At 45.3% G+C, this 118783-nt stretch overlaps 4 protein-coding genes and 2 long non-coding RNA genes across 14 annotated transcripts; 2 read left to right on the forward strand and 4 right to left on the reverse strand.

Moving 5' to 3' along the window:
* Positions 1-245: 245 nt before the first annotated feature.
* On the reverse strand, positions 246-40558 carry WIPF2 (WAS/WASL interacting protein family member 2). 3 transcript variants are annotated; one of them, XM_072938749.1, is made up of 8 exons: positions 40238-40558; positions 19929-20060; positions 14831-14963; positions 14011-14127; positions 13013-13666; positions 6850-7059; positions 5289-5390; positions 246-5040 (listed from the first exon to the last, which is right to left on the reverse strand). In XM_072938749.1, the coding sequence occupies exons 2-8, from the start codon at positions 19989-19991 to the stop codon at positions 5000-5002; spliced, it is 1320 nt and encodes a 439-aa protein (XP_072794850.1). In that variant the 5' UTR covers positions 19992-20060; positions 40238-40558; the 3' UTR covers positions 246-4999. The 3 variants fall into 3 exon arrangements, with proteins under 3 accessions (XP_072794850.1, XP_072794851.1, XP_072794852.1); XM_072938750.1 differs by lacking the exon at positions 40238-40558 and adding an exon at positions 39917-40046; XM_072938751.1 differs by lacking the exon at positions 40238-40558 and adding an exon at positions 31399-31468.
* On the forward strand, positions 39273-40628 carry LOC140686097 (uncharacterized). Its single transcript, XR_012059598.1, has 2 exons — positions 39273-39733; positions 40196-40628. It is a non-coding gene; the product is annotated as an uncharacterized lncRNA (long non-coding RNA).
* An 11645-nt stretch (positions 40629-52273) lies between these two features.
* Positions 52274-66076, reverse strand: RAPGEFL1 (Rap guanine nucleotide exchange factor like 1). Of its 3 annotated transcripts, none has more exons than XM_072938754.1 (15): positions 65167-66076; positions 62291-62369; positions 61259-61394; positions 60932-61029; positions 58940-59052; positions 58452-58691; positions 57642-57739; positions 57407-57529; positions 56690-56868; positions 56523-56613; positions 55899-55949; positions 55469-55556; positions 55193-55285; positions 54819-54873; positions 52274-54582 (listed from the first exon to the last, which is right to left on the reverse strand). In XM_072938754.1, exons 1-15 carry the CDS (start codon positions 65684-65686, stop codon positions 54576-54578), a joined length of 1971 nt encoding a protein of 656 aa, XP_072794855.1. In that variant the 5' UTR covers positions 65687-66076; the 3' UTR covers positions 52274-54575. The 3 variants fall into 3 exon arrangements, with proteins under 3 accessions (XP_072794855.1, XP_072794853.1, XP_072794854.1); XM_072938752.1 differs by having other exon boundaries at positions 55221-55285; positions 65167-66074; XM_072938753.1 differs by having other exon boundaries at positions 55221-55285; positions 58524-58691; positions 65167-66073.
* A 3139-nt stretch (positions 66077-69215) lies between these two features.
* CASC3 (CASC3 exon junction complex subunit) lies at positions 69216-87977 on the reverse strand. Of its 4 annotated transcripts, none has more exons than XM_072938756.1 (14): positions 87669-87977; positions 87257-87284; positions 86914-86951; positions 76862-77020; positions 76621-76772; positions 75884-76060; positions 75026-75711; positions 73635-73699; positions 73221-73335; positions 72882-72980; positions 72412-72626; positions 71667-71789; positions 71413-71476; positions 69216-70923 (listed from the first exon to the last, which is right to left on the reverse strand). In XM_072938756.1, the coding sequence occupies exons 1-13, from the start codon at positions 87897-87899 to the stop codon at positions 71453-71455; spliced, it is 2112 nt and encodes a 703-aa protein (XP_072794857.1). In that variant the 5' UTR covers positions 87900-87977; the 3' UTR covers positions 69216-70923; positions 71413-71452. The 4 variants fall into 4 exon arrangements, with proteins under 4 accessions (XP_072794857.1, XP_072794856.1, XP_015103349.2 ...); XM_072938755.1 differs by having other exon boundaries at positions 69216-70928; XM_015247863.3 differs by lacking the exon at positions 87669-87977 and adding an exon at positions 87507-87606 and having other exon boundaries at positions 69216-70928.
* Positions 76057-80121, forward strand: LOC140686098 (uncharacterized). The gene is made up of 3 exons (XR_012059599.1): positions 76057-76335; positions 76760-76849; positions 79961-80121. It is a non-coding gene; the product is annotated as an uncharacterized lncRNA (long non-coding RNA).
* Positions 87978-89872: 1895 nt separating the features above from the next.
* On the reverse strand, positions 89873-102385 carry MSL1 (MSL complex subunit 1). Of its 2 annotated transcripts, XM_006214318.2 has the most exons (9): positions 100960-102385; positions 98278-98501; positions 96765-97147; positions 94809-94856; positions 94286-94350; positions 93563-93630; positions 93046-93170; positions 92805-92877; positions 89873-92407 (listed from the first exon to the last, which is right to left on the reverse strand). In XM_006214318.2, the coding sequence occupies exons 1-9, from the start codon at positions 101725-101727 to the stop codon at positions 92317-92319; spliced, it is 1845 nt and encodes a 614-aa protein (XP_006214380.2). In that variant the 5' UTR covers positions 101728-102385; the 3' UTR covers positions 89873-92316. The 2 variants fall into 2 exon arrangements, with proteins under 2 accessions (XP_006214380.2, XP_072794859.1); XM_072938758.1 differs by lacking the exon at positions 94809-94856 and having other exon boundaries at positions 100960-102384.
* Between the last annotated feature and the right edge of the window lie 16398 nt (positions 102386-118783).

The following is a 118783-nucleotide window of genomic DNA, read 5'->3' on the forward strand; positions in this document are numbered from 1 at the left end:
GTCCTTATCACTTGCTAATTTATACACAGTAGCATGGGGGAAGGAATCAAATCACACACGAAGGACCTGTCCAGCATCCTTTTGTGTGTCTGTGTCAACACCTGTGTGCACTGGTGGGTGCATGCCCACACATACAGACTAGCACTACTGTCCCAGTAGGACAGAAAAAGCTTATTGGTTTAGGCAGTTGAGGGTCATTTAGGCAAATGCCATTTGAGGGCTATTCAAATTCACAGGAGGAACAATTAAATCAATAAATAGGTAGTTTATTAATCATATTAATAACAATGATGGGTCAAATAATCAGGAATTCAGCCAATCTGGCAAGTATGGATGAAAATGAAAGGCAGCCTTTCCACCCCCCCTAGGTTTTTATATCTAAATTATGTGAGAGTGACTCAGACATACACCCAATATGAATCAGTATGGGAAATAATTTCAAGACCTTTGCTAGTGATGAAAGTGCAAGTTAAGCTCATTAAGTCTTAGTGGTGTTTATGTCAGCTGACCTCTGTAAGCACAGACTGTCTGGTTCAATTTTTACACCTCAAGTCAAAGTTCAAGAAAGCCAGCTAAGGTTTCAACTTAAAAAGCAGTGAAGGAAAAAAAAGCCACCACCCACATAAAAATAGACACAGTCTGTATGCTCTGCCCTCACCTTCTTCACACCTCGGTGTGAGAAGCTACCGTGCACACTGGTGCAAAGAACCATTAGGGATATAAAGACAGGTCACAGGGTCTCCTGGGTTCCTGGAAACCCTGGGCAGAGGGGAGTTAGGTGGCAGACATAAGTAAGGACCAACTCTCTCAGAATCACCCAGTCAGCACAGCTAACTAGACTGTGATTTTCAAAACACAGCAGGAGAGGAGAGAAAACTCTCAAGAAGCCGCAGAGGCTTCTGCCCTTAGTTTATCTAGTTTCTCGGAGGATCTGGAGTCCAAACCACTACCCTAACCTGAGGTGACAGACCCATTCCCCTCTGCGCCACCACTCTCGGCGGTATTCCAGACAGAGTACACAGTTTTTCAGGTTTTTTGTTTTTGTTTTTAAGCAAGGTTTAATTAAACTGCACGGCATCCAGGAGAAAGAAATGTACCAAAGAATCCAACCTGAGACCAGATTATACATTGTAGAAGGGGGAAGAAAAAAAAATCAATGCTAATCAGGAGATGGAGCACTGTAATCAGAAACAACTCCAAAAGAAATCGTACAATAAATTATTTTTTAAAAGAAACTGATCCACATGCGGACAAAGAGGAACGCACGCACACGTACACACACACACACTCTTCGCACGTGTCACTCTAGTCTTTTATTCAGTGTTGACTATGGTTCCCATGCTGGTCGCCCTGGGAAAGGACACGAGACAACAAGCCACGGCCCCCTCTGCCACCAGTGGGATGAAATTTAAGACAATCCGAGAGGGAACCCACTAAGTTGTTAGAAACGAGTAGAAAGAAGGAAACAGCAGTTATCAAGGAAGATTTTAATTGCTTCAAAGAGGGAGAGAGGAAGAAAGCACAGAAATCTAACACAAGTAAAGGCACAATGAACGTGGAGTTGAATGGAACCAAACCCTTCCTTCGGTTAAACAGTTATCCTTTTTTTTTTTTTGTATGTGTTTTGAAGGTGGTTGGAGTTTTGTTTCATTTTGTTTTTAAGAGATGAATCTTGAAGGCAGAGTTGTAACGCCTCCCATTCCCTAGATCAGAGTGGCCTAAAGAAAGCCACCTTGACCACAGATAGCCAGGGATTGAGATTCAATAGGGAAGGAAAGACCACAACTGGAATGTGAAGAATCTGATCTGCAGTTGATCGTAGGTTGGGTTTCCAGAACAGACAGCTCGGTGTAGTGCTATCAAAGGGCCTCAGATGCCCTACACTCCACCCCCAGAGCTTTGCAGAAGGGAAGGACCCTGGAGTCACACTTCTCCCCCACTCCCATAAGCACTCAGCCTACAGATTATTTCAAGTGATCAGGAGAATTAAAACACACCCCAACCCTGAGTTGCTTTGTAGCAAGTCTATTTACAATTTTATCTCACCTCTCCCTGGAGGTAAATCTGGGTTTCAAGTTGGGAAGCTACGGGGTGAGGGGATGCCCCCAGGGCAGTGGCCAGCGGCTAGCCTTCTTGCCTCTGCCTGTGGCCAGGGCTGGGGTGAATTTCTGGAGATGGGCGCCTCACGTCCGTCAGGTGGGACAGCACCCTACGTGCTCTCAGTCTGCGGGCCCCGGCTCTGCCACTGGAGGGAATCCCCACGTGAGAGAAAACCACACCTGGCGTATCAAAGTGCTATGATCCAGGTTTGGTGACCAGAGAAAAGGGGGAACAGGGGCACCTAGCTCATTTAAAAACCTGGAGGCCACTGCCCTGTTTCCCAGAAAGGGCAGTAAGAAACAATTATTAAGTTTTTCCCCCCGAGAGAAAAACATCATAAAACCAAACCCACGCAGGGGCTTTTAACACAGCTTCCTGATGCTTGGTTGGGCAAGGTCTCTTCCTGCTGGGAGGGGACAAGGGGGTTAACGGGACTGGGCAACAGCCTCAACATGAGACCACCCAATCTTCCACTGAAGAGACGGCATTCCCACAAGCAGATAAAAAGAGCAGTTTAAAAGGTGAGAAGTTTTAGTGCTCTTGCAGCCAGCCCACCTTAAACCTGTATTACAAGCTTTTTACAGCATACAAAATAGATCAGTAACTACGAGGGTCACAGTCCCATTCTTCAATAGTAAATACACATGATAATAAATCTGTTATTAACAGAGGGACCAAATAATGTATAAGGCAAAGACACTGAAATAGGTACTGGGGTCATCAGCATGCTCTGAAGAACATCCACCAGACTAGATCTAGTCCCAGGCCGTTTTTCATGAGGCCAAGAAAATGAAGATACAATCAAGACCCATGTGACACGGTCCCGATGCTGGGGACTATGGTGGGCAGCAGGTCACAAGGGAGGAAGATACCAGCCCCAATGAAAAGCTGGGATTTGGCTTTTACACGTGATGCTTGTTTTGATGATCCATGTTTGAGTAAAGAGGGGGGAGAAAAGATACACTTTGATAACGTTGTACAAAAGGCATCAATCCCCATTTCAAAAATAAATGGGAAGACTTCACAGTCCAAGTTCAGTAACCGGTCAGCATCTACCCTGGAAGTCTGCTGCAGTAGCAGGTCTTGTACTCTCTCCTTTTCCCTCCACTAGCGTCCCCTCTCTCAGCTCTACAGGCTGGGAGGTAACTGCTAACAGATTTGAAAATAAGAATGATAAATAAAGACTGATTAGAAAAAATCTAGTGACAGACCTAATCATGGTTTGCCCTGAAGTCCAGGGGACAGCCAAGGATTGCAGACCCCACAGAAATAACCCAAGCTGTGAGCTCTCTTATCTAGCCTTGGGAAGACCTGGGTTTCACTGGGCACCATATACAGACCCTTAGTCTGCGACCCAACAGATTGGAAAGGCCCCTAAGGCAGTTTAAGCCTTGGATGTATCTGGTGAAACATTCCACTGACTTTCCATTCCAAGGAACAGCCATGGCTTCTCTGCTCTCACTCCAAACTCTGAGTAAACCAAACCATCTGGTGCGTGGAGCCCAGGCGCTCCACCGTGCTGCAGGAGAAGGGCGAGTCCCTGCACCACGATCCAAGCTCAGTTCCTACGTAGGTTGGGAACCTCCCTTTCCTCTGTGCTCTTTAACGAGAACCTGGAAGACGAAACGACATATTGCTGGCTGCCTGGGAAGATCGGCTGGACTGACATACACCTCACCAAAATTTTTGTGCTTCTTGGCACAGAGGGGTCTTTGACTACCCCATAAGCTTCCTCACCCTTCTCTACTCTGCTGTGTGAACCCCTGCAGTCTTGGGGGTTGAGTGCTGGAGAAAGGAACAGGGAGAGCCTGCTCAGTCAGATGGGCTGTGACCTTCAGAATGAGTGGGCCATTCAAGTCTTTCCTAGCCTGCAGAGCTGGTCTCTTTCCCGAGCTGCTTCACCCTTCCCTTCTGTGTCATCCTGGAGCATTCATCGCAGGCTGAAGTTTCTGAACAGGATTGAAAGGTCAGTGGCCTTCCAGGCCAGGCAGAAAAGACTGAGGCAGCCTCATGGTCAAGGTTAAGGCCAAGGTCCTATCTTCCTATCTCTCACTAGAGGTTTCTGGGGCTTGTGAATCAGTAACGAATGAATGAAAGGGACTGTTCCCTTAGGGGACAGGTGGTGAGAGGCTGAGGTCCCTCAGCCTCAGCACCTGAGGAAGAGGAGCAGGGAGCCCCAGAGGGTCCCTGTGCTGCGGAGGAACTGACTGGCTCTTAATGGATCCTTAGTTTATTTCACCCTTTTTATTACATGTTTAGTTCAAGTGATTAGTATTTAGTGTTATCTTCAACTTACTTCTGGGTAGGGGTGTGGGGTGGGGTGAGAGCAAAACCAAAATAACCGCTACGAATCAAAGCAGACCCATTTCCTTGCCCATTCTCCAAACGTGACCTTTAAAACAGATCACTTCTCTGCAAACTCCTTTCCTGTTTCACTCAAAATGCCCATCCCCTCCCCTCGAAGTCCTGCTCATGCCAGCCTCATAAACTAATGAAATATAATAAACCCGCCAAGCTCCCCCAACAGTGGCAGGAGAAGGTAGGGGTCCCCTTCTCCACCCTGCCCCAACAATGAGTTAATGCATCACAACAAGGCACCTTTCCCCAGGAGGAAAGCAGGACACACGGAAGCTTCTTCCTCATATGGCTAGCGGGGCTCATAGAGGAGGGATGGATGCAGGGTCTGGGACCCTACTGTCAATGTGAAGAGTCCAGTCACCAAGTCCAGAGATGAGATGCATAGATGGAGGTGAGCTGGGAGGACGCCTGGAGTCTAGAGGTCGGTTGCACTGGAGAAACACGTTAGGAGCTGTCATGCAGGTTTCCAGGGAATGGAAGGGACCATCTGAGAAGAAGAGAGGGTCCATCCTTTTCCTGAGGAACAGGACCAAGCCAGGCTTCACCTGAGAATGGGTGGCAGAGGTGGGGCTCCACGGGCAGCTGAAAAAATAAAAAATAAAAACCACATACACAAGGTCACCCACCAGACCCTGAATACCTTAAACATTCCTAAAAGGAGAGACAGGCTTGAGACAGACTCTTTAAGCTAATCTTTACAATCTGGGGATGAGGTTTTGTTGTTTTTTTAAGAAAATGCAGATGAGGAAGCTAATTTTAACCTAAGAAAAGTACACCAATTCTACATCCTCAGCAATCATGGAAGAACTTTCATGACTCTTCTTTCTCACCTCGGTTTGTTTTGCTGGGATAAATTCTCTGAAAGTGTTTATACTCTTCTGGAGCAGGAAAGTCTTCTACTGGATGGAAAGAATACTTTGACTCGAAATCATCTGCAGAAGGAACAGAGTGTTAATTCCTGTCACCCTTCCTCGTGCTCCCACGCCTCTGCGCCAGGTCTGACCCTCCCTGGACTAGTCCCCCGTGCTTTCTGATGTACCAAGAGGGCTGGCCTTGCCCACGAAAGCAAGGTTCATGAGCACAGGAAGGGAATTACTCTCAGCATCTCGCAAGCACAGAGGATGTGTTCAAAGGCTCTTTACGTTAAGAAGTGAGTCTTTGTACTAGTTCTTTACATCTTTTCACCAAAAACCAGGCACATACCAGGGAAGGAGCCCAGCTGTTTGCATGGGAGGAGGAGGAAATAAAGTTCTGTGTTTCAGTAACACAGTCATCCTACAGACAATCACCAAAGGAAACCAACTGAACTGAATCCACAAACTGGCAGAAATTAAGCTAACACGGGAATATCTGTCACCAGCTAGTGAGAGATCTGACCAGATAATTCCCTTCTGGCCCAGGCTACCCTCATTTAGCTCTGCCACATGGTTGGGAAAGCCAGGTCGTGGCCCCCACGCCCACTCTCCATGGTCCCTCTATGCGTGTGGCTTGACCACATTCCAAAGGGCATATTTTCAAAGAAAAAATACTGGTCCACCTAACAGAAACAGATGAGGGCAGGAGCAGAGAAGAGTCAACCATTAAAGAATCTACAGGGGGAGGGTATAGCTCAAGTGGTAGAGTGTGTGCTTAAGCATGCATGAGGCCCTGGGTTCAATTCCCAGTGCGTTCTCCAAATAGAATAAATAAATGAACCTAACTATCTTCCACTCATAAAACAAACAAAAGAATCTACAGGGCCGTACACAGATCTTTCTAGACGTCAACAAAGGGTCTGACAACACCCTCTGGACAACCTTTACTTAGCGCTCCATCCCAGACCTAATGAATTAGTCTCTCTTAGGTGGGGCCTAAGATTCATTTATAACCTTGGAAAAGTTAACCTGACCCACTCCTGATCTAGTCAATCTCCTTGCACCACAGATAAGGGAAGTGAGGTTCAGAAAAATGAAGTGACTTCTTCAAAGTAACGCAGCTCGTCAGTGGCTTTGGATTATTAGATAATATTGTATACAGAGTGTTTTGTTTTTAAAGGGTCAGAAAGGAGCTCTTTTTCCTGGGACGATATGCAATTCCTGTCTCAATAATCCTGAAGAGGATCACTCTCTGACCTAAAAGCTCACCACAATAGTAAGGCTTGGGGAGTAAGAGAATGGCTTTAGAGTTAGCACAATCACTGTTGCTTTTACTTCAAACTATCCCAAAGGAACCAGGTCTAGACTCCGCCTAAGGAAAGGGATGTCAATGATGGGACCCAGAAGTCTGAGGGACAGTCAGGAGAGGAACTGCAGTACACAGAGGACACCCAGCCTCCACTCCCACTCTACAGGGGCCACTGAAATTAGTGAGGTCACCACGGGAACTATGAGACTGAAACAGCTAGGTACTTACCCAAGAAAGATCGGACAGTGGTAATGGAATCTCTGTGGCCATTCCTCAGGGGAGGTGGAGGAGGAGGGGGTGGCCCAGCTGGCGTCCTTGAGGGCGGAGGTGGGGGCTTTCCTCGGCTCGGGGGGTCTGACCCATGCATTCGGTATGGGGGAGGGGGAGGGGGAGCATCCCTGGCACCATTTCGGATCATGGGTGGCGGGGGTGGAGGAGCTGCAATGAAAACCCAAAGCAGTTAGGTCTGGATGTAGAGATGGTGAGGGGCAGGGAGGGTTGAGAGACATGGGCTAAGAGAGGGCCTCGGTGCTTTCCCAAAGGACCAGGCTCTGTGAGTCTCCGAGCAGCATGTTAAATATCATATTCACCCTCTCCTCATTCCTGTTTAACAACATGACCATTCTCCCAGATGCCAAAGTTCATTATAAACATGACTCCTTGTCATTTCCCATGACATGTCAGTCAAGAGTTCTACTTGTTCTTGATGATTTTTTTCCTCTGCTTTTCCATGCCTTCCTCCATTCTTCTCAGTCAGGGCTTTCTCACATTTAGCCTATTCTGCTGCAAAACGCCTCTCAAATGTTCTCCTTGCTTCTGCTCTTACCCTTCCAATTCGTTCTGCTTACCATCAACTCTCTAATCTCCCCCAAAATACTTGCTCGTACTTTTTCAAGGGCTTTGTGTTTCCTACATTGTGAAGTTTCAAATCCTTAGCTTCCACCTTGACTGGATCTCACCCAATCATTTTCCTTTCTTACACAGTAACCTACCACGTCAGTCAGCCTGATCTCACCTCCTTTCTCCCTTCCTTGACTCCTTCCCTGTATGTTGGATTAGGTACACTCTTCTGCCCTGCCACTGTCGCCTTGTATCTCTCTACCACTCTACTGTGTGTATTATAATTATCACACACGCTTCTCCCCAGTATTCCTCAAAAGTCAGAGCAGTGTCTATTCATCTGAGTTCCCAAGCTCAGCCAGAGGTACGGCACATGGTAGGTACTCCATCAACATTAGCTGAATAAACCGAATTACATCTGCTTTGCTCTTGTGACGCCCCCGAAATACTCAGAAATGCCATCCCTCTTCTCTGACTCCAAATCCTACCTTTCCCTTGAGGTTCAACTCAAGTCCCAGCTTCTCAAGGCTTTCCCAAAGCAACCCACTCTGGTCTGGTTCCCTCTTCCTCTGCCCTCCTGCAGCATTTATGGGCTATGACACTCCTCCTAGCACTTAGTAGGACAGACTGAAATGAGCGATTTTCAAACTACATATATAGTAGGTTCATCTGCAAAGATCACATATTTCCAATGATAGGCTCATTGTTCAAAAAAATTGGGAACACTTCTTTTGGAACTGTCTCCAAAGCCTGTAATAAATATTACCAGATGGTCACATCCCATTTCTCAGGTCGCACCACCAACAAAAATATCTGTACCTACAATGACTCTGATTTTTGGCCATTTTCCAAAATCAAATTCACCCTTAAAAGACAGAAAATTTGCCGCTAAGCATAAGGTAACGTCAAAAGCATACTGAACATCGCTGGGACAGGTTCTAATGTGTTCAAGTTACATTATTTCTATGCTTTTCACTAACTAACCACAACAACAGCTACCAAGTATTTGGTATCCATCATGTTCCAGGCACTGTTCTGGGTATTTATATGCATTAAATCTTTAAAAATTCTTCTAGCCATCCGTGCAAAATTATGTGGTATTATCCCCATTTCACAAATGAGAAAACTGGGACTCAAGTTATTTGTCTAAGGTCATGGACCTAACAGACCCAGCACACTTCTGCTGCTCTCTCACAGTAAGAAAGCTGCTACCTACTGCTTTTCATAACTACCGCAAGTATTAAGTATCTCCCCAACACATGTGTAACCCAGTGAGATGGAAGTGTGTCTTTTGGTACCTAGGCCACATCCAATAAGCAGCTGTTCCCTAAACAGTACATGGAGAGACTGCTTAGTTTAACAGACAACACTGTTTTAGTAATAAGGGGATATATTAATATTTCTTCTGAATTACTGTCAATTTCTGTAGAGTGATCATTAGTTAAGGATGAAACAGTAATGCGATGATGTGTACAGACAAGGAGTTTGGCACCGTAGGCACCGTAAATGTTAGTTTTAGCTTCCCATAAAACACGCTCAGAATGTCAACTCTTCCTCACTCTTCAAGGTCTGTTTAAGTATGGACAGGGGCCATTAAACGCAATACTTAAAGAGAAATCTCCAGATTTCTGAACTCTGTTTTCATTTCAAATCTACCCAAATGGAAGCTTTTTCAGGTTATCTTCAAAATATTTCCCTCAGATTTCTCAGGGTCCTGGGAGTCTCCCTCTCCTGCTAGGGTGGGGCCAGGAGGAGTAAGGTAGACAGGATTAACCAAGCTCAAAGGACAGCAGTGAGATACTGAGCAGGTGGCAGTGATTAGAGCCAACCTGGACAGGCAAAATGGAGCCAAACCAAGAACCACCAGCTTGGCTCCTCCAGTGCCCTCCCTTACAGTCAATCATCCCAACCAGGCTCTGCTATCTCTAAGAAGTTTCTGGGCTCTCTGTAACATCCAGTTTTAAGATTATTTCAAGTGGCAGAGTTGGGACCCTAAGAAACAAGCAGTGTGCAAAAGAAGCCTTGGGATGGGAAGACGGACTTTTATAATCCAAGACAAAGCCAATTTTGAGGAAAGCATGATGGTATCCTATTCTTTGAAAAACAAAAAAAATTCCCTTAAAAATATTGTTTTACTCTGCAGGAAAAATTCAGGAAACAAACTCTATGGATCACTTATGAGGGATTTCTGGGTCCCTGAGCACCCCAGGAAGGCAAAAGTAATTTTCAAACATAAACAATTTGTAAATAAAGGCATTTCTAAGGGGGAGGGTATAGCTCAAGTGGTAGAGCACATGCTTAGCATGCACAAGGTCCTGGGTTCAAACCCCAGTACCGCCTCAAAAAATAAACAAACCTAATTACTTCCCCCAGTGGGGGGAAAGACAAGGCATTTCTATAAATTAAATAATAAATTATTTATAAATTAAATACTAAAAGTATTTTTGTAAATTTTGTAAATTTGTAAATAAAAGTAATCTTTCAAATGTAAATTCTTAGAGAAACAAAAGTCTAATATCTCATACTGTTATCACAATATGATTTATTAATAGAGATGAAAACTACCTGGATGTCCTCTGCATAAAACCACTAACAGCACACCACAGTTTATGAAGCACTTTTATGTGTTCTTTTATTTACGACCCCCTCTGAAGGTACTGTGAACACCATTTTACAGATGCAGAAACAAACTCAGAGACTCAGAGTGAATACGCCCCATATCACAAAACAAATAGAGCCAGTGTTCGAAAGATCTCTGATTAAATGTTTTTTTTTTCTTTTTCAGTGCATCACTCTCAAGAACTGCTGCCCTGGTTACTGACACAGAAAGCAGGCTGAGGCTCGTGCCAGGCCTCAGGCTTGGTGATGGCTAGCAAACAGAACAAGGCTCATAACTTCACATTTTCTAAAGAAACCACAAAGAAAGGCCTGAGGAGTGGGAAGCAAGAAGTCTGCAGACATTTAAAACAACTCCGATCAACCCACAGAAATTACATTTTTCTCCGCTTCTATTCCTGGTTGGGGTTAGAAAGAGACAGGCTCTGCTCAGATAAAGGGTCATTTTTTTTTTTTAATCCCTAAAGTTTGTAAAGTCAAAGGTCACTTTAGGACTATAGCCTTACAGGTAAAGCCAGGGAGACACAGGCTGGGCAATGTGCCCAGTTCCCAGGGGACTCCCTGACGTGGGCTGCCAGCTTCCTGAATACAATTCTCTGTGTGCCTCGTTCAGCAGCAGTTCAGTTAATGGGCTTTTAATCCAAGTTTCCTGATGACATACCTGCTTCATTAATGACCTCATCTATAACTGCAGGGACTGACTATTTAAAAGCAAAGCTCAAAAGCCATTTGCAGAGGGTGCGGCTCCAAGTCAAATGATGTAACAGAATATGGGAGTCAAAATTCCTGAGTCTAAGAAGGCCCCAGAGAGCCCTCCTGGTCTCATTCATTCTTCACTTCCAGTCATGCTGCTTTGTAAGGTCACACACCCTCTTCCACCTTTTCCAGGGTCCCTTGATCCCCTCCTTACTCAGTTTAGGACCAGGGTCCCTCGTTACAATCGCTCCTTTACACACACCCTGAACTCCCTTGCCCTGTTCTCCCTGATAGTCACACGTGCCTAACAAACGCTCACCCTGGTTACACGCAACTCTGACCCCAACGCACTACCTGCAAATGCACAGCTGAACACATGCTGAGCTGAGGACTCTCACTTTACATGTGTGGCCTCTGAGCTCAAGTGGGCCTTTCGCGCTGCTGGTGATCTGAGCATGCTTCCCTCCTCCACTCACTCTCCCACGCTCCCAGATGACCATTTAGTGTCCTCTTCTCTCTCTCCTCAAATCTATTTCTTTCCCCTCATTCACAGCGTATCTCCTTGCTTTCAATTTCACCAAGAAAACTGAAGGAAAAAAAATCAGAAGAAACCTTCCACATGCTCCTACCATACACACACCACCCACCTGCTTTCACGAGAGGCTCTGCCTGCCCCCCTGTCACCAGGAAAGAACTACCTGTTTTCTTATCTAAGGGCAACCTCTGACCTGTGGATCAAAATCCATTCCTTCTTGCCTCCCCAGTGACTTTCCTCAGGCCGTTTTCCCCGACTCTACTGGATCATTCCATCAGCATACAAACAGATGCTGAAATATCTCCCATCACGTGTGTTGGGGGGGCAATCCTCAATTTCACATCCTCCTCCAGCAACTATTCCATGTACCTGAGCCCCCATCCCCCTTTACAGCAAACTCTCTAAGAGATTTCTATATTTAAATACTGTTATCTTCACCAATTCTTCTCCTATTCCTGCATTCTTGAACCCTCACCTTCACCCTCCCTCCTCCACCACTCCACTAAAACTACCCAAAAGGGTCCCATTTTGTTTGGGGGAGTGTCCCCAAAATCACTCCCATGATCAGAGACCAATGTCATTCTCAGTCTTCAACTTACCTGACCCAGCAGCACAGGACCCAGCTGACACTCACTCCACCTTGGAGTTTCTCCATCACTCTCCTGGCGTTCCTCCGTTCTTCCTCACTAGAGGCCCTTTCTCAGCTTCCTGTTTAGTACTCTGATCACTGACCACTCAAGTAAGAAGGCCTCACCTCTTCTCTATCCACACTCCCTCCCTAGGTGACCTTACCCTACCGATGGTTCTCAATATCCTTCAAATTTCTCTCTCTAGCCCAGACCTCTCCTGAACTTCACAGTCTGATAGCCAATCACCAATTCGTTATTTCCTCTTGGATGTCTACCAAGCATCTCAAACTTGACATCCAAAACTGAACGCCAATTTCCACCAGACCTGCCGTGATCCTACCCATCTATCAAGTTTAATGCACTAGCCTCCTAAGTGGTCTCCTTTCCTTCTGCGATCTGTTCTCAACACGGGAGCCAGTCACCTTTTCAAAAGGTAAATCAATTTCAAGTTCCAACCCCCACAGTGGCTCCCTATCTCACACAGAGTAAAACCCAAAGTCTTCACAAAGCCCGGCAGTGTTCCCCCATGGAATCTAGTTTTCTGACCACCATGTCCTGCCAGTCTGCCCCTCACTCATTCTTGTCCTGCCACAGCGGTCTCCTTGCTGTCCCCAGTCTCAGGGCCTTTGTGTTTGCTGCCCTCAGGGCTTGCTTAGCTTACTCCCTCACTTTCTTTAGTCTTTGCCAAACTGTCACTTTATCCGTAAGGCCTTCCCTGACTCAACCCCTACCCTCACTCCTGCAATTTAAAATATTACCTCATCCCCACCCCAGTATATCCCATCCCCTTCTCTGCTTTGTATTTCTCTACACCATTTATATACTCTGTGTGTGTGTGTGCGTGTGCGCGCACGCGTCCGTGTGTGTATATGCATTTTTTTTTTACTAATTTATTTGCTTGACTGTCAAGGAAAAAAGGATTTTTTATCTTTTGTATATATTGCTGTTTCCCTTACAACAGTCTGACACACATAAAAATCTGTTGAATGAGAAAGTGAATTCTTCTTCAGTTCAGAAAGGATGAAGAGAAAAGATAAATTCATCTCTCAGGATGATAGGAAAAAAAAGCACTTACCTGCTCCCCGACTGGGAGGGTCTCGGGCTGGGGGAGGTGGCCTATTACTTTGTAAAGAGGGGGAGGCTGAGGTGGGTGGGGGAGGCGCGAGGCCTCTGACAGGCCCTGGTGTCTTCCTATGCAAAGAATTGTGTCTCTGTGGCAGCTCAGGGGCTGACTCGTTAGTGGGACTGGAGGGTCCATTGGGGACCCCAGGAGGCTGGCGGTAAGGCGGAGGAGGAGGAGCCAGAGACTGGCTACTTGGTCCCGTTCGGATATTCACAGGGGAAGGAGGTGGCTTGACGTGGGGTGGAGCAGGAGGTCCCTCTCGACCAGGGTGAAGCCTCTGCCCCGGCGTGGGCGGCAAGGGCTTCTCTCTGTTGTAGGCCGGGGCTTTGTTGCTGTGCATAGGCAGAGGTGTAGGGGGGGCGTTGGCACGCCGTCCTGGGGGAGGTGGAGGAGGGGCCGAGGAGCTGTGCTTCATGCCCGTACTGCTGGTGGTATTAGGCCGAGAGAGGTCCGGTAAGGAGGGTCTCTGCATCCGGGGCAGTTCTGGGAGTGAGGCTCGGTTGTCTGTATCATCTTGAGGGCGTCCGCTGGCTGTGGACACTGGAGGTCTTGGGGCAGCAGCTCGAGAACTGGGGACTTGGAGGGCTGGCTTACCAGCTAGGCTCTCTACAAATACACCAGACAGCACCGGTCAACAGAACTAGACATACATTGGTCAGCATTTCCATGTCACCCCGCCTCCTCAGTGCAACCTGCACAGCTGCAGGGGAGGTCCCTGTACAGTTCTGGGTTTGAACCCAGTTCCGAGCTCTGGGCCCAGTCACAAAGACTGCTAATACAAGCTGAATGCATTTTTATTTAATCCCTCAGATTTGCTTTATTCCACCCTGTAACTCTGCCCCTGCTCCCACTCCTCCCCTCTCCCACCTTTGCCATACTCCTCAACCACAGATGGCCCAGCAGAAACGAATGCTCTTGGGAAATAGCCTAAGGAAGTACTTATCAGATACCTGAACCATCCTTGGCTCCCACAGGGCGGAGCTTTGGCACTCCTCCTTGGAAGAGACCTCCCTTGGGCTGCAGGGCAGCTGCTCCAGAGCCATAACCACCACTGCTTCCTTTGGGTTCTGGAAAGCATACCATTAGGATTTTCATTTCATGTGCTCTGAAGCTGGTGACCAAGTCAATACCGAGGAGAAACCCCTCTCCTCTATCTGGGCTTAAATTTGCAAACAAACCAATACTGCTTTCATCTTTCCACTGAAATAGAAAGATGGGCCTCTCTGCTCCACAGCTTCGTGGGGTTGGGGATGAAACTGTGCTGTGACGACAGAGAGAACAAAAGGAATGAGGAGCCAGCCTTCCTTTATTTAGGGCGGACAGATAACCAGGATAAAGACATGTTCAACAGACTTCTTCAGGCTCTCCTCTCCAAGTCCCACGTGGTGAGGAGGCTAATGGCTCAGGGACCCAGGTGTGAGAAGAACCCTCAGAGGCCCTCCAGAATGAACACTTGTAGCAATTACAAAATCATCGTTGGCTTTAGCTGAGTGGTTTATAGGACTGTGGTGGTCTCCTCAGAGCAGCCAAGGATGTGCCCTAAAAGCACTAGTGACAGTAGGAGATGGGGGGCTTAAGACCCTAAGAAGGCTTCTCAAAGGTCAAACAGAAATTCTGAAGGTATTCCAATGAAGAGATGGGAAGACGGCCAAAGAACATCCCAAGACAAAACTCTCCCACTCAGGATCCAACAATAAAAGTGACAGCCCCGCCTAGTCTCCAAGTCAGTTCTGGGGTCCCCAGGTCACTAGGAGAGAAGCTCAGACTCACTCTCGAGGATGGGAGCGCTCCGATCATTAATGCTGGTCACCTTCTTCAGCTTGGTCCCCTTGCAGATGTCCTGTAAGAGAGCACCTCGACCCCGCTGCTCCTCTCTACTCAGCCTGGGCGGCTCAGTGTTTGCCTGAAGAGAGAAATGTAAGTTCACCCTAAACAGTCCCCTTCATCACAAGCTCACGATGAATGTCATAAGTCAACTGGATTCCCTGAGATGCCTGTCTAACCTAGGAAGATACACATGCCAAACGACAGCATCAATGTCCATTATCATCCTTATTGGAACTTCTTCTCGTGTGGTACCTACTGTAAAGGGTATAGGTCTCTCGCCTCTTCAGAAGCTTCTGATAGGAGGCCTGCACTGACACCTACTGAGTACCTATGTGTTAGGCTTCTACATCTGATGCTCTAAGTGTATTATCAACATAAGGCAAACATTTATTTTACTATATGCTACTATATCTCAGGCATTGTGCTAAGCACATTACTTTCATTGTCTGTTAAACTTTTTTTAAACACCTTTATTGTGGTATAATTCCTGTACCGTAAACTACACATATTTCAGATGTACAATCTGATAAATTTTGATTGATGTATACACCTATGAAACCACCACCACAATCAAGCTAACATTTCCATCACTCCCCAAGATGTGCAAATTTCGAATTTCTGATTTATCCCTTCCCACCCCTTTTACCCTCTGGTAACTGTAAAGTGTGTTCTCTGTGTTTATCTCACTTAAATCGTGAACTGTTCCTATGATCAGCTACAACAGGGGCACAGGGACAGACGACTAGATAAATGGAACAAAACAGAAAGTCCATAAGCAGGCTTAGCTCTATACAAGAAACAGTAAAAGTGTATTTCACCAGGGCAGAAAAGACAGATTATTAAATACAAGGTGTAACAACTGGTTAATTCTTAGAAAAAAATAATGAAGTTAAATACCTACCTCATAACTTTACTCTCAAACAAATTCTAGCTGAATTATAAAATTTAAGTGTAAAAAAATAAAATCACAGAAACAATAAAATCACAGAAGTACTATATGGAAAAAATAAGTAAGGGAAGACTTTTTTAAGCAAGACAACCAAAATACAGGAAAAGATTAACATAGTTGCTTACTAAGAATTACTTAGGAACATAATAAGCAGATGACACATGGGAAGGAAAATTGTCTGTGACAAATGTAACATATGATAGAAACAAAGGCACTGTCCTAAATCTCTAGAGCATTAACATATAAAAACGACTTAGAAATCAACAGGATAATAAGCAAAAGATGCAAACAACATTGTGTGAGAGACGTCAAAAGAGCCAGCAAATATGAAAAAAAATTTCAACCATAATAAATAAAAAAAAAAAGCAGTGTAAACAGTATCATTATCTATAGATGAAACTGGTGAGGTTCAAATTATAAAGAGAGATTGCTAGCTTCATAAAGGTAGGGACCACTGGCTTGCACAGTGCCTGGCACACTGAAGATGTTCAAAAACATACAGAAATAACCATCCTGCGGTGGGCACAAGGATTCAGGAAAACAGGTACTCTTTTCTACTCCCTGGGGTAAGACAGATTGGTATGATTTTTCTAGAAAGTAATTTATGTATTAAAAATCTTTCAAAAGCCTAACACAAGACTTCTACTTCCAGGTTCCGACTTTAAGACAATAATTAGAGACATGCACGAAGACGACAGTAATAGCAAAAACTGGTTTGTAACAGCATAAAGCTGAAAGTAACCTAACAGTTCAGCCAAGAACAACGATGGTATAACCACACAATGGATGCCAGTCAAGTGCTTAAAAATGTAGAAGTAAACAGCTTTCATGGAAGTCAATGCTTGACACCATCAAGTAAAAAAATATTATAAAACAATACACACAGCGTGATTCCAGTCTTCTCTTCTGTAGAACAAGAGTAACAACAGACTCTAGCTCATAGAGTAGTTTTGAGAATTAACACTTTTGAAGAACCCAACCCAGTGGCTGGTATATAGTAAGAGCTCGATAAATAGTAGCTGGCTTATATTTGGAAGAAAAAAAGATACACACATATAGAAAATTTCTGGAAGGATATACACTGATGCTAGCAAAAGTTAATTTTGGGTAATAATTATTTATGTTTGTCTGTATTATTTTCTAGTGTGCCTACAATAAATATGTAAAACATACAAAATGTTAACAAAGGTTAACTATAGGTAGTTCAACATTTTCTATGTTTATTGGTATTCTCTAGTTTTTTCCATTTTTAGTACAATAAAGAACTTTAATGATATCACTAACTATTTTAATGACATCACAAGTCATTCGTGATGGATTAATGAGTAAGAAGAGCAGATAAGAAATCAGTTATGTATATAAAGCACAACCTCTTTTTATTTTAAAGAAAAGTAGAAAGAACTGGTGCAGCACTGTGGAGGACAGTAAGGAGATTCCTCAAAAAACTAAAAACAGACTTACCATATGATCCAGCAACCCCACTCCTGGGCATATATCCAGAGGAAAATATAATTCAAAAAGATACATGCACCCCAATGTTCATAACAACACTATTTACAATAGCCAAGACATGGAAACAATCCAAATGTCCACTGATAGATGACTGGATAAAGACGTTGTGTACACGCGCGCGCGCCACACACACACACACACACACACACACACACACACACACACACACACACACACAATGGACTACTACTCAGCCATAAAAAAGAATAAAACAATACCATCTGCAGCAACATGGGTGGACCTAGAGATTGTCATTCTAAGTGAAGTTAAGTCAGAAAGAGAAAGAAAAATACCATATGATATCACTTATATGTGGATTTTTTTTTAAAAAAAGGACACAAATGAACTTATCTACCAAAGAGAAACAGATTCACAGACACAGAGAACAAACTTATGGTTACCTGGGGGTAAAGGAGGTGGGAAGGGATAAATCAGGAATTCAAAATATGCACTGCTTGGGGAGTGATGGAAATGTCAGCTATCTTGATTGTGGTGGTGGTTTCATGGGTATCTGTCAAAATTCATCAAATTGTATTTCTGAAATATGTGTAGTTTACTGTCCAGGTATCATATCATAATAAAGGTAATTAAAAAAAAAAGAAAAGTAGAAAGATACAGAGGGAGGGAGGGAAGAGAAGGGCACACAAAACTGTGATGAGTGGCTGGATTATGGGTAACTGCTCCATTTTGCTTACCACAGTTCATACATTTCTTGAACATATTACTTTGGTAAAGAGAAAACTAAACATGTCTAAAACTGAGTTCATACCCTCCTCCACAAACCCGTTTCTCTTTCAAATAGCACCATCATTCAGCCAGTCCCCCAACCAGAGTCATTCAAATCTCCTTCCTCTTCCTCATTCTTCCCCCTGTCAGCAGACTGTTAGATTTTACTTTCTCAGTGTCTCTTGTGCCCACTCTCCATCCTCACTGCTTTAGTCCAGACTCTCAATTTTCAATTGCAAAAGACTTCCGTCTCCAGTCTCAACCTCCCTGTCTCTAGTCTCAACTCCCAATCCACTCTCCACGCTGTTAAGAGTGATCTTTCTAATATAAACCGATCATGTTACTCCTGATGAAGAGACTTCAGCATCTCCCCATCACCACTGTGAGAAAAATCCAAACCCTCCGCCTATACCCCTCATACCACCTTTAAGCAATAATCCAAACCTCTGTGCTTTCTCACAAACAGCACCCTTCCACGTTCTGCTTGCTCAACTTCGAGTGCCCTCTTCTCTCCCTTCTTTTTCTGGCTAAACTCGACTCATCCTTCAAGATTCAGCGCAAGGCTTATCTCCCCGCTTGCCGCCTTCTCTGACTGCCTCCTCTCCCTCCGACCACTAGTCAGGTGCCTTTCTTTGTGGCCCCATTTATCTCTGCGTAGCACAAGTTTTGCCTGTTGACTTGTCTGTCTCACTCATTCCACTGGGAGCTCCTGAAGGCAGAAACTGTTTCGTATCTGGGTGATGGTATTATAGATGACTTTTACTTGCTTCTTTTTGCTTATCTGCACATTTTCCTTCTTTTTTAATTATATAAATAAATTCTGGTTGTAAAAGCATCAAACAATATATACGTATAGAGTAAAATTATGTGGCTTTTCTAAATTGTACTGACACACAGGAAACCCCCAACAAAAGGCTACTGCTGGATGACTAAGATGGCATGATGCACGGCAGTCGTGCAAGAGGCAACAGAGATGCGTGAATATACTATGGGTCCCTGAACCCCACTGTATCAAGAGCACCTCTGCTTTTATCTACTTCACTTATTTTGGACTTCCACATACAAGTTCATCTAAAGGGGGATTCCTACATATCCTCAAAACAAAATGTCTAAACACCAAAAGTTACAGGAAAAAACCTAGAGGTTGGCAGACCTGAACTCTAGTCTCAGTTTGAAACAAATTAGCTAGGTAAGTCACTCTTCCCCTTTGGGGCAAAATTTCTCATCTGTTAAGCACACACACACACACACACAAACACCCCTCTGGGGTGTTTGTTCTCTAAAGTCACATTTTACAAAAATGAGTTAGAGTACCCAGGTTCCTTCTTTCTCATGTGACTCCAGGTATCACAACCCAGATATAGTAAAGGTGGCTGCCTTCTTGGTTCAGAAGCCACACTGCTTTTTTCCCCCTTCCCATTATTGAAACTTTAGTCTTCTGACTAATTCCATTAACTCCTTTCTTTCTTGATTGGGAAGGGGATGGTTAGACTTGATGGACTTGGCTTTGGAGCAGAAGAGGAGATGAAATGGTAGCAAGAAACAAGCACTAGGAATTGCCATCTCTTTTCTCAGGGATGTCAGAGACAGGATACACTGAGATTTATAGAACAAATAGTTCCTACTCTGAATGCCACCTGTCCACATCCCCATTTAGACTAAATCAGGACAAAAACAAACAAACAAACAAACAGTCAAAACATTATGGTCCTAAGAGCACTTCTCAGGAATCAGAGAACTAGTTGATGAAGACAGACTTTACTTACTTATCCTCCATCCTCTTACACCACATGCCTTTGAGTACACTAGGTATCCACAAAGGCTGTGAGATAGCTGGGGGGAAGAGCTACCTACCTGATTAAAAGTGGGAGGTGGCGGAGGACCGGGAGGTGGTGGAGGGGGAGGAGGAATTGGCATCCTTGCCCGGCTTGCAGTTGGCACTGCTCTCTCTCCGTTTTAGTCTGCAGCTTTAGGTCACTCATATACCTGAAAATGAAACAAATAAATTCATGAGAAGAACTCTGCCACGAGAGACACTGAGATCAGGAGAACTATGGGACAGGGTCTGATATCAGAGAGAAACTGGGCACCTCCCCTCCTAGCTGAACTGTGATATACGCCAAGGCTTAGTAAACCTTTTCTGTAAAAGGCCAGATAAAAAATATTTTAGGTTTTGTAGACCACATATGGTCTCTGTCGCACCTTATTCTTTTGTTTTGTTGTGTTTTGACAATCTTTTAAACTTTATTTTTTTACAGCAGTTTTGAGGTTCACAGAAAAATGGAGCAGAAAGTACAGAGTTCCCCTATAAACCTTGGCCTCACACTACAGTGTCCCACACCATCTACATCCTGCAGTGGTATATTTATTACAACAGATGAACTTACACTGACACCTCTTTATCACCCAGAGTCCATTATTTATGTTAGGGTCCACTCCTGGTGTTGTTTATTCCATGGGTTTGGACACATGTATAATGACAACTATCCACCACTGTAGTATCGTACGGAATAGTTTCACTGTCCTAAAAATTCTTACGCTATGCCTACTCATCCCTCCTGCCCCAGAACCCCTGGTAACCACTGAGCTTTCTGTTTTTTCAATTGAAGTACAGTTTACAATGTTGTGTCAATTTCTGGTATACAGCATAATGTTTCAGTCATACATATACATACATATATTCATTTTCACATTCTTTTTCATTAGAGGTTGCTATAAGACATTGAATATAGTTCCCTGTGCTGTACAGCAGAAATGTGTTATTATCTATTTTATCTGTACCACTGAGCTTTTTAGTGTCTCCATACTTTTGCCTTTTCCTCTCGTTGTATAGTTGAAATCAGGCAGTATATTATACCCTTCTCATTCTGGCTTCTTTCACTTAGTAACATGCATTTAAGTTTCCTCCATGTCTTTTCATGGCATGATAGCTCATTTCTTTCTAGCAATGAGTAACATTCCACTGTCCAGATGTACCACGGTTGGTTTACCCATTCATCTACTGAAGGACATGTTGGATGCTTCCAAGTCTTAGCAATTATGAATAACGCTGATATAAACATCCTTTCGCAGGTTTCTGTGAGGACATACGTTTTGCACTCATTTGGGTAAATATCAAGGAGCATGACTGCTGGATCACACCGTAAAGGTGTGTTTTGTAATAAACTGCCAAAATATCTTCCAAGGCAGCTGTTCCATTCAGCAGTCTCATCAGCAGTAAATGAGAGTTCCTACTGCCAGCGTTTTGGATTTTGGTCTTTCTGATAGGCGTGTGGTAGGTAGTATCCTGTTGTTTTAATCTGCAATTTCTAGCTGACATATGATGTTGGAATCTTCAAATGCTTACTTGCCATATGTGTATCTTCTTTCGTGAGGTGTCTGTTCAGGTCTTTTGCCCAGTTTTTAATCAGGCTGTTTGTTTTCTCATTGTTGAGTTTTAAGAGTTCTTTGTATGTTTTAGGTAACAGTCGTCTATTAGATGTATCTTTTGCAAGTATCTTCTCTCAGCCTGCAACTTGTCTTCTCATTCTCTTATTTTTACAATATTTTTAAAATGTAAAAACTACTGAGTCATTGGGTCATACAAAACAGGCCATGGACCAGATCTGACTCATGGGCCAAAGTTTACCAACCCTTGGTATAGTCACATCCCTGGAATGTGATCAGAGCATAAATACCATGTGAGAATTCAGCTACTTCTCAGTGGCTTAACACTTAACGCTCAAAAACTATACCGCTCTCTCCTTATTATAGTCTATAAGTGGTCCTGATTTTACATATGAGACTCAAGCCAAGGAACTCTTACCCTAAGACATTAAAGTAGGCGACAAAGAGAAAACCAAAACTCAAGAACAGTAACTACCTCCAAAAAGTCACACCAAGGAAATCCCACTAATTTTTTGAAATTCCACTTCTTGAATCCCCAAAAACTAAAGCCAAAGTAACTGCAGAGGTTTGATTCTGAGCTCTTTACAGGAGTGATCAAAATCTTTCTGTGAATACAGAAGTAACCACTTAAACACTTCTCTCAATGCCCTGGGAAAGATGACAGGAAAGGGCAAATATTCCAAAGGTTCTGTAAAACCATGAATCTTTGTAGGCGAGCAGAATGATCAAAAACATGACTGTGAATGTCTTCAAAATCCAAACTCCTTCCAGTGTAATGCCACTAAGGGCTGGCTGCCCAGCAAAGCTTTCTGCTGCAACCACAGACAAAGAACTGGACAGCAGAGTGGCAAGGTGGTTCCCATGGGGAATGGTGTCTGAACTCACTTCAAGGAACGAGCAGCTGACTCCCCTCTAAGGGAAATAACTTCTCGCTTCTGGTTTCAGAGCTAAGTCTAGTCTTTTATTTGTCAGGGATCTAACATACTAGGCTTGAAAAATTGATCAAAATAGTAAACCCTCATAAGCAGAACATCTATCACCAGAGGCAGGGGTTTAAAATAAAAGAACATATAGAGAAGATGAAAAAACATCCTTCTATGTGAATTCTCTGGCTTCACTATGACCGTTTCACTCAAGTCCCCACAGCATTCTGTTTTTTCTTTTTAATCTTCTCTCCTCTCTCTCCCCACAGCATTCTTACAGAAAGCTAGCAGCAAACAGAAAAAATAATCGTCTATTCAGAAACAAACATTTACAACTAACTCCAGTCATCTCAGTTCCTGCCTTTTCTGGGTTTTCAGTTCTGCCTACTTTGGCCCTTGTCACGGTTGAAATGGTCTCCTAGAATGACCTGGAAAAGAGATTCAGACAAGTCCCTAATTCTTTCCATATCCACAGTTGATCCAATCTACACACGACAGAGTAAGAAATGACCTAAAGGGACAAGCTTATGCCTGATAATGAATGTCACTGAACAGGCAAAGCAGTAATTCTCCAGCAAGGCAAATCTGTTTTTTAAGTCACCCACTGCAAAAGACCATTCCACAGTCAAAGATGCCTTCTTAGAATAGGCTCAATTCAAACTCCAATTTCAAAACAGATCCACCAAAAAAAAAAAAATCACTTTCACCAAGTGACTGATTTTCGAGTTGACTATCAGCAGGGGCTCTTGATCTTTCTTCTTCCTCCAGAAAGACTGCAGGCAAGACACCCTCCTATCAGTGACTGTGAGTACAGGATGACGCACTACAGCAGAGCAGGATCTCTTCCATTTTACAGGTGAAGACCCTGAAGCTCCAGGAGTGACCCCCAAGACCACTCAAGAGTAACGCGCACAGTTAGGACCCAAACTCAGGTTTTCTGATCCCCTTCTACTTCATTAATCACTATGAAAAAATCTCCACTGGAAGTTGGTTGGATTTAGCAACTTTCTACGATTTTTCCCCAAATGAGAACTCAACTGGTTCCAAATTCCTAACTCAGTGATAGACTACAAACAGATCTCTGTATGTTTTCCAAGTGCAGATCAATTTATATAAATTTTAATGAATACAACTTCCCTTTCCCTGAAGATTCCCCAAAGAAGCTTTATTCATACTAATTTAGGATTGATACTACAAGCACTAATCCAGTGCAGAGGGTCTGCTTTGAGAACTGCTTTGAGTTAAGAACAAATGAACCAAAAACAGTTCATGAAGTTTTATGATAAAAAGACAAAGTAATCAAAGGACAAATTCAGGCCTTCTGGAAGCCCTGTATATTGCAATTTTAAGAATCTAACATTTCTGAAGTTAAACCTGGGCTAAAACTAAAAAAAGAAAAAAAACCACATTCACCATAAAATTCAGTAAGCATTTCCTTTCTGATCGATTAAATTAGAACTACAAGTCTTACCATCTGTGTTCTTCCCAGTCCTTGATTTCAGAAATATTCTGAGGTTCTCTCTAGTTTAGCAACACAGTAATTTTCATTCCCTTCTTAAGCCCATCTTAAAAACCATGATATAATAAGCTTTTCACATCCTCAGGAGTCAGTTTCTTTGAAATAAAGATCAGAGAGTATTATTTCAAGTCTTCTTGATGTCAGATTTATCACAGAATTTAAAGGTAAGTCTCCATAAAATTCAAGCAATGCACTTTCAAAAAGCGCTTTCTTCTGTTCCTCAAAAGACAAAACCTATTTCTCTATTCAATTTCCAAATATTCCTACATTTTAGAAGCAGGAAACTTGCTGAGGATGAAGACACTGACTACTGTCTTTTACATTTGATAAATGAAGAATCCAATTTAGTTGTTGCTTTTTTCAAATATTTAAAGTGATCTAAGAGGTATCCTAGTTACCACAACAATGTGAGGCCTTTATTCAGATGGCATTCTGCTGTTACAAAATTCAGGTTTCAATCACAAGTTACTTTAAAAAGAAAAAAAAATTTATTTTAAATCTCACTCTTAATGCCATCCACTTTCATGCTGAGAAACCTCAGGTAACAGCACTTTTCTTTGATCTCAGCTTTGATTACAGAGTAAAATTACAGTTTTTGTACCGAAGTACCCAACAAAATCCCACAGGAAAAATAAAAAAACTGACTTTGAAAGTTTTTTAAGTAGGTTGCATCCCTCAGCAAAGTCTCAAGGGCCTTAGTTTCACCTTATAAGAATCAGTCATATAAATAGGAATTGGGGATGTCAATAAGAAAATTATCTCTCCTTTCTTAAATACATGTTCAATTCTTTAATACCCTATTAAAACTTTTCCCAATATACAGAAAGACAGGTAAAAGAGACATTTCTCTGAAAGACCATTATTAGCTCTACCTACTCTGTCTCCAGATAATCCAAAGAGAAGACAGTTGTGTGTGTCTTCAAGAGGAAAAAGTTTCAGATGTTCACCCTAATGGAATTCTTCTGATCCCACAGTTCAAATTAAAAAGGAACCTAACAGTATCAGAGATGGAACATAAATGTTCAGCAGAAAGAGAAAAATCAGTTCCTCTAGGACAAAGAAAGTCACATAAGAGACAATGGGGTTTTTGTCTGGTGTATTTTCACCCCAGCCAGAAGCCTTGCCTAATGTAGGTGGAGTGGCAACACTTTCCAAGCAAGGATGCTAAAAACCCATTGATGAATCAGCTGTTCACAACCATTCAATAAAACCACAGAAACATTTCCATCATACAAGTTCAAAATGAGCAAGCCCACTTTAAAGGCACATTTCTCAGTCATGTTACAGACAGAATTAAGAGCAAGAGACCAAGGGTAACTGCAAGAAATAAAAATAAGTAGAAAGTGAATGGGTGGACTTTTGTTAAAACCGGATTCCAAATTCAACAGCAATCACCACATTCTGATAAGCACTTAACAAGTACTACTCAAATAACCCTACAGTGGTCCATTACTACCAGTTTAGACATCACCTTGAACTAAGAAACTTTAGAGGAAAATTTCATGTATCTATGTTCATTTTATCCAATGAGCTCTTAAGCACAGACAGCACTGTATCCTTCTACAGTTCTTTCCTATTATTTTAAAGCATAGAATAGGGACTCAATAATCACTTGTTGAACTGAACAGAAGTAAATTTAAGAGTAGTGTTGTCTGAAAGAGCCAGCAAGTCTGAGCGGAGAAAAAAAAACAATGAAGGATGGACCAGAAATGGAAAAGACAGCAGAATGAAGAGATCTGTGAAAAGAGGAAAGGAACACAAGGCTATATATATGTGTAGTTCCGTGTTCCAAAATATTTTAACTTGCTGAATTTAATCATTCATGAATTCATCTATCGTCCAATAAATAATTATTGAGCACCCACCACTTAATCCATTCAATAAATATTTACTAAGCACCCACTAAATCTCAAAGCATTGTTCTATAACAACAGCTTGCAGCCGGGGAGACATTTGGCAGTGTCTAGATAGACATCTCTGCCGGTCATGACTGGGGGTGCTACTGGCATCTAGTGGATAAAAGACAAGGATGTTGCTAAACATTCTGTAATGCACAGGGCAGCCCCCCCACAACAATTATCCAGTCCAAAAATGCCAATAATGCTGAGGTTGATAAATCCTCTTCTAGAGGCTGAATAAGACAATTTTCTACAGGCTTGGGGTTTGCATTCTAGTGGAAGAGACAAACAAGGAAACACATATAATCTCAATATCTCTGTTACCGATAAAGAGAAAGAAAAAAAGAGAACCATAAAGGGAGAGTGCAGGAGCAGGGTAAGTGTTCTTTTATATCCAAAGAGGGTGGAGGCTGGGGGCTGGCTCTCCAAAGGGGTCTCTCCATGAGCAGACCAAGTCCTATGAACATCTAGGGAAAGAGCATTCCAAAAAGAGTGAACAAACAACAAAGGGAAAACCTCCTGAGATGGGAATGAACTTGAAGTGTTAGAGAACTGGTAAACAAACAAACAAAAATACAAGGGCAGCTAGAACAGGGTGAGGAGAGGAGTGGGAGGAGATGAAACCTGCACCTTACAGGCCATGCTCCAAATCCAGAAGTAGGATCCTTCTCCACCCAGTGTGCCTAGAATACCAAAGCCAACAGCTTCACACCCAAAGTAAGTTCTGTCAGTTCTCAGTCATGAATCCCACAGACTGTACCTGATCTCTCGTTGGCTTGAGCACAGCTAGGGACCTCGGCACTAACTAGAAGCCTTCCAGGGTTGAAAGTCACCTGACGGTAATCTGCCTACCCGTCCACCTGCCCTTCAACTTTACTCCTGAAAAGCGGGGCAGTACAGGGAAGCGGGAGCTCAGGACCACGGTGGCATAATGGCACCCAGTTCCTAAGTCACAGAAGCCCACGTGGGAGCAGAGCCAGGAGCTCCCTCAGAGCACACACATGCCACTGCAGGGCACTAACGAACGGCAGGAGCCAAACAGGTTTCTAGAATGACGTGGAAACTGATGTCAGCACAGAACTATGAGCACGCCCCCATGTGTCCTAGGGCAGGCTACACTACTAGAAGGTTTCCACCAAAGCATTTCTGGTTTCTCTAAAATATAAGAAAACAGACTAGAAAAACTTTCTTGTTATACATATTTAACCACTCTCCCTTCACAAAAAGGCTTTATATAGTCTGAAAATAATCCACAGCCCTCTTCTCTCAATGGAAAAGGTACTGCCTCCCCCATGAAATTCAGTTCAGCCAAACCTCTGGTGAAACAGATTTCTACCATGTGGAGAACTGAATTAATTAAAATTCCAAGGTTACTCCACAAAGGGAAAAAAATATCACTTTTCCAATTGCAGACATTTTCCATCGTGGAAATTCAACTATGCAGCAAATCTGATTGATTCAACAAGTAACAAAAAAAATTACAGGCACACCATGATTATTTAAACTGAAAATCTTAGCACTTCTTAAACCTGGAAGTTTTACTCTTTACATCAATGATTTTTCACTGTTACAAGCAGCGTGCAATTCTGGAAGAGGAAAGAATGGAGGCAGAAGAAAGATACGTAACTATCTGATAAAATCCTTTTCAAATTATATATTGACATAAGAACATAGCATCCATCCCAAAATGCAGCTTTCCCCCTAATATGACTCTTTCCTTTTGTCCCAGATTATTTTTCAAAAGCCCTAAAAACATAAACTCAGAAACCTACGTATTCATAGACCACTTGATGTGGTAAATACTAGGTACCATCGGTTATTATTCCTAGATATGGGGCAACCCAGCAGCCAAGTCCTGGCATCTAAACTGATGACAAATCAATGAGAGGTTTACTCTTATGTTCAATTAAATAACCATAGCTGTGAAGAATGGCTTCATTAAAAAGACAACTAGAGAGAACTAGCAAGAACAACTGTAAGTACAATGTCTGAAAATCATCCTAACCAGAGACCAGGGAATGACCTCATCAAACATCCCCAGCTTCTACCACATCCCTCAAAGCAAGGAGAAAACCCTGTTATACTGAAAGCACCGAAGCACTGGTCAGGTGGGGGACCATGTACAGAAAATAGTCAACTGCAACAAATCAGTAATAGTTCAAAGTGCTACAGTGCTTTAAAACATGGCCAGTGATCAACAATCAATAAGACAATAACACTTTAGACTTAGCCCTGTTTTTGTGACTTCATTCACCAAAACTGTTTCAATTAATCTTGTACAAATCTTTCAGAGCTGTTTCAATAGAGCTGTTTATCTCAGAATGTAACTCAGCTCTCAGACAGAGCCAACAAGGCTTCCTCAGGCTGTAGTATACCTAGTATCAGCCCCAAGACGTCCCACCACGGAGCACGAGGGCACTATGCACCAGGCCTCTGCAACATTACCAAGGCGGGGACCATTTGGCCCCTGATCTCCAAGCGATTCACAGCAACCAAGGAGCGGCTGCAAACACCACATTTCCAACGCTTTACATCCTGACAGTAAAAGATACAGCCATTTTTCCCTCCCAGGCCTGGGAATCTATAATATAAAAAGAAGAGAATGTCAATTAAAAGAAAAGGCGGGGGCAGGGGGGGAGGGTAGAGCTCAGTGGTAGAGTACCTGCTTAGCATGCACGAGGACCTGTGTTCTATTCCAAGTACCTCCATTAAAACAAACAAACAAACCTAACTACCCACCCCCTCAAAAAAAACAAAAAACAAAAAAAAAGGAGAATGTGCCTACTCATATTGTCAAAGTTAAAAACAAACTTCAAATCATAGTGCTTTAACATCTCCAAAAATGATGCTGCAAAATCTAAGGCAGATAATTAGTAAATCTCTTTTTAAAGCTTGAGTCAATTTTCCATTAAAAAAAAATACCCAGATTCCTAGATTTGGACAGAGAAATGATGCACATAGTAGCTCAATGTTCATAACTAATATTTCCTCCCCACCCACACACCCCAGGAACCAGTGGGTTTAGAAATGTTGGCTAAAAACATGGAGTCACACAAGGCCAAATTATTACCATCAGCCAGCATTTAACTAGAGAAGAGAGGACTTAATCAGATGAAGGACACACATTCTAATTTAGAAATCCAGACCAAAGCTAGACAGACTAAAAACACAGTCTGAATACAAAAGCAGTATTAGAGGAAGCCTAAGGAGTCTGCCTTGGAGACGCAGGAGAGCAATAAACGGTTTAGAAGACTCTTCTGAAACAGGGCTTCCAAACTTGCCTCAAGATAAGACCACATCCTCGGACATTTGTTTTAAAAACAAACAAACACAAAAAAGATTTCTAGGTCATAATCCAGACCTATTAAAGTCAAAAATTTTCCAGGAGAAAGATCTGGGAATCTATATATCCAAGGAGCACCTTAAGTAATCCTTGCTGTCAAGGAAGCCTGGAAAACACTGTTCTAAAGGAGTATTAGTAATCAGCCATGCGGACGCTACGTGAATGGGTATCAGCAAAGAAAAGCTGATGCATAAGATGGTTAAATATGAATATGTTGTATGCATTTATTTATCAGTGTTCCTTCATAAAACACCATTAAAATTACAGCAAAGGGGTTTTTTAAATTTGAAGTATTTCAAAGTATTGTAAAATTTTCAATGTTGTGTTACTTTCTGGTGTACAGCATAATGATTCAGTTAATATATATTCTTTTTCATTATAGGTTATGATAAGATATTGAATATAGTTCTGTGCTGTATGGTAGGACTTTGTTTATCTATTTTATATATAGTAGTTTGTATCTGTTAATCCCCAAGTCCTAATTTAACCCACCCTCTCCTTTCCCCTTTGGTAACCATAAGCTTGTTTTCTACGTCTGTGAATCTCTTTCTGTTTTTTAAATAAGTTCATTTGTATCATTTTTTTAGATTCCACATATAAGTGATATATGGTTTTTGTCTTTCTGTCTGACTTCACTTAGTAAGGTAATCTCTAGGTCCATCCATGTTGCTGCAAATGGCATTTCATTCTTTTTTATGGCTGAGTAGTATTCCATTATATACATATACCACGTCCTCACAAAAGGGTTTTTTTAAGGCATAAACTTAAAACATACACACACACACAAAATGGGAAAGGAGACAACAGCATAAAGAGAGATGTCAACAAAATTTGGAAGCTAGAAAGCAGATGCATTGGTGATAACTTCACAGAAAGGAAAACGCTATATGCTTGCAGTGGAAAGAAGCAAGCAGATTCTTATTAAAGAATCTTAGAAAAGGCTCAGATACTGGAGGCACCTGGTAGCTCTGGAGGAGGGAGTGTAGGAGGGGCTAAAACAGAATTGGTCGAAAGTCTGTATAAGAAATAAGATTCCTCTATCCCCTCTGTCCCCTCCTCCATGGCACCTGGCAGATGGGAGAAGTTGAACCAGAGGGTCTCTGAACCAAGTGAACAGTCATAGCAATGGGCAGCAGTGCAAAATGAAAACAGGGGGATCAAGTTAAAGTCTAAATTTTACTCAACAATGAGACTTGTCCCCGACCCCCAGCTTTCTTCTCCCACTTGTCTCCCAAAATACCTGTAGCTGGACTTATACTCTCCAGCCAAAAGAATGGAGGAGTCCTCTCTGAGGAAAGTAACCAGTGCCAATTCACCCTAAAATGCTGCCCACACTTGATGAGCCAGGGCTCCACACTCAGCTTTTTAATGCCTCATCCTTAAAAACGAACAGATAGCCAAAAATTTTCAGACATTTCAAGAAAACCTCTAACATGAAAGACAGGAATCAAAGTAAATAATCAAAACAGAATTCCTGATAACATGCAAAAATACATAAAATTCCAAGTAAATTTCTTGCAAATAAAAAGAATTGATAGCAAATAAGAAAAAAAAAAATTGGAGGACCAGTCTAGGAGTTTCACCATCTGGATATCAGGGGTTCCCAGAAAGAGGGAAGAGAGAAAAATTATCAGAGAGAATAAGAGATATCATACAAGAAAAATTTCCAGGACAGATAGAAATAAGCTTCAGACTGCAAAGATCCACTGAATGCCATGCCTTTAAATTCTAATATCCACCCCAAGGTACATCATTGTATTTTAGAATATCAGAGATAAAGACAAGACCCCAAAACCTTTCAGAGAAAAAACAGATCCCACACAAAAAAATCCACAAGCAGAATACCATTAAACTTCACAATACCATTACTGAAAGTTAGAAGACCACAAAGCAAGTCTTAAAATTTCCAAAGAAATATGATCCCCAACATAATATTTTATATCCCAACTACCAACCAGTGTGAGGATAGAAAAAAGATGATTCAGATATATAAAGCCTCAAAAAATGCACCCCCTCCTATGGATCCTTTTTCGCAACGCCTCTGGAAGAGGCTCCACTAATGTGGATGTTCTGAAAAGAGGTCTTTCCATTCGAGTTTAGGGATGAATTAATGATTGATACTCCAGTAAATTAAGCAAAGCAAAGAAAAAAGGTTATTATATTTAGGGGGAAAAGTGTAAGGAAGGAAATGTAATCACAGTACACAGTCATTTTATTGGATCCTAATTTTTTTTCTTCTTTTGATAATATTCACCTTCTGGACTCTTGGTAGAGGAGGGAGGTTGTGGTTGAAATTCCACCAACACAAGTCACTCACTCAAGATCTGGAAAGATGGAAGAAAGTAGATGCTATTATTGATCTTCCAGTAGCAATGAGCAGTTGTGTGGCCTCTGACAGATGACAGTCATGTGGTTTGCAGCAGTTTTCAATATTCTGCAAATTGCCTGCTTTTTGGTGTTTAAGGCAGCCAAGATTATTAAAGACTGAAGTTTCCTACAAGCCCTGTACAATCCCTGCGATGTGGCTTTCCCTGAGCTATGCTTCCATGGCCTTCCAATCGTTTGGTAATCCTTGTAATATCAAGAATGGCTTGTTTTTCAGATTGAATCCTGATATATAACACAAAAAGACACAAGCTACCAATTTAATCAAGACTGTGATCTATCAGTGCTGGGCAGACAGCAGGAAGGGTTCAGGGTGGCTAGCAGCATAAGAATGTAAAATTCAGTGTCCATAATAGAAATTCAATAGGTAAGATAAGATCTAAGAATGGGCAAATCAAGAAATAACAGTACACCGCGTAAAAACATGAAGGTAATACACACCAGGAAAAAAATGCTAAAAGTATTAAAAATGAGGACAAACAAGGAGAAATGGAGCAGCTTTTTGGGGGGGGTCGGTAATTAGGTTTATTTATTTATTTTTAATTTTTTGTTTTTTACTGAAGGGATTTAATGGGGATTGAATCCAGTAGGACCTCATGCATGCTAACCATGCACTCTACCACTGAGCTATACCCTCCTCCAGGAGCAGCTTTTTCAATTACAAGACTCACAGTACTATTTAACTCTTCAAACTATGTATTCTTACCATTTTGATTTTTAAAAATTTAATTACTAACACCCCAAAAATCTAACACTGCATAAACAAAATCAAGCTTCAGACTGACCAAAATTTCAAAAAATAAGATCAATACCAGATCTGTTACCAATGCAGTTAAAGAAAGTAGAAAATCCCAAACAAACCAAAATAATTAAAAGGCTATTATGCTTGATTCAAAAACCTGTGTCTCAGATTCAGCTCTAATGGAAGCAGGCTGCCTAATGTGACCTGACTCTCCGCCACAGCCTGGGTGTAACCAAACAATGTCCACCACCCCCAGAGCTCACTCAACCACAGGTCAAATATGTCAGGAACTTCCAGGCTGCCGTGAAAATTCATGACCAAAATTTAATTGCAAAGGTCAGCACAAAAATAGAGGGCTACATCTTAAAAAAATCAATCATCTTAGCTCCCTTTTTAGGTCTTGTTTTCAATTTAATGCAACTAACAGAAAACCAAAAATAACCAACTTAGAAGTTCTAAGAAATTGTTAATGAGGTAAAAAGACAATTACAAGGTAGGCTGGAATCCAGTTACTGATGACAAAAAACAGCTCTTCTCACGCTAGGCTGCTCACAGCTGACAGTACTAGCCCTGGACTTAACATGTGCCTTTCTTCACTTGCACACCCCAAATATAAAAGTAGAAAGCATCTACAGAGAACAGTAAGACGAAAGGAAAAATCAGTCTCCATTAAGAAAAGGCCTGGGTGGGGGGCAGTGGGGGTGGTTAGCTCAAGGGGCAGAGTGCATGGTCAGCATGTATGAGGTCCTGGGTTCAATCCCCAGTACCTCCATTAAAAAATAATAATAACTAAATAGACCTAATTACCCCCCCAAAACAAAACAAAAACCTAAAAGTAAATAAGTAAAATAATAATTTAAAAAAAATTTTTTAATTAAACAAAAAGGCTTAGCATGCACGAGGGCCTTGGTTCAATCCCCACTACCTCCATTAAACAAAAAAAAAGAAAAGGCCTGAGAGAAAATTTAAGCAGATGCTCCATAAAATGTTGATCTAGACTTCACATGGAGAGACAGACGTGTCATGCCTCATTTCAAAGATAATATATTAAGTCCCAACTCACCACAGATAGTCTAATAACAAAGCTGTGACTTTCACTGTCGAGGAGTCTCTTCTCTCTCACCCTAATACCCTTAAGCCATCAGATACACAGATGTGCCTTGCTGAAATGCTAGAAAAATCTGTGCATTGTCATTCCTTGATCACTAGTGATGGTCTGCTAAACCAAGAGCCTCCTTTAAGTTATGAAAACAGAGCAAGCTGATCCAATTACACAAGAAAGGTACTAAATCAAACAGGACCATCTGCGCTTTGAGGAAGAGTACTGTGATTTCTGAACAAAAGTTAATACACTTGCAGATAAAAATGTTTTCATATATCCAGAGCTATAATGGCCCTTGGGCTCCTGATTCATTTATATGTCCAACAAGACTCAGGCATCATGTTAAGACATATGGCCTAGATGATGAGTGTGACAGAATATTATATTCACTAGTTCATAATAAGAACATCTGTGTTCTCTCTCCAGCCCCAGGAGGCTTACAAAAAAAAAGTCAATATTCCCCAGAAGTGAAGAGGTTTTCTGTTTCCTAAATAGTAGGTCTGGCAAACTAACAATCCCATCATCCCCCATAATCTACGAACTGCTCCTCAATGATCTCCAAACCAATTCCCAGGAACCTAAAATTCTAAGTCCTAATCCAGCCACATAAGTTAATTTGCAGGACCTAAAAAAAATCAAGTCTAAAATAACAGGCTTTATCCAGGAGTTCTTTTAGAAAACATATTCCACTGTACAGGCATCAGATTTCTTTATGACATTGATGGTTTTGGCATCAACAGTAGTAAACTACTACCTGTGGAAAGAACTGACAGAAAAAAAAATCTCTGCTGTAAAGGCTGAGCTCAAAATCCACTGTGCCATTTATCCGTATTTTTGGAGAGCTCACATTCTCTGAAGCCTTGCCTCCTACCTCTCTGCCTCTCACTCCCTAAGCTCCAGACACAAAGGAACTTCCTTCAGTTCTTCAAAATAGTTTTTCCCTCCTCAGGACCTTCACCTATGCCACTTCCTCCACGTAGAACAGTCTTTTGTTCTCCCCTCATCCTTTAGGTTTCAGTCTTAAAAGTCAAGGGACCTTTGGGGGAGGGTATAGCTAAAGTGGTAGAGTGTATGCTTAGCATGCTCAAGGCCCTGGGTTCAATCTCCAGTATCTCCTCTAAAAAAATAAAGAAATGAATAAACCTGATTACCTACCCACTATCAAAAAAAAAAAAAAGTCAATGGACCTTCAACCTCAGGTGCGAGGCCTTCTAGCCAAGCATCCACGATTTCATATTGTTGGAACATTCATTGTATCCCTGGGAGTTGCAGCTTTCTGTAAGTTTGCTGTGGCTGATCCAAGAAAGAAGGCATATGCAGATCTCTCCAGAAATTATGATTCCATAAAAGATTTTGAGGAGATGAGGAAGGCTGGTATCTTTCAAAGTGCAAAGTGATCTTGGAATGTAAAGAATTTCTTTGGGTTGAGTTCCAAGGAAGTTTGTCACTTACCTGCATTCCTGAATTATCAAACTACGAATTATGAGTATCTGGGTTAGGGAATAGTTTCTCTTGATAAATAAACAATTAACAAAAAAACTCAAGGGACCTTCCCTGACAGCCTGCCTTCCCAATCAACCAGTGTCCCATTAGCTGTCTCCACAGCACTCAGAGCAGGAGTAATTAATTGTTTACTGGTCAATTTCCCCACTAGACCATAACCACTTGAGAGCAAGAACTGAGTCAGCCTTGTTCACTACTGTATCTCCAGCACCCACCACAGAGCTCAGCACACAGCAGAAGCTTAAAAATACTTGCCAAATAAATGAATAATAGAGCCAAAAAAATCAGCTTCAGCAATTCTACTTATAATTTACCCTACAGATTTAGTCACACATGCAAAGGGCAAAGAAAATAACTACATATATATAGTTATTCCCTGGAGCATAGTGTGTAAGAGCAAAGGACTGGAAACATTAGAAATATCTACCAGTATAGGACAGGTGCCAACTCTCTCTACTGCTTATATGGAATGACTACCAAAATAAGTTTTTTAAAAACTGCAGATAGTATTAACAGTATGCTATACTTGTTTTAAAAAAATGCAAGAAATATGTATATTTGCTTTATAAGTACACATATCTCTGGCAAGGATCTCAAGAACCTGGTAATAGTATTTGACTCTGGGCAGATGAGCTGGACTGATGAGGAGACAGGGTAGAAAGCAGGCTATTCATTGTGTACTCTTTTCCATCTTAATTTTTTTGAGCCATGTGAATGTATTACCTATTTTAAAAATACATAAACTGTGTTAAAGATAGTCCCGTCCTTATAAGACAGTGATAGAGGGGTTTAAATCTCTCATACCTGGATCTCTGACAACAAACACACTGCCTACATATGAGCACTGGAAAGGGAGAAGTGGAAAGAAGGAAGTCACTTATCCACAAACCTCGGACAGCTTGTCCCACTGTAGATTTGTATTATTTTAGAAAATTCCTTCCACCCGCCCAATCAACTGTCCCAATCTGGACATATGGACAATGTTTCACAGTCAGAGGGATTATTGGGAGGAAAAAAAGAGATTATTTAATTCAGCATTTCTATAAGCACAGGAAGCAGGCTGATGAATCTGTACTGAAGAATTATCATAAATACTGACTAAAAACAAATTACTTTCACTGAGGGGCCTCAATCCAAATACAGCTTAATCTGAATCTGTGAAGTTTCAGAAACCAAACATTTTTTGAAAACCACCTATTAGAATGGGGAGGAAATCTGCACACATTCCTTAGATATACAGATTTGTCAACCTCAAACCCCTGTCAGGAAAAAAAAGACCTGAGACTACATTAAACACAACTCCAATAATCATATTTGTTACCACAATCAAAGCCCTGGACCAGAGTCAAAAACCTCTGGATCTGAACCTGCATATCAGGAACAGAATACTCTGGATTAATGATAGCAGAAGAAAGGTGAATCCAGGGCCACCAAGAATAAGGTCTGTTTTGGGGTATCTCCAATGTTACAAGGGTGACTGTCATATACTGCAAGAAATTATCTTCATAATCCATTCCAAGACCTAATGGAGACACAGTTCTCTTCCAATAAGTATCCCCTGAAAAACAAAAGGGTATTCACTAAGTAGAACACACTAAAAAGGGCATTTACTAAATAGAATTAAGTATTTACTATAGCTGTACTAAAGTGTTATAACTTTGCCAAGCCAAATGGCAAATTAGAAGCCAATTCCTGGCCCCTCATCTGATAACCTATTTGCCTCCAGGGGCATGTTAAGCCAAAATCTTAAGAGATCTACGACTGACACAGACATCAACAAACTTATCACTTTCCTTCCCTGCTAGCATTGTTTTTCTCCATAAGTTCTGTTCAGCATTTTTAAAATACTCCTCTATGATAATACCAAGAAGTGCTCATGAGTTTAGCCTATGGCTCCCAGGCTCAAAAGCTTGGGAGTGAGAGCGAGACCAAAAAAAAAAAAAGAAAGAAAATGTCAGAAATACTCTTTCTTCTTCAATGCCTTGGATTTTCAAAGCTAGGCAAAGGCAATGATTCTGCATTTAATCACCAGATGAATAAGAAACAGATTTGAATTTAGAAGAAACATAAAGGAGTGCAAGAACATTCAGTAAAGAGTACCCCCTCGATTTTCTTGCAGAGCAGCTCTGAGGATCTGCCAGTGGACCTCACTGTGACATGGAACCCCCCATCTACTCTAATCTGGGCCATATCCCTCAAGAGACCAAGAGACAGTCAGCCGGAACTCTGCCAACTTCTGCTCAGGAGTTGTGTGAAGAACAGTAGCAACAAGAGCCTACTTTGAGAAGGAGATCAACAATCAGACCCAAGAAGAAAAGAAGTTATTTGGCAGAGGGAAGCATGTGGCCAAAATGTTAGTCACAGCTTCAAGGGTTCGGTTTGTGTTTCTGCAACTATTCTTTGCTTCGACAGAGTCCATTCTTTGTCCCAGGAAACCCAGCTCAGCTTGTCACCCTCCCCATTTGAGGCAGTCAAGAATCCTTTCAATTTGGTGGTATCAAACTGTGACACAGACAAGATGTCCACCAGAGACTGGAAAGGAGGGAAAAAAATTGTGTAATTTGCCATTTTCCACTTAGGGCTGACTCCAGCAGTGCAATGGAAACACACGACAGGAGACGAAAAATGGAAAAGCATTATGTGAAAGGAGCAGGTTATACCAAAAGTCAGCCCAGAGAGCAGAGCCTCCACAACTGATCTCAAAACCTTCTTTAAAACAAACCAAAAAGACACACTGTAGGTTGAAATGAGAACAAAATATTAAGCAAGTTTTTATCCCCAAATAAGCATACAAATGGGTTACATCCTGATAAACCCATTGTAAACTGAAAATACCGTTAAGTCGAAAACACATTTAATACACTTAACCTACCCAGCATCATAGCTTAGCCTGGCCTACCTTAAGTGTGCTCAGAACACTCATATTAGCCTACAGCTGGGCAAAACCATCTAAGTGGTTGCTATAAAAACCATTTTATAGCAAAGTGTTGAATATCTCATGTAATTTACTGAATACTGTCCTGAAAGTGAAAAACAGAATGGTTGTATGGGCACAGAAGGGTTGTTAAGTATATCGTTTGTTTCCCCTCATGATTGCGAGGCTGACCAGGAGCTGTGCCTGTCTACCACTGCCCAGCATCACGAGAGAGTATTATACCAAATGTCGATAGCCTGGGAAAAGATAAAAATTAAAAAACTGAAGTACAGTTCCTACTGAATGAATATCACTTACACACCGTCATGAAGTTGAAAAATCCTAAGTCAAATCACGGTAAGTCACAGACCGTCTGTATACACTTCCTACCTGCAGCTCTTCCTGGGGCTGGTATTAAAACTTTGGTCTCCTGAAACAGCCTGAACCAGCAGCCTGTGACTTTTTGAATTACTTCAGAGCAAAAGGAACACAGATTCAAGTACACCAGGTTACTCTTCCAATCAAAGAGCTCAAGAAGTCAAAAAAGAACATCTGACAATTTCCCCAATAGGAACAGGAATCCTCTCTTTCCTTCTTAAAAGCAATCAGTAAAACCTGAAAACTCTATAGTTTAAACACCTTCCACTTTCCCCTGCATTTCACTTTTGTGCTGACATCACCTAACTAATCAGTACCAATTAAGGTAAACAACACTATTCTGATATCAAGTGTGAAGTAGAATTAGAAACTGCCCCCTCTTGAGCAAATCCACGTCAGACTTCAGAAATGCCAAGACTTCAGGAACACTTCTAAGATAAACAAGAACACTTACAGGCAAATGTTTAGAGTATTATGCCCAAAGAAAAAGCCAGAACAGTCAAGATGTCACAGGATTAACAATAAAGAAGCTAAAACTGTCCCCAAGCACCCTGGTCCCCACTAACTGGCAACAGGGACAAAGTAACTGGAGCAAAGCAAAAGGCTCAAGTGTCTAAAACACTATTTTTCAGTGAATTCTCAAAAAGTTCATGGGGAAAGTGTTTGTCAAGAGTAAAATATTCTTGTGGCTAGAAAACAAAATATAGCATTCTTCCACATTCTCCATCAACTGACCTCATTCATTCCCATTTCTAACTTCCCCATCTCTGTCTTGATGGCAGCCAATACAATGTAACACAATAATATTAAATTTTTGGCTACTAAAAGTTGACATTGAGCAAAGTTTAAAAATTGACCTGTATCAAACCAAAACCAACTCTTCCCTGGCGGAAAAAAAAAATGCGCAAAGTTGAGAGGAAGAAACTGAGAGGAGGTGTCTTGTAAATATCAGTATCTCAATCTTGTTTTCAAGATCACTTCTTTGCATCCACTTTAATGATCCCACTTGGTTAACACAATCTTTGAGAGGCAGAGAGGGATCATACCTGCATTTCTAAGGGGGAAAAATGAGACAGTTTAATGATTTGCCTCAAAGTCACTTACTAAATCCATAGGTGGGCCAGAACAATTCCTATTTCCTGAAATTATCTTCTGGTTTGTAAAAGAAGAAAAAAGTCACCAAAAACATGCAGTTAAGTCGTTCAGAAACTGAAATGTAAGGCAAAAACAACAGCCTGAAAAAAAAGGTGGATCCTGGGGGGCCCAAAGCCGTAACAGATCATTCAAATTCCTTTGAAAAATATGAATTCCAGTACACACCAGCTTCTTCCAGCTCCTTACCCCAGTGTTATCTTTAAAGACTCTTCCTTCCTGATCAGTAAACTCAACAACACACACTGCTCACGTTAAACACTTTAAAGATTTCCGTCTTCCCTCACGTCACACCACTCCAATCTGAACCCTCAAAGGCAGGTTGCTCCCAAGCGAACTTCAACATCTCTCAATACAACCTTTAACTCAGTTCTGATTTCTTCTCAACTAACGCTCTGAAGATTCCCTCCAGCGTGAGCAATTTCCGCAGTTATCTATTCAACCATTGGTTTTCACTCATCAATCCCCAAAATGTCACAGTGCCGTCCTCATCCAAAGCTTCCTGTTAATTACCTGTTCCCAACAGGTCCTCCCTCCCCACCCCCGTTTTTGCGCACGGCTACCTCGCTCCTCACTCAGAGTGCCGCCTTACTCACCTTACCCAATCCTTGAGGATCCCTTATTTTCTCTCAGTAACCTTCCTCCCCATTTCACAGTCAGCCCTCGCCCCACACCAATTCCCGACCACTCCTCCCTACTTAAGATTCCCCACGCCCCCTCTTCTGTAGGTTATTCAGACACAGCCCCCAGCCCCCTCCCGTCAGGCCCCGCCCCCAGGACCCCTCTCTTCCACAGGCCCCTCCTCCAATGCCCCCCTCTCCCAAGCCCCGCCCCAATCCCCCCATCCCCGGCTCTCCCTCCCATTCGGTCCGCAGGTCATCTCAGCGACGGACCAGCCTCCCCGGCGTCTTTCCGACCTGGCCGCAGCGGCTCCGGGAGCGAATCCTCCGCCACCTCCGCTCCGGCTTCGTCCCGTCCTGCTCGCCCCCCGGCAAGCTCCCTTTCTCGCCGCCGCCGCCCCTTTTGCCAACCCGGAAATGGATCTGCTCCCACCGTCCCCAGCGTCCGCGAACAAAATGGAGGAGGGGGAAAAAGAAGGAGGGAGCAGAAAGCGAAGAGACGCTACACGCATGCGTCCCTAGAAAGCCCGCCCCCTGCCGGCGCACGTAAAGGCGGAAGCGGTCTGGTGGCCGCCATCTTGGGAAGGTCGCAAGAATTTCTTGCCAGCCAAAAGCGGAGTTTGCAACTTTGGCTGCAGTTGGAATCACCTGGGAAGACCTGAATAAAGATACCTGATTTCCACCCCCAGAGATTCTAATTTAATTGGTCTTGGGTACGGCTAGGCATTGGAACTTTTAAAGTTATTCAGGTGGTTCTAACATTGCTGAGGTGGAGAATCACTGAGTTAAAGTCTTGACTCTTTTCATCTTTATTCCGCGTGCGCGCGCACGCACACACACAGCCACACGCACACGCACACACCATAAATATCCTTTCCTAATTTCGAGGTAACGAAGAACCTGCCCCAGTCAACCTTGCAAGGTCTCAGTAGTCAAGCTCCAGTTGTCATGGTGACAGAGAAGCAAGCTCTGCTAACAAGTCATTGTTAACGTCATCTTAGCCGCCCGACCCGCAGACTCGTGAACATCCGTCTCCTTTTCCTCTGGCCAGGGATGGGGGATGGTGCTGCGGACTCTTCTAGCTGCTTGGGGCCCAGAAAGGAATCCTGTGCCTTTCCTTGTGGGGCTGCTGTTAACTCCGTCCCAGCTGTCTAAGGATCTCTCCCTAGTCCACCTACAAAAGTGCTTTTCTAGTGCAGTCAACCCCATTGCCTTATATCCTCAGAATGTTCTTTGTGTCTCTCCATCATCATTTTTAAAAGCTGAATCCGAAGTAAGGGGGAATTGGGACTTAGTTCTCATTACTTACTAACTGCATGCCCTTGGGCCTCAGCTACTCCATCTGTAAAACGGGTCTAACAGTACCTGTCCCAACTGTTTCATAGGGTTGTTGGAAGGCTCAAATGAGGTAATGAATAGGAAAGCATGTGATAAACCATAAGTTGTTATTATTTTTGTTTTCCTTCTTATCTGCCATTAGAAGTGCTGGGCACCACCCACTAGTCAAGTAGATATCACAACATTCATTGAGTACCTGTTGTGGGCCAGGCACTGGGGTAGGCATGAGAAAATGGCTATGGAGGTGACTAAGACAGAGCATCTGCCTTCAGGGAATTCACTGGGTGGTGGGCAGATTGGCATGTAAACACCTGGCTGAGATACAAGTCAGCATGTGATTAGTGTCTTGGGGATATATGGGCTGTGGGACATCAGACAAGGGAGTGATTACTTCCTGCTAAAGAATGGGAGAAGGTTTTGTAAATGGTTTTGAATCTGGCCTTGAAGGATGAGTAGGATTTTATCACTAGTCAGAGAAGGCAGGGAACACATTCCGGGCATAGGGATCCATAGATGCAAAGATAAAAGATTTTCAGGTATGTACCTGTATGCCTGAAGGTGGGATGATGGCGATTGGGCCAGAGACATGGTAGATATAAACTCCCAGCTCTTCAACCTCATCTCCATTCAGTCCCCTCCTTGCTCACTGCTCACTATGTAGACTCACTTTCTTTCTTTATTTTTAATTGAAATATAGTTGATTCACAATGTTGTGTTAGTTTCTAATGTACAGCATAGTGATATAGTTATATATATCTATATACAGTTACATACATTCTTTTTCATATTCTTTTTCACTATAGGTTGTTACAAGCTATTGAATATAGCTGCCTGTGCTATACAGTAGGACCTTGTTGTTTATCTATTTTATATATAGTAGTTTGTATCTGCTAATCCCAAACTCCTAATTTATTCCTCCCTTTCCCTTCCCCTTTGGTAAGCATAAGTTTGTTTCCTGTCTATGAGTCACTTTCTGTTTTGTAAATAAGTTCACTTGTATCATTTTTTAAGATTCCACATATAAGTGATATCATATGATATTTGTCTTTCTCCTCTGACTTACTTCACTTAGTACGATGATCTCCAGGTCCATCCGTGTTGCTACACATGGCATTATTTCATTCTTTTTTATGGCTGACTAGCATTCCATTATATATATATACACCATTCACCTACTGACGGATATTAAGGTTGCTCTCATATTTTGGTTGTTGTCAGTAGTGCTGCTATGAACATTACAGTGCCTGTATCTTTTTGAATTAGTTTTCCCCAGATACATGCCTAGGAGTGGGATTGCTGGATCATATGGTAACTCTATTTTTAGTTTTTTAAGGAATCTCTGTACTGTTTTCTATAATGGCTGCACCAAATTACATTCCCCCCAACAGTGTAGGAGTGTTGCTTTTCTCCACACCCTCTCCAGCATTTATCATTTGTGGACTTTTGATGGCCATTCTGACTGGTGTGAGGTAGTATCTCATTGTAGCTTTGATTTGCATTTCTCGGATAATTAGCAGAACTGAGCATTTTTCAAGTGCCTGTTGGCCATCTGTATGTCTTCACTGGAGAAATGTCTATTCAGCAGACCTGCTTTCCAGTGCTGCAGTGCACCAAGTGGTTCCTCAAGGCCTTTGTATTGGTTCTACTCTGCTTCTTCCTCATTTCTCAGGCTTTAGCTCGAATGTCCCCTCCTCACTGCCCACCGTAGCTAAGGTAAACCTCCCATTCTCTATAACATCACTCCATGATAAGCACAGCCCCTGGGGTGCAGAACAGAAACATCTCACCTAGACCTGGGGAGATAGGTGTTGGCTTCATAAAAAAAGTAATACCTAAGTGAGACCTAATGGGTAAGTAGGAATTGGCCAGGAGCAGAGGGGAGGGAAAAGCATTCTGGGGCAGAGAGAGAATGTGCACAAACCAAGAAGAATCATGGCCACAGCCCCAAAACTGGAAGCATTTGGATATAGTTAGAGCGAGAACTTAGGGGAGAGGTAAGAAATTCGATCGAAGACCTAATCATAACATCTGACATTTATTAATACTTACCATGTGCCAGGGTCTGTTATAATATCACATGTCATAACTCATTTATCCTCACAATAACTTTCAGAGGCAGTGTTATTATGCCCATTTCACAGGTGAAGAAACAGGAAAGTTAACCATCTTGCCCAAAGTCACATGCCTACAAAGTAGCAGAACTATCTCCGGAGTCTGTGATCCTGCACCCTACCAGACCCCATCCCTTTGTTATAACAAATATAACTCAATTCTACTATCCTGAAGTGAAATTAACAGATGAAATTAACAAAAAAAAAACACCCCAAAACAAAAACATGATTTCAGAAAGTCAATATAATGCCCTGACTATTAAAAAAGACAAATAAGAGGAAGGCGTTTCAATCTGTCAATGTTCAGGCATGACTACACTGGAGGATGTACAGTGAAGCAGTCACATGCTCGCACTCATACTTAGAATCACTAAGACTGTGACAGGGACAAATGCAGACTGACCTAAGGGTGTTGTATTGGGTAGCGTTGTCATTCATGATATGATTTTCCCAAATGGCAAACAACTCTTGTTAAAGTTCTGAACAACATAGAACAGCAGAGTAGTTATAGTCCTAGAAAAAACAGATTGTATTAAATATGTGCAAAAATATTTTTTGTTTTGTTTTTTCTTTTTTGGGTTTTTTTTTTAATGGAGGTACAGGGGATTGAATGCAGGACCTCGTGCATGCTAAGCTATACCTTCCCGCCTGTGCAAAAATATTTTATATTTGTATTTTCCTGCTCTGACAATATGGCAGGCTAAGTACCTTGGAGACCTTCCCCTTAACAACTAAAAATCTTAGATAAAATATGTTTCTTACTCGTAGATGCTTTGATGAAAAAGTAAGCAATTTTCAGGGCAAAACAAAGTAAGTGAAGGCAGGGGATGCAGAGAGAGGTAAGTGGAACAGTGAGACAGGCTTTTGCTCCAAGGACACTTGCCTAACTAGGTGAACTTGAGCTTTCATCACTCTCTTGTGGGAAAACAAAACACCCCAGGACCTCCTAAACAGGGGAGTTTGACAGGAGATCCTCCTTCATAAAGATGGGGCCCCAAAGGTCTGCATCCTCATGGTAAGGGTGCATTAGAGCTAAATCTGTCCCCTCTTCCCTTGGGCATAAGGTTAATGGAGATAAATTCTCAGCTCAGATGATAATAGATTTTTCACATAGAATGTTCAGTGGGACACTGAAAGTCACGTGGATAATTTCTGGTTGTATGGAACAGTCCCTTGCAATGCCAAAATCTAGCATCCTTGACCCCTGCCCACCAAATGCCAATAGCACAGCCTTATCATTATGATAAACAAAAAAAGCTTCCACAAATTTCCAAAATGCCCCCATGGAGAACCACTGCCCCAGGCTACCTTGTCAAGTTGTCATGGGCCAATTTGTGAAGGACTTTATTATCTATTTTGAAAAACTAGATGTTATCTCAAAGGCAAGAGGAAAGCCATTAGAAAGTTTAAGCCAAGAAGTGCCATGACCCACTTTGCCTTCTAGAAAGATCGCTCTGACTGCAGCATGGAGGATGTATTAGAAGGGGCCAGATTACAGGCAGGAATGCTGCTTGGGAGGCTGCTGGGGGCATCTAAGTGAGAGATGCTTGATGCCTGCTCTGAATGGCATGCTGGACACAAAGACCTTGGAGGCAGGGCTTCCTGTCTGCAGAGCCCAATGCCCCAAGTCTTAGTTCTCCCCACTCCTAAGTAGGGTGAGACTTCAGACAAGCTACTCAACCTCTACCAGCCTCAGGCTTCTCACCTGCCAAATGGAAATAAGACTAAATGGAATGCATCTGAACTGTGTACACAGGTGGAAAGCACTCATTAATCTTCGCCATGATCATTATGACATTATCAGCAATAGAAATGGCAAGAAGTCTTTCGAGAGATGTTTAAGAAGTGGAATGTGAGGGCTGGAGAGAGGGAGGAGCCAAAGATGATTCCCAAGTTTCTGGCTTGAACTCCTGTGTGTAGGTGATGCCAAGACTTAGCTGGAGAGAGTCAAGGAGGAAGAGAAGGGGCTGGACTCACAAACTGTGGTAACTGGCCTTTAAAGACAGCCCCCAATGACCCAGGACTCCTCATATTCATTGAATCTGGGCTGGCCTGTAACTCCCTTTAATGCAGCAGGAAGGACGCTGTACTAGGTCCAGAACTAAGCCTTAAGAAGACCTAGAAGCCTCCACTCTTGTGCTTTTGGGACCCCCTAAGCTCCCATGTAAGAAATCCGCTATTCTGTTATAGAGACCATCTGGAGGGGAGACCTTGACATGGAGAGAGGTCCAGCCATCCCAGCCTTCCAGCTGTTTCCGCCAAGTTTAAGATGAGTGGGCAGCCGTCTTGAACATCCCAGCTTCAGTCACCTTCTGACCACAGCCACATGAGATACTCCAAGTAAGACAGCAGAACTGCCCAGTTGAGCCCCCATTAACCCAGAGGATCATGAGAAGTTACAAAATGGTTGCTGTTTTAAGCCACCAAATTTGAAAGTTTGTTATGCAGCAGCAGATCCCCAAACAGAAATCTACTGATGAAATCTAAGCCCAGAGTATAGCAGGAAGAGAAGAAGGCTCAGTACAGAGCCAAGGGAGTCCATGTGCAAGGACTAAACTAAGGGAGAAAGCCAGCAAAGGAGACTTAGAAAGAGAGGACAGAGGGAAATCTTGAGAGTGTAGGGTCCGGAAGTCGCAATGAGTGGTTAGGAAGGAAGGAAGATCAGAAATATCAAATGCCAGAGAGAAGAACAGTAAGATAAGTTTCCCTTGGACTTGGTAACATGGGAGTCAGTGGCCTTGACAAGAACCGTTTCAGTGAGTAATGAGGGCAGAAGCCAGATGCCCTTGTTCGAAGAATGAAAAGGAAACATACAGCAACAAAACCAAACTAGAGTTACACATATTGACCTGGGAGATTCTCACAAGCATGATGTTGAGGGGCGAAGTTGCTGAACACTACCTCTGGTAGAACGGTATTTACATAGAGTTTAAAATCATGCAAATATGAAAATGACAACTCAATTTTTATTTTATTTTTGTCTTTTGTTTTGTGGCAGGAGGTAATTAAATTTATTTATTTTTTTAATGGAGGTACTGGGGATTGAACCCAGGACCTCATGCATGCTAGGGCACTCTACCACTGAGCTACACCCTCCCTCACCAACCCAGTTTTTAAATGGGCAAGGGAGCTTGTTGTAGGTTGATGAATGGCACCCCAGACCCAGCAATTCACGTTTATCTGGAACCTCAGAATTTGACCTTGTTTGGAAATAAGCTCTTTGCAGAAGGAATTAGTTAAATTGAGGCCATGCTAGATTAAGATGAAGTCATCCTGGGCTAGGGTGGGCCCTACATCCAATGTCTGGTGTCCTAAGAACAGAAGAGGATTCAGAGCCACATACAGGGGAGACCACCATGTGAAGATGGAGACAGAGATTGGAGTGATGTGTCTACAAGTCAAGCAAATAAGGTTCACATAATATGGAACCATTTTAACCACGCTAAAGTGTATAGTTGAGTGGGTTTTATATTCACGATGTTGTGCAACCATCACTACCATCTAATTCCAGAACATTTCCATCACCCCAAAAAGAAGCTCCACGTATTAGCAGTCTCTCCCGCTTCTGCCCTTCTCCCAGCCCTGGCAACCACTAATCTACGCTCTGTCTCTATGGACTTGCCTGTGCTGAACATATCATATACATGGAATCAAACAATACGTGACCTTTTGTGTCTGGGTTCTTTCACTTAACATAATATTTTCAAGGTTCATCCATGTTGTAGCATGTATTATTATTTCATTCCTTTGTCTGGTCAAATAACACACCACTGTATGAATGTAGCACATTTCCGTTTCTCCATTCATCAGTTGATGGACATTGAGTCATTTCCACTTTTTAACTATTGCAAATTATGGTGTTATGAACATTCTGGTACAGAGAGTTTCTTTTTGGAGTGATGAAAATGTTCCAAAATTGTGCTGATAGTTGCACAAGTCTATGGATATACTAAAAGCCATTAATTATACACTTTAAACAGTGGATGTGAATTACATCTCAATAAAACTGCTACCCTCCAAAATCAAAACACTATATTATTTTGAGATGTATACCATGTAATGAGAGTTTAGAGAAACACATGGAAATGATACCACACCCAGGAAAGTGGTTGCCTCTGGGGAGAAAGGGAGGGGCGAGTACCAGGGGCCTCAGCTGTAGGGTAAGGGTTCATTTCTTAAGCTGAGTGGTGGAGACACGGGTGTTCATTAGTTTTTAAACTTTTTGTATGATTGAAATATTTCACAACACATTTAAAAATAACTTTTTAACAGGAGTGAATGGTTGGGATACACAAGATATTTGCCAGCTGCAAAAATCACCATGTACAAACTACAAAAAGGAAAAAAAAATAAAAGAAAAGTCTTTTTAATGGAGAAATCTGGCAGGCCCTCCTTAACCACAGAGCCAAACTCAGCCATCACTATTATGGGCCAACCTGACCTTATTCACCTCCCGGGTAACGCTATTAACAGCATCACCTGCAAAGTATTCTTCCCTAGGACACTTAAGCTCCAGAAACCACCAGAACTATACTGTCCAACCTAGGAGCCATTAGTCATTTATAGCTATTGATGAATTAAAATGTGACCAGTCTGAACTGACATATTCTGTAAGGATAATATGCACACCAGATTTCAAAGACTTCATACCTCCCTCAAAAATGTAAACTATCTCATTAATATTTTTATATCGATTACATGTTGAAATGATATAATTTTGGATATTTTGGGTTCAATAAAATAGATTCTTAAAATTAATTTGCCTGTTTTTTCTTACTTCTTTAATGTGACTACTAGAAAAGTTTAATTACGTATTCAGCTCACGTTATATTTGTTTTGGACTCTGCTGCTCTAGACAGAACAAATAGCTTACACTCTGTAGAGGGAATGAAGGTGCAGGTAAACAAGAGCAAGGGGAGACAATCAGACAAGTCAAGAACTTACAAGACACCTGCCCTAGACTTTGAAAAGTCAATGTCATAAAAGAAAAGAAAAGAAGCTGTCCTAGATTAAAAAAGGCTAACAAGATATAACAGCCAAATGCAATGCATGGGTGTTGATTAGATCATGAATTTTTTTAAAGTTTTCTTAAAGACATTTTTTGAGACAACCGGGCAAAGTTAAATACAAGCTGAATATTAGCTGATATCCTAGAACTACTGTTGATTTTCTTGGGTGTGATAATGGTGTGGTGGACATGTGGGGGAACGTCCTTATTCTTAGCTGATTCCTGCTGAGGTTTTTAGGAGTGAAATGATATTAACATGTTTAAAATTTTTAATTTATTTATGTTTTAATGGAGGTGCTGGGGATTGAACTCAAGACTTCGTTCACGCTAAGCATATGCTCTACCACTGAGCTATACCTACCCCCCGTATTAATATTTGCAACTTATTTTCAAGTAGTGTGGCAAAAGAGAAAGTATGTGTATGTGTGTGTAGAGACAGAATAAAAGCAAATTTAGCAAAATGTTAGAGTCTAGAAATATTTAAGAGTATTCATTGCATTAATCTTTCAACTTTTCTGGGTTTTAAATCTTTTATGATGAAAAGTTGGGGAAACAAGACAAAATAAAAAAAGGAATGAATGGAACATGAGGATGTGGAGCCCACCCTTTCAAGAAGCTTGGGTTGGGGAGAGTATAGCTCAGCGGTAGAGTGCCTGCCTAGCATGCATTGAGCTGCTGGGTTCAATACCCAGTACCCCTATTAAAATAAATGAGTAAAGTTAAAAAAGAAAAAAAAGTGTTTTTCAGTTTGGAAAAAAAAAGTTTGGTTGGCCTGGCACTGGAAGTCATAGGGGACAGTAACTACAGCAGATCAAGGAAAGTGTTTTTAAAAATGAAGCCAATTTAAAAAAAAACAAAATGAAACGTTGAGAGGGTTTAAATGCTTAATGGGACGAAGCCAGTAGAGAGGCAGAGAATGAAAGATACGGGTTGTTCTGGTCAAATTTCTCATGCCTGGGGATAGACTTTCTGAGAGAGTCAAGACATCCCCCAGAAATACTCTATATGAGCCCCCACCTCCTCTCCCCCTCCTCTAGGCCTCCTTCCTACCAAGCTTGGTGAGAACAGAATCTTGGTGGTGACACCTAGTGGATTCAAAGGGCACTGCTTAAATTCTTCACTGCCTACACCATGTTCAAGAGGGCATTTTATTACACCTGAAACTAACACAACATTGTAAATTAACTATACTTCAATTAAAAAAAAGTTGAGAAGGGAAAAGACAGAACCTTCGAGAGAGGAGAAAATTGGTGGGCAGCTTCTTGTTCTTAAAAAAAAACTCAAATGGTGAGAATTTGAACAGAGATAAGGAAAGGACAGGGATTCTTTATGCTCAAGGAAACAAAAATCTATTTAAGAAAATAAAAATTCCAAAGAACCGACAAGTCAAAAAAAAAAAGAGGGCATCTTAGTATGCTGGTCTTCTGACTACTCCAAATTATTTTCACCCTTTTGTTCACTGCCAGACCAGTCTAGAGAGTGCAATGTTCCTGAGCAAGCTCATCCTCTCCCCACACAGCCCACAGAGCCCTTTGACCACTTCTTGTGTCATGATAGGCAGCTCTCAGAGCCCAGCAATGCCTCCCAGTGCCTCATCCCTGACTTCCTACTTCCACGCTTTGGTCAGCAAACCGTTTGCCTACTTCAGGACCTGGGACATCTCTTCCAAGAAGCTTTCTCTCATTATCCCCCACCCCCAGCCCCAGACTAGTAGTGAATCTCCTTGGCTTAATTCCTAGAGCACTCATCACCTTGTGTCTTGTCCCCCTCTTACAGCTCCTATTTCAAACAACCTCATTGATTCATTCGGCAAATATGTATTGAGTGTCTCCTTTGTGCGAAGTACTATTCCAGGTTCTGATGAGTGAACAAGGAGCTCACTTTGGTAGGTGAGGAGTAAGCACAGAACAAAAACACAGAGAAGTATAGATGATGTCAGGGAGTGATGAGGGTATTGAGGAAAATACAGGAGGCTGAGGGGATAGAGAGTGGGGGTGGAGGGGAGGATAGGAATAGTCAGGAGAGGCTCAGGGAAGAGCAAAGGTAAAATCTCTGAAACATAAATGAGTGTTATGTATTTTAGGAACAGTAAAGCAGTCAGCATGGTTGGAGTAGGACAAGGGAGAGGAGGAAGAGGAGGTGAGGTCAGAGAGGAAGGACTTTTTTTTCCAGCCTTTTAAAGAATTTTTTCTTTTCACAATATTGATATACAATGTTGTTAGTTTCTGGTGTACAGCATAGTGATTCAGTTATACATATATAAATATCCTTTTTCATATGTTTTTTCATTATAATTACCATAAGATATTGAATATAGTTCCCTGTGTGTACAGTAGGACAGATGATTGGGTAAAGAAATTGTGGTATATATATACAATGGAATACTACTCAACCATAAAAAAGAAATAATGTCATTTGCAGGAACATGGATGGACCTAGACATTATCTTACTAAGTGAAGTAAGTCAGACAGAGAAAGACAAATATCATATGGTATCACTTATATGTTGAATATATACAAAGCAGAAACAGAGTCACAGACCTAGAAAACAAACTTATGATTACCAAAGGGGAAAGTGGAGAGAGGGATAAATGAGGAGTTTGGGATTCGTAGATCCAAACTACTATATATAAAATAGATAAACAAGGAGAGGGAGGATTTTGATTTTTAATCTAAGTGTTATCAAAAACAGAGGAGTGTTATGATCGGAATTGTTTTAGCTGAGATGTGACATTACAGTGAAATGAATAAATATCACAATTCAGTGAAAACACACACACATGTATAGTCATGCCCAGGTCAAGATACAGAACATTTCTATCACCACAGAGAGCTTCTTCATGTCCCTTTCTAGTCAATACTCTGTTCCACCCCATAAGTAACCACTATTTTTATTTCTATCCCCATAATTTTACCTGTTTTTGAACTTCTCTAAACAGAATTATACAGTGTGTAGTCTATGTGTCTGGCTTCTTTTACTCAATATTATGTCTGTGAGATTCATTTAGGCAAGTAATAGCTGTTTGTTCCTTTTTTATTGTTATGTCATATTCCATCATAAGAATATACCACAATGGATTTGTCCATTCACCTGTTAAATGGTTTTTTCCAATTTTTAAATCATGAATTAAACTGTTAGGATCACCATTGTACCTGTCTTTTGGTGGACATAAGCACTGATTTCTCTTAGCTATACACCTAGGAGAGGAAATGCTAGGTCACAGGTTCAGTGTACGTTAAGTTCTAGTAGATATGACCAAACAACTTTCCAAACTGGTTGTACCAATTTACACTCCCACCAGCAATGTATAAAAGTTCCAGTTGCTCCACATCCTCACTGATACTTAGCATCATCCCTCTCTCTGATTTAGGTTTGTAAAGGAGCACGCCAGCTGTAGTGTAGGGAACCCACTGGTGGGGTTAGGGGTGGGTTGGAGAGAGGAAGCTGAGAGCCCAGATAGGAGGCTAGTGCAGTTGTCCAGGGAAGACATGAAAGTGTTTTGGAGTGGGTGGTAATAGAGAGGTCTTAGAGAAATGCACCAATTGGGATATGTGCTAGAATTGTAGCCGACGGGCAGGCCGATGAGATGAGTGAGGGATGAGAGAAAGCGGTATGAAAGGTGAGTCCTAGATTCTCACCTGGAAAACTTGAGTGGATGAGAGGACCATTTTCTGAGATGCAGAAGACTGAGAGAATAACAGATGCAGGACAAGCAAAGGTCAAGGGCTCATGTGTACCTGCTGGAATATACAGTGTCTCCTGGAGCTTAGGCTCTAGATGCCCCACATCTTAGTATAACTGGTAGATACTGGTGTGCAGAGTACATGCTGTCTGGGTAGTGCCTCGTGAACATGCATGCCTTTTTCAGTGGACAGATCTGGGTTAGGGGCCCCATCCTGCCTCCTTGCTCACCCTGAATCTTGGACATTGTGCTGGGACTGCCTGACTTCCGCCTTCCGACCTTCCAGGGTTAGAATTAAACAAGATCACATATCTATGGCACCTGGAACATGGAAGAACTAGGACACTCACCCTTCCAAGTTCCAGGCATCAGGTGGCATGTCTTATGAGGCTAGCACCTTTTCCTCTCACCCACAGTTTCAAAGTCACTCCGGAATAACCCTCCTGAAGCAGCCTGGAGCCCTGAGAGCCCTGGTTCCCTCTCCCCTTGCTTGGCCCTGCCTCAGCCTCAAAGAAACAGAATGGAGAACAGCAGGCAGGTGGATTCATAGACTTTATGGGCTTTTACTCCACCAGGAGGCTCTGCCATGGCAAGCGCGCCTGTACAGTACACACAGTTCACTCTGTTAAAGCTGTGGGGCATGGGAAGGGTCCGGGAGGCCCCTGGGAGGCAGCTGGGCAGGCGTCAAGGGAGGGGCGGGCAGCAGCCAAGACTGGCCCAGTGGGCCCCAGGGTGCGGAGGGTGGTGAGGGCTGGAGTGCAAGAGGGGTCAGGAGGAAGGGCGGCTGCAGGGAGAGGAGGGCCATCAGCAGTAGCAGGAAGGAGGCAGGGAGCCGGAGGGAGCACGGTCATCGTCTTTAAGGGGTGGCAGGGGTGGGACACAGCGCCTGTGGATGGGCTGGGGGCGGGGAATCCGCCGACATTTTCTGCGGCTGGAACACGAGGGACCGCTGTATAAAAGGGACTGTACAACATAACCTATGATACACTGTTTACATATGATACAAGGCTCTTTCCCTCTTTGGGTTTTAAAAAATAAGTGTACAATTTCAGAGCTTTTGGTAAAAAATATATACACCCTCAGAGCAGGAGCAGCAGCTGCTTTGGCGGCAGCAGCTGCTGCCTCTTCAGAAGGGGAAGAGGTGGTGCCAGAAAGGAGGGTGAGGCTATACAAGGAAATCTCACCCCGTAGCTGCCAGGAGCCCCGCGCCCCTCAGTCCTGGAGGCCTGTGATGGGAGACGGAGGGGAGACCGAGACGTAACAGGCATCACCAGAGTCCAGTTTTGCCTTTCCAGTCTCTGCCATTCCCTCCCCCACTTTTTGGAGCTGCTTGCCCGGGTACAGGGGTCCACCCCAGCTCTGATGGGAAGGACCAAAGGGGAGTCAAGACAGGGAAAAGATGGAGACTGTGTGTTGGTATCCCACAGAAGAGCCAGAAGGGAGAAGACAACTCCCTTCTTAGTAGTGAGACACCCTAAAAGCAGGAGTCTGGGCAGCAGGCACCCGGAACTCCTGATCATACCACACCTCACCCCACTGCAATGCAGAGGGAGGGTCCTGTGGGCAGCTTCGTCCTGTGTTTCCCTGAGCATCTTTCCTCTCATCGGAGCCCACCCAGGGAGCTCTGGGAGGCCTGAGTGGGGGACTTGGAAGGGCTTCCTTCCCGCTGCTGCTCCTTGCCCTCATGAGCAGCTTCGTCCACACGTCTGGGTGTGTAGGGCAGCAGAGGTGGTGGGCAGGGAGTGGTGGGGGTAGGGAAAGCACCCCGTACTATCCCAGGACCAGAGTAGACAAGGGTAGCACCAAACAGAAGGACCCCCCTCCCCAGCACACACACAACACCTTCCCTCAATGACCAGATACCTTCCTGCTCTTCAAAAGGGGGCACACTCACGCACGCACGCACGCACGCACAAGGGCATGTGATATTCAGGAATCCATCTAGGGGTCCCATCCCAGACTAGGGAGAAGCTGGGGAGGTGGTGGACAGGAAGGCTGCCAATCCCTCCCACAATTCCGCTCTGCAAGATGGGAGGGTGGGCAGCTCTCCGGCCTGCTTGGGAAGAGGAGGTTGGCTGGGAGCTGCATCTCCAGAATAGATCTCGCTGGGAGGGGCCAGAGGAAGGAGCTCTGTGGCCCCTTTCCCCAGGGAGGGCAGAACCAGCAGGGTGGCTTGGTTTGAAGGAGCAAGGGGGAGAGTACTTCAGCAGGATGAACAGGCTTATGAGTCCAGGAGTAAGTCCACCCGACTCTTTCCCTTGGGGGCAGGAAGTTGCTCCCAGGGGAAGATGTCAGATGTGGCTTGGGACGTCGTGCAAAGTGCTTGAGTACCAGGTGCCCGAGGACCCTGGTGAGGGGCCGACCAGAGCCTCTGTGCTCACTGACTATTGGCCTCCAGCTTGTAGGAAAGCTCGAAGAGGAGGTTCTGGTTGTCAATGACCTGGAACTGGCGCACATAGGCCTTGGTCTGCAGGTGATGGGGGGACGCCTCCATTTCAAGGCCTAGGGGTGTGAGGAGAGAGAGGCGGTCAGGGGACCAGCCTCCCTTCTTCCTCTACACACATACCAGCCAGAGGAGAGGGATGCAGACTGGGATGCAGGAGGGCCCCTGGGGAGGCCAAGGAGAGAATGGAGAAACAAGTTTAAGGAAATAAACATTCGAGTGGGGAGTTCTCCCAGGAACCCTCCTATTCAGTCAAAGCTCTACCTGTAACGCTCTCAGAACCCTGGGTACTCACAGAGGGGCCGGCTCCGGTATTTGCGGACTGTCCTCACCTTCTCCGCCACTGAATGCTGGGGGATGACAAGGCATGAGCCTCGAAAAGGGCATAAAAAGGTGCTCGCTGCTCTTCTGCCCCCTCCCCCTCCCTCAACCCCCAACTTTTTTCTACTCCCCCTAGTCCCCAACTCTGGAGTGTAACGGGGTGCCAGGTGAGGGGGAGGTCGAGTTGTCCCCCACCCTGAGCTGATGCTTTGCCACCTGTGAGCAGGTTGCCACAGAGACACCACTGGGGAGACACTCAGGAGTTTGTCAGGCAAGCTGGGTGCCAAGAGAAATGCTGCTATCTTTCAGGGGGTGCCAGAAGAGGGAGAGGATGCCAGCCCCCACTCACAGGACTGGGGTTGGCAGTGTCACTCACCAGCTTCTCAATGTTCACCAAACCATCTACAAGGGTCTTACTCCCCTCGTGCAGGAAAGTCAGGTCTAGGGGCGGGAGAGAAGCAGGTGGATAAGAGAGGAGGTTCCCCTCCCCCAGACCACACTCCACACGTGTGGAGGGAGCTTCTTTCTAGGTGGGTGTATGCAGAGCTGAGTTGAGCAGGGATTGAGGGTCAGAATGGGGCACGGAGAGTGTGGAGAGAAGAACACAGCTTGGAAGTGACTCACCTTTGAGGATCAGAGGCACGAAAGGAATCACAGGGGGCTTCATCTTGGAGATCACTTCTCGGTAACTTTTGTGGTTCCTGCAGGGGTCCTAGTGTTCAGCAAAAGAGGGACAAAGGGACAGATAGGCTCAGTGTACCCCAAAGTCATCCCCCACTCCCTCCCTCATCCCACTGCCCTAGATACACCTAGATCAGATAGGTGTGTAATTGGACATGTAGCGGGGGGTGCGCTGGGCAGGGGCTTGATTGCTCTCCCCTCCCCTCCAAGGATAACAAAGTAGCAATCTCCCCATTCTCCCCTTCCAGCATGTTGGGGAGGGAGACAGGGAGGGTCCCAGGCACTAAAAACTTTGAAAGGGAGCCTTGAGGTTTATGGGAACAGTCTCTGGGGTGCCAGTCCAGGGGCAGTTAAAAGAGCCAAACCCACTCACTGTCAGGTTCTCAAATTTGCGGAACAAGTTCTTGAATTTCCCTGGCAGCTTCTGCAGTGTGAAGGAAGGAGAAGGGACATCAGGGGGGGAGCTCCTTTGGTTTCATGGGATCTCCTGACTAATCCCCATGGGTTGGAGGGGGAAAGGGCCTGAGTGCCTTGCAGCCAGCTGGGAAGCAGGCAGGTGGGGAAGTAGAGCCAGCCCTTGGCTAGGTCTGGGGGACTTGAAGTGGCCCAGAGGGACGAGTTATTCTGGGGAAATGGAGGCTTCTGCTGATACAAGTGCCCGTACAAAGGTGCCTCCCTGGGTGCTGGCTGAAATCCAAGAACCAAGTATGCGACCTGGCCTGGGCTGCCTGCTCCTCTCCCTCCTCCACAGGCACAGAATCCAGCTCTTCATGAATCTCCATATGGACGGGGTCCCTTAGCCTTGCTGTGTGCCCTGGGGCTGTCTCTGCCAGAAGAGGGCGCCTCCCTCCAACTGGCACAAAGCCCTAGAGGCGAGCAGCGGTCCAGGAGGCCGCTCTAGGGGGAGCCCAGAGTGTCAAGGCTGAGGCTGGAGGCCAAGATCCCCGAGGTGGGCCCGCACAGGTGGGAGGAGCGGAAAGGGAATAAGTCTCATCACCTCCCAGGTGAGCCTCAGGCGACTGACCGCGGCGTTGTCCAGCCCCATGACCACGGCGTAGAAGGACAGCAGGTCCTGGTTCTGCTTGCAGCTGCAGGGGCGGGAGGCGGGGTCAGTGGGCGGTCCGGTGGCCGCGGCCTCCCCGCTGCGCAGCCCGCCGCACTCACATGGCCGCGATCTTGATGAACTTCTTGAGCAGCTGCGCGCGCTTGCCCGGGGCCTCGCAGAGCAGCACCTCGGTGGCCACCCAGTGCGTGACCTCGCTGCAGCGCTGCAGCAGCAGCTCCAGGTTGGCCGTCTCCCGGCGGCCGCGCTCCCCGTGGAACACGTAGTCCACGAATTCCAGCTGCACCCACGGCGGCGGCGGAGGGGCCGCCAGGGCGTGGGGGGTGTGGGTGGGAAGATGGCAGTGAGAGGCGGCCAGCCGGGAAAGGCAGGAGGGCGGGGTCGGGACGGGTGGAAAATAGAAAAAACGGGGACAGGACAGGATGCAACAGAGATGGGGGGAAAAAACAACCAACATTAATAATACTCTACTGTCTACTGAACACTTACCAGGTGTCAGGCGCTTGAACCATCTGATCGACATTATTGTCGCTGCCTTCTTTTATTTAATAACGAATATTTTACAAATACTAACCACGGGGTCAGGTTTGAGGTAAGCAGCACCTGGGCCCTGAACCAAACTCCTGTGAAGTGGAGGATGGGGAGCTCTCTCTTTGCTTTTTTTTTTTTTTTTTCCCAGATAAAGGGACAAAGGATTAGAGAAGTTCTGGCGGTTCATTGCCCCAGGGCATGTAGCAAGAGAGCGTCTTCACCAGGAAGTTCAGCCCAGACGCTGCCTCCCTCCAGGCCCTCAGCCCAGCTCCAGCCTCCATCCCTACCTCGTGCACACAGCGGAACAGCTCCCAGTGGAAGGCCGTAAGGTGGTTGGCAACGTCCTCAGGCTCCCCTCGGTGGATCTCTGTGTCTCCAGGGGAGACCTGAATCTCCTCCGGGAGAGGCACCTGGTGGCAGGCAAGGGCACAGGGGCTGGGCTCCACTCTGAGCTTGTGAGTTTCTGCTCCCAGCCCCTCTCAGCCTTTGCTCCTAGCCATGGCCTTGGGAAGGTGTTCTTACCAGGGCCTCATAGCTGTCTCGGGTGCAGGCGAACAGGTGGCTGTTGATGCCCAGCGTGGTGAAGACACAGTCTTCGGTTGGCTGGAGAAGGACCTTCTCTGCAGGAGAACAAGCTGCTCTGCCTCAGCCCCACCAGCCGCACCCTCACACACCCCAGCCACTGCTGCTGTCCCGTCCAGACGCATTCTAGACTAATGGGATTCATATTATCACCAGTTTATGCCATATTTATCTGACATTTTCCAAAACAATTACTTTTACATTTATAACCTCCATTTTGCTCCCAACATTTTTTCTTAATGGATGTACTGGGGATCGAACCCAGGACCTCGTGCCATGCTAAGCATGTGCTCTGCCACTGCACTATATATACACCCCTTACCAACAGTGTTTACAACTCTTCTCTCCTGTCATCCTTGTTGCACTGGGAAAGCAGAGATTTTTTCCTTAGAGGAAAATAAGGCTATGACTATATTGCAGGCTTTTTGCTTTCCTATCAGGATGGCCCACCCTGTGTCTTTAGCCTCAAAAACGTAGCACCCTTAGACGCTGGAGGAGGTTAAAGGAGCAGATCCCAAGGTGAATAAGAGGCAGGCACCCAGATCAGCATCCAAGTGTCCTGGACCAGTGCTTCCCCAACATCCCTGTGCATAGGAATCACCTGGGGGCCTTGCTAAAATGCACATTCTGATTCAGCAGGTCTGCAGTGGGGTCTGAGATACTGCGTTTGTAGTAAGCTCCCAGGTGATGCTCCTGGGGCTGGTCCCAGGACACACTTTGAGTAGCCAGGGCCTAGAATTCAGTATTTACCTTTGCCCCAGAGTACTGGGCTTGGCGTTTCTCTTCTTGTGGCCCCCCAGCCCAGCTCTTTCTGACCCTCACCTCCTGAGGAGGCCACAGCTACCAGGATGAGGGAATCCTCGCGCCCTGCAGGCTCCTCTGAATACTGCAATTTCTCTGTCACAGAGCCCAGAATGTCCTGCACAGATGCTGAGAGGCGGCTGCGTATGGTCACATAAGAGTGGTCAGGCATGTAGACCCGGCAGAAGACTGGATAGAGACCGGAAGGTGGCTTTGCATCAGAGGATAGAATGGCAATATTGGCACAGTTCCCTCCAGGGTACCCCTGTTCCCCACCCCACCCCATCCTTCAACTGGTTGGCCTCTGAAAAACATGCTGTGAAAAGGACTGGTTCTATGACCCAGGGAGTCTCCATGGAGGGTACCCCAGTCCCAGAGACCCCACAGGTCCCCCTGAGCCACTCAGGAAGCCTGCCTCTCCTCCTCTTCACACTCACTCTCATCGGAACCCCGGAAGGCCACGCGGGTCTGCAGGCAGGAGTCTATCCGACGGAAGTGGCGGAAGAGTGGCTTCACCTGCTTGCTGGGTGGCTGGCTCTCCTCTGGGATCCTGGCATGGACACAGCTGGGCATGAGGATGCCCCACCCGGCATATTGAGGGCCAGGCAGACAATATCAAGGAGGGATATCAGAATTGGGTCAAGGATGCACCGGCATCAGGTTCAGAGAGTGGTAAAGGGGGTCAGAAAAGAGGACAGTGGCCAGTTTGGGACAACTGTCTGAGTGACCCAGGTCAAATGCCACCTCTGCCATGAATTCTTCTCTACCCACTCCACCCACCAGGAAAGGTCACCTTTTTGTCTCAACTGGTATAGGGATATTGGACTAATATTTGTTTATGTTCCTGTCTTATCTCTTCTACAAGATTGAGAGCTTTTGAGGGCTGGGATTAGTTCTTACTGAATTTTTTTTTCATCCTCCAGGCCTAGCACACTGCCTGGCACATGGTAGGTGTAGGTCATCAACTGCTGAATTTTGCCGGCAAGAACTTCACAGTCTGGGAGGGAGACAGATGTGCAGACAGCTACTTCTAACCAAGGCAGGAGGTGTGTGGTGATGTAATAAAGGTACAAGGAGAGTTATGTTGGTATGGGGGAGGGACAGGTACTGCTAAAAGGTGGATCTGGGAAGCTTTCACTGAGAAGATGGCATTTGACCTCTTTGAAGGACAACAGGAAGAGCAGGGCGTGGGAGGAGGGCACTCTGGGGGGGGACCATATAAATGACAGCAGGAAGGTGGGACCCACAGGACTTCAGGGAATGGTGGGGTGTAGAGGGAGTTTCATGGGGGAAGGGGGATGTGGGAGGTGAGATGGGAAGGATCAGCAGAGGCAGAAAGAGAAGGGCTGGGATGTTGCAACTCTTTCTCATAAGCAAAGGGGGTGCTGTGGATGTTTCTGGAATGGAAGCACAAGGTTGTCAAGTTTGAGATCTCTCTGGTGTCAGCATAAGAAGGAAGAGAAAGTTACAGAAGACCGTAAGCTGAAGCCCTGGGTAGGAGGCTGTGGCGATAGTCCAGGGAAGGAATTATGAGGCCTAAATGAGGGGTGTGACGGTGGGAGGGAGTCAAGAGAAACTGAAAGGGCTGAAAAGATGGAGGGATGGGTGCAGTGGTGTCCTGAAGCTGGCTCACATTGGCTCATGAGAGCAGATTGTTCATTTTGGGGGAATTTTGCCAACTGGTTTTAAACACATGCACTAAAATATTACATATATATATTATGTATACATATATATAAACTTACACATGTATAATTATATATAAACATATATGTGTTTTATAAATTTATAGCCAAATTATTACCCCAAAAGTAGTTTCCTAATTGTTTTACTACATTTTGCTATTATCCATGCTTTTCAGGTTATTTACATTCTATTGGATTTGTGTGTGTGTGTTGGGGGTGGTAATTAGGCTTATTTACTTAATTATTTATTTGTTTACTGGAGATACTGGGGACCAAAACCAGGACCTGGTGCATGCAAAGCGTGCACTCTGCCGCTGAGCTATACCCTCCCCGCTCTACGTCTATTGGATTTATATGGTGAAAATAACTATGCAGTGGCCTGCTACTGCACATCTCTTCCCAACTTCACATTCAGTGACGTCATGTTGGTAGCTTGAAATCAACTGTGGTGAGAGAATTTACATCATGGGAATCAGCAAAAGCTACAAATCAGGGCTCTTTTTCCTGACGTGCTGCTTGTTAAATATTTATCAGTACCCCCATTAGATTGACAAATAAATGGATGGGAGAATGGACCCCCCAAAATGACTGGAGACAGTACTTTGTGCTACTTCTCCAGTAAGAGAAAGGGAAAATAAAACCATCTTGGAGCCAAAACTCCAGAGGCACCCAGAGGCACCCAGCCCTGTAAGAGGAGCAAGGGGGACTTCTTTCCTGTCCCCTCCCCCAGCCCATGCCCCTCACTTTAGCTCCACTGTTTCCACAAGCTGGTGCAGCCTCAGTGTGTCCTCTCGGAGGTCCTGGTAAAGGGACTCATCCTTCATAATCAGCAGGTACAGACCCTGCGGAGAGAAGAAGAGAGAAGGTGAGGGCGTGTGTCTCATCCAAGGCATGAGGCTCTGCAAAGGCAAGGCAGGGTCTCCATGCCTTCAAGCATAGAAGAACCATATAAGCTAAGGCCGGCTGGCATCTTTTCCTTCCAGGTACCCAGCTTGAGAAGTATGGCTCCTTCCAAGGGGCCCCCTTCCAGAGCAGACAGCCTGCTCACCCACCTTCTCATCCCAGGCCCACCTTGATGATGCGGCCGGCCCCCTCTTCCTCCTGTAGCAGCCCCTGGTAGGTGTCCAAGAAATGAAGGAGCATGGCTAGACAGGCCTGCTTCCGGCCCAGCCCCTCAGGGCCCTCCATGCCTCCTGCCCAAACAAAGCTGACCCCTAAGTTAAGAAAAAACCCTGGGCAGGCAGACCTGAGGAGACTGGGAAGGGATACAGGAGTCAAAGGGAGGCAAGGCCACCCTTCAAAATTCTCTAGGTTTGGGCCAGGGAGAAAGGAGATCCAAAGGTCGTTGGAGCCAAGATCCTCCCATGCCCGAGAGTAGGGATGGCACTCACTTGGCCACATCCGGCTCCTGTTTGTTTGAATTTCACTTGAGGAAATTCACTAGAAGCTACCTGGTCCCACCCAACCTCGGATCAGCCCACAGCAGGCTGATAAAGGCCAGTGGTGCTGACCACAACCTAACCATACGTTAGTGTAAGGCCTGGTATTTCGAAGAGAGGCTATGATATTCTTCTCACTGGCCTGACATTCACAGTTTGGTCCTAGAATAACTCAGCGAGAGGCCCTATGCTTCCATGAGACCCTATGAATAGCCCAGCCAGCGACTTGTCTCTAGTAGACCCTACCACAGGGTGGCCGTGACCTGATGTTTACATCAGACCCTGTAATAACTTGCTGGGCAACCAGATGTTTAGAGCAATAATTCAGTGGGGAGAGAGGCACTCTTAATAGAATAATAACACCTTACACTGGTACAGGGCTCTGCAGTCTCCAAAACACTCCCACAAGTGCTATCAGAATGGTCTCCACGGCAGCCCCATAGGGAGGGAGGGCAGGTGCTATTTATCCCCATTTTACAGAAGAGGAAACTGAGGCTCCAGGAGGTTAGGTGACCTGCCCCAAGTCACGCAGTTGCTGAGTGGAAAACCTGGAATGGAACCCAGTGTGTTTTCTAGGGAAGAGCCTGGACCCTCACATCACATGTGGAGTTGGGGGAGTGGCTCCCTCCCAACCTCCCCTTTTGCAAGCTCCACAAAAGGATATTACTGGTGTAGCTCCTGCAGAAATTTCTCCGTAGGGAGGAAGAGAGAATGGGTGAGAACGATGTCATCCAGCAGGATATCTGTAGAGATCAATTGTCACCACTGATGTCAGGAGAGCACTTCCAGGACCCCATGGGACACTCACCACCCCCTTTTCTTGCTTCCAAGGGCAAATTCTCTTTAGCCAGGCTGGAGCCCCAGCCACCTGCCCCGTCATGCTCTGCACATGTGCACATATACACACACGCACACACACACATGAAGGTTCAGGGCAGCCGCTGCGGGGGTGGGGTTGGCAGCTGCCAAGGCAGCTGGAGGGAAGGAGGGGGCGCCCTTCGATGGCCACGCCCACTGGTCTCCAGTGTGTGTGGGAAGCTGGTCAGATAATATACTAAGCTTGAGATCTGCCCGGAAAATAAAAGAGGTAGCCCAAAGAAGGGTCTCTAGACAAAGAGAACTTCCAAGCACAGAGGTTAGGGTCAGTGTTGTGTGCTTGTGTGTCTGTCTTCCCCTCCCCACGCCCTAGCTAACAGCTTTGAGTTCCAAATAGACAGGTGAGAACCAGCCCCATTAAAACGGAGAGGGAGCTACTGTCATCTCTTTGATCCTAAAGTCTTTAAATAGAAACCCTGTGTCCTCTGGATACCCAGGAATTGAAGAGTTAATGGTGGAAGGGCGGAGGGGAGTGGCTGCTCACACCACCCTTTCCCTCTCCACACCCCCACCTAGGCCTGGCTCAGCCAGTCAGCCAGGTACAAGGTCGCCCTGACTTGTAGCCAGCCCTGGGGTGGGGCAGGGCAGCCTGGCACACACAGACAGGTAGCGTGTGGGGAGGGAGCCAGGTGTTCTCACCAGGACAGGTTAGGGCCAGGTCCCCAAGCACTGCCCCGGGACAAAACCAAGGCTTCTGTTGGCCCTTGGGTCACCACCCTCTGGCTTCCAACTCTAGCCATGAAAGTGTAGCGGGAGAATCAACAGAAGATCCTCAACTTCAACTATGTAATTTCACAAATGAGAAACCAAAGCCCAGAGCTGGGAAGGACTTGCCTGGAGCTGGAGTGAGAACCCAGACTCCTGAGTCTTTGTTCTTTTCTCAATAGGCCTGAAGCAAGCAGAGTGTCAGAGCAGAGTACAGTGGTCAGATGCGGCTGCTCAGACATTTGAGAGACTTTGGCCAGTTTAGGGTACCTGCTGTAAGTCCCCTCCTCCCACATGCCCTGGGAAGGAATCGAGATGGCTTGAGAGCATTGGTTATATTGGAGAATGTCAGAGTGGCAGGTTCAGCTGATTCTCATTCACTCTGGGACTGATTTGGGGTTCCCTGAACCAGTTACTCTGGGGCTCCAGCGTGCCAGTCCGGATAATACAGTGACAATCAGTTCAGGAGTCCTTCCCCAGGAGAGACTGAGCAGCACCCATGGCACCAGACCCCTGTGGAAGGGAAAGACAGTTTCTCCCTTTCCCTCTCTGCTCAGCTAGAGGCTGTGTTCCTTAAGCGAGTCTGAGAGCCCCCTAGCCCTGACCCCCAGCTCCAGGGATGGAGACAAGGACTAGGGATGCCCCGCATCCTTCTACTCTTTATTTCACAGGAGAGCTAAACAGAGCAAAGGAAGAGGAACATGGGGCAGAGTAGGAGAAATGTTGCTATGGGGGCTCCAGTTTGGTGTCTGTCTGTCTCTTCCAAGGCAGGCTCTAGTCCAATGTACAGCCTCCCCAGGGAATGTGTCATAGAGACACAGGGTGTGTGGTGTAGGCGGGAAGTTATGGTTAGGAGAGCTGTATGTGTCTGATATTTTTCTAATTAAATCCAAAAGGTGTCAGCTCCCCAGGGCAATGACAGCCTGAGCCAAGGAGAGGACTTGAGTCTCGAGAAAAATCTAGGGGAGTGGAACTCCATTCCACACACCTGGATTAGGGCTTCCTGCAAAGGTCTGAGAGCAAACTATGAAACCCCTGTGTTTAGGCCCTCAACTGGGGCTCCCAGTTCTCAGAACCTGCTGGGCTTGATGAAATGCTGAGAGGTAGCCCTAAAGATTCGCGGGTCTTCTACCTCAGCCACTAAGCAGCAATCTGGGGCCTCAGTTTCCTCAAAATCCCCTTAGTAGGGGTTCTAGTGGGGAGTGGTGAAGTAGCATCATTGTTTAGGGAATAAGCCTCTCAGGGTGTGGTTATTTTTTAAAGAGGCCGTGTGCTGAGGCCTGTTGCCGGAAGGGCGGGAGTCGGAGTTTCAGACCCCCCTGGATGCTGCAGGGCCCTGATGTCTTCCCAGCCACCTGTCCCCCAACCAGTACCTTCTGAGTCAGCCCCCAGTTAGAAGGCTTCCCTCCCCACAAGCTGCTAAAGACAATGCATCCCTTTGCCCAAGCCCAAAAGGCAACTTGGGCTCTGTGCCTGTCTGGTACTGTCCCACTGAGTGGGCCAGCCCTCTGCTCTGGGGCTTCTAAACAGAATCAGGGACTCTTGGAAGGTCTTTGGGGGCTTGGCCACCTCTAGGGGGCCTGCACTGACTGGTCTGGGCAGCTTCCATCTTAGTGTGTCAGGCCCTAATTTGGGGCCACAGAAGGAGGTAGTCAACATCAGGGCCCCGTGAGGATCTGGATAAAATGTCCAGGGGAGAGGAAGGGTGGCTTAAGGAGAGAAAGGGGTTCAGCTTCTTCCCCAGCCATGGATGAGGCTGCTACAGGGAGGAAGGTGGCGTTGCCACTTCTCCACTACAGAAGGGTCTGTTCCTCCCATAGGCCCCTGCCTCACTTCAGCTGACCACTCAACCCCACACCGAGGCTCCGGCATAGCGCCACCCCCACTGTCCAAGGGCAAGGAAGAGGAACCAGGTGACACCCCCCTACTCCAGGATGGATGAGCCGGCCGATTCCTTACCTGAAGCGGCGCTGTCCCTGGTAGCCCCTCCGGCCAGCCGCTCCAGAACCCGGTTTAGAAGATGCTCCGGCCGCTCGGGGGCGCCCAGGGGGGCCCAGGGTGGAGAAGTCAGAGGCTCGCCCGGGGACAGCTCGTCTGAGGAGTATGAGGAAGGGGAGCGCAGGGGTCCCCCTCCCCCGAGCGGCCCGGGCCCCGGCACCTCCTCTAGATGCAGCCAACAGGGCCCCCCGCTGCCGAGCTCCTCCGCGACCCCCGCCGGCTCTCCCCCGTCCTCTTCAGAGGGCGGCTCCAGCCCCGGCTCGGCGGGGGGCTCCCGGAGGAAAGCTGGGAGCAGCAGGCGAGACACGCTCTGACGCCGCTGCAGCGGCCGCGGTCCCCCGGCTGGACCGCCGCCCCCGCCAGGTCCCCAACCCCCTCCAGGCCCGCCGCAGCTCCCCGAACCCCCGCCGGGACCTCCCGCCACCGTTCGTCCCGCCAGCTGCGAAGTCTGCTTCTTCAGAAATTTCTCCAGCGGCTTCATGCCCCCCCCCGCCCCTCTCCTCGGGGCCGCCGGGGGACCCAGGTGTCCCAGGCGCGGGCGGGGGGGGCGGGGACACGATGCTCAGAGCCGGAGGGGCAGAGCGGAGGGCCGTGCCAGCGCCGGACTGGGAGCCAGAGGTGCTGGAGACTCGCTGGCCAGGGTCCAGTGGCCAGTGGCCGGGGGAGGTGCCAGAGGGAAGGAGTGCCCGCTGTTAGTGACCCCCCATGCCGGCTGCAGCTCACGCGGCCCGAAGGTTGAGGTAGGCTGCGGAGCCGGTGCCCCCGGCTCTGCGCTTCTGGGCCGGGCTGCGGCGGCAGAGGCAGCAAAGCAGAGAGGACGCGGCGGCGGCAGCGGCGGCTGCGCTCCTGGTGGGTGGGGGGAAGGTGGCAGAGTTGAGACCGCGCCCCCTCCTCCAGTCCCCGCCCAGTCCCCGCCCCTGCCCTTCCTGGGCCCGCCCCCTGGGCCGCGCGAGGCTTGAACTTGGGTGCTGGGCTGGCCACGAGAGGAACAGTTAAGGGGCTGAATGGGGTTGGGTTCAGAGCAGATGTAGACATTAAAGGCAAAGATGAGGGAGCGATTTACCAATGGAGAGGGGTTCCTAGCTCGGGGCTTACGATGACTCTTGATATCATTGCAAAAAACCCGTTCGCGCACCTTGACTCACCTACCTGAGACCTATAAAAACTGCTGATTGAATGTCTATCACTCGCAATCTCGAAAGTGTGCTCTGTTGCTATACTCACAGGAATATGTGCTATACTCACAGGAATATCTTCCTTCTGTAAGAAGGGCTGGGAAGACCTAGGATGAATTGGCATTGGTACTGGGAGCGGTACCCATCTGCCCTTTCTGGTAGGGCACAACAGATGGTGAGGGCCTGGCCTGTGAGAGGCAGGTACTGGCAGGCAGGTAGGAGCCAGGCAGGGAGCAGCAGGTTGTGGCAGGTCTAATTGGAGTGAGGAGAAGCAGTAGGCAGTGGGGAGGAGACCAGGAGCACAAGGGCACCTGAGCCCAGCCAGCAGCAGAAGGAAGCAGGGCCCTGGAGATGGGTGACAGACTCCAGAACTGCCAACCAACACCGTCAGGCATAGACAGTCCCTCTCGAGATGACATAACCATGGAGTGAGGAAAGTGCTATCAAATTTCCCTATTCCTAATGCCTATGCCCAGAGTATTCTGTCCTTAAGGGTACACTGTCCCAGGAGGAGGGTGGAATAGAGACACTCACTGTAAGCACATCAAGGTTAAGGTAACAAGGTGAGGGAGTGGCACCAGGCACCAGATGGGTTGAGGCTCCTGGGACAATGCCCCACCCCTGTTTACTGTGCACCAACCAGGCAGGGACAGGAATGCTAAAGGCTGGGAGTGGTGTAGAAATGAACAGGGTGTGTACAATCCATGTGTCACTGTGTATGCTTATCTGGTCCTATGTGTGCAAGAGCATGTGTTCACAGAAATAAAGCTTTGCACACCCATCTGTTTGTGGATTTGCAAAAAGGAACAGTAAAAAACACAATTTTGGTTAAGAAGCTGAAATAGAGATCCAAGTATCAGTTTCCTGGACTCCCTTTTTTGGATATCCCAATATCCCTGGGGTTAAGAGGGGAAACTGGCTGGAGTGGCTTGGAGCTCCCCAGGCATTTCATGAACCGAATAAGAAGAGGGGAGGGCTCCACTCCCAGCACATGCCACAGTTACCAGATTAAGCTGGTTGCCTTGGTAACGTCCTCTCTGGGCAGGATTTGGGATTGTCGGTTAGGAGGGGAAAGGAACTGGGGATGTGGAGGGTGTGGGGACTACAAATAAAAGGGTCAAAGAGACTTCAGGAAACTGAAAGCTTGGGGAAAAGGACCCTAGCACCCTCCAACTACTCAAGGATATCAAGCATAGACTAAGTTCAAGACCTTGAATCAGAGAGCAAAGCCAGCATGGAGTCATGGTCCTCCTAGAACAGCAGTGGTTATCACCCCAACTGCCCATTGTAATCCAGGGAACTTTTCAAAAACTACTGTTGCCCAGGCTACACCTCAAATCAACTAAATCAGGTCTCAGAGATGGGGCCAAGGTTCATGGTATTTTTTTAAAAGATCCCCCAGTGATTCATACAGCTAGAGTTGAAAATCACTGCCCTAGGGGGACAACCCAACCAAGTGGGCTACAGATGCTGGGAGACAACTTTGTAATTCCAACTCTTCTGCTGTTCTGAGTCTCCCGCAAGGCCTGTGTGTTGACCCGGTGGGGAGGGAGGATTGTTGGCAAGGTATCTACACTCTGTGATGGAAGGAATGGAGGGAGGGTGGTATGATTAACACCTGTGAGGAGATAGGGGCAATAGAGTTTGGGAGCTCAGCCAATGAACTTCTGGAAAGGGACAGGGCAGGGCTACTACCTAAGGTTGATCTTTCTGCCCACTGAGAGGCAGGCTGGGAGGGCAGAGAACCTGGGGGCTTTGCTGAGCTTGAGTTTCTTCTTGCTGAGCTGGTTACCAGGGCAACACAGAGAGCAATGGGATCTAACTGTAGGACTGGAGAATCAAGAGGCAGGGGTGAGGGGCAAGTATCTTAACAGGCTCATCTCTCTTTCCAGCAACCCACCCCTCAAGGCTGACTGGTATTCTTTGCATGACCCCAGATCAGGCCCACAGTCACCCATCACCCTGCAGGGAAGAAGGGAAGCAAACTGACATGATTCAAAGAGCAATTAGGGATGGGGGAAAAGTCATGGTCCTCTAGCTGTAGCAGCAGCACCAATGGGTATAGGAGGGGAAGTCCCAACTATCATTTTAAGATACACAATGATGACCATGCCCCATGTATCATGTACAAAGATTTGTGGGACCCAAGGACAGATGCTGCCAGATCCACACTAAATTCAATTGTTCCCCCACACCAGGGATAGCCTTTGCAGTCAACTTGCACACCACCAGGACCTGGAAGAGGAAAAAAATCAACTCAAAGTCAGCTACCAGGAGGCCTAGGTAACTGGCAGCATGAGCCAGAGCAGGTCCTTTAGTTGGCCCTCTTCTTTACCTGTGCTAAGATTGACAGGAGCCCTAGGCTGTGGTACTTGATACTTCAGTGCCAGCGCAAATCTTACTTTTCAAGAAGATAACCAGAAACTGACACATAACTGACTGTACCTCAATAAAAAAAATAATTTAAAAAAAAAAAGATAGCTAGCTAGCTGCGTCTTCCCCTCATGCAGGACCTGGTACAGTTTGTATTGACATCTGGTGCATTACCCTGAAAAACGTACTTGCCAAACACAAAGGCATAAGGGATACTAGATGTTCCTGTGGGTAAGCAGCATTTCACTAGTTTTTCTGCCCGTGTCTATGTGGCAATGTGATTAGGAAAACTGATCAAAAGTACGGTCACTTGTGGCCTCACAGGGACTCCTCACCTCTTTAGGCTTCCATTTCACATGTCTGAGCTGGCTTGAATTGTGACTGTGACTCTAGGGGACTGGGGAGTCCTCTTCCCTTCCTCCCAATCAAGATTCATGCAAAACACTGGCAAAGGAGCCAAGCTTACATGTCTAAATTTTATTATCTCCAAATCACAATGCCAATCACATAGGTGCACCCTTTAAAACAGTAACAAACAACAATACACATGGAGAAATTCTTGCAACACAACACAGCAGACCAACAGAGACAAATGTCACAGTGTCTTAAGGTCTGGGAATCTGGGCACGCTGCCCACTGGCTTGAGGAGACATCTTCAGGTTTAAGGCAAAGGGAACAGCCTACACAAAAGGCACAACCACCAGCTACCCCTGGAAGAATCTCTTAGTTATTTCCTCCTTAGGGGGTTATAGTTTGAGTGCCTCTCTCCCTTCCCCACCCCACACCTGTGACTCAGAGTGGTTAAGCCAGCTGCTGAAGAGAAGAAACAGAATTAGTGACATGACTCGGGGAGAGACACAACTGCCACCTTCTCCCTCAGGTTTTATAGAAGGACAGGGACAGTGGCCAATTCACCCCTGGCAGATTCAAGTGCTGCAGTAACAGGAATCTCTTCCGCAGAGGCAGCAGGGGAGTGGTTCAGTGCCATAGACAGGGAGGAAAGGAGGGAGGAGCCCTTGCCCTGAAAGTGACTGTCTTCCTTAGGCTTTAAGCCCAGGGGTGGTATCTTCTGTTTGCAAGGACAGGAGTAAAACTTAGGGAAAATAAGGTAGTAACATCTAGAACACTTATAGCCGGAAAGACATGGAGAAGAGCAATTGCAAAGGACAGGGAAGAGCGCTTACTGGGTTTGCCTCTAGAGAGATGCATTGGTCCACAGCAACTGGAAAGGGGGTGTGGCAGATGGGATAGAAAGAAGAGCAGAGCCCTCAAATGCCACTTACCTCAAAGACTGAGCCCTGAGGACTGTGTGAATACACACCCCTAAGGTGCAAAGGCTCTCACTCCACCCTCCCTTTCTCACTAAAGCATCTGGTTTGCCATCTCTCCCCACTGTTGAGACTCTGTCTTCAGTACAGAACTGAAGCCTACCAGAGTACAGAGACAGATGGAGGCTCAGAATCCTAAAAAATTCAGTCAAGAAGAAGGGCTCCTATCGCATTCATTGAGCTTTTCTCCACAATGGGACACTGTGCAGACACCTATGTTTCCACAGGGTTAGACGAGTTAAGAGAGTCCAAGTATACAATAATAAAGGCCAACCAAAAATGAAAGGTCAGCTCTTTGTAGACTTGGTGGGGGAAGACTGGTTGGTAAGTTCTCAATTATTTGGGATGCAGGGAAGAACCAAAAGAGAACTCAGAGGAGCTAGCAAACCAGAGAATGAGCTTGTTTCATTTAAAGGCAGAGAGAGAGAAAAAGAGAGAAAGAGGAAAACTAAAAGGATATCAATTTAACAATAGCAAGCCAGGCTTTAAAAACAAACATCTTAGAAAACAAAACAAACAGGGAGGAGCTCCCCTGGGAGCAGAAGACACTTGAAGTTCCCAGGAGGAAGTGAAGAAGAGCAAAAGATGTGGGCTCCTAGATGGAGACATGGGAGCCCGGACTGTCCAGATCTCTGCTCCTCTGAGCACAGCCAACTCAAGTAAACACTGGAAATGGGAGGAAGTCCACTGGTTTCTCCCTTTCTCCAACAGAGCCTGTCCTCAGAGGAAGGTGGGGGTCCCCCTCACTCAGCTGCTTGCTGGCAGGAGCCACCCTGGATCTTTGAAGCCCTCTTGGTAGTGACAGCTGTGGTATTCTCTTCTCTTCTGGGTTCTCACCTCTGCTGTCCTGACAAGGGTGGGAAAAAAGGGAAGAGCCACCAAAGTGTTAGTGGACCTTTTGGGCATTTACGACTTAGTTTCAAAAAGCTACATTTCTAAAGAACGTATCTTAAAGTAATATCCCTAAAACAAAACAACACAACAAACCCCCCATGGTCTCTCCCCTCCATAACCTTTAGAACTGGCTCTGCTGTAACACCTCAAATTTAGATTTCCCTTTTCCTTAATAAAGAATGCCCTTCTGCATTTTTTCCTTGCAGCTTCCCAAATGAAATGTAGCCAAATTAAATAATGGTTTCTACTCAACCTTGCTCTATCCACTCACAAAACAAAGAAACAGGCAAATTTTGGGATTCCTCTAAGCAACCCCCAACCCCGAGATATCCCATGATTACAACTTAAAGCATTAATTAGGTGACTGTTTGTTAAGCAAGTAAGCATGAATATTAGTTTTAAAATGTTCTAAAAGTCATAATAACTTGTATACTTACTTTTATATGATGCTAGATTTTAAATATTCAGAAATTCATATTAACTGGAACCCCTGCTTACAACCTGAAATAATAAAGTTGGAATTTGTTAGGTCATTACTAAAAAATTTGTTAGGTCATTACTAAAAAAAAAAAAAAGAAAGAAAGAAAAAACCCCACTTTCCATAGAAATACACTCAGAAAAGGAGGATAATCTGAAGAGAAGGAAGGTCCACTTATGTAGGATGTGCCCTAAACAAGGGAAGCTCTCATACCTCAGGTGGTGGAGGCTTGATGGTGACTGGCTGGGGAGTCCTCCGGGGTGGGGAGGGCTTTGGCTGCACCTGCTGCTGGGCGGGGTTATAGTAGGTCACTCCTCCATATACCTGTGATGGGGCCTGGGACCCCAAAAAGCAAGAAGGAAAAAAAACCAATTAATTCATCCAAACTGTGATGAACAGGAAATATTATTCAGGTACCAAAGTAAGAGTATATGAAATTTTTAATTTTTAAAATCTTTAAGCTGCCCTCCTTTAAAATAAAGTGATCACTCATTTCTGCCTTAATATGTCCTAACATGCTTCCCACTTCTTCAAAGTACTGCCCAATTTTCTCTAATTCCTACCATCAGCTGACAAATGGAAGAGACTGAGCTCAGTGGTGACACTCCAGATACCAGATGGTGTCAACCTGTTGAGAATTAAACAGTACAGGGCGGGGAAGGGCTGGTAAGGAGAATACAGCTCCTTTATGCAGTTGAACAAACAGTAGACATGGCCACCTAAGACATACCAAAATACCTGAATGAAACACCATTAAAGAAGCAAGAGAATAAACACATGATGGGCATTACATAAGCTGCACTTCCAGCTCCTGACCACCAAGAGGTGTCCTGGCACCACATGCAAATCAACAGCATTGAAATGATTTCTCAAATTCCTTGAGCATTCTCCCTATACTACATTCCTGTCTGATTTTTTAAAGGTTGTGTACCTAGGCAAATCTCATTAGCCATCTCACCTGCGTGTTAGGATACAGATGAGGAGGTGGTGGAGGAGGCAGCGCCCCTGGAGCATAAGGGTAACTGGGATTACCAAAGTTCATGACGCCTGGAGCAGAAAAGTAAGTCGGAGCAAGCAACTGCTGAGGTGGTGGCTGTCCTGGAGACATGGATACTGGTGGGGGATAGAGGCCTGGATTAGGCAGAGGCGCCGGTGTCTGGTGGGGATGTAAACCTGGACAGGGAGAAGAAAACAAAATTGAAACAGAAGATAATACCATTTCCACAGGATGGTCTGGCTGGACTGCTCAGCACAAACAGGCTCAGGATGAAGTCCTCAGGATGGACCCAAGAGGAGTTTGTTGCCCAAGCAGCCAAAGTGGCCAGCCTCATAAGCAAGCAGCGCAGAGCTCAGGAGGATGGGGTTTGTGAAGCTCCCAACACACATCCTCATGTACTGGAAGCATACAAGCAGAGGTGCAAAGCTTACCTGGGTGGGGAAGGTGCATTTCTGGCTGCACAATCATGCCCTGAGGAGGCAGTGGGGCAGGGCTCTCACCATGGGTATAGATTGGTCCCTGGAACTGCACTGTAAGATATCACATTGGGACTCTCATAAACCCTCACTCTTCACATCACACAGACAAGTCTTCTTGTCTCCCAAACCCTTGAAAAGATGTTCTCAATTTTCCATGTGAAGAAAACAGCAACCAGAGAATGTTTGTTAATCACTGTAAGAGGTGAGACAGGGAATTCAGGAGGCAGGAGGCTGGTCTCTTAGTTCACTTCACCTGCCAAGAAAGGTACCCCAAAATAAGAATAAACTCACGTGGATCATAGTAATGTCCCTCCATGATACTGATGTGTACAGGAGGGGCAGGAGGCTCTGGCACAGGTCTTTGCCGTTGAGATGAATAGCGTTTGGCTCGCCCACCCTGGACACCCTGAAATAAAGATAGATGTCTGAACAAGAAGACTTCCAAAGGGCTGACTCTCATCAAGTTCCACCCTCCTTTAGGCACTGCAAAGCACTTACTCAGTAATGACAGTGTTAAAAAAAATGTGCAAAATGAATTGAAAAACCAATGAAAAGCATCAAGATCTAAACCGAGATAGTACCCTGTATTTCTGAAGACCCAAGTTAAAAGAAACACAGGAAACATGGGAAAACTGATTCAGTTTAAACAGTGAGCAAGCTGTGACATGCAACCCCCTACATCTACCCTTTTCCCCCCTTCTGTACCATTTCTTCCATCCGGTTAAACTGAGGTGGAGGTCCTGCTCCCATGTGCATGTGGTTGGGCATACCTGAAATATACCAAAAAAGTCACCGCTGCAGAGCGGACAGATATGAATGGGACTAAAGATACCATCAAGAAAATGACAGGTTGAAGAATCCAACACGGGGAATAGCTTTCTTCTTTTAAACTAACAAAATTCCTTTTAAACTATCTCTGCTTCCTATCAATACCAGCATTTGGAAATTTACCCCCGCTGCCTGCCACCTTGATATAGCAATAAAGCCTTTGAACATTAAAAAATTACTTCAGTGAGAAAATTGCAAGTTCAAAACTTCCCCATTAAATACTTCCCTGTACAGAATTCCTGGGAGGTTATCATTAGTACATTAGATTATCAAACACATTGAAAAATCTCAGCCCTAAAGTTTCGGAGCAACAACTGGACAGGGGAGGATGTTCTAAATCTACCTGATCATTCCTGCCACAGAGGTCTGGGCTAGGAAGTATGGGAAGAGATTCCCCTCTGGCTGAAGGAACATTCAGGACAAAAAAGGAATGTCCTAGAGACTATCTTCCAGTGATAAGGCACTGGCAGGAGAGTGAACTCCTCTATCCAAAGATCAACTCCAGGTCCAGTTTAGACTATCTTCGTTTTTGGTGTTCAAAAATCATGCACACCAGAGAAGGATGCTGAAATCCCCAGTCCAGATGAGGAATTCCAATCTTTAAGTTCGAATTAGATGTCAAAAACTAAGGAAAAGGTCCTTTGATCTCTCTGATTGGAAGAAGAAAAAATGAATGGGCAAGAAGGGTGGGAGATAGGTCCTAGTCTCCAGCATTGTGCTGTCCAACATGATACCCACTAGCCACATGTGGCTATTTAGATTTCCATTAATTAAAAGTTTAGTTTCTCAGTCACTCTGTCCACATTACAAGTATTCAAAAGCACCATCATTACAGAAAGTTCTACTGGGCATCTTGGCTCTAGAAGATTGAGGAAATTTGAGAGGCTTTCCTTTCAAAGAGATTAGAAGATACTCATCCAAATTCAAATGCAGCTTCTGCCTTCAAACATTTAACCATTAGCTCAAATAATAAGAACACTGCCTTCTTCTACTTTTTCCACAGAGAGTGGTAAAGGGTTCTGCACTCAGGAGCTCAATATTGATGACTGACCAGTTAATAGTAAGCAAAGTAGTGGGGTAGTCTTGCATAATAGATAAAATGGCTCTAGGATCTTTGGATGAATGTATCTATGAATCCACCTGTTTCTTGTAGTTAATGAAAATAAAGATATCATCAGACACCACAACCCTGAGAGACTTAAGTCCCATGCCCCTAAATCCAATGATGCAAAGAGAATAAAGCTAGTCACTAACCCTAAGATACCTACCCCGAAGCTCACGTGACTGCAGGAATGAAGGCTGCCCTGGGCTCCAATTCTGTTCTGCTATATTTAGTTGTGCCACATCTTGTTCAAGTCCACCTGTAGTAGAATCCACTGGGGCCTCCCAGTTCCCAGTCTTAGCAGGTGGAGGAGGGGTAGTTTCTGGGACTGGAGGTGCTGAGGTCAGCCCTTCAGGTGGAGGAGGCACCTCCTCTGCAACCTTGACTGCATCTCCAGCTTTGATTCTGGTTCTTCTTGCCCGGGAGTAGGATTTCTTCTCAATAGGCCTGTCAGGGGCCGGTGGTGCAGCGTCAGGAGTAGGATTTGCTATCTCCGGAGCCGCCTCTTCCTTCTCAGGACTGCCAAGCACTTGAGCATCTGCTTCTGGAGATGGATCCCTGACAGGAGTCTGCTCCAGGCGCCGGGACCGGTAACTAGTCTCATGTTTAACAGTCTCACCAGACCGGCCAGCATGCTGTCCACCAGCTTCCACAGATCTAAAACCAGCACGACCTTCCTTGAAGCCCCCAGATCGAGAGTAATTCCTGGGAGCAGACATGCGGCCAGTACCTGCAGCATTCCTGTTGATAAATGTCCTCGGTGGTAGGGTGCCCCCAGGACCCTGGTGGCGATGGGACTTATTTGGCCGCTCACCAATCCAGTTTGGATCTCTCTGTGGAGGACTTCCAAACCTGAACAAATGGAGAGTGGAGAAATAACAAGTAGGGCCACTAGAGATATAAACTGAGGGTCACAGAAACTTCCACTATTCCTCATCCATTCAATTATGAGCTAGAATGGCATTTCAAAAAGCAGAGTTTTTTCCTGCAAATACCAACAGTGTAGGCTCCCAAATTTCCTCACCTGGGTTTCCGGATTCTTCGGGGTTTGATGTCATCAGGATTGTGAGCTGAGCGGATGTCATAGCCATAAAGAGCAATGAGCTCCTGGCGGGACTTGGGAGCCTGTTCATCTTCCCGAAACTTGTCATGCTCCCAGCGACCCTCATCCTTCCATAGCTTTCGCTGACGTCCCTTGGGTCTGGTTAAAACCAGGGAAAAGTGTCTTAGGTTGGCAGATTCTGCCAAATAAAGATGTTCATGAAATAAACAGGGCTGGGCAGGGAAACAGCAGGAACGCAGGTAGTCTCTCCATCTTCCTAGACAGGTTATACAAAACGGGCCTTCCAAAAGCAAGAGGGCATCACAGCACCCTAGGGCCCATGGGCTCAAATTTAACAGAAACAAAAATGAGGAAAGACTTCACTTCAAACTACTTGGCACTCTGGAAACACTTCTCTCCTCTAAAATACCTGTGTAAGTATTTCATATCCCCAGAGGCCTTGAGCCTCAGAGTACTTAGGAAGGCAGTGGAAGTGTGGGTCTGGATCCCAGCTCCTCCACTAAGAATTACTAAATGTGCTAAGCCTTACTTTGCTCATTTGTACAAGAGGGATAATCATAATATTTACCTTAAAATGTTGTGAATGGTAAATGAGACAATACAGGTGAAGCATTTAGCAAAGTGCCTGGCACAGCAAAAGCACTAAATACATACTAACATAACTAACATATTGCATAGCAGTAGCAAGTGGCTGTTACCTGACTTCCTCCTCCTGAGTCTGCCCTCGAAGATCATGCTCAAAAAAGAGCCCTTTCCGGGGTATGTATGCTGGGTTCTTCCGATCTTCATCATCATCCAAATGCTTAGGGCCCTTTTTACCGACTTTGTTCTCCACAGGCTCTGTGCTTTCCTGTTGGACAGAAAAAGGGCTCCTTATTTACTCCAAGGTTAAGAGCCTCTATTCCAGAACCCAAACGGAGGCCTCTGGTGAGTACTAACCTGTCCATCCCCACTTTGCCTCTCTCCAGTCACAGTGCCTTTGCTGTCAGGCTTTTCTTCTCCCTTCTCTTCTTTTGCTGAAGAATTAGCAGCATCATTGGCTTCTGATTTCAGCTCCACTTTGGAGTTTTCCTCTTCACTGTACTCCCCTTCATCACCCTGAAAAAAGTTTCCCTGTCAGCCATGGAGGTAAGATCTGAACAGTGCATTTTTAAATTTTCCATTCTTTAGGAAAACATCTAACAAATTTTACTACAATGTAAGAATTAAAAGTAAATGTATCAATATTCTTACTAAAGTTTCTACAGAACAGAAGCATTGTTAAAATAGTAAAAAGCACATTTAAAAATATATATATATATACATACATGTGCTATAATAGATCCCTGTGGGTTTTCCAGGAAGATATGCAAGGAACTGTTAACAACGGCAGCCTCTTTCACTAAACTTATCATGATAATCATTTCATGATGTTAAGTCAAATCATTATGCTGTACACCTTAAACTTATACAGTGCTGCATGTCAATTATATCTCAATAAAACTGGACGGGGGAAAAAAACACAGTGGCAGCCTCTAGGGAAGGAGCCCAGGGGATATGGATGGGAGGCCTTTAAGTGTCTAGTATACAGAAGGAGCTTTATCTTCGTCAATAATTTCTCTCTCTCTCTCAGTGAATTGTCTCTTAAACATGCAGGGCCTAATAACTATACTCAAACTCAAGTTGTGAATACTCTCATTTCAAAATGGCCTAGAGCAGACATTCCCATCCTTTGAAACTATGTGAACTCCCTTTTAGGATTTAAAATTTTCATGGATCCCCATGAGACTATAGCTCAGTATAGTATCCACTGACTGAGAAAACATGTAATGACAAACAACTGCTAGACATTCAATAATACTTTAAAATACATTTGCATTATTCATTAATACATATTCAAAGATAGTGGTACATAAAGGTGGGAGGTGTAGATTTAGTCTATAGATAATGAGAGTAGAGCTAGTGAATTTGCAAATCCTTTTAACTCCATGATTTCTTGAAGCACTATTACCCTCAAGTTGGAAAATAGTGGCTTACATTTTGATGTCTATGATATGAATACTAATTTTCTGCAGCATGAGAGTCCCTTAGCCCACAACTCTGTTCAGAATGACAATCATAAAATTTTGACTTGGAAAACTTTAGAAAAACTTGTACAACCATCACACCTTAAAAATGAAAAAAATTAAAGCCCAAGTGCTCTCTCCTCTCCACCTTCTTGCCTGTCTTACCAAATCAAGACTGGATAATCCAATCAACTATATTTCAATTTTAAAAAGATTGGATGATTGGGGGAAACTCGGTGAAGAGTACACAGGACCTCTCTGTACTTCTTTTTAAACTTACTGTGAATCCGTAATTATTTCAAAATAAAGCAATAACGAAAAATTTTGGGAAAAAAAAAAGACTGGATAATCCCAACATACAGAAAGTGTTGGGTCTCCCCAAAAAAGAAGGATCCTTAGGGCATACTCTAAATAGGGGCCACTAGAAAAGACTGGGTAGAAATCAATTACACTTCAACTGAAAAATAAAAAAGGGTTAGACAGTAGCGGTGTGGCTACTTCTAGGCAGGGAAAAGGAGCAGCTAAGGCTCATGTTAATGGGACTGGCTTTAGATTAAAGTTACTCTCATATCCTTGTCCTCTAAAGGCTTGGACCTAAGGAGGCAGAGCTATAGACTAGGGAAGTACATTTAGAGACCTGTAAGGACACAAAGTAATGAGTTCAAGGGAGGGTAGGGTGGTCTAGTTTCCACTGCTGGGTTAACATGTCACAGTACCAGTATACCTCTGCCACCTGGTAGGTACATGTACATTGGTCTCTTATTCTCCTATTGGGTCTGACCCTCAACCTGAACCAGACCATCTCCTAACTCCAGACCCAGGAAGGCCTCAGGAATCTGGTCAAAGAGAATCACTGTGAGATTCCTGATGAAGCAAGCTCTCAAGCTCTAAGTTTCGGATCTTTTTTTGAAATAGGGTTGAGTCTGCCTGATTGATCCAAACAAGGCAATTAATAATTCCCCTTTCCCTTAATTTCCTACTCAGCATCAGGATATTTCAGCCTCTAAGTGTTTTGGGTTAGGATTCCTAGAAAGGTGATACTGTTACAAAACCCACAGAACTGAGGAGGATTGCCTGACCACGCCCACACTATGAGAACCAAGCCTTTACCTACAGCTTTTTAACAACCAAGTACCCTTGATTCTTTCCATTTTCCGTCAATCACAGTAAGTTTTCTCTCCTCTTGAGTCGGGGATAGGTGGGTGTTAATCATTTAGTTCTTTCCTTGGTCCTATGTTCCCTACAGGTTTTGTAGCAGAAATTGCAAGAATCTTGCTTGGTGTATAAGTGACCTCAACTCATTACTCCCCCCACCCCCTCCACTGACTGAATTCAAACATCTTAAAATAGTATCAGCACAATTAATGACAACTTTGTTTTATGCCCTATCCTCTCTAGTCTGTGGTGGAATGTCAAATGAGGCAACTCTTTTATTCCAAATGAGAATCTAATTTTGTTTCCAGGGCAGGACAGAAAGATACAAATGGCACAGTGCTGAGGAGACTCCAAATCAGAGTCAAAGTCTGGTCTCACTGAAGCCAAGGTGCTAACCTACGGTCAAGCCCCTTTGGCTATGGGCTGACATCAAAACCCTTTTTCAGGGACAAACTCTCCTACTGCTGACTCTCTCATTCAGTGAACACTTTTCCCAACTCTAAAGCCTAGCTCTCCTCTGAAGCAACTGCGTTCCTGGCAGAATTCTCATGCAGAGGGTTTAGCTCATTTTTCCACTCCCCACATATTGCAGAGTAGGAGGTAAAATTTGTATCTCCCTCATTCTCAGTGTCTCTAACTCTGCCACCACATTTTAAACTCCTGCTTCTCTGAGGCTTCTATCACCTAGCTATACAGGTATCCCCTGCTTTTTGAAAGTTCACTTTTATGAAAGACCTACATTAGTACCTGTTTTCATAAACTGAAAGAAATTTTAAGAGAATTTTTGTTGTAAGAAAAAAGGCAAAAGTGAAATTAGCACTCAATGTTTGTTTTGCAGTGAGCTGTCATCCAGGTAGCTCCGCACCCCAAGCAGAGAGCGGCACAGCCAAGCTCCTTCCCTGGGAGCTACACTCAGCCTCTCACCGTTAAGGCGCCACAGCTCTGAACCATGATTGTGAGCATCTGTGCTTTATCTCAATTTATTTTGTGCATCCCTTAGCAAGATGTGTCCTAAGGTCATTGCTTCTTAACTTTATCCATTTCAGCTTACGAAAGGTCTCACAGGGATACTCAAGGGGGAAACCTGTACCTCTGTGCCTCTGCCTGGGCCCACCCGGTCACTGACTTAAAGACTTTGGCAGTGAGTTCACAGTCTTCACCTCCACTTCAGTCATCCACTTCCACATACACAATCCAGACCAGTCTCACCTGGAACTGCTACACATTTTGTTAACGTAAACCTGACCCACTTTAAAAAAAACTTAAATTTAAATGCCCCAGACTTTGATCAAAACTGCCACATGCAAAAGAATGAAGTTAGACTCTTATGTTACACCTTACACAAAAATTAACTCAAAATGGACCAAAGACCTAAAATATAAGAGCTAAAACTATGAAACTCTTAGAAGAAAACATGACTTTTGATTTGGCATAAATTCAGCAAAAGCTTCTTAGATATGACACCAAACACACAAGCAACAAAAGAAGAAACAGATATACTGGACTTTATCAAAATTGAAACTTTACATGATCAAGAAAGCGAAAAGACTACCCAAAGAATGGGAAAAAGTATTTGCAAATCATGTCTCTGGTAAGAAACTTACATCTAGAATATATAAAGAACTCTTACAGCTCAATAATAAAAAGACAATCCAATAAAAAAACAGACAAGGTATCTGAATAGCCACTTCTCCTAGGAAGATACACTAACGGCCAATAAGCACAAGAAAAACGCTCAAATCATTAGTCATTAGAAAAATACAAATCAAAATGAGATATCATTTCACACTGATTAGGATGGCTACAATAAAAAAATCAAGACAATAGTAAGTGTTGTTGAGTATGCGGAGAAATTGGTATCCCCATACATTACTGCTGAGAATGTAAAATGGTGCAGATGCTTTGGAAAACAGTTTGGCAATTCCTCAAACGATTAAACAGAGTTACCATATGACTCACAACTCCTACACAATTCCTACATACACACCCAAAAGAAATGAAAACATACATCCACACAAAAACTTGTACACTAGTGTTTACAGCAGCATTATTCACAATAACAAAAAAATAGAAACCCAATGTTCATCGTTGGACGAATGGATAAATAAAATGTGGTATAATCATACAACACAATATCATTCAGCCATAACAAGGAATGAAGCAATGATGCAAGCTACAGCTTGGATGAAAACCTTGGCAACATTATGCTAAGTGAAAGAAGCCAGTCATATTACATTATGTTATCATATATATGATTCCGTTCATACCGATGGCCAAAATGGAGAAATCTCTAGAACAGAAAGATTTGTGGCTGCTTAAGGCTGGAGGGAATGAGGATGGGAACTGCAGAGGGTGGATAACAACTAAAGGCTGCAGGATTTCATTCTGAGGTGACGAAAATGTTCTGAAATTGACTGTGGTAATAGTCACACATATTTGTATATACTAAAAACAACAGAATTGTTTACTTTAAATGGGTAAGTTGTGGAGGTGGGTATAGCTCAGTGGTAGAATGCAGTGCTTAGCACTTAAACCTGGGTTTAATCCCAGGTACTTGCATTAAAAAAAGAAGAAGAAGAAGAAATAAACCTAATTACCCCCCCATTTTTTTTAAGTATTAATAAATAAACAAATGGGTAAATTGAATGGCACATAAATTATATCTCAATAAAGCTGTTTTTAAAAATAATCCTGCCTGTTATTCCTGATCTTCCCCAGTTATTCCCTTACCCTCTCATCTCCAGCTTCTTCAGACATCCACTCCCTTGACCCTTCCACATTCTCCCTACCAATCAGCCCTTTTCCACACTCACTTCCCTCTCTCCCTAGACTCTATGGCCCACTCATTTCAATCACTACTAGCAACTCCCGCAAGCCCCCTACTCCCATGGGCCCAGGACTAGATTAACCAAAAGGTCTGCTTTTTCTAGGCCTACAACGAGACTACTGATTATCACTACAGGGAGTTAAAAAAAAAAAATCATACAACTTCACACATCAGTGTCACCTCCAATCTCAACTACTCAAACTATCTTTAGTCTCAGAACTCCTGCACTGTCCCGCCACCAACAACCATTCTTGATGTCCTTCCTTCTATTTCACAAGGAAAACAAAACAAAGAATGCAATACTAGCTTCCTCCTCATACACCTTTCCTTCCCACCCCTCTATAATTATAATGAAGATGTTTTTCTTGTCTGGTTCCTATTTCTTCTCACATACTCAGTCAAGGACACCAGTATACTTATTACCTCTCTCTCCCTTTTCTTTCCTTTTCTACTCATTTCTTCAATTTTTAGCCATACTTGAGTCTCCAACTTTAAAAAATAACTCCAAACCTTCTCTTGACCTCATAGACTTCTTTCCAGCTATCCTCTCTCTAGCCTCCCCTCCATAGTCAAATTTGTTTAAAACATTTTCTTGGAGGGTTCTGGGAAAACGGCAGCAGCATAGTTTTTGATCTTTTCAAATATATACATGAAATGGGAGCTTCTGACAGCAAAATCAAAGCCCTCTGGACAACATTCACAACAAAACTAGGTTACAAGATACAAAATATCAATAGCCACAAGATCTCCATCAGATTGGTATCAGTGCTGGAGAAAGTAGAGAAGTCAACGGACATGAAAGTAGGAGAACCCTGAACTAGTCAACAGTATTCAATAGAACGCAAAACTGAACACAACAGCTGAAATCAGAAGGGGCTTTACTCTCTACAACATGTGAGCTTAAAAGGGTCCTGCAGTGAAAAGGTCTGAAAGGGCTACAGCAGTCTAACCTCTCTGAAATCCTGAAACCAATCTGGCTGCCAAGGTTCCTTTTAAGAATAGGGTCCCATACTGAAGATAAAACTGTTGAGAAGAGAATCAAACTGAGCAGAAGAGGCACAAAAGAAATGAAGGAAAAGAGAAGGTCCAAACCCAGTTAGAGAAGGGAACAAAAGCAAGAAATCTCAGAAAGTAAAAAAAGAAAAAAGAAATCTCAGAAAGTAAGTTACCACATTATTTAACACTACTACAGGGCAACAACAGAAGAGGGAGCTCTTTCATGAAAAAGCTACTCTGAGCCATACTACCTTTGAAAATCAGGAAAAGTAATTTTACATAAAAATCAACAAAAGAAAAATACAGAGGCCAAACCCCATACAAACTTACTATGAGAAAAAAAAAGTAGAAAAGCATTCCTATAATGAAAGCATGCCAGAAAGACATGTGTATATCATATCAAAATTATAACTTCTATTTCAAAATAAGTAAAAAAGTAAGAATATTACATAAGGCATAGAAGAACGTCATTCAGAATTAGAAAAATTCAAAAATGAAATGAAAGAACTCAGGAAGGCATTAAAATGTTTAAAAAATCATTTCAAATACAAAGTCTAAAACTAGAAGGAACACAAGAGTGAATAATAAATACAATAATGCCTTATGAGAAATAAAAAGTGAAAAAGAAGAAAATATTTAAAGATCAAAAGGAAGTGAACAAACAGATAAAGAGGATTAGAGAGAAAGGGTGAAGTACCAAAGACAGGAAAAGAATATTTGGACAGAAGTTTCACAACATACTATACGGCACATCTCATATCTGTGAGCACTGACCTAGAATGATGAACTCTAAGACAAATTCTAATAGAATTATTGGGCCTTAAAAAACATATATACTAGGAACATCTAGACAAAAATAGCAAGGACTTGTAAGGGAAAGAAAATCAGGTGGGCGGAGGGTAATAGCTCAGTGGTAGAGCGCCTGCTTAGCATGCATGAGGTCCTGGGTTCAAATCCCCAGTACCTCCACTTAAAAAAAAGAGCGAGAAAGAAAGAGAATTAGGTGATCATCATTCAGTTCTGTGCAAGACAAAAGCTTTGGCTCACACTGGTATCTTCCAGATCCATGGAAAGACAATTCACAAGAAATACAAAGGACAGACAGAGCATGCTGAGTTGAACCATTAGTGAGCAACCTTCAAAATCTTTTCAAAAAGACACACTGTAAAGAAAAGAGAGGGATGAAAAACTAACCTGTGGACTAACATATAGATCAAATTTTAAGTAATAGGCAAGACTAAATGTCTAGGTAAATACCGTTAGTAACCAAGAAGTAATGCAAGCAAGTAACAGATTACTATGAAAGGCAAGATATCAAGTCTTCTCCAATCTAGACCTGTGCTGTTCAATAGGACTTTCTGGGATGATGGAAATGTTTTTATCTACACCCATGTGGCTACTCAGTACTTAAAATGTGGCTACTGCAACTGAGGAATTGAATTTTTAAGTTTAATTAGTTTAAATAGCCACATTTGGCTGATGACTACATTTGACAAAGCAGAACTACACCCCCCTCTTAAATTTCATACAATACATACTAGATACTGCCACTTGAAAGTCCCACATGTTCCTCAATCTCAAATCATCCAAAACAACCTAACACTGTCCTTTCTGAAATCTCCTCCTCCTGTGGTCCCTTTCTTAGTGAATAACACCATTCAGCAACCTAGGCATCCCTTTGACTCCTTTTTAATTCAGGCTCCATTTTCAGTCAATTAAGAAGTTCTGTTAGTATCACCTAAATATCTCTTAAATCTGTCTATGTCTTGCCAGTCCCTCTGCCAGGTATGTCCCTTCTTCAGGGCACCACCATGTTCCTTGGACTATCCTAACAACCTCTTAACAGCTCTGTCTTCAGTCTTGCTTTATCCACTGTTCATCCTCCATTCAAGTCTCCAATAGCCTTTCCTTCCTTGCTATTAGGGTAACATCCAAACTCATTTATATACTGTATGGGAAACTGCTATAAATTCAGTCACCAAATCCCACTGAACACTCCATACTGCCTGACAGTCTTCCTAAAGTTTCCATTCTCCAGTGACTGCTGCAAACATTCCTCACTCCAAAACCTCTTATCTCCCTTATACTCTTTGTAGATAACTTTACCACTGACTTCAGAGAAAATAAACCATCTCATCACCACATTCTGTCAATTCCATAGCCTAAACAATTTTCAGCACTGTCCACTTCTATTTTCACTGCCACCACTCCACACCACTTCCTAGACTTCCCCAATAGCTTTAACTAGTTTTTCTGTCTCTAATGTTGCTTCCATCAGATCAATTCTCCCCATTGCACATGAAGTAACTGTTATAAAAATGATAAAAATTCTCAAATATTACTGTGTATAAGCATCAATGTGGGATCTTGTTAACATATAAATGTCTGCATTTTCCCTCCCTCTGCAAGATCCTGTTTCAGTAGGATTTGTTGATGTAGGTGTTGCTTGGATCTGACAAACACTGCTTTAAAATTTAAGCCTAACCTGTATCACATTCTTGTTTAAAACGCTATTATACTTTTTTACTTCCTTAGAATAAAATCCAAATACTTTTTAACCTGGCTTATAAAGTACTTTAAGATTTGGACTGAGACTCATCACTTACCACTAGTCATACTAGACTTTTCATATCCTCCAACTCACAATGCAGTACATCCCTTCCAGTTTTTCTTCCCAGACTGTTCCCTCTGCTTAGAAAACTGACTAATTTCTACTAATCTTTCAGGTCTCTATTTGAACATTCGACCCTCCAAGCATTTCCAAAGACTCTAAACCCAGTTAGCTTCCCCTGTTATGTGCTCCTAAAGCACCCTCTGCTTCCAATACCATGACACTTACCAAACATTATTATAATTACCTACTTAACTGTCTATATTTTCCCCCTCTGATCTGGAATGTAAATTCCATGAAGGCAGAACCATATCTGTCTTTTACTCCAGTACAACTCCTGGCACTGGGAACAAGTAAGCCCCTGCATTCTCTGGCCTGGTCCCTGCTCACTAATTTGCCTTTATTTCTGGTATCCATCCTGTCCCAACAATGTTCCAGTCACACCAAACTACTTTCAAATTTCCAAATATTCAATCATCTCTCCTGTCTCTGGGCTTTTGCAGCTGTTGTTCCCTCTGCCTAGAACATGCTTTCCCTGGTTAACTCCAATTTATTCTTCCCTGACTAAGATGGATTTAGTACCCGGCCATTAACACCTTACTTAACCCTATTCCCTAGCAGTTGTCCGTCCCTAAGCCCTATGATTGCCTCAATGTTTGTCTGACTTCCTTACTAATTCCCCTCCAGGGCTTAATGGAAAGTCTAATACGTAGTAACAGTTCTCTAAAAATGTATATAATGAACCTTTGATCCACAACCCAGATCCTCCTGTATATAACTCCCGGACCAAAATGCAGAACTCAGGGCTCTATTCAACAATCCAAGGAAACAAAGAGCCATTCTGATAGCATCTCTAGTAGTTTATCCAATCAAAACAAGCAAGCTCACAAATTTTGGCTTAGGGAAACTTTCTGCTAAAGACAGATAAACTCTATAAACTTAGGGATGTTTCTGACACAAACACTCAGAATCCTACTCTTTTGCGGTCTTCAGATAAACTCAGAAAAAATACCCAACTGGCTGGCTTCACTACCCAGGCATCATAAAGTGGCCTATCAAACATCCTGTGAAGAGCTTCAGGATGTTCTCATTCTATTATTTAGAACCTTATTTTCTTCAGACAGGGTGAAAAACTACTAATAACAGTGTAACACACATGCCCTGAAGAGGCTTATACAATGCTTCCCTTGCTATAACTTAACAAGACCTTCCTTTTATAATAAGTTTTCAGCAGCATAAACAAAGACTGCACAAGAGGAGTTACAAGTAGGTCATGGTACTTTTGAATCACAGGTGTGTACAGTTTTTAAAATACATTTTGCAACCTATATCATAGAAAAAAGAACCTATTACTCACTTCTGAGTCTTCTGCGCTTTCATAATCCGAGAGAACAGCTGAAAGAAAACAGAAACATGTGAAAAAAAAAAGCAACAGAAATTATAATTACATCTCCTGACTGCTTTTGGTGGGTCAAGCTAAAACTCTCATTTAATTCTGACATTAACCTATGAAGTAGATAAAATTATAGTCCCCATATACAGATGGAAAACAGATTGAAAGCGTATGCTCTTAAGCACTATGCTACAAAGAGCCACTCTGTGGTACCCTCCCCTAAATCCTTAACAGTCTGAGTGGATGTCAATTGCTGGAAATAAGTGACCTGAGTTTATGGACAAAAAACTGTCATGACGCTACTCACCATCGCCCTCGATACCATCTTCACTCTCCTGAAGGAAAAGAGAAGACATGGATTAGTTCTGTGATTTGCAGAGGGTAGACAGCTCAAGACTGAACACAAAATGGTTGGAAAGGGAGCCAAGGAAAGGTGTATCTTTAAGGTAGCATCCGAGGGAGGTCCTGTCTCTTCACCTCCAACCCCAATTTCTGAATAAACATCCGCTTTCCATGCGCAGCAGCTCCGCCCTCCCTCCAGAAATCCCCAACCCCACCTCTTCCCTAGGGGCTCCAGATGCAAACCGCACTGGGATAGCTCTCCTTTTCTGGAACACATCACCCCCAGCATCTACCATCGACTCCCAGCTTGGCATCCTCGCCTACGCCCCGCCCCCCGGCCCGGCCCGGCCCGGCCCGCCCCGCCCGCGCGCACTCACACACTCCGACTCCTCCGCGCTCTTGACCCCCCCGCTCTCCAACCGCCGCAGATGAAGGGCCCCGGCTCGACCTCCGCGCTGGGACGGCAGAGAGCCGCTGCCGCCGCCTCCAGCGCTACCGCTGAAGCTCCCGCCGCCCCGGGCCTGGGAACCGCCGCTGTCCGAGCCGGAAGCACCAGATTCTTCGTCCTCGGTGTCCTGCGAAGCGCGCTGCCGCCGCCGGTCCGCCATCTTACGGAGAACGGCCGCGGCGGGCCAGTTCCTGACATACCGCGCCCATCGCAGGGGCTGCCGGGAGCCGAGAGCTAGTCCCAGCATGCTTCACTTGGGGCGCCTGTCGCCCGCTTTTATAGGGGGCGGGGTTGGAGGCGAGGCTGGCGGCCTGCGGGACGTTGACGGGCGGGCGGGACTGCGTAAACCGGTGACGTGAGGAGGCGTGGCGCGGCCCCTGACTTCCCCTGGGTAGGGCCGGGGGCGAGGGAAGCTTCACTGGGGCAACTCCTGCGGCTCGTCGCCCGGCCATCTTGGGCGCTCCAAGTGGATAGCGTTGACTTGTCACAGCTTCACTGCGGCACTGGAGCTGTTTCACTGTTTTCTTTTTCCATTTCTCGTTTCTATGTACGTTTGAAGCATATCGTTTTACCGCATTCGTTTGCTTGGTAAAACCGCCAATCCAGGTAAACCTTTGAAGCCGTTGTGCTGCATCAGGTTTGTCACACCAGCCCATCTTAAGCTAAAGGGCAGAGGAGAAACCAGCTGTCTGTAGGGAAGCCCGAGGATTTAGTGTTGCAACACTACAGTGTTTTCCCTGTATTCTCATTTCCTCTTCCCTCTTCATGTGGCTTCTCACCCCAGCCATCACCTCTCCCAAAGTGCAGACTGGTATGATGGCAGTCTTACCAACATTTTAGAACCGATTTAAAAAGAGGTAATCACAGGAACCGGCGTTGCTTCAGTATCCTGACGTGATTTCCTTCTTGTTAACGGTTGCCAGACGGTAGATGAAGGCGTGCTCTGATTTTGGCAAGACATTTTTCAACAATGAAAAAAATCAGTATTTTTTATGTGGGCCATAGTTAGAACGCACAAGAAGCGTGAATACGCAAGAAGCGTGAGCTATTAGTGCATCTACAGGAGTGCACATTAATATACACCAGATAAAGGTCACTATGGCATAGCACAGCATTCTGTGCTGTGTAATATTTTTATAAATCATATGGTTAAGGATCCTGATGCTTATCCAATTTATGGACAATATGAAACTAGAAGGCATTCTGAATGTCTTAAGAGAGATACCCAGGATCCAAAAAGATCTCAACTGGTTAAAAAAGAGTCCAAATGTGACAACTTGTAAATACACCTCCAAAAACCAACTGGCTGCGTTCAAAATGGAGGATGTATGATCTAATGAATGTTTAAAGGTTCCAAAAAAAAAAATAAAGACCTAGAAGAGCCTACTGATCACAAGGTAAATTGATACAATAAGGCTGCCAAGTTTGGTGTCTAAATAAGGAAAGTGATAGTCTGCCACTTTGCCTTTCTGTTGTTTGGTCTGGGTGCAATTTTTAAATGGACATGTGCAAATTGTTCACTCATCTAGAGAGAACTGAAACATTCAAAATCCTTTCTTCTGAGGGACAATTGTAAGATCTCTGAATGTTTACTGTGAAGACTGGGATAGCCACAGCAGTCTTTAACTATTTGAGGGACTATGAGAAAAGGACGAATTGATCTTTTTTCATCACCCTGGAAAGTAAAGCAAGAACCCATGGGCTCGAGTTACAAGAAGTTAGATTTTGTCACTAGAAAAAAATGTATAGGAGAAAACAAAGTGTTAAAGGAGAAGCTGGACTTCATTTGTCTGGAATGTTGTCAAAGGGAAATCATGTATTAGGGGTCAGACTAGATGACCTCTAAGTCTTTCCAACTGAGGTTTTATTAATTTAGATACCAGGCACCAAGCATCCTATAATCTCTTGTTTTTTAAGTTACCAATTATGTGTAAGGAAGAACACAGGACAAAGGGGGATGAAACATACATTGTGTTCATACAAAATGGAAGCGCATACCTCATATAAAAGTAAAAAATGGTGTGTTTTTCTATTTTGTGAAAATGGATTTCTTTTTCTAATCTTTTAAAATATGTAGGCAGAATTGTTTACTGCTTCCGGGTAAATTAATAAATTGAAGCGGAAGTTCAAAAATTAACAGCCACAATAGTTTATTTACAATTGAACTCTTTATAAGATATTTACAAGACAACCAATTTTACACATCAGAAATGGTATCAAAAGTATGAATTACAACACAGACAACAATATGAAATGGGCATAAACAAAGCTGAAGTAGACAGACAAGCAATTTCTTTTTAATTTATTAACACTAGCTTAAACTTTGTTAAAAAAAAAAAAAGAGAAACAAAAGAACTATGTTTTAGGAGAATTGCAGGGCCTTCAGCTGAAGATTGAATTTCACAGTGTTGTATCCCATGTAGGGAAAAAATAAGACTAATTTTTCCCCCACACTCTTAACACACTGTGATTTCGCTCTTGGAACTTTGCTAATCTACTCTCCAACCTCCTCCAAAGCTTCAGTATATCCAAATCAAAGGAGAATTGATCTAGAAGAGGGGACAATAAAATAGAGGTTCTAGGTAGAGGGAAAACCAAAGAAACAGAATCCACTTAAATCTGGCCAGATAGCACCTCATGGATTCCTCTTAGTCTAACTCATGTTCAGAATCTGGGGAGTCCCCTGGGTAGGCACAAACATAAAGGTTAAATTTGCTAACCCATATCCAAATTAGGAATCCGACAAATGCTGAAAATCAAGCAGAAACTGAGAGGAATCAAGGAATAAAATAAACAGACACTGATTGGTCTTTTTTCTTTTTGGGCACATTATAAAGGAACATAACATAGGTCGGAGTAGGAAAGCCAAACAGCTTGCCATATTAAAATGATGGAGAACAAAGAAAACCTGGCCCAGTTTTTCTAGAAATCTCCTTCCTCTCCTTAAGGTGTGAGATGAGAGCCCCTAGTGGAATAAGTCCTATTTCTCTCTACGTTCTTGCTGCAGTGAAGTTCACAGCAGGTTCCCTTGTGGAGAGCCCACTCTCTCCTAAGCAGATGGAGTTACAAATGAAAAACCATGGCCACACATACACAGATAAGGAGAAATAAGAGCAGCAAGATCATCCAAGAATACTACATGTGCTGCCGGAGTAACTCCTTTAAAAGTCAAACTCAGGGAGCACAGATCAACATCTCACAAAAAGCTTTAGCAGTGGGAGGCCCCTGAGGAACTTTTCTTTTCTTCCCACAATGGTATCCCATTCTCTCATGCTCCACTGATGGGCCGGCCACACACCCTACATACCTTGGCTTCTCCTCTAAAAGTGCTAATAATCTGGGGACATATTCTCTTCAAGGATAAAAGCCCCTACCTTCTAGGAGATTAGACCCCTACTTGTTTTCACACAATAGTCCTGAAGACTAAAGAAAGGCAATTCCTATATATTTAAGACCAAAGGTCTTGGCTCTATTTTCCTTCCAGATAGTTACAGGGATTTTACACTGAGACCAAAGTGGCCTGGAGTGCTGTCCTGAAAACTTTTTTTAAGGGGGGGGGGGACCAAGATGGTACACATGCAAATCTATTTTTACAAAGTGAATGGAGAAGCTCATTAGGTACATCTGTTTGTTTCAAGATGTAGACATTTGCCAGCCAAAGGAAACACATATTTCCACATATACCCCCACCCTCCCAAAACCTCTATCCCACCACCATGAGCTCAGCTAAAAGGATAAAACCCAACTAAGGAATACTCGAGAAGTGATGTGACACAAGGACATCTACACAGGTTCTGGCAAGCCACCCCCAAATGCCAGCTGCTTTTGTTTAGAGCCATAACTGGTCCCAAACTAACCATCCTCATGCTCTTTTCCAGGGATTTAATTTTTTGAGGGGTGGAGGAGGAAATTCAGTTACCCATTAACTAAGAAAATAATCATAGCCAAACATGCCTTCCCACATGGCTATATCACAGAATAGTTTTAACAGAGCAACTGTTTTCAGATAATTATCTACCAACTCTTCAATCTCTTTTCTACCCTGTGAAGATGACTTGCTTCATCACATCACTTGTTATTCCTCATATGGTCCTTAAGCTCATGGTGAGGCTTATTTTGTTCTGTTTTAGGGTAAAAACCACTATACTGAAACTATAAGGAAGGGTATACCAGGGCCAGAAGAGTGCCATGCAGGCACAGCTCTAAAGGCAGGGGTTGCTTCATCTTACACAAGTCTAATGAAGAGAGCCCTTTTACCCCTTTAACATAGGCAAATGTAGAGAAGCAGACCCCTGAAGCGTCCGAATCTGCCATCCTATAGATTTACCTTGAGAGCTCATTTCCCCAAAAAGGGAAAAGAAATCCCGGTCACCCTCCATAATTCACAATTAGCCCAATGAAAGAGTTTTTGTGAAATCACAGTGATGAAAACAAAACGAAGATCAGGGGAGTATGGAAGGGCATTATCAGCGAATGGTAACATACATGAGGACAGAGGTCACATATACAGGTCTCTGCCACTCTCTGGGAATGGCATGCTACAACTATCTGAAGACAGAAGGTTCTTGCCAGCACAGCTATTTCCTACATGTCCGATGAGGTGTTTGCTTCTTCTGGATCTCTAACCTGCATCGGCTACGCTCATCCAACCAGGGCAGCTCAAAATTCCTGGTAAAAAAGGATAAGGAAATCAACTTGCAAGACTAGAGGAAATTTAGTATTGACATGAGAATAACTCAAAAAAAGACATTATGCCCTTCACACTCCTAGCCCTGACTTCCAAGCCCCAAGTTTGGAGTTCCTTTCCTACCTCAAAGCCAGAACAACAGTGTGCTATTAAAGTGACTGAATAATCTATTTCTAACTCAAAAAGCAATCCTCCTAATTCCTGGCTTAGAATCTTATCACTGCAAAAGCTAATTGCTGAGGCAGCCTCACTTCTGTCAAAGAGCCATGGCTGTCCCTAAGCCAGTGATGCCACCTTACGTGTGGGCTTTCATGAAGTCTGAAAGGGAGGGGAAGTACAAACTGCCTGAGAGGAGGGGGAAAAAGACTTTATACTTACTGTGGAGTTAGTTTTGGTAATGGTCGTCCAAATGCTACAACAGGCAAGAAGGGGGTAATCATCAAACTTTCAACTATGGAAGAAAGCCAAATGGGACCTTGTTAGTGACACAGATGGGAAATGTCTAGCAACCGTACCTGCTCCAAAATACTGCATATTCATTCAGAGCAAGTTGTATCCTGGAGCCTTGCACCCTTTTTCTTCTCTGAAAAACCTACTCTTTTAGACAAACAAAACTTACCATCATCTGGCTCAGGGAAAAATGAGGTAACCTCAGGCTCAGATTCCTGAATTCCTTTCTTTTTATACATTCTGAGCTGCAGTCGCTGTAAAATTCTTTGTTCCCTGATCCTCTGAATATCCCATCTGGGAAAAACCAGAAAACAAAACAAACAAACCCAACATTACTGAAAACCTGCTCTATAAAAGCAACTCACACAATCCAGTTGTTAGGGAGATCTTTGCTGAGTCTTCTAGATGGGGTGGGGTGGCGGGTGAGGTGGGGTTGAGAGGTAGTAGGGGTAAAGACAGAACTGCCTGCTTGGTTAGGTCTAGCAATCTAAATCATGTATGTGTTGGTGTTTCCCAAGAAGAAAAAGAGGTCATTTTACCTGTAACAACAAACACAGATACTCAACCAATTGGGAAGCCAGTAATTTAAAAGTATGAAGAGCTCCAAGGCTCTCCTCAGCACAGATGAGAGAGGTCAGGGTCCTACCGGGCTCAGTCGTTCCCAGAATGAACATCTCTAGCCTCACCTTTTCCTTCTCTTCTCATCCAGCTCCAGTTTTGCATGCCGCTTTGAAAACACACTGTCATCCAGGTTCTGTGTAAAAAATAGCAAGTTTATAAGCTGTTTATCACTATGTGACATGTGTACACTCATTTCCAGCTTCCAGGAATGTAAAATCTTTCACCTTCGGGTCCCACCTGAGTCTGTGAGTTCTATGGATATCATGGGAATCTCCTGGTAATAAAACCAACAAAACACACATTCCTTTCCCCACCTCTACCCTTGCAGAATCTCCATATTTCAAAATCACTGATATAACTTTCCAAGGTGAAAGTCACATCAAACTGAAACAAACCCCTGACAACCCTTGAGACTGCTATAAACCCTCCCCACCTCCATACTTTGTTAAGAGTCTGAATTTAAAGTAAATACCAAACTTTTAAAAGTCAAATGAGCTTGGAATAGGTAATTCTGCTGCTGAGTAGTACATGCTAACTTTTCTACTTAACATGAAGTCTACCTTTGTTTTGAACATTCCCCAGCTATTTTTGAATAAATCAATTAGCCACTCTGGACCTCAGTTTTCTCATTTATACAATAAAGAAGTTGGATTACATCATCTCTCAAGTTCCCCTCTGGCTTTAAAGCTCTATTTAACCCATCTATACGTTACAATGACATATTCCAGTTACACCCCCATTTCTATCTATCTCTCACTCCCTTCCACTGACAGGTCTTGGGTACCTACCTCCAAAATGTCTGAAGGATTTGGGTCCCTTAGAGGCTCTACTGAGTGGTCCCTCCAAGAAGGAACTGGAAAGAAAAAAAAAAAAGAAAAAGAAAGGGAGGAGGGGTGGAACCACCCTTAAATCCAAGGTCACACAACCTACTATTCACTAGGACAAGAGGTCTCTCCCCAGATAAGACAAAGTTACCAAGTGATAGGAATCCATTCTATGGCCTCACCTGAAGCCATATTCAGTGTCCTTGCTATGATATTAAAAGAACCTAAAATGCCATTGCCGTCTGCCAAACACAGGATCACAAAAAAACCCTAAACCGATACCTGACAATTCATATAATGGATGCTATTGCAGTTCCTGAAAAACAACTGAAATTTGTAGTCATTTTGAAGTCTATAGTGTAATCATATGCCAAGGAATCTCACTCTCCCACATCCAGCTGATGGGGAAATGCAGCTCCCAACCATCCACCATCCCACCAACCACCACCCCAGGCCCAGCCAGCACAGTAGCTCCTATTCTACTCACCAGCCAAGACTGAAGTTTCTCCTGCAACACTTGATGGCATCAGACACCCTAAATAATGCAGGAAAGAAGAATCATCTCAGTGTAAAAAGAAAAAAAGCCCACACCCAAAATGGAGGAAAGGATCATCACTGAAGTTCTCACTAGGAAGCCATTTTGGTTTTTTGAGTTGTTCTTTTGAGAATTTCTCTCTGGGGAAGGGGAAGAGGGAACAACAGACAAAAGAAAAGAAAATAAGCCCACCACTTTTTTTTTTACACTGAGACGACTTCTTTTCTTCATTATTTAGGGTGGTTTCCCTGCAACAGTTGATGGCCAAGGATATCAAACCTTAAACTCAGAACATGGCAGGTGAGTAAAAGTTGACCCTATTTTTCAAATAAAAGATCAGTGTTCTCAAAACTTACATATGTAGTCTTCTTAAACAGCTCCCTCCTCCCTCCAAACAAACTACCTTGCTGGTCCAGCCTGAACAACATGCACAAAGACTTTGGCTTCCTCAGAACAAGCCATTGAGACTTCCTCTTGAGATAGGGGGCGTCAAGAATAAGGATTCACACGTTTATTCACAACTCAGGCTCCTCAAAGGGCGGGGATCCCGCAATCATACTCCTTCTGTACTCCTAGACCCACAATCTCAGAGGTGTTTGGAATTTTCTGTACTAGAGCAGAGAGGGTTTTCAAAAACAGCCAGTCACACAGAACAGCTCCGGACCAAGCCATTTCCCAATCCCGGATGGGAAATTGCTTCACAGTTTCTCTTAAGTTATCACACAGCATTGCCATGGCAGCAAGAAGGTTAACCATTAAGGATGAACCTGTTCAACTGACTGAACCAACAATAAACCTGAACCTAGATCAGGGTCCTGGTCTATCTCATGTACTCAAGTGTGAGACCTAATGAATTTTAGATAATTAAGAAAACGAATCTATCTTCCCCACTTAATTTTGTCACAGAACAGCCAAACAAAGCCTGGAGAATGCTCTTGTCTCATTGGAATGGATTCCCATCCCCATCCCCGCTAGGGAAAGACATAGTAGTAGAAACTCAGGGCTGCGGGTCTATCCAAGAAGGCTTCCCCACCATCACCCCAGAGCACCCGCAGTGACTGTCACAGACTAACATGACACGATTGAAGGCACATTCCAGTTACTGGTTGATGTAGGAGATAGGGGAGCATCTCTGTGTGGAAGCCATGAAGAAAAAAAGGGAATGAAGACCAAGGTCCCATACCCCACACCCATCCCAAGCAGCTCAGATATCCCAAGATAGTCCTTATTGTTTGAAAAATAGTTTGTAGACCATTTTATTTAAATATATGAACAACCAATGGGCTACTGCAATCCAAGTAAACTCTTCACATTTAGAACCTTTGTGAAGTATAGTAAGATAAAGTAAGACTGTTGGTCTTTGGCAGATTCCTCCTGCCCCCCAGACCGGGACATAGAGATACAGATAAATGTTTTATATAGTTAAAGAGCGGAGGCCCAGGTGAAATTCCCCACCCCAAGCTGGCTCCCCAACCCAAAAATTACCATTGGCCCCTGAGAACACCCAAAGACCACCCTCCCAGGTTTCACACAATATCAATTGCAGGAACAGTCGTGCATGGCAAAGTATAAGTTCTATGCATTTCACAGCACAGAAAACCCTTCTTTCAGAGGGCATGCAAGTTGCCGGAGATTACACCCCCAAGTCTGGTGCTCTTGTGATGAGCAACTTACTGGCAAACACATCTCCCAGTGTTGTAAGCAGGCAAATACATTGAGCACATTTTGCTGTAATTCCATCTATTTGCAATGCCTGCACAGTGTCTGTCTCTGGCTGTTAACTTACTCATTCTTGACAGAACTCTGCTTTATTGATTGCACTTTTTAAAAAATGCCAAAGGCATTTTCACACTTGTTAGCTTGACCGCCACCACTAGGGTATAAGAGCAAGTGTTCTCTATGCCTTACTTGCTACAGTCTCCTCCTTCTTTGGAGAGGATTCCCGTAATGGTAACGGTGATGGGGGAGGCTGGTGCCAACGACACAAATACATTTCTGTGGTGGAAAGGTACGGCAAATCTTCTATCTCACTTGAGAAGGCTTTCTCCTTGGGATGGGTGCTGGGTCCCTTCTGGGGAGTCGAGAGTCTTGGTGGGGTGTCCACTGAAGACCGGGGCTTTTCTGGAGTTTCTTGGCTCCTCAATTCACGTTTACAAACAGTTTCAGATAAGGAACCACAGGGTTCCTCTTTAACGGGAGAGTGCTTAGGAGTTTTTGTTTTGACTTTTGAAAATTCAGGAGCCAGCTTTTTAACAGGAATCTTTCTTTCTGTACTTCCAAATGGGGATTTCCTATTAGATAGGGAAGAAAACATTACAAAATTTATTGACTCTTGAATGAAATCTGATTTGATTACATTTAGGGGCAAGAGAATTAAGCTTGCTCCAAAATGACCAGTATTCAGGTATGTAATTGTCTGGGTTCATTTGGCCATCATGAGGAAGAACAGCTTCATGCTTAACAGTATATGTAACAGGCCCTTAGTAAATGTTTGTTAAACAAGTGAGTTTCCATGATTAAGAACCTCTACTGGGATCCTACTGCCTACTAAATCTAAAAAGGTTCCTATTTTATTCAAGATCCTTTTAGCTAACATTAGATGCCTCTACCCTGAGGCCTATTTCAGTCCTGTCAACCAGGGACCAGTCTCTTATTCCCCTGCTACACACCCTCAATCCTATACCATGTTAATTATAATCTCTATTTCTTTTTTTCTTGTATCTTCTGGCTTTTTCCCACCAATCTACACACACACACACACACACTTCTAGAATGCCATCTCTTCTCCTTTTTACCATATTTTGTTCCAAGATCCCTCTTCTCCTTAAAGTTTCACTATTCTAACTCACAATAATTTTTAACACCTCTGAATCTTACAAAACTTAATATCACTATAGTCTATCAGCATATTTTATTGCAGTTGAATCCTGCAAAGTTTTCAAAATGTATGTCATCTTTACAGCCAGACTAATCACTTTGAGTCCAAGGATGGTTAGATCTTACATTTTAATGTGAAACAGTGTCTAATGCAATGAAAGAATTTAACACTTCTTAACTTGAAGTGAAGTGCTATAGTTCTCTTTAAGAAACTCAGCTGTCACATTTGTGGCCCATTCTCTTTATGATGTACTCTGCATTCTGTAATTACTACTGTGACCAATATGTTCCTAACAGACTTTTATACACTGTGTAAGAATATTTCAAGATAGTTTCTCAGCACAGAAGACCTCATGATTAATATAGTTGTATTAAAACTAATTCATAATAGGAATCTTTCCTTCTATACTTCCAAATGGGGGCTTCCAATTAGATAGGGAAGAAAACATAAAATTTCATAATTCATAAATCCTAATCCCTTACTCTCAGTCACTGGAAACAAGTGTCCTCCTGTCTAGACAGTGTAACAAAGTTATCAGCACACCTTTTGTGTCCCTTTCCACTCCGCCCACAGGAGAAAGGCTTGGGAGGCAGAGTCTGGGATGTCTCAGAAAGCTCCGGCTGGCACTCCAGTTTAATTTTCTCAGATAGCTCCGTTTCCTCTCTCTCTTCAGTTTCATAGCCCTGAAACAGCTTGTGCCTTTCTTTCTCGTTATCCTTCTTTACCAGCTGCATCCGCCTTTCCATACGTTCAATCCGAGCAAGAAGCTAAAAGAGAGAGTGGCAAAATGCAGGCTTAAAAAACAAAAAAATTCAACGCAGGTACTTGGCCCCATTTTGGAATCAATATGGTCTTCTGCCTTTTTCCATGAGCTATAGCAATTCAACTTATTTTAATAGGCAGACATTAATCTGACTAGATTTCCTTAAACACAATAGACAAGACAAGGTACACCATTTAATTGTAGGGGCTAACCGTTGTAGTTGGGGAAGGGCATGGGGGAATTTGTAGTTCATTCTTCTGAAAGAAAATCCTCTTCGCTGGGATGCCACAACATGTTTCTTAAATGGCATGGTCTCTGCTACAGCTAACCTTGTGGCTCCAAGTCAGTTTGGGAGTTTCCAGAATTAACCTTAATGCTCTTTGAGGAGGCCCTAAGGTTCTCCAAACACTATCCACTCTACTTTCACTCCAAAACGCTATACACAAGGGCAAAGTCCAGACAGTACATTGAGAAGAAATTAAAATCTCACACAATCACAGTGCCACTAGGGATTCCAGTGTTATTCGAAAGGAGGAGGGGGGAGGTGCCACCTAAACAGTGAACACTCAATTTGGAATAATTATAAGAACCAGTACCCATAAATCCCATCGATCATCAAATATGCATATTGCTTTACATTCGAGATAACAGAAAAAAAACCTATTTAGCTAAGTATTAAAAACAAAATCTTCTAACTCTATTTAAAGGGCGGACCACATAATCAAACAGAAAATGGAAGTCTGTATCATTGAAAACTTCACATTAAAATGTTCCAAAAAGAGGTGCCAACTGTGCTACTTATCTCCTATAAGCAGAATTTTATTTGGGTTAGACAGTGATATTAATGTTGATTTCACTACATCCATTTAGCTGCATAGATTTCATGAGAGGCCAAACAGCAACTGGAATAAGAGAAACAAGCTTAGGCAATGCTAAGTCTGCAATACACAACAGAAGCAGTGAATGCCAAGTTCAGACTGACACGCTATCCTTAACTCACCCCACTTTTCCTGCCTAGGAAAGTCTGCAAAGGGGCCATTACCTCGGGAACTGAGCAGAAACCTCCACAATCAGCAGAGAGCCCCCTGTCAGCAATACTCTATTTCCAGTTTTGAGTCACAGCCTTAACATTACTTAACCACGGTTTGTGGGTGACATTTCCTTGATTTCTTCTCCTTCACTGGTCCTTCTCTTCCCTCCTCCCCCCTGCCAAGTAAGGATATGATGTGTTGTTATTACAGTACCATCACACCCCTAGACTGCAGTACAGTAGCTGAGCAGTGCCACCTCCATGTTGAGTAACTTCCACAAATCAACACCATGAGATATTTTAATGAGACCTGCCCCAGCTCCCATTCCACCTTGCAGAATGCATTCTCCGGTAGCCGCTGCCTGAAGAGATTCATTTGGAAAGCAAACGAAATGAATAGCCCTCGCTCCCATGCTCAGCCCTTGGTGCACACAAACGCCAGAGAGAGAGAGAGAGAGAGAGAGAGAGGGAAAGGGAGGGAGAGGGAGAGAGACTGCTGCAGCCAGAACACAACAATTGTAGAAACCATGTTTATTTTTAGGCAGCTGTAAGGTATGCTAGCACGGTATTACCCCACCACCACAGCTTTCCTGATACATGAAGGAATATGTTTTAACGTGAAAGGTGCCTTTAACTACTGCTGCAGTAAAAACAAGCCTATATAGTCATGCTCCTGAGAAGTACAAAGAAGTAATAAACGACTTCCCCACTACTTCAAGATTCTAAAATAGTGGGGGGAAATTTTGGTCTACTTAATACACTTAATAAGCTTAATTTCCACTGATGCCTTAAAAATCTTCCAGCCTCTAAACACCATGCTTATACAAGGAACTGGTCAGTAGGTCATGTTTTATAACTCAGATTCCTATTAAAAACTGTCTGAAATCAAAGGCAATGATTCTCTTAATGTCAGTTTTAAAAGCTAAAACAGGATTCCGCTGTGAATCACCTCTACGTATCTGCCAGTTAAAAAGCCTACTACTGTAAAGATGCTACAGCAGTGCTTAGAGCAACAGCTGCTATGTTCCTCTCCTCCAGAACGCACTTCTAACGCAGAGCTCTTTAATTTAACCCCTTCCATAAAGCCACCACATATGCAGCCCACCTTTTCATTTTCAACCTCTCACAAATCAGGTCTTTTCCCACTCGAAACGTCTTTCCCACACGTCTGGGGCTGTCATTTTAAATTAACCCTTTGGCACCTGAAACGTTCCCCTCCCCCTCCCACTAGGAGGTTGCCCTTTAACCTTTCCCTCCAACTCAGTGTGTCTGTGAGCCTGGCTCCCAAGGACCCGGCACCTAAGAAGACTCCTTTGCTGGTGGCCAACCTCCAAGACCCTAACCCAGGGATACCTTAACCTACAGCACCCCTTCCCCCGAGCATGCGCACAACTCGCTCCTCGTCCCGAACGCAGATTAACCCCTCCCGTACCGTGTCTCTCTCAGACTTCAGCTCCTCGATCTCCTTCTCCTTGGCCTGCAGCTGCTGCTGCTGCTGTTCGATGAGGTCCAATTGCAGCAGAAGGATCTGTTTGAGGCAGGCGGCCTGACTGGAGGCTCCCGAGCCGCCGCCACCCCCGAGAGGGCTCTTCCTCATACTCTTCCATCGGCCCTCGCTGGCCGCCAGGGTCCCAGCGGTGGCGGTGGGTGCAAGGGGTGGCGGCCCGGGCAGAGGTAGTGGTGGGGGTCCCGCCGGGTCTGAGGCGGTGGCAGCTGGGGGAGCCGCCCCACCCTTGTCCCCAGCCCAGGGCGTAGGCTCTTTGGCCGCCGCCACGAGAGAGCCCGTCTGAATGGGCAGCACCGCCTGATACTTGGGTCGGGGACTGCAACCGGCTCCGGCTGCCGCTGGCTCCCCCCCAATGCCAGCTTGTTTGGTGGCCGGGGGCGGACAGGGCAAGGGCACCGAGCCGCCCCAGCTCTCTTCCTGCTGCCCCGGGGCCGCCCCGGCCGGCAGTAACAAGCCCCGGCCCTTGCCGCCACAGCCGGCCGGGGAGGGCGCCGGGCTCCCGCCCTGGGAGGAGGCCAGCGGGGGCCCCGGCTCCTTGAGCTTACGGTGCCGGGGGAGGAAGTGGGCTTCGGCCGCCCCGGGCTCGTCCTCGGGCCCGCCCAGCGCCGCAGCCCGCTCGTAGTCCAGTCGCTGCTCAGGGTTGCCGCCGGCAGGGGCCGCGGCCGCCTTGAACACTGCGGATCTCATGGTCATAGTGGTCCGGAGCAGCGCCGGGGACCGAGACGGAGGAGGGGGTGGGGAAGGGGCGAGGTGCGGGGGGTCTAGGACGGAGGAGGGGGAGGGGAGTTTGGCGGGCTCGCCTCAGCAGCGCGGCAGCAGGCTTCGGCTAGCGCGGCTCCTCGGGGGCCCGGGCGCCATCCCGCCAGCGTGCGGTGAAGTAGAGGCCGCGGCTGAGGCCCGCCGCCGGCCCATGGGGGCCTCGCCGCCGCCTCTGCTGCCGCCGCCGCCGCCTTCGCCTCAGAGGCAGGAGCTCGCACCCAGCCGCCCCCGAGCTCATCCCCGGAGCTCGCTTCGGCCCCCCCTGGCCCGGCCGGGCCCGCCTCGTCTCCCCACCCCACACCCCCCTTCCCCGCCCCGGCCCCCCGCCCCGGAGCTCGCCTCAGCCGCCCCGAGCCTCCATTTTCCCCCCCCTCCTCCTCAGGAGGGGGTGGGAGGGATGGGTCCGCCCAAAGCCCTCCTACTCCGGGAGGGGGTCTGTCGCCTCCTGCAGGGGTCTCCGGGCTCGGGGTCCCCCTCCCCCACAGTCACCCCTGGCGCCTCAGCGTTTCCCTTTAAAAAAACGGAGCCGCTCGGAGCCACCACCGCCGCAGCCGCCGCCGACCGGAGGGCGCATGCGCGGGGAGGGAAGCGGGCGGGAGCGAACCGGAGCCGAGAGGAGGGAGGCGGATCGCGCTATTGTGGAAGGGGCCGCCGCTGCCTCGAGGAGGGCGGGGAGGGGGCCGCGGGGGCCCCGGGCGCGGGGGGCCGGCGAGGGGAGGCCGGGGATGAGGGGCGAGGATCGAGGAGCCCGCGGAGCGGCGGGGTGAAGGTGGGCTGCCGGGGGAGGGGCGATCCGGGGGAGGGTCAGGAGGAGGGAAGAAAGGGCGAGGGCGGCGACGGGTAGAAGGGGAATGCGGAGGCGCCCCGGGAGAGCGGAGCGCGAGAGAATGGAGTTGAGGGGAAGGAAAGGGGTTTCGGCAGGCAGATGCGCCCTCTGTGGAAGTGTCCCGGGCGCTCCACGTTCCCAGCCTGCTCTGGGCGGCCCCTTTCCTGGGCACCTTGGCAACTGGCCTGGCCCTCGCCAGAGGGGACCCGCGGCCGCCGCGGCCCCGCACTCCTCCTGGACCAGAGTCAGGATACAGGCTCCTGTTTGAGCCTGTGGGTGTTTCCTGGGCATAGACTTCTAACCCCTCCACCCCCTGCCCTCCCCTGCAGCCCCAAACTGTTATGGGAGAGAATGAAGTTCTTTGTCTCTAAGGGATCCTGACCAGAAACGGAGGGGACCTCTGGTTCCCTGAGGGAGGAAAATCCATGATGTCTTCTGCCTAGGGAGTTGTTGCCACCACCTCCCTGGAATGAAGCATTGCCAACTACTAAGAGTTCTTTCCCAATGGCCATCTCCCCAGCCTTCTTAAGTCAATTGTAGCATCTTCTTGGGGTTTCTTGAAAGACTGAAGCAAAGGAAATCTCGAAAGGGGTTAGGAATAGGGAATAGGAATACTTTAGGGTATTCTCTTATGCTGAGCACTTTGTCTTCTCAGAAAGAGTTCATCTTGTGGATGTCTGTCTGTCTGTCTGTCTGAACTTCCAGGCCACTTTAGCCACCAAGTCCTCACAGAATTCTGAGTGGAAAAACTTTTAGTTTCAGTTGATGTTTTCTTCTTTTCTGTTCAGGTGGGATTTTTTTTTCCAGTCCATATAGAGACGGAGATGAGTAACATTCTTTGGCCTAATGTGAAAACCTCTAATTAAAACCATCTCTGCCTTGTAGGCCCAAAGCATGAAGCGCTGGAAATTTTAAATAAATGGATGCTAATGTGTTAGGACACCAAGAGAGCCCCAGCCTTCTACCAGAACGTATGGCCTCAGATCTGCAAGGGGAGTATTGGGGTGAAGTGGGATGTGGCAGCAGGCATGTAGGATATGGTGATCTTTTTCAATGTCAGGACTTTGAATACCATCTCTATACTGGCAACTCCTAAATTTATATCTTCTTCCACTCATAATTCCAAAATCGTATATATTCAACCACCTAAGAGACAGATCCACTTGGATGTCTAATAGGCATTTCAGACTTACATCTAAAATCACACTCCTTAATTTCCCTCACCCAAATCCTGCTTCTTCTACAGCATTCTTCTCTTTCTCTCTCACTCCATGCCCAATCACTCTTCAGTTCCATTGCCCTTCTATATAGATATAGATATATAGATACAGATATATATCTCCAGAATCATCTCCACACCTTCCACCTTGGTCTGAGCCATAATCATATCTCACTTTTTGTTATTGCAGTAACCTTGTTAATTAGTCTCTTCAGTTTCAACCTTTGCCTTCCCCCACGTAAGTCTGTTCACAGTAGCCATAGTGATCCTGATAAAAGACGTGAGAGAGATCATGCTCTTTCTCCACCCAAAACCCTCTCACAACCTTCCATCTTATTTGGAGTAAAAACAAAATCATCAGTACAGCCTATAGGATATGGCCTGCTGGTTCTGCTGAGTTTGGCTCTTATGACTCTACACCTTACTCACTCCTCTCCTGCCATACTCACCCAGCGTGTGTCTGCGCAGGTCCTTTTGTTTGCTGTTCCCTCCACCTGGGCCATTCTTCCTTAAGATATTGACATACTTTCATACATGGCTACCCTGTGTAACCCACAAACTCCTCCAAATTCCCTCTCCCCTTCCCTGATTTATTTTTTTTTCATATACTTATTACCATCTAACATGTACTTTTCATTGTTTATTGTCCTCTCCCATTAGAATGTGAGCTTTGTGTCTTGTTCACTGCTGTATCCTCAGCCCCTGGAACCATACCTGGCACAAAGTGGCAGTTAATAAACATTCACTGAATGAGTAAATCAGCTGTTTAGATATATAAGAGAAAATATATACCCATGACCTTTACCTTAGTTGGGAATGATAGTCATATAAATAGAGTGTAAAAAATAGTGAAACGTAGAAGAGAATGAAGTTGTCTGCAAGCACAGAGAAGATAGAACATACTCTGGAAAGAACTGAGGAAGTGACAACTGAGGTGCGTCTTAAAGGTTGAGGCCAAAGGAGGACATTTCAGACAGAGGTGAGAACATTGCAAAGGCATGGGATAAAAAGATGTATTGGAGTAAATGGGAGAAGTTGGATGGAGTTTAGCTTGGATAGTGGAGAGTAAAGAGGATAAAGCAGGCAAGGTGTGTTGAGACCACATTATCAAGGTCTGAAGGCCCAGTTAAGAAACGAATACAGTCAACCCTCCATATCTGAAGGTTCCACAAATGTGGATTCAACCAACTGGGAATCAAAAATATTCAGGAAAAGAATTCCAGAAAATTCCAAGAAGCAAAACTTGAATTTACCGCATGCCCAGCAACAATTTACATGGTGTTAGGTATCATAGGTAACCTAGAGATGATTTAGAGGGTGAGCATAGGTTATATGCAAATATACGCCATTTTATATAAGAGACTTGTGCATTTGAGGATTTTGGTATCCCGAAGAGGGTCCTGGAACTAATCCGCCTCAGATACTGAGGGGCAACTAATTTATCGGACTAGGTGAAACATCGAAGGAGTTCCAGCAAAGTGCGGAATGATCAGATTTGTGTTTTTGAAAGCTGACTTCAATGTATCTTTGCACTGAAGACAGGAGGCCAGCTTGAAGGCTGTTAGTCCAGGTGAGATAATGAATGGTTGATGTAAGGTGCTATAGTATGGAGGTATTGCAGGAATGAGGAGATGCAGGAGTTATGAGTAGAGGCTCTGGTGTGAGCCTACAAGCAACTATCACAGTTCCACCGTTTATTGGCTATGTCTGATTTAACCTCTCCATCTCAGTTTCCTCATCTGTAAAATGTTGGTAACATTACCTACCTCACAGGGTCAATGTGAGGATTCAATGAAATAATCCATGTAAAGTGTTTATCATTTCGTGTGGCACCTGGTAATGCTTGAGAGTATAGTCATCACGTTATTATTAATTTGCAGACTTTGTTGATCAATAGAAAGTGTGAGGAGGGGGTGAGGAAAAAGGAGGACTTTGTGGTCAAGATTTCTAAGGCCAGGCAGATGGCAATTCCATGAATAAATTGCATAGGATTTCTTCCTCACTGGACCAATTGTGGCCCTGGACAGCCTTGGTCAGCATCACCTGGGAACTTATTAGAAATGCAAATTCTCAGGCCCCACTCCATACCTAATGATTCAGAAACTCTGGTGTGGGACTCAAGCAGTCTGTTTTAACAAGCCCTCTTTGGTGAGTCTGATGCATGTCAAGTTTGAAAACTACTGCTTTGGTGTCTGTATCAGGAGCCAGCAGACCTCTTCCTAAAGAGCCAGATAGTAAATCTTTTAGGCTCTGACAGCCATAGAGCCTCTTGTTCAGTTCTGTCATAGCACAAAAGACAATGTGTAAACGAACCAGTGCGGCTGATGAGTGGTTAAGGTCTAGGGGTGTGGGAATTTAGAGGGAATGACAGGTGGCAACTCAGTGGTTAAAAGTAAAGGCTCTGGTGTGAGACTGTGAGCATCATTTTATAAAATTCTATTGAGGGACACTGAAGGTTGAATTTCATATGTTTTCATACGTCATGAACTACTCGTTTAGATTTTCAACTATTTAAAAAACACTGAGCTTATTCTCAGTTGATGACACATAGAAAAACAGGCATTGGGCTGCATTTGGCACTCAGACTGTAGTTTGTCTACCACTGGTTTAGCGACCCGTAAACCAAACTCAAGCCCAACTACAAGAAAATGAAAACAAAAATCGCACTGTATGTACCCATGTAAATTAATGCAGGGTGGCTTAGTACTGTTGTTTATTCAGAGATCACATCCTATTTTGTGTATGTTCAAACGGACTTTCTTTTGTGAAATGATGGTGATAGGAAACAGCATTTGTTGATGGTAGCTTTGTAATGTCCTTACTTGGCAAAATAAAAAGCTGGCAATCCTACATCATCAGTCCCCCACATTTTTTTTTTTTTCCTGAAAACTTTACAGTTCTGAAATCCGAAGTGTAGTATTTCACTGCTCCAGACTAAGTAAACATGCTTTTCTCCCCTAAAGCCAGGCTGGAATTTTAGACTAGAGGTTTGATCTTCTTGGTCTCAATTCACAGGATGAGGTGGATAAACCACCAGAAAACTGGGAAAAGCAGCTCTGTAAAAAAGGAAGAGAATTCTTGCTTCCAAGCCATTAGGTTTTAAACTATGGTAATCTCTGAACTAAGACACATAAGGACATGAGCTCTCAAAGAGTAAAGGCCAAGAGGGAGAAAGTGGACCTGTAACTAACTGAGAGGGAGCCGCAAGAAAACCATAGGACCCCTAAGTCAAGTCTCTAAAACAATTCTCTGCCTATTTCATCCCTAAAGGGATAATGACCATTCCCATTTGCCCTCTGGCCATGCAGACAGGTGGAGTTAAAGCCAGCACTTTTCACTGTTCCTCTAAGGCTTTTAGAGTGACAGAATTCCATTTCTCTGACCTACATTCTTTGAAGGGAATGCCTATGATGTGGAAAGAGCATGTAGCAAGCCCTTTTACCAGTTTAGGTCTTGGTTTCCCCAAACCAAAAAGAAAACTGAAATAGATCATTTTTAAGACTGCATGAAGCTATGTTTTCCTGCTAATAGTGGGGCAGAACTAGGCAGTAAAGAGAGACTTGTTTTGGCTTCTTCCCAGAGAGAGGACTCATCTGGGCGGCTTCCTGAGATTCTTGGAAAGGTAAATAAAGAGTAGAGTTGCGTGGCTGGCATGAGCCCAGCTCCACATGGCACTGAAACAAGACCACGGATGGAGAGGCCACCTTTCCCTTCTTCGGGAGGATGGGGGGATGGGAAACCAGCATGGAGCCACAGAGGTTTCCGGCTCTGAAGCCCGCCCCGGCTCAAGAGCTCTTTCTGGCAGAAACCCTGCCATGCGTTCCAGGCCTCTGCGAGCAGGATGCTCGTGTGCTGCTCCCCTTCTTCCCTCTGCTGGGGCCTCTCCGAGGGCAGGGCACACCCTCCCTGCAGCCTTTTTTTTTTTTTTTTCCCCTTAATAAAATCACAACTCAAATTTGGGTATTTCTCTCCCTTTGCCAGCCCCGCCAAAACTTTCAGCGAGTCCCGCCTACTCCACGTGGCCCTCCCTTCCCTGTCCCAGCAACCTCTGCGAGGACCCCACCCCCAACACGTGACCAATTGTTATGTTTCCTTTCTGGGGCTCCTTTTTCTCTGGCACCAACTAACGGCTGAACAAAAGTGCCCCCTTCAGGGTGAATGTGGAGCAGCAGCCTGGAGAGGAGAGCAAAGTGGAGTGCTGGAGTACAATAGGGAAACGTGGCTGCCTCTGCTTAAAATGATTTCAAACCCACATAACTCCCTGGTTAATAACTTTAAGAATCATACAATTCAAAGATAAGGCAAATTGAAGAGGATGGATATCATTAAAGAAAACTGCTTTGGAGGTGGAGGTGGGTAGAGCTTTAATCCCTACCTGCGAAGTTGATTACCTCTACTCCAAATCCATTTCCCCCAAAGCTCTTAATGATGTTGGCCGAGCTCTTTGAGATCCCCCGGATACCGGGCAAGTTCTTTCATTATGGGCTGGAAAACGGGAATGTGACCTCTCCCAGGGCGAGTGTTCTGCTACTTAACCTCCTCCATCACCTCTCCCTCCCCAACACTGGAAGCAGTTCTTCCTCTACGGGCTCAGTTTCCTCAAGCTGACAAATTATTTCCCAAGTGGAGAATCCTCCTATCTCAGCGTTAGAAACATCTATCCTGGATGGGAAGAGCCCTGGGAGGTCATGCTGGAGGAAGGGGGGAGAGAGCAGGACAGCAAAAATTAGTCCAGTGAGGAGGCTTGATGTAGAGCAAGGGGGCTAACCAGGGAAAGCTAGAAAATAGGTCAAGCGAAGCTAAACAGAGGGAAACTGTTTTCTTTGGGAAAAATTCTGACCTAGTCTTTATCCATTTTCCTTCCCACTCCTTTTCTCCACATGAGATGTAAGGTTGAAAGACTGGAGAGGGAACTGGGGTGATGGAAGGTAGGTGATTGGAGAAAGAGATGTACATCGGGCAGAGCTCAGAGAAGGAAGGGTAAATTTAAAGTCAGAATTGTCAGGGTCATTTGTCCCTCCAAAGACATAGATATCATCAATAGTAGATAGCCCAAGAGCTACAAATCTTGGGGCACAAGCAAGGGGACCTTAAAGTTGGGGGGGGGTAATTAGGTTTATTTAGTTTAATGGAGATTGAACCCAGGACCTTGTGCATGCTAAGCACGTGCTCTATTAATAAGCTATACCCACCTCCCCCGAAGAGGAGTGCATTGTAGCCAAGAAGCACACTACCCAGGGGCAGGAGTCCTAGGGCACCTATTTTCAAGGGAAATAGCTTCAAAGCAATCAAGCTAGAACGTGAAGGACTAGGGACACTTGCTGTCCTATAACTCAGCATCTGTCAGTGCTCCCATTACCAGGTGCTATTTCCAGAGTCCTGGGCCTAGTGGAGGAAAAGGGAGGGGCCCCAGGGGAGAGACTGACGGAGACCCGTTGGGTTCCTCTCCTAGTCCAGCTGCAGTTCCAGATTTTCGCCACTCGGGGGCTCCCGAGCTCAACCACAGTCCCAGAGTTAGGGAGCGGGGAGAGAGAGAACCTCCAGAGGACAGTTTGGGACGTCAGTGGTGACCCTGAACAGAGAGGTGACCTAGGGGTCATTTGCTCTGAAGAAGCAGACCCTGCGCATGGCCGTTGGGAAGACATCCAGCCTCAGCCCTTCTCTGTAGAAGAGACTCGTAGGTCTAGGAATTCGTTCTCCACCTCTTATCCTCGTCTCCGCGGTCATTTCCTCTCCTGCGCGTTTCCTTCCCCTCCCCCACCCTCGTGGTAGGAACACCACCATCCCCCACAGCCTGTCAGAGTCCTGAGGAATGTTCTCACCCTGGCTGGGTGCCAAGCTCTGGACTTCCTGGGCTTTGGGGTGGGGCTTGGCCAAGGGGAAGCCCTTTGGACAAGAGAGCCACCCAATCCTACATAGCCTGCGCGCGCGCGCGCTCTCTCTGTCTCTCTCTCTCTGTCTCTGTCTCTGTCTCTCTCTCCCTCCCTCCCTCCCTCTCTGTGTCTCCCTCTCTGTCTGTCTCTCTCTCTCTGCTAAGCAAAAGGCTCATCTATCATTCTCTGTCACCACCACATAATTTCCTCTCCCTACAATAGGATTTCCTTGCCAGGGCAAAACATCCACAATCTGGAGGTGGTGGGCATCCTAACACTGGTTTATAGTGGGGGGCGGGGGGACCTATTTTAGAACCTGCCTTCCCTGTTTCAGAAGGCCTGTAAGCTGGAAGGAGAGGTTCAGCTGCCTCTCCTGAGGTAAAGGTTTTGTAAATGGTAATTCGGTCCTGGGGCTCCTTCTGGATCCTTCTCAGAACCGTTGGGTCTAATTAAGTACGTGAGTCTCTATCTGACTGCATATCTGACTACCTCTGCTCAGCCTCCGTGTTCCTGAAATAAGTCAGTTGAAATCTGAACTCACTGGTCTACATCAAGGCCAAGGAAATCTTCCCAGCTGGCTGTAGCCGACTGGGGTGGGTTCAGTGAGGATGGGTCAGTGAGCAGAAACTACACCCAAATCTACAGAGTAGAGACCAGGCCTGTCAGCGACCCCTGGCTCCTATCCAAGGGGTCACTGCTCAGAAATGTTTTTGCATTTGGGACTTGGAGGGTCTTCTGATATTGTCAACAAATGACAAAGTGAGAACTCAGTCCTGCGGCGCCCCCTACCTCGTGGTTCTCAGTGCAGCTTTTGCAGCCTGTCTCCCTGAAATCATCATCTGTAGATCTGTGCCAGATTCCCAAGTTCCTATCTTGAAACCTCAGCCCCCACGCCCAGGGCCTAGGGGAGAGCCGATGTAGGTCACTGCAGCTGAGCCTGCAGGGCTGTCTGCTCCTTGAGCCCAGAGCCTTTCAGACACAGAGAGGAAACCTTGCAGAGAAGTGAGAGAAAGGAGCTCTATGAGAATCAGAGAAAAGCATATTCCTTAAAGAATGACGCATGGAGAGGCCAGGAGTCAGCTGGTCACACTTGAGACAGGGATGGGAGCTCTGTTTCTGAGAGGCTGCTTGTGATGGAGGAGGGAAGGCCAGAGGAGAAGGGCTGAACATGGCCCCATCCCTGACTTTCCCTCCCATGCCCCACCCTTGCCCTGTCTGCCTGTGTAAGGGAACCCTTCTGTTCTGGTGTCCTTCCCCCATTCTCCAGTCACTTTGCTTTCAAGGCTCAGATTTCATTCTCAGGAGCCTTTGTGATTTGCCTAAGAGATCCTCTGCTTCCTCTGGGTCTCAGGAAGCTAGAGAAGGCCAGGGTTGTCCCCACCCTCCCCCATTGAAAGACTCTTCCTGGTTGTTATCTGTTAAACTCATTTTGACCAGGGTACTTCCAACCCTCTGGGACCTCATTCCTTTTCTTGGCTTTCTCTACCTCGCTCCCCTGAGATCCCAAGGAGTGTGTGTTTGTATGTGTGCGCCTGGTGCTCACATTCTCTAGGTTTGTATGGGAAGTCAAGGACTTATGGCCATAACTAGCTTGGGAGCCCTATGGCCAGCAAAAATAGGCAAGGGGCCAATTTCTACCTCTAGCCTCAAAGCAGTTTAAGCCACAATTAGTTGTGGGTTTTTTTTTTGTTTATTTGTTTGTTTTGTTTTTAATGGAGGTACTGGGGAATTGAACCCAGGACCTCATGCATGCTAAGCATGTGCTCTACCACTGAGCTCTACCCTCCCCCAATACAATCAGTTGTTCTTTAGGAGCCTCAGGATAAGGGGGGAAAGTAGGTAAGATGGAGAAAGGATATATAATCACCATCTTAGCCTTCTCTTCCCCTCATTCTCCCCCCAGTACCTTACCCTCCCTTTTCAAGTCTCAGCTCCTCATCCTCCCACTACTCATTTGCTCTTATTTCCAGAATCCTTGCACACAGTAGGCACTCAATAAATGCATTTTACACTAAGTCAGACTGCATCTGATTATGCTCTCTGGCTAAATTTTGAGATAAAGAAGCACAGAGGGAGAAGGTACACCTTCCCCAGATTCCCCTACAGGACTGATTGCTAGGGAACAAAAACCCAGAGTGGTCCTAGGACCTCACCATGAATCAGAAGCACCTTGCTTGTTGAAACTCACACTATGGGTCTCTACCTCCAGAGTTTCTGATTCAGTGAGCCTGAGAATTTGCATTTCTAACAGGTGCTCTGGTGATGCTGACCCCACCATTAATTCTGGGACCACCAGTGGGTCCTGAGAACCATTTCTTAGGGAATCCACAGCCCCTTACCCCTGTGCTCACCATGGGGACCTGGTTGGCTCCAGGTTTATATCGTTTAGGAGGAAGAAGCAGGTAAGAATGGGCAACACATGACTCCTGCTCAGCCCTCCACCTGTCATGTACAGGGATCCAAAGAAGACAGGGCAAGAGCAAGCAGAAGTTAGTCTCAGACTAGATATCCATTCTGTCTCTTTCCATCGACTCCATCCTTATTGAAAGTCACTTCCCCAAAACATGTTTTGCAGCAGCAACGGAGCACTAGGAATTTCCTGTAGCGAGGCAGCGCCAGCGTGGGGAGGGGAGAGGCCGTGCTGAGCGAGCGCCTTCCCTTGGCTCGGGCAGGGCCACGTGCCCCACCCCCTCGCTTGCACATGTCTCCGCCGCCACCGCCGCCACAGCCGGCTGTTTATGAGCGAGTTGTTGTGGTAGAAATGGAGCAGGCTGCACATGCCCGGCCCATGTGACCCCAGCAGCCCGCGTGAGCCTCGAGCCGGCACAGACACACTGGGCCCTGTCCTCTACCGGCCAGAGAAACAGGAGGAAAGATGGGGAAGGAGTGGCAGGGCACTGGGCTCCCTTCACCCGTCTCCTGGCTCTTAATCCTGCTTCTTTCTCCTTCTGTCTATCCCAAGCCTCCAGAGGAACAAATACCCAGGAAAGAAACATGGTTCCCCCAGGCAGATTTTCCTCCCAGGCAGCCCCTTGGCATTTACACAAGCCAGAGCTCTAGGCCCCAAATAAACAAAGGATCTCCCCAAGCCACGAGCACAAAGTGCCCACTCCAGCCTCCAGCCAATGTGCTAATGGCCGCTGAGGGTCAAGACTCGGTTTCCCCGCAGCGTGGGCTCCCCCCCATATCAGGTTGCCTGGTCCCCTCTTTCTAGGAAGGAGAATGCCATACAGAGATGCCCATTCCAGGATTAGAACCAGGAGAGTTCAGGAACTTGTGGGGTCAGGGACAGGAAGCAAGGAATCTTCCTGCAGCAGTGGTCTGTGGGGTTAGTGGACAGGAAGGGGAAAACCCCTCTACCATAGGGAGGAGCTGAGGGGTGGGGGGTGGGGGGGGTGGGGTGAGAGCTGGAAAAACTTCACACTAACCCCATCCAGCTGGAGAACAAACTCTTCCATGCGCAAGACAAGCTCAGCCTCCATCCCTCATGGAAGTGTCCCCTCCCATCCGCCTGGCCCTCCCAGCCCCAGAGAGTCCTTTCTGCATTCTAGCCCCAGACCCCGGCTTCCAGCCCTCTGCTCCGGCCCCCCCGCCCGTGACCCTATTTGTAAGCAGCAGTGCCTTTTACTGGGATGTGAGACTGTGCTGGAGTCAGGCGGACAGTAGGTTAGCAGGAACAAGCAAATGAAATGAGCACGACCCACATTTCCTCACCACACCAAAACTTCGCAGATCCTGCATTGCAGAGCTAGCGCTTTTTTTTTTTTTTTTGATTCTCTGCTGGGCCCCTACACACGTCTGCAGTTTTGCAACCAGCACAGATTTTTTTTTTTTTCAGGGTGCAAACTGCGCATTCTAATGAGCCAAAGCTCCTTCCTGCGGCATTGAAAATCTCTTTGGCAAATTGCTCGCCCCACCCCCACCCCCAATTTAGAGAAAGGGGAGGGATCCTAAATTTGTGAAGTCGCATCCTCTCTCTCTCCTTCCTCTGCCCCCCTCCCCCAAGATACTGCAGTCTTTCCAGCCTAACTAACAGCTGCGGACCAGGGGAGAAGGATGGGAGGAGGGAAAATCAGCCTTGTTTCTTCTTTCCACTCAGACGGCACTGGCGGGGCGGGAGTCGCTTTTTGCTTCCTGGGCAGCCCCTTGCATCCCTTTTTCCCTCCCCATCCCAGCCACTGTTTATGTAAGCCTCCCAGAAGCTACACACAGCCCCTAATGCCTGCCCAGGTCACAGCTCCTCCAAGGTCCATCCTGCTCACGAGGACTGTCATGAGCCTCTGGCCTCCCCAGGCAGCTGCATGGAGACCTGCAGAGGCCCAAGGAGTGGGGAGATGCTGGTCAACAAGAGGGTTTGAGCTAGAGCTTGGGGTAAGGGGTGGAGATGGAGGCAGGCACACAGATCCCTGCCCTAAACACACACTCCCCATACACATTCCCCTGTGTTTCTGTCTTACAGAGGCTCAAGGACAGCCACTGGGTAGGTGTAGGGATCTGGAAGGTGACACTACCAGTGGGCTCCAGCAGCAAAGGTTGGACAGGATGGCCTTGGCATATCATGTGCTGGATGCCACTGCCCCCTAACCCAGGAGGAGGAACCCCATGCCAGAAGGAGGGCAACCTGAGGCTTAGTCTCCCACTGCCAAGGGCAGTCCATGTCACCTCCCTGACCCTGTGATTTCTCTGGGATTCTGAGCTCTGAGAGGGGAGTCCTCCTTTGGCCTCCACAAAGCATCTGCTGAAGAAGCAACCCATGGTGGGTGGCTTTCAAGGGGCTGTTTTTAGAAGTGCACACCTCTCAAGCAGGTAAATGGGGAAGCAGGATGTTTGTTTCCTTAGGGCTATTTATACAACTTATACAACTTAGGGGTGGCCTTCCATACTGTCATTGAACCAATCAATTCCTTTTTAAAATGTGTATTTATTTATTTTTATTGGAGGAAGTTGAACCCAGGACCTCACACATGCTAAGCATACATTTTTACCACTGAGCTAAATCCCCTCCCCCAACCAATCCATTCTTGATACATCCCCTAGAAGAAAGCAACTTAAGGGGCTCAGACCTATGTGCCCTTCTCCCTTCATCACCAGCTACAGATCCCAAAGTCAGGGGGTCAGGCAGAGAAAAGAGTTCAGAGGCCTCCTTCAGTTACTCACCTCTGAGCAATCTTTGTGGAAGTTATTTATTTTTTGCACCCGATTCTGGCCCCCTTCTACCTAACCAGAAGAGGGGAATGTTGGAGGGAGAGAGGGAGAAGTTTAAGAGAGAAGAAATGTGGTTGAAGTAGGAGGTTCTGGGAAGCTAAGGTACTTGTGGGGACAGGAGCAAGGCTTCCCTTCTTGGTGACACATCTCACTTCCAGTCCCATCATTGCTTAGGAAACACCAGGATGAGCCTGTTGCTCAGACATTCCATCTAGCATGATCATTCTCTCCAGGAAGGGCAGTCCTGCTAGTGGAAAGAGTTTTATCCTCAGACCTGGGGTTGAATTCCCAACATTGCCATTTTCATTCTGCCATTGATAGCGGTAGTTCCAAGAGTTAGCTGGGGGAGCTTTAGCTCCTCCAAAAATGTCCATAAACTCCACCATTCTTGAATATGGCATCCTCTCAATCTTAAGCACTTCCCTTCAAATACAGCTTCAAGACAAACCGCCTAGTCTCTGGAGCACCCTGGGCCAGTTAATAAACATCTCCAAGTCTCAGATTCCCTATCTTTAAAATAAGAACAAGACCCATGGCATAGGGTTTTTGTGGCTATTCAGTGAAATAACATGTGTAACACACAGCCCAGTGCCTGGCATATAGTTGGTACTTAATACATATTTATTATTTCCTTTCGTTGGAAAAAGGAGTAGTGAGGTCAAGATAGAAACTGAGGCAAAACACATCCATCGAACCCAGCCCTGGATCATGCTTCATCCTCCCTTTTTCCATCTCTCCTTAAGAACAAATTAACTCAGACTTTGACCCTCCTGCTTTCATGCTCTTGAAATTCTCCCCCAAGAGGTCTAAGCTTTGGCTGGGTTAGGGAAAGCTGGCTGGCTTTTTAGACAACAGGAAAAGAATCTAGGAGGGCAGGGAATGAGTCTCTTCCAGGCACAGGGCTGCTTCCCTGAGTTTGGGGCATACCCAGGGCTTCTGATCTAGGTTAGCATCACCTGGGCAGGCAGGTTATTTCCCTGGGCCATGGTTCGCTTGGTGAGAAAGAAGAGGGAAAGGAAGGCACCTACTGAAGCCTGACCTGGTTTCCAGCAAAGACCCACCCCAGTCAGTCAGTCAGTCAAGCAGTCGGCCAACAATCTAGGCCACCCAGGATTTGCACAGGGTGTTGCCCTGTTACCTAGAACAACCTACTGACAAGGAGAATACATCTTGGATGAAACACACACTGCCACACACACTCCTAACATTCACACTAACACACTCACACATGCAGTCTCTCACTCACAGTCATACGATCACACACACACACTCTGGCCAGAGCTTAGAGCTCTTACACTCTCTTCCCTTCCTAGGTCTCTGCTGTCCTCCCCAAGAGAATTAAAGACATAGTTGGAAATGTATACACATACACAGGATCCCAGTCTGCCTATAAATGGTGAGGCTAGTTCCCAGAATCCCAGCCTCTGAGGAATTGGAGTGGAAGTGGAGGCAACATGGAACCAGAGTAGTGCTTTGCTGGGCCGGGTCTTAGATATGCATCCGTTCCCCATGCTTCCAATCTGAGCACTGTTTGTTAAAGGTCCACTTCCTTCTTGGGTTGAATTTGGCTATGGGGGATATAGTGTGTGTGTGTGTGTGTGTGTGTGTAGAACTGGAATGTCCAGCTGCTGCGGGTGGGGGGGCGGTGGGAGGCTGGGCTGAGATGCATCTGTTGTCTTAAGGTCAAGGTTGAGGTCAAAGAGCGGCCAAAGCTAGATTCTACTCCAGGTCCCCAAAGACCAAACAACCCACCCTTTTCTCCCTCCCTTTGGTGGCTCTGGGTCCCTGAGCCTCTGTCCTTCTCCCATTCTCCCAGCAGCTGCTGACAGAGAAAGGAGCAGGGTGAATAGATAGAAGCTTCTGGAGCCTAGGGAGAGTCCTGCTTCTTTATCATTCTGTAGCTTTCTCTCCAGTCATAGAAGGAAGATCCCAAAGTTACTTCTTTGTCAGGGAGAAAAGGAAGGGCCCCATAAGAAGTGCAGAGAAAGGAGGGAGCAGAAGTAACCCCCCTGCTCTGCCTCCTCCTCCCAGCCTCCGCCTTCATACCTCACACAGACTGCAAAACAACCCAGCTTCTTGCCAAGAGTTAGGCTGACTGCATTTCAGCTCTGCTGCCTCTGCTTCCTCCTCCCTCTCACAGGCTGTAAACTCAGGGAGGGAGGCTTGACCCCTGGCCCTCCCCCTACAGGGATAAACACCAGCTAGTCGAACAAGGGGTGGACAGGGTCACCACCACAGCAGCAAACAGAGCCCTAGTTGCCAAACAGGGCAACTAAAGGGAGTGTGCCCGTGGGGGTGCTGGGGCTGGTGGGGAGCTAGAGGTCATGCCAAGGTCCTTGATTTTAAGTCTAGCCCTGGCAGGTCCCTGGGTGCTGGCCCTGGCTCTGATGGAGAATCTGGAAGGGCGCAGTGAGCAGCGCTGGACATGGTGGCTCGCCTCCCAGCTTTCCCTCCAGCGGGAGGAGGGAGAGGGGGTGGAGGGAGGAGTGAGGAGTGAGAGGGGGTGGAGGCCAACTTCAGAACCAAGTTTTCCTGAAAAGCCTTTTTCCTTGTTTGTCCTAGCCCCTCCCAGGCCCTCCCATGCTCTGTGGCAGCTTCCCAGCTCTGGGCCAGAGGGCCAGGGCAGGCCAGGGACGAGCCCACTGTCCTGTCTCTCCTGCTTTTCTTGGGGGCAAGGGAACAAAGCAAAATCCCAGGCCATTCTAGGGAGCTGCCTTCCCTTGGCAGTCAGAGGGTCAGTGAGTGGTCAGGCCACCTGTTCAGTCCCCCCCCACCCGCTTCGGTCACCCTCACAGCCCTCTCAGCTTACTTACTCCCTCACTTACCCAGCTTACTCCTTCCTTCAAGTCCATACCCATCCTTTCCTCTACCTCTTTGATGGCTGTTGTGTTTCCAGGCATCCATCAATGCGGTCCCAGGAGCTGTCTGTGAACAAGTGGAGAAGGGCTTCCTGTATGAAAACCAAAAACCAAAACAAACAAGCAAACCAACCAACCAACCAACCCCCTCCCTAGAAGCAGTGGGACTGAGGAGGAATTAGCAGGTGGTCCAGGTTCATTTGGCTGCTTAAAGAAGAGTCTCCCCTTTCTCCCTGCAACCCAAGTCCTCAAACAGGATAGACCTCTGCTGGAGGCCCCATTTTCACAAATGGGGCAGTTGTTCCTCTGAAGGGAAATGCTGGCTGTTTCTAGCCCCAGTTCAGTGTTTTATTTTTGTATCAGCCCACCTCCCTGATGGTGGGCAAATGAAACCAGCAAGGGATGTCTGACCTTGGGCCAATCACTTCTGCTAAGCCTCATTTCCCTCATCAGTAAAGGAGGGGCAGTTAAGATGGTCTTTGTGTTCTCTTCTCTGGAATCCACGCTACCCTTAAGCACTGGAGGGGGCGGGGCGGGGGTGTTATTCTGCCTCCAGGCCCCTGCCTTACCTCTGGCCCCTTTACTTTAGAACCTCAAAGCACTTTCACCACAAAGTTCCCCTCCCTGGTCCTTTTTATTTCCTAGACAAAGGGAAATGACTCACCCCAAAGCCACTTCGAGTGGGTGGGATGGTGTCATACAAGCAAACAGGGAGTCCCCAGGGACATCTTCACCCCCATGGTAACTCCTTTTCCTAAAGGTGTTCTCCCTAAAGGGGACCAGAAAAGAAAAGGGGCCACATTTCCTTTCTGTCTCAGGACTTGGTGCTGCTGCAGAAGTTCAGCTTAAGCTCCTGACGGTGGGGATATCTCCCTCTCCTACTTGTCATCTCTCTCAAGTCACCAGTAACCTCAAGGCAGGTCGGTCAGTCGTGCAATCACGTGAAGCCCTCACGTTTTCAAGGTTTGCAGAAAGGGGCTGTTAGTTTTGATTTCCCAGGGATAAGCCA

Source organism: Vicugna pacos, chromosome 16 (assembly GCF_048564905.1).
Source record: "Vicugna pacos chromosome 16, VicPac4, whole genome shotgun sequence".
Classification (NCBI taxonomy): domain Eukaryota; kingdom Metazoa; phylum Chordata; class Mammalia; order Artiodactyla; family Camelidae; genus Vicugna; species Vicugna pacos.

Excerpts from the sequence above, each read along its gene's own strand:
- WIPF2 (XM_072938749.1), bottom strand. The coding sequence starts at position 19,991 with ATGCCAATTCCTCCTCCCCCTCCACCACCTCCCGGTCCTCCGCCACCT. Across the intron at positions 14,964-19,928 it reads CACCTCCCACTTTTAATCAG|GCAAACACTGAGCCGCCCAG; the intron begins GTAGGTAGCTCT and ends TTCTCTCTTCAG. Across the intron at positions 7,060-13,012 it reads CCCTCCCAGTCGGGGAGCAG|CTCCTCCACCCCCGCCACCC; the intron begins GTAAGTGCTTTT and ends TTTTCATTGCAG.
- RAPGEFL1 (XM_072938752.1), bottom strand. The coding sequence starts at position 65,686 with ATGAAGCCGCTGGAGAAATTTCTGAAGAAGCAGACTTCGCAGCTGGCG. Across the intron at positions 61,395-62,290 it reads CTGCAGGAGCTACACCAGTA|CTTTGTTTGGGCAGGAGGCA; the intron begins ATATCCTTTTGT and ends CTTAGGGGTCAG. Across the intron at positions 56,614-56,689 it reads TTCATCAAGATCGCGGCCAT|CTGCAAGCAGAACCAGGACC; the intron begins GTGAGTGCGGCG and ends CCGCCCCTGCAG.
- CASC3 (XM_072938756.1), bottom strand. The coding sequence starts at position 87,899 with ATGGCGGACCGGCGGCGGCAGCGCGCTTCGCAGGACACCGAGGACGAA. Across the intron at positions 77,021-86,913 it reads AAAGCGCAGAAGACTCAGAA|GGTGATGAAGGGGAGTACAG; the intron begins GTGAGTAATAGG and ends AACTTTTTTCAG. Across the intron at positions 72,627-72,881 it reads AATGCACCTTCCCCACCCAG|GTTTACATCCCCACCAGACA; the intron begins GTAAGCTTTGCA and ends CTCCCTGTCCAG.
- MSL1 (XM_006214318.2), bottom strand. The coding sequence starts at position 101,727 with ATGACCATGAGATCCGCAGTGTTCAAGGCGGCCGCGGCCCCTGCCGGC. Across the intron at positions 94,351-94,808 it reads AGAAACTTCAGTCTTGGCTG|TTCCTTCTTGGAGGGACCAC; the intron begins GTGAGTAGAATA and ends TTTTCTTTCCAG. Across the intron at positions 93,171-93,562 it reads GATGAGAAGAGAAGGAAAAG|ATGGGATATTCAGAGGATCA; the intron begins GTGAGGCTAGAG and ends GGTTTTTCCCAG.